This window comes from Arvicanthis niloticus, chromosome 24 (assembly GCF_011762505.2).
Source record: "Arvicanthis niloticus isolate mArvNil1 chromosome 24, mArvNil1.pat.X, whole genome shotgun sequence".
Lineage (NCBI taxonomy): Eukaryota > Metazoa > Chordata > Mammalia > Rodentia > Muridae > Arvicanthis > Arvicanthis niloticus.
The window spans coordinates 18,097,310-18,241,488 of NC_133432.1; the positions used below are offsets into that span (position 1 = coordinate 18,097,310).

The following is a 144,179-nucleotide window of genomic DNA, read 5'->3' on the forward strand; positions in this document are numbered from 1 at the left end:
AACACCAGCCTCAAGTCCTGACCAATGCTTCAGCATAATCCAAGCACTCAGAATCTCTGCTGAAGCAAAGAATGCCTGCCGGCTACAGACCATAAACTAAACCAAACCACATGGCAGCATTGTCTGCACAGTAGCTTCTTCCTCTTTCAGCTATTTTTAATTTTGTTTTTAGTGCTTCTCAGTTTAGGGTCTCAAGTAACCCAGGCTGGGCTCCAACTTCCTATGTAGCTGAGGCTGGCTTCAAACTCTGGATTCCCCCTGCCCCTGCCTTCCAAGTACTGGAATACAGACAAGCACCTAGCACTCAGCTTACCTTTTTGAATAATCACCAATCAAGAATGACAATGACCTTTGGCAATTTGTAAGCACTGTGAAAAGTGAAAGGAGGATGAATTCTGCCTTAAAACAAAGCCCCTTTGAGAGTGACTTTACAGCTTCTACACTCACTGTGAACTGACCTGGTATTCCTGCTCACAGCCACAGTGAGGCCCACCTCCCACATAAGAAAGCCACTCTGGAGCTAAATCCGGCGACAAGAGGCAGCACCGCCAGAAAAGCAGAAGCCTTAAAGACAGCAGCACACTGCTCCTACAGGGAAAGGCCAGCAAGAACTGACCCTATGCAGAAAACATAAGCATAGCCCCTTCCAGCCGGCTTCTCCTGCAAAGCAGCAGACAAAGGAGGCCTTGAAATCTCCCTCAAGGAGCAGTCTTGAGGCAGCAGAGAGCAAGTGTCTCTATAAGGATCCCAGGTACTTACTAAAGGTATCATCATTTACATACCACAAACTGAAGTGAAGTATGGCCAACCATATTTTGTATATTCAGACTTGTAAAGCCACCACTGCCCTGTCAATCTTGTGTCAGCTCACTGGATGTGTGAGCATTCTTCACATCCTGTGGTGCTCTGAGCACCCACGGGAACCTAACTTCATGCTGTGGGTAAATAGCATTTTTAGAGATGAATGAACAGACTGCACTTAAGGTCACCATTCATCACTTGAGGGACCGTACCCTACTTTTATTTAAATATTTCAAAGTTACAGAAAAGTTGAAAAAAAATAGCTTTTTCTTCCTATTAAAAATTTAACATACCAGGCCAACATAAGACGCCTCACCAGGTAAAGGCATTCTCAACAAGCTCGAAAACCCACTCCATCCCCAGAATCTGAATGATAGGAGAGAACTCACTCTTGGAGGGTGCTCTAACCTCAACATGCACCCCATAGCCCTGAACAGACACACACACAAAATGCATAAAAGAGGCAGGGGCAGGTAAATCTCTGTGAGTTCCAGGCCAAACTGATCTGAGTTCCAGGCCAGTCAGGGCTACATAGACCTTGTCTCAAAAACAAAACAAACAAATATTTAAATGAGAGAGTTTACACACACACACACACACACACACACACACACACACACACTTTGAATGACAATCTCCTAAAAATACCACCACTTTTCTTTGAAGTCCCAAAGGTACTACCACACCTAAGAACATCACCCCCACATCTGATGTGCAGGCCATAGTACAAATATCCCAAGCAACCAAAACAAGGACTTTAAAAGAGACAAAAGATTTCTCAAAGCAGCAGTCAAGAGTTATTACAGGTTGGAAGAAGCATGTGGGCTACTTAGTGAGTTTGAAGACAGCATGGACTACACAGAAAAACCCTCAGTCAAAATAAATAAATAAATGAATGAATGAATGAATGAATAAATGAATAAAATGGCCAAGGATAGTGAGGGAGAAGGACAGGACTTGGGCAGAGGCAGGAGTATCAGGAGTTCAAAGTCATCTTCAACTAGTGAATTGAACTAGTGAATTCAACTAGTGACTGGCCTGAGCTACACTGAGACCCTGACTCAAAAATATAACAAAAACCCATAAACAGAAAGCAAAACCACTACAGAGCCAGTCACTGACCACACCCAAAGTGGCTGTCAAGTTTCTCTAGGGTCCTGGCATCCAGAAGGCCCCTTCCCAGGATTATAAATGTGCAGATACTGGACACAATAGCACTTACAATGGGCAAGAGCACCTACTCTTACGTACAGTGAAGTGTGCACCCTGCACCCACTCAGTGACCCTCACGGGAGCCATCCAGTGGTCTGTTAGAAGTGTGAATCCTTGATGGAGCATCTATTGGAGAGCACTGCATTCTATCTGTTCCCTTAGCACCTGCTGAGCAGCTGGGCTGTGACAGTCACCCCATACACACTACAATCAAAGCTTCTCCAACTGTATGTGTGTAAAACTTGGTGACAGTGACAGGCTTCTGAGTGCACAAGAACCAAAACTTAATTCAGAATCAAATGTGCAATGAATGGACCCAAGATGTTCCTGGCAGTCCTGACTCTGTACAAGTACCACCTGCACTTGACACTTCACACACTGACATGCTTCATGATGCCAACAAATGCTGCCTGGCACACCCTGGCTTCATTTGAGGCCCACATGCAATGAGCTGTACTGTTTCCACTGCACAGAGAATGTTTTCTGTTCTTACAGAGTATAATGGCTTAATTTCAGAGAGCCAAGACTTAGGATATTTCCCTACCAGCCATCACACTTCAGTCTTCAAAGATGTAGTTACTATGTCTTTGGATTGTTACCAAGTTATATAAACATGCATCTCATTACTACACAAATTGGATTTCATCTTTAATAAACAGTAAAAGAACTGTTTTAAAATAAATTGATATGGTTGAGATCAGTTAATATTTATTTGGATATCTACTTTATATCTCGGAGTCAAATAAATTCTCAGATGACATGGGGCTGTGAGTGGAAAGCATAAGTGTACATCATGAACCTCAAGCCACCCAAGGTGGGGATGCACAGTCACAGGTATACCTTATGTACTATGGCCCAGTGTGTCACTTACTTTTCTGTTGCTGTGAGAGACACTATGACTAAGACAACTTAAAGAAGGGTGAGGTTATTTTGGGCTCATACTTCAAGTCCATTACTGCAGGGCAGACTACTGACTAGAGCAGCAACTCCTATCTCAAATAAAATGCCCACCCCATCCTTCCTCCAGTCACCACCTTGGGACCACGTATCCAAATATATGATGCTTATGAGGGCAATTTCCTGCAAACCACAACACCTAGGCTTAAACGACAGGGCCTGTGTCTTCATAATGGCACTAGTGGAACACAGGCCAAGGCCAGGAGTCTGGGCTTAGAAGTGTGAGGAACACCTTTCAAAACTCCAGAACTCTCAAGGAGCAACTACTTCTTTTGTTTACATTTTACCTGTATGACCCACAGCCTTGCTCTGTAGCCTGTATGTGATGTGGCAACCCTCCTGCCTCTCAATCTCTGAAACACTGAGATCACTACTACTGAGACAGTTGAGATGGGTCGTCTCTGAAATGGCCAGCCTTACAGACACCATATAAACACTGCCCAGTCCTACATTCAGGGTGCTACTCTGAGCACATGACTTCACTCTGCTGACTTCAAGTTCACCTCTCAAGGATCAGTTTTGTACTAAGACCCAGGGCTCACCTTCCCTACTGCTCACAAACAACCTGCTAGCACTCCCTAGAGCCTCCCTCCCACTAAGTGCAACCTCCAGTCCAGGCCACAGCCTGCACTCAGGCCACACCTCTCTCCTCAGAGCAGCTGCAGGCTAGTGGGCTGTGCTCTTGCTCTCCTGCAGCACAGTGCACTCTATGACAGCTATTTGCAATCTTTCTGAAACAGGACAACATATGTTAGGTTTTAGGAGTTATCCGGCCTCTGCTTTACTCAGTTTCACAGCTCTATGGGAAGCAGGGGCCGGGGGGGGGGGGGGGGGGGGGTGAGTAAGCAGGAAATAGCGAGACCTTTATCCAGAGAGCCTGACACTCAAACCCTACATAATTTCCACTGCTTACAAAATCCTCTATTTGCATTTGACCACGAGAACCATTCTTAGCCTGGGAGTCCCCTAAAAAAAGGAAGCAGAGCAGATGTGGTACCCAGGCACTTGCAGATCACTTCTGCTCTCCAAAGCTCTGGCTCCCTCCCCATCTCTAGTTCTTGGAGGTCAGAGCAGCAGCATGATGCTGGTCTTTCCCTTGCACCCCAGCCCACCACTTACTTAAAGCAATGAAGATGGAAACTTAAGGGCTTGCCTGTAACTCTGTGAAAGGGAAGCTGGGGCAGTGGCAAAGCCTTTTTGTATGTGTCTATCCTCCAAATCACAACTTCAACCTTTGCTCTTTCAGATCTCAACTCAAATGACTCCACCAACACAAAGTCCCTTTCTCCTTAAAACCACAAAGGCCATTACATCATGAATCAATCCCACCTCAATAAAGACACAGCTCTTCCTTGCCACCCAGATCACATCTGCTGGTATAGCTTTCTCAGGTCTGTTTGAGGACTTACACACATACACACACAAGCTCCCCAAGAGCAGAGGGTGAGTGTGGTTCTCCCCCTTTACCCCCAACCGTACAGTCCCCTACCAGATGCAAGAACGTGGGCAGCGATGCGCTTGCGGGGGGGGGGGGGCATTCCCTCAATACTCAGTCATGAACTTAGTGCCAGGTGTGGAATGGGTTCTACTCATGGGCGTCCTCCTCACATGGATTAGAGGAAGCCTTGCTCTTCATCCTACCCACTCGGGTGCTGGGGCAGATGGGTTTCCTCCCCACTCCTTGAGGAAGTCAATGCAGAGCAGGTCTCCTTCCTCGCCTCCACTAACGTGGGATCAGAGGCAAGTGGCCTTCTCTGCACTACACGGGCGCTTCCCTGGGCTGGGAAGTTCCTCTCCTTCGCCTTAACCTTTCTCTAGATGTGAGGCGGATGTGAGATGCAGGTCTCCGGACTGGAGAGCTTGGTGGTCAGCTCTCCGCTTTCCAATCGGTCGCGCACAGGTGTAGTCAAGTGGGGATGGAGGTTTAGGTGTTTGGGGTGGCTCCTTTTTTTCCACCAGTGGAGGACCCTGGGGACAGGTGCAGGTATGCAGGGCACCGAGACAGTCCCCCCCCATGTCCCCAGCGTCGCGGACACGTTGCGGAGTCAAAGCTTAGGTTCAGGTAGGCTTGGTGCGCAGGAGGTGCAGACAGACACACACACACAGACAGACAGACAGACAGACAGACAGACAGACACACACAACTGGAGGACCTGGTCGGGTCCAGCTCACCTGATCGGCGCCGAAGGGCGTGATGTTGGCCTTGACCGTGGCCACACCCAGTCCCACCAGCACTAGACCCGCGAAGGTGGCGGGAGCGCAGCGGCGCGCGGCGGCCTCGGGACACACCGCCGTCCCGTTAGGGAAGGGAGCCGAGCAGTTGCGCACCAGCTCCGGGCGCGGATCCCCGCAGAGAAAGGAGCGCGAGCGGGGCGCGGCCAGCAGCGGGAAGGCCAGCATGCCCAGCAGGTAGAGCGCCAGGCTGAGCAGGATGGCGCGGGCCCGGCCGAGCCGCGCGTCGGCGAGCCAGCCCCCGAACGGGGAGCCCAGGTAGGTGAGGCCCATGAAGAGCAGCAGCGCCTGGCTGGCCTGCGCGCCCTCCCAGTTGAACGGCGCGCCATTCAAGAACAACACCAGGTTGGCCGTGACGCCGTAGAAGGCAGCACGCTCCAGCAGCTCCGCCAACAGCACCGCCCCGCAGGCCGCGCGACGCCCCGCAAACACTCCGGCCGCCGCCGCGGCCGCGGCCGCTCGCCTCGAACCTAACAGCGGTACCCGCTCGCCCTCCATGGCCGGTTCCCTGAGGCCCGGGATAGACCCGACTCTCGCGAGACTGCGATTCCCCGCCGCCTTTCTATTGGGCAAGCTGAGGGCTTCCGGATCCGCCCCGGAAATCCGGCGAAGCGGGCCTGTCACTTGACAGCGGGTTGTTGTTGAGATGCTTGGAGGTAGTGTGGTTCCGATTGCTGGAGGAGTTCCACGGGGAAACTCGAGCCCTAGGCGCCAAGGTTCCGGCTCCAAACTGGTGTCCTAATCCAGGTCACCCGGGTCTAACTCTCACCTCCTGTCACCTCAGGACCCGAGTCAAGTGTAACTAAGCCTTATTCCTCTGACAGTCTCCATATCCTCTTTCTCTATCTCTCACTTTTCTGTCTCTTCTTAAACAAAAATTAGTAAAATTTATTTTTTTTTTTATTTTAAAGACTGGAGAGATAACTCCACAGTTAAGAGCACTGGCTGCTCGTCATAGGTTCTGGGTTCGATTCCCAGCAATCACTTGGTGTCTCCCAACAATCAGTAACTCCAGTTCCTTGGGGATCCGACACATTCTCCTGGCCTCCGTGGGTACTGCACACACATGGTGCACAGACCTACATGAAAGCAAACCATCCATACACATAAAACTAAACACATCTTTAGTGTGGCGCGTGCCACTAATCCCAGCTCTTGGGAGGCAGAGGCAGACAAATCTCTGAGTTCGAAGCCAATCTAGTCGACACAGTGAGTTCCACCAGGGCTACATAGTGAGACCCTGTCTCAAAAAAAAAAAAAAAAAAAAAAGAATCTAAAAAGAAAACCTTTATTTAAAGCCTATAACTGAGTCTTAGTCTTGCTGGTAAGTGAAACTGAGTCTTGAGGCGTTTGTTAAAAGACTGCTAAACCTGGGCCAGTAAGATGGCTTACCAAGTAAAGGTACTTGCTACCCAGACTGGTGATAGACTGAGTTCTATGGGGGGGTGGGGGAGAGGGAGCCCCACATAATGGATAGAGAGTAGGCTCTGCATGTTTGTCCACACATACACACACAAGCAATTAAAAAGAAAAGAAAGGACTGCTAGGCTAAGCATGACATACTTGAGCAAAGTCTGTAGTGGGTTGATAAGGATAAATAAAACCATTTGGACTGACTGAGCTGGTGACTCACTGTGCAGTGCAGATGTTTGGCTTGAATAGTACTAAACTAATCCAATGGGACAGTCTCTTCAGGGAAACACAAAACTACAGGGTTAGAGGGGCCTTAGAGTTAAGTGTGTGTGTGTGTATGTGTGTGTGTGTGTGTAGGAATTTTAGGCAGTGTGCTGAGGGCCCTGAATTTGATACTTTGAGGATGGAGACAAACCCAATATGCAGAATATTCTAGTGTGGTCACAGTGTTGGAGGTGGTGGTAGGGAGTGACCCAATGGCATAGTTAGCTTCCATTGTCAATTTCACACAAACAGGATTACAACCTGAAAGAAGCCCTTTCCTCCCCCCAAGTTGTTCTTGGGCAGTCACAACACCAGAAATCAAACTAGCAACAAATCATAAGATCCCGCCTCTTTTATAAATATGTGGTTATCTTTTCAATTATTTGTGTGTGTGCATGCACGTGCATGCGAGCATTCATGCAGAGCCCTCAGAGGCAAGAAGAGAACATCAGAGCCCTTGAAGCCGGAGTTGCATGTGGTTGTGAGCCATTGATGCGAGTCCTGAGAACGGAAGTTAGGTTCTCTGGAAGGGAAATGATCTTAGCAGCTGAACCACCTTATAGCCCTCAGCAGAATCCTATTTTCTTTGAAATACCTGAAATAGGCAAATGTCAGTGCATGTTAGGCAAAGATTCCCAGTCAAGGCCCGGCGTTGTACAACCAGAGAATGACTGCCAGAATACAAGGTTTGGGGGCAAAAGCATGTCTTAAAATTAGCTGTATGGCATGGTGGTTTGAATAGGTTTGCCCCCCCCCCGCCCCCATATACTCATGGGTTTGGACGCTCGGGCCATGAGGAATGGCACTATTAAAAGGTGTGGCCTTGTTGGAGGAGGTGTGACACTGTGGGGGTGAGCTTTGAGGTCTCTTATGTTTAAATTCCCTTAGGATCAAGATGTAGAACTCTCAGCTCCTTCTCCAGTACCACATCTGCCTGCACACTGCCATGCTTCCCACCATGATGATAACGTTCTAAAACTCTGAAACTGTAAGCCAACCCCAATGAACTATTTTCTTTTCTAAGAGTCGCCTTGGCCATGGTGTCTCTTCACAGCAATGAAACCCTAACTAAGACTTTAGGATCTATGAGTAAAATAAAACAGACTCTTTATTCACTTGAAGTAAGTAAATTGTATGATCTGTTGGCCATGTCTTAGTAGAGCTGTTGCCAGCTGGAAGTGAGCCAGTGACTCAAAACAAAGAGGCTGACGTTGCAGAGACGGTTCAGCAGTTAAGCATACATGCTGATCTCACACGGGAGAGGAATTAGGTCCCCAGCACCCATGTAGGGTGGCTCACAAACCCAAACTCCAGTTCCAGGACATCTGATGTCCTGTTCTGGCTTTTGAAGACACTGCACACAGGTACACAACCCCACACTCAAACATAGACACACAATTAAAAACAAGTTTTAAAGTGGGAGAGGTTTCACACGCAAACCTGGATGTCTTGCTACACAAAGGTGAGTGAACCAGAAACTCAGGCAATCCTTCCTCCCACTCAATCTCCTGACTGAGTCAGGGCAAGTCAGCCTGGGTAGTAGTTTTCCCAGATGCCATTGCCGCAGGGCTGGGCCCGAAATGCATTTTGACTAACAATCTAACAAGAGTCTTGGGCCCCATCCAAAACTAAGACTTTAGAGGTTCAGTGAGCTGAGCCTCCACTTCACATGCTTCAGGTCCCTGAGCTGCCATGCTACAAAGGTAAGCCTGCTGACACACACAGCACACGTGACTTAAAATGTTTTTTTTTTTTTTTTTAAATAACTTCAACAGTAAACGTACAACAAAGAGGCTATGAATTTGAAAGAGCAATGTTGGAGGAGTGACTAGAGGAGGGGTTGGCTGTTGGCATCCCACACAGTAGGAGTGGGTGGGAAGAGTCATGGAGCCCTCCCTGGAGACTCCATCCACTCCCCTCTGCACCTCTTAGGTAGCGGTGTGCATTTCCTGCTCAGCTGTGTGAGGTTGTGTGGTCTCAGGGGCCGCTAGAGTGTACAAACTCTAGAACACCCCCATCTACACTATGGGAAGTTGGCGTCCACGCTGGGGTAAGACCTTCTCATATGGCCGCTTTGGGTCAACCACACTGCTGTCAATTACTCCTCATGCATGTTCTGTAAGCAAGCCCACAATCTCATTGGTTCCCCAAGTTGGACTTTGATGGACTCGTTCTTTGGTTTGTCATTGCTGCCCTGTACAAGGACGGGGTTGGGTATTTAAGTCCCTCCAGGTAGAGAGTCCCAGAAATAGCTTGTCTCAGCTGCTCAGCCTGGGCAATCAAGCCACTTCTGCTTTTCTAGACTTGTCTACTTCCCCAGGGAGTGACCCTGGCAGGGCCTCTGCTCATCCCCTACGCCCGACCACATTGTGGTCATAGGCTGTGCTTTCTGTCCTCTGACTCCACTTAGGTGTGTACAGCTGTCATGAATTCTGTTTATTCCAGAGTAGAAGTAGCAACTACGATTTGGGAAAACTTGAACAAAAGGATAAGGCTTACATTAAAAAAAAAAATTCAAACCAGAAACCACCAGCTCTCGGGGTGACTCTGGGTGTCTTTTAATAGAGGGTGTGAGACTGTCTGCTTAGAGAAATGAGTCTTTTCGAGCTCCCATTTTATTTGACTCTGGGGAAAAATCAGTGCTCCTTTGGCACTTTTCCTTCTGCACAAGATGTCTGCAAGCATCAATCATTCCTCGTTAGAAAGGAGAAGGGCAGGAAAGTCGGAGCGGCAAAAGCAAGGAAACTTCCATTTTTGTGCATCGCAAGATGTTTAAGATGCCAACAGGTGTTCAGTCATGCCTATCTGCCCTCTGCTAATCATTTCTTATCACCAGGTAGGTGAGGCTGGCATCAAAGTCACAGAGATCCATCTGCCTCTGCCTCCCAGTACCTAAATCAAAAGGGCTCTTTAATCCTACCACATCCAGCCACACTGTGTGTGTGTGTGTGTGTGTGTGTGTGTGTGTGTGTGTGTGTGTGTGTGTGTAGGTGCCCTGGGAGGCCAGAAGAGGTTGTTGCCTCTTCTAGAGTTGGAGTCACAGACAGCCATGGGTACCGGGATTCAAACTCGGGTCTTCTGGAATGGTAGGAAGTGACCTCATTGCTGAGTCATCTCTCCAGCCCCCTAATTACCTAGCACTAGGAGGGGGGAGGCAGAAAAATCAAGGTGATTCTCAGTTCAAGAGAGGGTTGGAGGCCATGCCAGGCCACATGAGAGGTGGTCTCAAAATTTTTTGTTTACCTTATTTCTGTATTAGCATAAAGGTGATGTAATTTGCAGCTAAAATATATGTGTGTTTTGGGTTAGACTATTAGAAACGGTTAATAGGGACAAGGACAATGAGTAAGACTTGAAGCACAGCTGTAACAATAAGTAAGCTCAAGGCTGACAAGATGACTCAGTGGGTAAAAGCCCGTGCCACCAAGCCTGACCACCTGAGTTGGACCCTGGGACCCATGTGGTGGAAGGAGAGGGCTGACTTCCACAAGTTGTCCTCTGATCAGCACACATGTGCTGTGGCATGTGCATGCCAACACACACACACACACACACACACACACACACACACACACACACACACAGAATATCTAAAAGGTTTAAAAGTGAAAGAAAAAATAAGCCCACAATACTGAAGAGATTTGTAACCGAGGGGGAAATTGGATAATTGCTAAATTCTGCTAAGAAAATCTACTGGACATGGGGAAAGCAACTTCACATTTTGTACCGCTAAATTCTCAGTAGAAGAAATAGAAAAATGAGGGGGTCAAAATATTTTTTAAAATGAAAAGAAGCTGATGATTCTACTGCCTGATGCCAGTAGAAGTCATTTTACGAAACTTCTGAGGAGACAATAAACAGGCATCTATTCATTCCAGATTTTTTATATATATATATATATATATATTCTGGTGGTGGTGCATACCTTTATACCTTTAATCCCAACACTTAAGAGACAGAAGCAAGTGGATCTTTTTGAGTTCGAGGCCAGCCTGGTGTACATAGGGAAACCCTATCTCAAGAAAACTAATAAAAGCAAACCTTCTAATGATACAAGTAATGCACCACAGCATACACAGAGGGAAAAAAAAGAAAACACAGGAGCCTTTCATGAAAAGTTAAGTCAAATGCAACCGTAAATTTACAATTCAAAGGGAAGGCACTTTTTGTATTCACCTGGAAAGTGCCTTGAGGATGGATGCCCTGCTGGGGAGAATTTGAGATCAGCCCCTCTCTGCCCAATTACAGGTTGCAAGCTCAACTGCAGACCTGGATCAAAGACTTGGCTCTAAACTGTTTCTTCACAGTGTTGCTAAAAGCAGCCCCATTGCTTGGAAAGAGCAATGGGTACAGCTTCGCACTGATACAATGAATTCTAGCACTGTGGTTGCTGGGATGCTCTCTAGTCAAATAACCTTGTAGAGCTGAGCTTGGGAGGTGGAAGAACTGGCTAGACATGCTTTTACGTTTGTATCACTATGTAACAAGTTGAGGAACTCATCACTATGTAACAAGTTCAGGAACACCCAGCTGCTGATAAACAACAATGGGATGTATCAACACCCAGCTCTGGCGGTCAGAAGTCTGGGCATCATCATGATAGGAACAGGATTTAAACTTACAGTTTCAGTTCACCTTGTCTATTTTCTATTATGACTTTACAGATTTCTTTTTATGTTTAATTATGTTTATATGTCTTTGTGGGGTTCTGTGCTCATGAACGTAGTCGCCTGTGGAGGAGACCATAGACATTGGCTCTCTTGGGGTTGGAGTTGGCAGTGGTTGTGAGCCACAAACATGGGTGCCGAGAAGAGAACACAGATCTGTAAATATAATAAGGGCTCTTCGCACTGAGCTATCTCTCTAACCCTTTATTATAACTTTTATACTAATTCTGATCTGATAAATACCCCCTCTCCAACACACACACACACACACACCAGTAGTTTAGGGCTTTTTCCACCAGGGAATTGTCTCTCTATTTTAAGGTGAAGAAAGTGTTAGTATTCTGTCTAAACTCCACCTCCACAGTTACCTGGCAACAGCCAGGTAGGCCTGGTCCACTATAAAAGGGGCTGCTTGCCCCCTCCTCTCTGTCTCTCTCTTTCTCTCTTACTCTCTTACCTTCTTGCCTCTAGCTTCTCTGTCCCCTCGCCCCTCCCCCTTCCCTTTCTTCCCCCTCTCTCCACGTGGTCATGACCTGCCTTTACTTCTCTACTCCTCTGTCTCTCTGTCTCTGTCTCTGTCTCTCTCTGTCTCTCTCTCTCTCTTTCCCTCTCTCTCTCTCTCTGCCTCTACTACCCTCCTGGCTCCCCGCCCCATGCCCTCAATAAACTCTATTCTATACTATACCGGTGTGACTGGTCCCTCACAGGAAGAGATGCCTCTACATGGGCCCGCTGAGACATCCCCTTCCCCATACCTCTCCACACACCCACAGAACATACTCTCTTTATCTCTTTATCATTTTATAAACACTTCAGAAAGTACATAGCTACACTTTCTGTCCTTGGGAATTTGTGTAGTAGATCTTGCCTGAGCCACCAGGAGAAGGCATGTCCCTATTTGGACCTGCTGTATAATTTTGCCTGCCAAAATTAAACATTTTTAATTTTATTTTTATTGGTGTGTGTGTGTGTGTGTGTAAGCTTGTACACATAAGTAAACAGGTGCCTGCAGAGCCAGAGGTGTCAATTCCTTTGCAGCTGGAGTTAAATGCAGTTGTGAGCCACATGACATGGGTGTTGGGAATTGAACTCAGGTCCTCTGGAAGAGCAGTGCATACTCCTAACTACTGAGCCAGCTCCCCAGACCTCAAAAAAAAAAAAAAAAAAAATTACATTGTGTGAGTTCTGGGAACTAAACTTGGGTCCTCTGCAGGAGCAGGAAGCACTCTTAACCACTGAGCCTTCTCTCCAGCCCCTGTTTAAAATTTTAAAATTACATTTATTTAGTAATTTAGTTATTTTAGGGTGCATAGGGAGGCATTACACGTACCAGGACATACATGAGGAGGTCAGAGGACAACTCATAGGAGTCAGTCTTCTCTGGCATGTTGTGTCCTGGGGATTGGATTCAGGTCATCAGGCTTGGAGGCAGGTGCTTTTATACACTGAGCCACATCCCAATCAGCCCAGCTCCCATGGTTACTCAATACAAACAGAACATATTAGACACAAAACCATCTCTGCTTCCTCCTCCTTTTGCAGCAAGGACAAATGCCAACCAAAGCAGAGCAGCCATCATCAACAAAGCTGCTCTATCCTTGGGGCTTGGGGTGTTGCTCAGGGAGTAGTACACTTGCCTGCAATGCTCAAAGTCATGGGTTGCAACCACAGCACCACAGGAAATCATGCATGAGGATACATACCCGATATCCCAGTGCTTTGAAGGTATAAGCAGGAGAATCACGAGTTCCAGGCCATCCTTGGATGCATAGTAAAGTGTCCTGATTTGCTGTACTGGCTAGTTTTATGTCAACTTGACACAGCTAAAATCACTAGAGAGGAGGAAGCCTCCATTGAGAAACTGCCTCCATACGATCAGGCTGTGGGGCAGGCCTGAAGGGACTCTGGTCCCTTCAGCTGGAATATGGCTCTGGCAGGCCTTGCCCTTCTTCCCCATCCTCAGTCCCTCTGCCTTGCTAAAAAGCTATTAGGTTACATTCCTAAAGGCAGCCATCAAGGTCGATTCCCTTATTTGGCCACTTCCTCCTCCTGAGGCTGACTACCAAGGTCCAGCTATCAAAGTATTAAAAGTCCAGCAATCAAAAGTTCCCTTTGCCTCACCTAATTAACACACCCACTTAAAACTAAACACCCTTATCCTAATGTGGGGGTTTCCCCTTTACCTTTATAAACCAACATCAGCCTATGGGCCACTTCTGTCTCCTCTCCATCCCTTGTCCCTCGGGAACAAATATCCCTTCCCCTTCTGTCTTGTTCCTCTCCCTTCTCTCTCATCCTCTATCTCCTGTCTTTGTCTCTTATTCCCTGCCTTCTGTCCCTCTGGGACAAATACATCTCTAACTTGGTCTTGGGGGTCCTGAGCCAATACTTTTCCTTTCAAAGCCTGTGGAACATTTTTTTTTTTTTTTTTTTTAAGTGATTGATGTGGGAGGGCCCAGCCTACTGTGGGTGGTGCCACCCCTGGGCAGGTGGACCTAGGTTTAATAAGCAGGCTGAGCAAACCTTGAGGAGCAAGCCAGTAAGTAGCACCCCTCCATGGCTTCTTCATCAGCTCCTGCCTCCAAGTTCCTGTCCTGTTTGAGTTTCTATTCTGGCTTCTTTCCATGATGGGCTACAATGTAGAAGCGTAAGCCAAATAAACACTTTCCTCCCCAACTTGCTTTTGGTGTCTAATCACAACAACAGAAACTAAGACATTTGCTTTCTAGTGCTGTTTGAAAACACTGACAAAGGTCAGGTGGTGGGCCGATCTCTGTTATAGCAGTTTGAGGTCAGCCTGGTCTACAGAGTTCCAGATAGCGCAGCTTACACAGAGACAGAGACCCTGTCTTGAAAATCCAAAAGTGATGATGATGAGGATGATGAGGACAACAATGAGGAAGATGAGATGACTGGAGAGGAAAGAATGTATTTCATTTACACCTCCATGTCACAGTCTATCCTGCAGGGAACTAAGGGCAGGAAATCAAGGCAGGATCCCGGAGGCAGAAACTGAAGCAGAAGCCATGGAGGAACGTGGCTTGCTCCTCATGGCTCAGCCTGCTTTCTCATATAACCCAGGGTCACCTGCACAGGGGTAACACCACCCACAGTGGGCTGGACCCTCCCACATCAATCAAGAAAGCGCCCTACACACTTGCCCACTGGCGAATCTGATGGAAGCATTCTCTCAGGTGAGGTTCCTCTTCTTAGATGACCCTAGCTTCTGTCAAGTTGGCAAAAACCACCTAACCAGTGCACTGAGCTTGAAGCCAGCCTGGATTCTATGAATCCCTGTCTACAAAATAAATACACAAATGCATGGTTTTATAGAGAAGCCAAGGAAGCAGGTATATAAGATGACCGGATGTGTAAGCGGGAGGCTTCAGGGCTTCCTGATTCTTAGATCCCAGTGTAGAGGACACACGGAGTACAGCCTGCAGCTGAAGGCTCTGGGGGGAATGGGACTGAGCATAGTTCAGAGCCTGAAACAAGGTCCACACAGTTATCACCCTGCGAACAGGAGGATCGCTGAGAATATGTTCTAAGAGCTGGAAAGTTCAAAATCATGAAGGAGGAACCCATCATGACCAGGAAGGTGCTGCATGGCAGGGGAGGACAGATGGTGGTGGGAGCCTGCTGATCCCTGGGCAGTCTGTCAGGAAGCACAGACGGACAGGAAATAAGATCAGGTTATAAAACTCATGGCCTACCAAACCCTACTCCTCCCCCAGACCCCCAGCAGACCACTTCCTCCATGGAGGCTCCACTTCCTAAATATTCCTCAATCTTTCAAAACAGCAACAGTGCCACCAGCTGAGGATCAAGCGTTCTAGAACACCAGGCCATGCAGGACCCTTCCCATCTGAAACAGGACAGTTGTTTTCTCAGGGCAAAGGGATTATATGTGATTTTTTTTTACTCGAGCAAGAAGAGTGTGAATATGTTCAGAAATATCCATCACAGGGCTAGAGAGATGGCTCAGAGGTTAAGAGCAGTGACTGCTCTTCCAGAGGTCCTGAGTTCAATTCCCAGCAACCACATGGTGGCTCACAACCATCTGTAGTGGGATCCGATGCCCTCTTCTGGTGTGTCTGAAAAGAGCGACAGTGCACTCACATACATAAAATTAAAAAAAAAAAAAAGGAAAAAAAAAAAGAGAAATATCCATCTCCCTCCACTCTTTTGCCTCTTCTCCTCCCTTGTCCTTTCTCTGTCTGTCTCTCTCTCCTCAGTTACATACTACTGTACACTCATGAATACATGCACACAGCAACCCACAGCCTGCAGCATCCCGGGGAGGAACAGTGACTTTAAAGGCTCAAAATTCGATATCAACAGACACTCGGCTGCCTGGCCCATAACGAGCACGAAAGAAAAATAAAAATCAAGTGTTGATTTTTGACAACAGAGCGATGTCTGAAGGCAGCAGACACTCAGAGCTCTCCTCCAACCACCTATCATCTTTTCAGTGTTGATGAGAAAACTTTTTGTTCTCCCCAGTGCTAGGAACTAGGAAACGATCTGAACAAACATTATGATCAAAGAGAAGACATATTTTCCCCTTTGTGTACATTTGAAGAGCCTTATGTTAGAAGCAGCTGGAGTAGTATCAGCAGCCTCCCCTCCCCCACAATAATTTCTATATTTCCTAGCATAACATATTTGCCCCTGGGCCCTTCTATATTACCTACTTGAGACGATCATATGAGACCCCGTGAAAAATAACTTTGTTAGTCACGATACTATTTATGGCTTTCTTCGCTTTACATCTGAGTTAATTGAAGCTGTGGGCCTGTCCAAGTTGTGGGCCCCAAAAGATACGTCAGCCTCTCCTACCTGATGGGACACCTATATTCCAAGAACATCCAATGTGAGCTTGAGCCTAGCTCTTGTAGTACCACTGCCTCCTATCAGAAATCAGAACACACGGAGGCTGGACAGATGGCTCAACGATTAAAAGCACCAGCTGCTCTAGCAGTGGACCCGAGTTTGATTCCCGGCAACCGACATCAACATCTGTAACTCCAGCTCCAGATCAGACATCTTCTTCTAGCCTCCACGGACACTGCGTGCACACACTGAACAGCTGTACATGCAAGCAAAAACAATCATACCCAGAAATTAAGGGTATACAAAACCTTAAAAGAAATAATCAGAACAAAGCAGCATGCATTGAATGCTTCATCAGAATTAAGCGAATGTTTACGGAATGCCCAGGATGTCCATGCTGCTGCCCCAGCACGTGGGGATGCTGAGGATAGTGCCAGCCTCTCACTCTTGATGCATTTGAGATGAGGACTGTCCCATGTTCCAGTTAGAAGGTAGAATAGGACCAGGTGTGGGGGTGGGGGTGAGGTGTAGGAAGGGGTGGGTGGACCAAACACTCAAGAGTGGGAAAGATGGGGAAATAGTTTATATGCATCATGAATCAAGTGGGGTCTTGAACATGGTCATCCCTGAAATGGGGGAATTGTCAAGTTTGTGTAGCACTGAGGTTTGAATGAGAATGTCTCCCATAGGCTCAAGAATTTGAACATTTGGTCCCTTAAGACTTTCTCTTTCCAACCAGTGCAGAGCCTCTGGCCCAAAGAGTCCATTGTATTCTCTTGTCTCACCATAGATGTCCCAGGGGACACAAATATTCAGATCACCACAGTGCTGTTATCTGGAAAGGAGCTTTTGGCTCTAGTAAAGACAAAGCGTCTTCTTGACAAGTGCATCTCCCCATTATGAGACACCTCTGGAGAGAGACCAAGGGACAGCCAGCAGGGATGGGGGCCATGCACCAGGTGGTGAAGCCTGGGGAGGTGTAGCCACCGTAAGAAGAAGAATGTTGACAGTTACCACCAGCAAGGAGCCAACAGGTGCTCTCAGAGCAGGGGTTCTTAACCTGTGGGTCAAGTTTCCCCATAGGGGGTCACATAACAGATAGCCTGCATATAAGATATGTACATTATGAATCACGACTAGCAAAATTACAGTTATGAAGTAGCAATGAAAATAATTTTACCATTGGGGAGTTACCAGAACACAAACTGTATTAAAGTGTCAGAGCATTAGGAGGGTTGAGAACCACTCACTGTTCTAGAGTGTCCAGAGGGGGTGCCCACATGATACTCTGACTCTTAAGCTTTATTCTCTAGAACCCCAAAGAATGCCTCCCCCCTCCCCCCAGCCGCAGGGGTAGAAAAACACTTAGGTTTTTGGTTTGTGTGTTTTAGTTTGATTTCTGAGACAGAGTCTTTCTTACTATGTATTCCTAATTGTCCCAGAACTCACTTTGTAGACTAGACTGGTCTTACACTCATAGAGATCTGCCTATCTCTGATTCCAAAATGCCAGGATTAAAGGCATGTGCCATTATACCAGGTTTAACCCTACTTTTAAAAACATACCTTTGATCGGGGTGGGGTGGTGCCATTGAATACCTTTAATTCCAATACTCAAGAGGCAGAGGTAGGTGCTTCTCTGAGTCTGGTCTACAGAGTTGAGTTCCAGGATGGCCAAAACCTTGTTCCAAAATCAAACCAACCAAAACAAACAAACAAAAAATGAAATGAAACAAAAACCCATGCCTTTAATCCCAGCACTGGGGATGCAGAGGCAGCCAGATCTCTGGGTTTGAGGCCAGCCTGGTGGTCTATAGAGTGAGTTCCATGACAGAAGTCCTACAGAGTGATACCCTATTTCAAGTAAACCAAACCAAGCTCAAAAATGACAAGAGTCTCAGGAAGTTACCTAAACTGGCATTGAACTTTCTCCCCTCCTGCTTTTGTGCTTTGACCATCAGATGGGGTTATAAGTGTGTGTCACCACACGTACCTTACACCAACTGTGCTCTTTATATATTGTCTTCTCTATAGACTTAGAAGATGACGATCATTGCAGAGGTGACCTCAGGCCTCCCCTCCCATTTTCTTCTGATAAACAAGCTTTGCTGAGGGCGACAGTGTGTACCACACAGGCAGCAGTTGCCAGCTTCCTTGAAACCTCAAAGCACCCACGTAGTCATTAAGAAAATACCATCAAGGGTCCTGGGAATTTCCAGGAATATGCCTGAAAAAATGAGATGTGCTATTCTGAGGGTATCATTTTTCCTCCTTCCTTCCTTTTTGTCCTTCCTTCCTTCCTTCCTTTCTTCCTTCCTTCCTTCCTTCCTCCCTTTCTTCCTTCCTTCCTTTTCTCCTTCCTTCCGAGGAATGTGAATGTGATGAGTTGAGCTACAGCAGTCAAAAGACTCCTCGAGGAGCTCTCCAGATTCAAAGATAAATTCTGGGAGGCTGGAGCAGAAAGAAGCTGCTCCTGCTGAGGTTGTGTGAATCCCAGAACCCACAACAGACAGCTCACAGCCACTTGTAACTCCAGCTCTATGGGATCCAATACCCTCTTCTGGCCTCCACGGGCACACACACACACACACACACACACACACACACACACACACACAAAAACTTAAAAAAAAAAAAAAAAGAAACAAAAGAAAAAGCAAGTCCTATTAGTCTTCACTGTGGAGAGAGGGAAGAATCAGGTAAATCTTTTTTTTTTTTTTTTTTGACAGGGTCTTTCTGTATATCCTTGGCTGTCTTGGAAATCATTAAGTAGACAAGGTTGGCCTTGAACTCTCAGAGGTTGAAATTCCCCGCCTTTTATTCCTGGGCACTGTGATTAAAGGCATGTGCCACCCTACCCAGCAGAATCAGGTAATTCTATGATAAATAATTTAAAAAACCCATCCTTTGCTTTCTCCCTGTGAATAGGTGGGACAGTTGGTCCAGTGTCCCTCTGCAGAGTAGGCTTCATCTATGGACAATCAGAGGCCAGCATGTTGCGGAGCTGGACCGGAAGAAGGCTACTCAAGGGACCCAGACATCTACTTTTTCCTCTTTGAAGCTGTTAGGGAGTGTTTAGGGATGGGAAGAAATTAATTTCAGGGGCTATGCTTAGAATATTGGTTCTATAATATTGATGGGTTCTAAACGCTGCACGTCTTTGTAAAACACCGTGAATTCTCCCAAATGTCATGTTGTCACAAGACTCTGTCTCTTCCCCACCCTTCCTGCTCAGGTGCATGTAGTGCAAGAGGTTCTGAGCCCTTGGGCTCCCCAAAAAACCTGGCTTCCTAGCCTTACACCATAGTCCTCTAAAACTGCCTGGAGCTTCGGATATGGCTCAGCGTCTGGAATGAGAAACTAGAAAGCAAGCAAGAAATCCTGGACTGCTGGGTGCCTCCCTTTCCCTCCCTTCCTCAGAATCTTGTGGCTGATCTTCAACTTACAGCAATCCTCCTGCCTCTCAGTCTCTGTGTTGCCGGAATTGCAAACTCACACCCCTGAACCGGGCCCCATAACAGCCCTCTCTGTTATGGTTCTCCATTCTCTTTCTCTGGAAAGTTCACGGATCTTAGTTCAGGGATACCAGGTTCTGAAAAGAATGGCGGACTGCCAGCCCTATGCCCTAAGGCTTCAGTGTCGGGGCATTCTAAACTCCAGGTTTCTCTCAAAAATAAGGTCGTGCAGAGTGAAGCTCAAATCACCTCTCCATATGTTGTCTTGTACCCATACCTCACCTGGTTCTGGTCTCTGGGGGAGCCGTCTCAATATCAACCACTATGTTGCATGTAGGAGCCCAACTCATGATCATAATGAGGGAGACATAGGGCAACCTATGTTCTTGGTCTCTGAACAGTGGACACCCTTCACCCCCACCCCCCATCTTTCTGAGCTCGTGGCTGCCAGACACCTGGTCTCGTGACCCCCTCCCCACCCGATAGTCTCCTCAGGTCCCCTCGGCCCCCAGCTCTCCCTTCTCCCTCCCCTCCCCTCCCTGCCTTCCCCTTCCTTCCCTCTCCCCCCCCCCCTTCCCCTCCCTACTCCAGAACCTGCAGGCTCCGCCTAGGAGCAGCAGACGGGACCGAATCCACCCCTACCCAGCTGCCCGCCCAGGGCCTGGTGGCCCAGTCCTAGGAGGTAGCGACATGCGGGTCCTGTTCTTGGCGGTGCTGCGGCCTCACACTGGCAACGCGGTTACGGCTGGGCGCCTGCGGTATGTTGCGGGGACCTGAGCATCCCTCGCCTGGGGATGCCGGGCTGGGCCGAGCGCCGGAGCCGCGCGTGCACAAACGGCCGGGTCGTGGGCGCAGGTGCGGGCGCGAGGGGTTGCAGCTCTGATCCCAGCTGCCTGTTGCCCTGTCTGGCTATTGTGAGTGCCCTGGGATGTCGCAAAGAGGCCGCCTGGGTCAGCGCTGGGACGCGGGGTGGTGGTGGTGAAACCAGAAGCTCAGCAAAGGCCTGGTTGCAGACTTAGGCTTTGGGCAGACTGGCCTGGGATGCGGAGCGGGGACCCACATGGCTGGAAAGAGGCAGAGAGTGCATCTGATGGTCCAGCACGTGCGGTGATCCAGGGTCCGAGTTCTGTGGCTGCTGTACCCCCCCCCCCCCCCCCCGCGCGCCCGCACCTCCTACCTGGTTCTCTTCTGAACGTTCAGCTTGTTTTATTTAATTAGGCCTCTTTTGCTTTGTATATTTACCTGGGACTGAAGCCTGGAACCAGGACAAGGCAGGGAAGGCGGGTCCATTTACCTCTGGCCATCTGGCTGCCTGGATCAAGGAGGGCTGGTCTGAATCATTGGGAAGCAGATGCTTCTGTGCCCCGTACTCCCTTACACGCTTCCCACCCCTTCTCCGCTTTCTCTCCCTCCCCCTCTACTTGCTGCAAGAAATTTCCCAATGGCTTCCCCCCTCGGTGGGTCTATTTCCTCATCATGGAAAAGAGCCGTTGAGGCTTCAAGTTAGAAAATGTCACAGTTCCTCTCAAGACCACAGTGGAGGGGAGATACCAAAGGAGGGGAGATACCTTCCTGAAGTTTCCTGGAAAAGTGATGGTTTTGTGATTGTGTGAGTTTCCCCTCCCTCTAATTCAGTCTCTCACTGGGCTCTCTGTGGGCTGAGCTCTTTGCAGTAGAAAAGTGCAAGTCATTTACAAGGCGTGTAAATACAGGGGTAAATCATCCCGGAGTGATTGGTACTATGGAACAATTAAAACTTTGCTAGGGGTGTGGCCAATTTGATAAGAGTGTTTGCCAAGCAAGCATAGGAGAATCCCCGGGTTCCGTCCGTTCCCAGCAGTGCATAAACCCAGGTGTGCTCGCACACACCACCGATAACCCCAGTATTTGGGTGCTGAAGGCAGGACTATAAGAAGTTCAAGGTCATTCTCTGCTACTGTCAAGTTCCAGCTACTTGAGATCCTATCTCAAAAGCAAACCAAAACCAAAACAGTTTATTATGCAGGGCTGTGGCGGCAGCGCACGCCTTTAATCCCAGCACTTGGGAGGCAGAGGCAGGCGGATTTCTGAGTTCTGAGTTCGAGGCCAGCCAACTACAGAGTGAGTTCCAGGACAGCCAGGGCTACACAGAGAAACCCTGTCTCGAAAAACGAAAACAAGAACAACAACAATAACAAAAAAAACCCGAAAACAATATAACCTTGGCGTAGGAGGAGCTCCTTCAAGTGATAAGGTCCTGGCAGTGCTCTCGGCAGAAGTAGCATGTAAGCTAAGACCAGAGGAGAAGCACCCACTCAGGTCTGGGAGCCAGGTCTGGAAGGGCTAGCAATAGCACAGGTCCTGAGGCCAGTGTAAATTAGAGATACAGAAGGTTGGCGAGACTAGTGATCCAGCTGTCTTGGGCACAGGGCAAGAAGAAGAGACGGTATTTAAGGTTACCATTTAAACATTAAGCACCTTTAGCTAACATTTGACTGTGTGGGTGGGAAAGGTCCAAGATTCTCTGGAATGTCCTAATCACGGATGAATGGAATAGTAGAAAACGTCCCCAAATGTGTTATGTGCAAGGAGACCGTCACAAAGTAGAATCGATCGCTAACCCAGAAGTTTGTATGATGGGGGGGTGGGGGGGAGGGCTCCGAGGATGCGTGCCATTCCTAGGGGGCTAGTATGTGGTTAGGGAAGGCGTTGGTGGGCTTAGTGAGAAGCTCACATTGCCTTGGAATGAAGTTGTAGACTCACAGAATGGGGATTGGCTGTAAATGATCCCTACAGAATATTTATTGAGATCTGTCCATCCCTCATAATGTTATGGGCTCAGAAACCTGATGCTCCCATCTGAGGACTCTGAAGCTGACCTATGTTCCCACCTCCTGTTCCCTTCCCTTTCTAAATAGCTTATATATATTTTTTGATGCGCATTGGTGTTTTGTCTGCATGCACGTCTGTGTGAGAGTGTCTGATCTTGGAGTCACAGACAGTTGTGAGCTGCCATGTGGGTGCTGGGAATCGAACCTGGGTCCTCTGGAGGAGCAATCAGTGCTCTTACCCTCTGAGTCATCTCTCCAAACTTTTCTTACACGGGGCAAGCAAAGGACAACAACAAAATACTGAGAGAATTTCTCTTCCCCAAAGTAGTCCTAGAAATCTGAGCCCTCTTTACCAGAAAAACAGCCATAACACCTGAAAATTCTAGCCCCAGTCTTTTGGAACTGGCCATAAAGAAACTCTCTGCATGCAGCGTTTGAACTGAAAATCCTAGACAAATGTCACATCTCAGGGCCTGGGAAGACAGTTCAGTGGATAAGAGTGCTTGCTGCAAAAGCATGTGGATCTGAGTTCAAATCCCTACCATCTATGTTTAAAAAATGGGTTCAGGTGTAGAGAAAAAAAAAAAAAAATAGCTCAGAGGTTAAAAGCACACAGTTTTTGCAGCAGCTATGTCTAAAGGCTCACAGCCACCTGTAAACCAGATCTCGGGGTCCCAGTGCTCCCTTCTGGCCTCTTTGGAAATCTGTGCTCACATGTATCCCCACACAGACACATATAAGCACACATAATTTAAAATATTAATATATATATATATATATATATATATTTTTTTGCCAGGCACAGTAGCATATACCTTTAATCACAGCATTTGGGAGAAAGAGGCAGGTGGTTCTCTTGAGTTCGTTGCCAGCCTGGAATACAGAATGAGTTCCAGGACAGCCAGGGCTATACAGAGGAACCCTGTCTTAAAAAAACAAGTAAAACACTTATGTTAAAGTTTCTCTGAGGCTGAGTGATTAGAACTTAGTGATTCGGATTCCTTTAGTTGGCTTGTTGAGGACTGGTGGTCATTCATCAGGGCACCACAGTGGGAGCCAAGGCAGCTAACCTGTTGGAGTCAGGGTTGGGCATGACTGGAAATAGGAGCAAGAGTCTGTCACAAAAGGCCAAGAGTTTTGTCACAAAAGGCCATAAAATGAAGGCAGTGTGAGCTGGAGAATGGCAGGTAAAAGGGACTGGATCTGTGTCTCATGCGTTTAAGAAGCAATGGGGGCTGTTGGTAGAGTGCTTATGGCTCAGAGTGCTTGTGGCTTAGTTGGTAGAGTGCTTGTGGCTCAGAGTACTTGTGGCTTAGTTGGTAGAGTGCTTATGGCTCAGAGTGCTTGTGGCTTAGTTGGTAGAGTGCTTGTGGCTCAGAGTACTTGTGGCTTAGTTGGTAGAATGCTTGTGGCTCAGTTGGTAGAGTGTTTGTGGCTCAGTTGGTAAAGCGCTTATGGCTCAGAGTGCTTGTGGCTTAGTTGGTAGAGTGCTTGTGGCTTAGTTGGTAGAGTGTTTGTGGCTCAGTTGGTAAAGCGCTTATGGCTCAGAGTACTTGTGGCTTAGTTGGTAGAATGCTTGTGGCTCAGGGTGCTTGTGGCTCAGTTGGTAGAGTGTTTGTGGCTCAGTTGGTAAAGCGCTTATGGCTCAGAGTGCTTGTGGCTTAGTTGGTAGAGTGCTTGTGGCTCAGTTGGTAGAGTGCTTGCTTAGCAGACATTAGGCCTTGGGGTCTATCCCCCGCATTGTGCATAATGGGTATGGTGGTCCACATCTGTGATCTCAGCACTTTGACTGTGGAAGCCTAGGGATCAGAAGCTTATGGTAATTCTCTACTAAGAGTTCACGTGAGACCCTGCCTATAAAGAAACAAACAAATGAAAGCAAGTAAATAGGCGAGCAAGCAAACTGAGTGTGGAAGAAGGAGCTCTCTGTGAGCTCAAGACCAGATTAGTTTACTTAAGTGAGTTTCAGGCCAGCCAGGAGCTACTTAATGAGAGTCTGGAAAGAAAGAAAGAAAGAAAGAAAGAAAGAAAGAAAGAAAGAAAGAAAGAAAGAAAGAAAGAGGAGAGAGAGAGAGAGAGAGGATGGAGAGATGGTGCAGCAATTGATAGTACTTGCTCCTCTTTTCAGAGGGCTGAAGTCTAGTCCCCATGGCAGCAGGCGGACCACAGTCAGCTGTAACTCCAGCTCCAGAAGATCTGACATGGCTTTTAGTCTCCTCGGGCACCCACCCACTCATGTACATACATGCACAAAGATGTACACATAAAAAAATTAATAGAACCACAACTTTCTGTTTGTTTGGTTTTTGAGACATGGTCTCTCTATATAGCCTTGGCTATCCTGGAACTTGCTCTGTAGACCAGGCTGGCCTCTGCCTCCCGACTGCTGGCATTAAAGGAACACACCATCACTGCCTGGCATGGCTAAAATACAACTTTAAAAGAAAAATGTAATCAGAAGCCTAGAACACAGGCAGGTGTGGTGGCGCATGCCTCTGATCCCTGCATTTGGAAGACAGGAGAAGCAGGAGGATTTCAGTGAGTTCAAGGTCAGATGGGTTACATGGACCTGTTTCAAAATAAATGTAACTTTCGTCTTGGTGGAGAAAAAAGGACACCGGAAGTAGATGTGGGCAGTAACCTCAGTAGCTCTCTTTAGCTAGTACTGGGCCCAGGGATTCAGAGAGTTCTTCCTCTCATGGAAAGGAAACAGAACCTCAAAAACCTTTCAATAATTCAAGTTAATCTTAAAACAGCTTCCTTGGTCAATCCCTGCTTTTGTGGGTAGCTGGCTTCTCTGGCTCCTTCTTCACTGCCCCACCCCACTTCTCTGACAATCCTGGGGGACAGGGGACGCAGGGTCTCATGCATGCCTCGTAGTCACTTATCACTGGGCTAAATCCCTCCAGCTAACCCCTGCTTTTATAATGAAACCCCAAAGCGTCTTCCACTGTCCAGGAGTGGCTTCCTCTCGACAGTGGTTGATGGGTTGTTGAGACATAGACCATTCTCCAGAAACCCAAAGACATCTTGCTTTCCTCTCTTGAACTGGCTTTTCTAGTATTTTAAAAATGTGTTGCTACTTTTAATTTTTATCTTTTGCATATGGGTGGTTTTGTTTTGTTTTGTTTTTTTGCCAGAACTTGTCTACACGCATGTATGTCTGTGCACTACATCTGTGTCTGCTGTTCGTGGAAGCTGGAAGAAGGACAGCAGATTTCCCTGGAGCTGGAGTTAACAGGTGTTTGTGAGTCACTATGTGGGTGCTGAGAACTGAGTGTGTCCCAGAAAAGCTCCTAACCACTAAGCCATTTCTCCAGCAGCCGTCACCACCACCATCAGTTAGTGAAACAGTTGGCCATAGCTGGGGATGCCCGTAGAGACTCCACCACTACCCCATAATAGGAATAGGTCTGGCCCTCGCTAGAGAAGACCTTGAACTTCTAATCCTCCCCGCTGCCTCCTGACCACTTGGATTGTAGGCGTGTGCCACCACGCCCCTCCATAAAGCTTCCTTAACCTCTGTTTCAAATCCTACCTGTTCGTTACTACTTCCTGCAGCTGAGTCCCCCAGGGAACACAGCGTCTGTGGCACTTCCGAGGGTGACCCGGAAAATGCTGCCAAGTGCTATGTAACCCTCGGCTCTCAGGAGAACACACACTGTCAGGGTCAAGTTGGTTTAGGGCAGAGAGTGTTGAGCCAGAATTGTCACAGGAGAACTGGACTTTGGGCAGTGGGTGGCAGCTGTTCTTACTTCATCCAGAGAGGGCAAGTGAACAAACATGTTTATGGCTGAACCTTGAGAGATGGTACCTCAGGGAAAGGGAGCAATCTGAAACCTCCCCAGGGGAGAATGTCCTTTGCAGTTGGAATCACTTTCTCCTCTCCTTCCCATCACCCCTCTCCGCCCCTTCCCTCCTGAGTTCTGCTGCAATTGAAGGGCTTTAGGTGTAGGTGGGAAAGCTTTTCTGAGAATGAATAAGGGGAGAATTTCAAGTTTTCTGGGTTTGGCTGTAGAACAGTGGGGTCTCAACCTCCTAATGCTGTGACCCTGGGGTACAGTTCCAAATGTTGTGATGATCCCCAGCCATAAAAATGGTTTTGTTGCTACTTTGTAACTGTAATTTTGCTACTGTTTTAGTGGTAATAGGTATTTCTGTGTTTTCCAATGGTCTTAGGCCACTCCTGTGAAAGGGTTGTTCAACTCCCAAAGGGGTTGTGACCCATAGGATCAGAACTGATATCTTATAGGAACCAACTACTCGACTAACCAATTAGGCAACTGTGACAAGTCCAGTAATGGTGGTGCAAATCTTTAATCCCAGCACTCCGGAGGTAGCGGCAGGTGGATCTCCGTGAGTTCGAGGTTAGCCTGGTCTACAGAGTTAGTTCCAAGACAGCCAAGGGTAAACACACACACACACACACTGCCCCCCCAAACCAAACCAAACCAAACCAAACCAAACCAAACCAAACCAAACTAAATTTGATGTCACAAAATACCTGAGAGAGATCAGAGATGGAAAGCAGAATTTTGTATGAAGGTTTCAGATTTCTGTTTGTTTGTTTGTTTGTTTGTTTGTTTTTCAAGACAGGGTTTCTCTGTGTAGCCTTGGCTGTCCTGGAACTCACTCTGTAGACCAGGCTGGCCTCGAACTCAGAAATCCGCCTGCCTCTGCCTCCCAAGTGCTGGGATTAAAGGCCTGCGCCACCACCGCCCGGCTAGGTTTCAGATTTCTGAGTGGTGAGGGCTTAGCCCTTCTCCAAACCCATTCAGTTAGGAATTGATCCATTCATTGATCCATCAGTATCATGGAGGCTTTCAGGAGTCAAGTCTTCACCCAAAGGCTACACAACACTACAACACACACACATAAAACCTCAACACGTAAACTTCTTAGGGGGATATCTCACACCCAGACCATAGCAAGGACATCATGGTGGCTAGGAAGTGCAGGGAGACAGACTGTTTTTCTTTCTGCATACAATGAACAGAAATAGAAAAAGGAAAAGGGAAAGTCATGAGTGCTCCTAGGTACAATGAAGGGGATGGTTTTTGTTTTTGTTTTGTTTTGTTTTTTTTTATAGATATGTGGGAGAGCATGACCAGAGGCAGAGACATCTGGGATTGTCCAGAGTGGACATAACCAGACTGAGCTGGGCCATGTGGGGAGTGAGGGGAGGAGAAGGAGAGGGGGGACCCAGGTGCAGTAGCCAAGAGGCTAAAGGAACAAAGCAGGTGACCAAAATATCTGTATTATAGAGGGAAGAGCCTCTGGGGGGAGGACAGCCCAGCGGGGCTGCATAGTGGGGGTGGGGTATGCCAGCCATAGGGACTGAGGAATGCTGGGAGAACATGGCAGCCAGATCAGCTTTGATATGCTAAATAGGCATGTGAGGCCAGTGGATAGTGCCACCAGACAGAACTGTTAAGGTTGAGCCAGCCTAAACCCCCCAGAAATCTCAGAATTGAGAATGGTAGGTACGAGGTCAGCTTCCTGCCAAATTACCTGCTAGGGAACAAGTAACCATGACACCCCACTGAGAGGGCCATGACAGTTGATCACGTAGCATAAAAACCTGGAGTTCTCCATGTTAATGAGGTATCTAGATAGGACTGGAGCATTTAGCCAAGGAGCGTCCCTTCCCGGCCATTCCTTCCTGCAAAAAGTATTTAATCCCTGGTTCATTGAGTAAGATGAATGCATGCACATCCACAATCAAATAAAACAGTTTGGACAAGCAAGGACCATCTCCTTTATCAAGGATGGCTTTGGGCAGAGATCTTCATTGTAAAGAGATGCACCTAAATCTCCCGGAGAAGGCCTTTTATCTTTCGGCCCTCCATACTCACTCGGAACCAAATGGGATTCCCACCCCCTCACCCCCACCTATCCCAGGCTCAGCCATCCCCTTCCTGCCTGGGGTGTAGGGAAAGTGGAGTCTGGGTACACAGGAGGCTGGGAAACACAGCATCCATCCCAGACCCCACTGTTTCTCACTGGGAAAACATTTGCTGGGACCCCCTATTATGGATTTCTTCTGCCTCCACTGAGTGGCCTGCAGGCGGCACTCTGGAATCCCAGCAGTAAGGCAGACACACAGCCTGACAAGACACCTCAACCATTTGTCTGGGTTTTTAAATTTAACATAAGCAGCAGGTGTTGGAGGGCAGTTAACATTTAGACACTTGGCAAATGAATATTAAAGGTTAGGTGGGTCTTCACCCAGCACAGCACCCCCAGCAACCCCGTCGCTATACCTAAAGCCAGTAGCCAGGCAACCAGAACTGTGCGTGTATGTTAGAGCCAAGCATGACCATTTGGAAGACGGTTCTGGCATGTAAATGCACAAAGCATTACCCAGTTATAGTGTGAAAATCCTCTGACAGAGAAGTGCGCCGAGACGACAGCCTGGGAAAGGGACTTGGCCTGCGTTACAGCATCTAAGAAGGCTTCTTGCAGAAATGCCTCTTCCTTTCCCATCTGAGCCACACTCAACTTTGAAAATGTATGACTCCTTTGAAAGTATATGACTCATGGCACTGGAGAGGTGGTTCAGAGGCCAAGAGCACTTGTTGCTCTTGCCGAGAACCCAGGTTCAGTTCCCAGCACCCACATGCTGGCTCACAACTGCCTGTCACTATGGTTCCAGTGAGTCTGATGCCCTCTTCTGGCTTTCCTGGGTACTGCATGCACATGGTGCACATTCAAGCATATAGGCATACTTAAAAAACAATAAAAATATATCTGAATCTTAAAGAACAGGGTTGTTGCTGGATGGAGATGAGTGAAGTGATTTCTAATTTTAAGTCATGAATACGCAAATTGGTCCCCTTTTCCTGGAAATGATGAGAGCCAATTATTAAAGTCTCTCGCTCTCCCTCCCTATTCCCCCTCCCTGCACCCCCCCCCCCCGTGTGTGTGTGTGTGTTGTGCTCATCTGAAGGTCTCTGGTAGACACCTGAGGCTTACTCACTCTCTCTCTCTCTCTCTCTCTCTCTCTCTCTCTCTCTCTCTCTCTGTGTGTGTGTGTGTGTGTGTGTGTGTGTGTGTGTGTGTGTGTGTGCTTATTATCAGCTCTTTTGTTTTTTTTTAAGCAGGGTTTTAGAGCATTGGCTGTCCTGGACTTGCTTTGTAGACCAGGCTGGTCTCAAACTCACAAAGATTCACCATTCACCTACCTCTACCCTTTGAGCAGATATGGGCCACCATGCCCAGCTCAGCTCCTTTTAAAAAAAAAATCTGTTGCTATGAAAGAAAATTAAAAAAAAAAAAAAAAAAAACAACTTCCTTGGGCATAATAGATACTTTGTGGATTTGTTATTGAATTGAGTTATCCTGTGAGAGAGGAAAGGGGACAAAGTAATTGGAAAGTGTTATAAGTCAGCCAGGCATCGGAGTAAGATTCCAGTCCACCGAGTGTTAAGATTAAAGTTATTTTTTATTTAGAATGTTTATAAGACCATGCAATGAGTGTCACAGTGCTGTTTAAAGGGCGTTTAGTAGGCGAAGAACAACTTGTAATCGTGACACTCCTCATTCACGGCAGTGGCCCTCTTTCCCTTCTGCATGAATTCAGCAGAGGTCATGGATCTCTTGGGCATTCATTCTGGAGTAGAATTCAGAGTTGCTGCCATCTGCCAACAGCTTCTCATTTCCTAGAGCTTTCCAGAGATGGAATAGCAGTTACTCACGTCTGCTCAGAACACATAGAATTCTGACTCTTGAATGATGTGAGTTTCAGGCTGAGGGAAGCAATAGCTGCAGGGTTGACAGGCTCCCTTGTGGGTGCTTCCCAGGTGCCACCAGTGTTGAGAGAGAGAAAGAGAGGAATGTTGAATGTGGGGAGGGCAGTGCTATTGGCCTCTGATGACTGGTCACAGTTAACAATGAGAATGGTACAGCCAAGTTATGTATAGTGGCACAGGCTTGGTGTCCCAGTCACTTGGTAGGCTGGGACAGGAGGATTGCAGGTTCAAGGTCTGCCTGTCCTACAGAGTGAGTTCAAGGCCAGCGCGCGCGCGCACACACACACACACACACACACACACAGAGAGAGAGAGAGAGAGAGAGAGAGAGAGAGAGAGAGAGAGAAAGAGAGAGAGTGACTTTAATAATTGGATCTTATCTCCAGGAAAGGGGACCAATTTGCATATTCATGACTGAAGATTAAAAATTACTTCACCCATCTCCATCCAGCAACAACCCTGTTCTTTAAAATTCATTTTTATTGTTTTTTAATTATGCCCATATGCTTGCATGTGCACCATCTGCGTGCTGTACCCAGAGTGGCCAGAAGAGGGAATCAGACTCAGTGGACTGGTAGTGACAGGCCACCATGTGGGTGCTGGGAACTGAACCTGGGTTCTCAGCAATTAATTCAGTGATAAACTCTTGCTTAGCTTGTGTCAAGCCCTATACGCAACAATAAGTAAAATAAGTAAAAACTTAAGTCAAAAAAAGTATAAAAATAAAAACATACTTCAGTGGTGTAAGCCATTTAAGTCCTCAGACCCAAGTTTTGCTTTTATTGATTTATTTTAAAAGCACTCTTTTTAAATTAAAAGTTTTGCCAGGCGGTGGTGGCGCACGCCTTTAATCCCAGCACTTGGGAGGCAGAGGCAGGGGGATTTCTGAGTTCGAGGCCAGCCTGGTCTACAGAGTGAGTTCCAGGACAGCCAGGGCTACACAGTGAGACCCTATCTTGAAAACAAAACAAACAAACAAACAAACAAAAGTTTTACACACACACACACACACACACACACACACACACACACACACACACACACTGTTCGAAGTTCTCACATTGGCCAGAAGAGGGTGACATAATCCTCTGGAACTGGAGTTACATATAGTTGTAAGTCATAGATAGGTGCTGGGAATTGAACCCTAGATCCTCTGTAAGAGCAGCTAGTGTTCGATTCTAACCTCTGAGCTATTTCTCCAGCTGAGCTATTTCTCCAGCTCTAGTTTTTGCTTAATTTGCACAGTGCCATTAGCATGTTATGTAATATATGTCTTTACCTTATACAAAGATGTTAGCATTCACATGGCAGTGTGGGGACGGGTCTCACCCTATGTCCCAGAGTGAACATGGCACCGAGTACTCACTCAGCCTGTCACCTCTCCCTAAGGCCTTTTTGTTTCCACAGCACATTGGATACCAAATGACCCATGCTAGTCCAGTCTTGCTTACAGTAACAAAATAACCTGAGGCTGGGTAACATCATAAAGAAACTGAGATTTATTGAGTGCCTACTTCTGGAGATTCAAGATGGGGGCACATACTGGCGGACAGTCTTTAAAATTTTAAGATTACATTTATTAATTTACCATGGAGCAGGAAGCATGGGGCTGGGAGATTACCTCACATGCTGTATGCTATGGCATACATGTGGAAGTAAGAGGACAACTTGGGACAGCTGGTTCTCTCCTTCCATTGTGTGGATCCCAATAGGATTAGATTCAGATGGATAGAATCAAGTTGAGCTTAACATCAAGTGCCTTTAGACCATGAAGCCATCATGCCTACCCTTTGAAATCATTAAAGAAACGAGTGACAGGGGCCAGAGAGATGGCTTTGTGGGTAAGAGCACTGGAAGTTGTTACAGAGGACATGGGTTTGGTCCCTAATATCCACATGGCATCTCACCATCATCTAGAACTGCAGTATTGGTGGCTCTGACACCTTTTGACTTCTGTAGGTACCAGCATTATATGTGGTACACAGACACATGCAGACAAAACATTCATAAGCATAAAATAATATAAACCTAAAAGAAATGTAAAAAAAAAAAAAAAAAAAGAATGACAGCTACCATAAGATGCACATTGGTTGCTATCTAAAGCGAAAGGACAGTGGACAAAGGCAAGAGTGGACTCAGAGTGGTGCATACGGAGTCCTGAGGTAGACCAATGTGTGGATGAATGTGGTGAGAAGCTTTTGTGTCTCAAAGCTGGGATTGCACTGACCTTGATCCCAGCCATAGTCCTGGGTCCTGCAGGCTGGAGAATGGATGACTAATGTCATCTTCAGGCTTCTGTCTGTGTTTCAGTACAGACTGCCTCCAAAAAGGCAGCTCAGAAAATAAGTGTTACTAGTGGAACTTACTCAAAGCCTTGCCTCAGCTAGGGTTTTACTGCTGTGAACAGACACCATGACCAAAGCAACTCTTATAAAGACAACATTTAATTGGGGCTGGCTTACAGATTCAGAGGTTCAGTCCATTATCATCCAGGCATGGCAGCAGGTAGACAGGGGACAGGAGAAACTGAGAGTTCTACATCTTCATCTGTAGGCTGCTAGAAGAAGACTGGCTCTTAAGTGGTTAGGAGGAGGGTCTTATTGCCCACTCCCATAGTGACACACTTCCTCCAACAAGGCCACACCTCCTAATTGTGCTACTCCCTGGGCCAAGAGTATTCAAATCACCACACACCTTAACCAAGGTGGCAACTCCAACCAACTTCTCTCTCTCTCTCTCTCTCTCTCTCTCTCTCTCTCTCTCTCTCTTTCTCGCTCTCAAAACAAAGGGACCACCTAGAAGCTGCAGGCCACATGTGCGTTCTGAGAGATGCCTTTGACTTTGAAAGCCCATCTGAAATTGCCAACCTGATCGTGGACCAGAATCTGGAAGCAGCGATAGCTCTTCACCTCTACCGTGGAGGCAGACTTCTGCAAGGTACCCCTCTCACACTTCCAAAGTCACATGGGGATGAGAGAGTGCTGAAAAATGACAGATGCCAAGAACAGTGCCCTGTTACCCAAAGACCAACTGAAGGATTATACAAGGTCTCTGTCTTTTTATATTAAATGATTATCTAAATTTGGCAACCTTGCCAGTTCAGAACAGATAGATATTGATGATGTCTGTACTGTGTAAATATTTAAGTGTCGTTCTGAGGCCAGGCCTGGTATGGTACATACCTGTATTCACAGCACAGGGTCTCATAAAGCTGTGGGAGCCCCGGGAAGCATTTGTCTCTCTCCAGTGGTCCACTTACTCCTACTAGGGTTTCAGTTTAGTTTTCTGTTGCTGCTATGAAATGCTCTGACAAATGCAATCTTCAGAGATAAAAGGTTGGTTTACAGTTCCAGGGTAGAGTCTATTCTTGAGGGGAACTTGAAGAAGCCAGTCACATGACATCTGACCTCAAGAGAAATGAGTGCACACATGGTGCATTTCCTACAAATGGCCCTTTCTACATTTACACAGTTCAGGACTCCCTGCGTAGGGAATGGTAACACCTACAGTGGGCTAGGTCTTCCCACATCAATTAAACTAAGACAGTCTCCACACAGACATGCCCACAGGTCACCCTGACCTAGACAAACTCACTGAGACTCTCTTTTCAAGGTAATTCTAGGCTGTGTCAAATTGATCATGAAAATGAAGTCATAGTAGCTGTAGACACAGTGGTCAGAGTCTCTTATAAAGAACATTCCAGAGTCACCACATGAATCCTGAACTAACTGAAGGGGATTGTTCTTCCCTCCTGGGGATGTATGTAAGATATTTTCCCCCATGTGTACATCAGTGAATTTTTCAAGTGTCTAATGACAGAACATTATAGTTGTCCATCCTAAGATGGAATATAGCCAGGGTACTGCACAAGGTGCATTCTCTCATACGCTTTGACTATAAAACAACTTGGGAGTTAATTTCGTGCAGGCTACAGTGCTTTAATGAAGTTAAAGAATATGCCTTAGGCTGGTGCCCAGTCAGGAAGCAGATGGGATCATGTGGCTAAGAACATTAACCAGTCTGTGAGGATATCCCGTGACTGGGTAGGGATCTAATTCAAATGCCCCACCCCATATACTTGTTCTGTAGTTTGTGGGCTTTTAAAATTCAGATCATGTGCGACTTATAGTTTGGTAGTCTTTAATTTTTAAATTAAATTGATCTATTCAGAAGGGTGTGCAAGTTACAGCATGCATGCATGCATGTGGGGATCAGAGGACAACTTTATAGTGTCTTCTCCTTCTACCACGTTAGTCCCAAGAATCGAACTCAGGTCATCAGGCTTGGTGGCAAGCACCTTTACCCAGTGAGTCCTCTCATATAACTGGCCCAGTTATATGGAATTTTTGTTGTGTGTTTTGTTTTTTTTTTTGTTTTGGCTTTAATTTTTTGAGACAGGGTTTCTTTGTTAACCCCAGATGTCCTGGAACTCCCTCTGTAGACCAGGCTGGCCTCAAACTCAGAGATCTACCCACCTCTGCCTCCGAAATACTAGAATTAAAGGTGTGTACCACCTCTGCCAGGCTTGGTTTGAGTTTTTGAGACAGGGTCTCATGTAGCCTAGGCTGGCCTTGAACTCCGGATGTAGATAAGGTTGACCTTGACCTCCTGCTCCTCTTCTCAAATGCTGGGCTTACTGGAAGCACCACCACACTCAGACTTTTGAGGCAGGGTCTACCATTTTACTGTACAGGCTGGCCTTGGGCTCCTGACAATCCTTCTGTCTTGGCTCTCCAAGTGTGAGCCAGCCCACCCAGCTTCAGCTATATTACCTGAAATAAAGCAAAAACACCCTCTATCTTTGCCAGGTCTCCCCCAGCAATCAGGTAGGAGTGGTGTCATTTTTTTTTAAATGAACAATTTCACCCGTAAGGATATTTTGCCTGCATGCACACACAGACGTTTACCACATGTGTTCCAGGTGCCCACAGAATCTATAAGAAAGTATTAGATATCCTGGGAATGGAGTTTCATACAGCTGTGAGCTGTCATGTGGGTGGCTGGGAATTGAACCTAGGTCCTGTGCAAGAGCAGCCAGTGCTGTTTATAGCTGAGCCATGTCCAGCCCTATTATTATTATTTTTTATGTGTGAGTGTCATGCCTGTAGTTGCCAGAAGAGGGCACCGGAGAGCCTGGAACTGGAGCTACAGACAGTTGAGTCCGTATAGGTGCCAGGAATGCTGGGTCCTCTAGAGAATGACTGATGCTTTGAACAACTGAACCATCTCCCCAGCCCTGGATGATGGCATCTTATTTCCGCATTTTTTCTCAGATATGGCGTGTGATAAACCATTTTTGTTTTTGAGACGGGTACTCGCCACAGAGCCAGGCTAATCAAGATCTCATTTGCTATGTAGACCAGGCTGGCCTGGGACACATAGAGAATGCTGGGATTAAAGACTTACGCGCCACCACACCCCGCGTGTTGGGAACTGAATTCAAAGATACTTTAAGGCGGAACACGATGGGGCAGTCTGGAGGCAGAGGCGGTGGATTTCTGAGTTTGAGGCCAGCCTGGTCTACAGAATAAGACTGGCTTTAGAAGCTGGTGATCATGAGGGAGAGGCCATGCCTGGTGACCTCCAGGTGCAGATGTATAACAGCCTGCACTACATAGTGCTGCCCCCTGCAGGTTAGAGAGTGATAAACAGGACCCTCTCCTTCAAATGGCCTTGGCTTCAGACTATCACGGGCAGAACTTGACATGATTAATCTTAGTGTGGGTTTTTCTTTGTACATATATTTATTTGTGTGTGGAGTGGTGGTGGTTATGATGATGGTGGTGGTGGTGGTGATGATGCTGGGGAGAGACCTTTGTGGAAGTCAGAAGACAACGCGCAAGGAAATGATTCTCTCCTTCCACTCTGTGAGTCCCAGAGATGGGACTTAGATCATCAGGCTTGGTGGCATTTTCCTTTATTTGCTAAGCCACCTCAATGGCTCTCCCATTACAGGTTTTTAATAGTGATACCTGCCCTTCCCCAGAATGAAACTGATACAAAATACATCACACCTAGGGCCTGAAGCCAAGCCTTGCCTTCAATTTCCAGAGAGATATAAACTGGGTGTGGCAGTACTTGGGGGGAAAATCTCAGCCCCCTGGCCTAGCCTACAGGGAAGCCTGAGAATGAAGAGTTCAAGGTCACCCTCTGGGTAATACCAAGCTCAAGGCCACCCTGCCTCCAGAACAAGGTTGGGCCAATGAAATGACCCACTGGGTGAAGGCAATTTCTAATTTCTCTACAAGCCTGGCCACTCAAATTCCCTGAACACACAAAGATGGAAAGAGAGACCATACTCCACAAGTTGTCCTATGACCTCCGCACCAGCCTTCCTCCCTTTCATCTCATCTCATCACACACACACACACACACACACACACACACACACACACACCCTCTCTCTCACAAACACACACAGACACATTCACACTCACATGCACAAGCATAAACACACACGTGTCTTTCTCTCACATATACATATATTTATCACACACACACACACTTCTCTTCCTCCCTTCCTCTCTGTCTCTCTGCCTCTCCTTACCCCCACCTCACACACACAAACACACACACAAATACGCACACACCACATCTAGGAGTGGTGGTGCACACCTGTAATTGCAGCCCCAAGAATGCTGAGGCAGGAGAATTGAGAGTCCAGGGACAGCCTGGGCTACAGAACTCTCTCAAAACAGACAAGCCCCTGCAACCCTGTGTTATATAAGAACTTGTGCTTTTGCTTCATGGCTGAGGGCCAGTTATTAGGGGACGCCTCCTGGTGCTCAGTCTGCTCACTTGTCATTTTGTAGGTCATGGCATTCCTTTCGGGGTCATCTTTGGTGGAACTGATTTAAATGAAGATGCCAATCACAAAGAAAAAAAGGAAGTCATGGGGAGAGTCCTGGAGGAAGCCAGGTAAGGCCCAGTGAGAAGGCTTTCGTCTTACCAGAGAAGCCAGTTCACACCATCAATAATAAGGCCCTTGCCAGGTGCATGCCTTTAAGTTTCCAAAACTCAGAGACAGATATCTGAGACTTAATGCCAGCCTGATCTACATACCGAGTTCCTGGATAACCAGGGCTACATAGAGAGACCCTGTCTCAAAACAACAACAGCAATAACAACAGTAACAACAACAAGCCCACAAAACAAAACTGGCCCTCGGTATAGTTTTGTTTTGCTACAAATTCTCATTGTAACCAAACAGGGTTACAATGCACTTGGCCTACTGTTATCACAGGAGTATTCTGGATGGCCCTGTGTGGAAGAGAGCAAGCACTAGCATGTGCTTTTGGTGTGTGTGTATGTGTGTGTGTGTGTGTGTGTGTGTGTGTGTGTGTGTGTGTGTTTGCTGAAATAGGATCTTTTGTAGCCTAGGTTAGCCTTGACTTCTGTGGATAGCCTAGGATGACCCTGAACTCTGCTGCTGCCTCCACCTTCTGAGCACAGGAACTGTAGAAATAGACCACAGTACAGGGCTGAGTAGATAATTTAAGAGCAATGCAGCCGGGCAGTGGTGGCACACACCTTTAATCCCAGCACTTGGGAGGCAGAGGTAGGCGGATTTCTGAGTTCAAGGCCAGCCTGGTCTACAGAGTGAGTTCCAGGACAGCCAGGGCTACACAGAGAAACCCTGTCTCAGAAAAACAAAAATAAACAAAACAAAAAACCCCCCAAACAAAACAAACAAACAAACAAAAAAGGAGCAATGCAGGCCTAAGTTAGGTTTCCCAGCCCAAAGGCCATCCTTGTAACTATTCTGTATGGCTATTCACTATTCAGGATGGTTCCTGTCTGTGTTCCTTTGTGAGTTCCCTCAACCATTTGAGAGACAGTCACCAGTGAGGATTCTGTACCCTGGCTTAGTCCTCTGTTTATACATTACTCCCAGCCCTCCAGGACCAGAGAGCCTCCAAGACTCTCTTGGTTACAGTTGGTGCTTCTCTATGATGAGACATCATAGGATAGTGAGGATAGTGTGGGAACCCCTGTTCCAGACACTAGCTGTGGCTAGCCCCTTATGAGCTGCATGGGCACTTTGTGAGCGTGGTACACACACACACACACACACACACACACACACACACACACACAGGAAAAACACTCATACAAGAAAATCAAAATGAATAAATCTTTAAAAGACAAAAACAAATACAATAACAGCAGAAAGATCGCTTACTGCTTTTGCAGAGGACCAGAGTTTCCTTCCCTGAATCCACATCAAAGTGGCTCTTGTTACAACTGAAGAACGACTCCAGCGCTAGAGGAAGAGCGCCCTCTTCTGGCCTCCATAGGCACTGCACTGGCATGTTGCAAACACATGCATACACACACACACACACACACACACACACACACACACACAAATCATTTTTTAAAAAGGTGGCCTATTAGTATATATTCCTTACTACTGTTTGCACATCCTAAAGACATATTGCCTTCCCATGTACATGGACCATGCTACACTGTCCTATGGAAGAAAAGTAATTCCGTTTACTGAAAACATTATTGGACAAATCCATCTTTCAGTATTATCATTAGGGTTGTTTATTGCATTGTTATTAAAGCAAATATTGATTTTTTTTATTTGGGGGTGTATTGATTGAGGCCAGCAGGCAAGAGAGACACATGAATCATGAGTTTCTTGCCTGACACCATACGGCTTATGTTTCTATAAATGAGATTACTGAGCTTGTCTGGCTTTATAATGTGCATTTCATTTTTAATCAAACACTTTTAAATTGGTGTATTTTTTTTTCCTACTGGGGGCTGTGTGAATTTTTTTTTCAGGATTTTAAGCTTTTATTCTGTTCAGTATAGTATTAAATCTTAATTTTGGATTAGACTTTCAGCTTCTAAGAATTATGACATAACAAGTGGTTAGTAATTTTATAAGTACCAAAATTAAATAAAGTGTATCTGAAAATTGGGATCATTTTGTTTCCAGGTACATTCAAAAAAAATAATATCACTTGTCATTATTTATTTAAAAAACCACTTCCTCTTCATTTTTATCGTGTGCACGGGTGTCCTCCTGCATGTGTGTCTGTGTACCATGCATGGGTCATGTTCTTGTAGGCAAGAAGGGGGCATCATATCAAACAGAGCTGGAGTTACTGGTGGTTTGGAGCTATCATGTGGGTGCTGGGAATTGAACCCAGGTCCTCTGGAAGAGTAGCCAGTGCTCTGAACCGCTGAGCCATCTCTCCAGCTGAGCCACTGTCTTTGTCTTGGAGGATGCAGCCCTTTCCCGTGTATTTAACCCCTCTGCTGACTTTGTGCTGTGTTAAGTGCTTGGGTATATTGAGTCTGATCCCCGTCTCCCCTTCACTTTTGCTTTCTCAGTCTTTTCCTCTTGTCCAATACAGTCTTAATCTTTGCACTTCGGAGAGGTGTCCGTGTGTATTCCAAGTGTCAGCTCTGCATTCTCTACCTTGAATGGTTGTTACTCTGTTGCCATGCGTATTTGATTTGTTTTAGTGAAGATTCTTATTGCTGTAATGAAACACCATGACCAAAAGCAAGTCAGGGAAGAAAGGGTTTATTTCGCTTATGCTTCCACATCACAGTTCATCATCAACAGAAGTCAGATAGGAACTCACACAGGGTAGAAACTTTGAGGTAGGAGCTGATACAGAGGCCATGGAGGGATGCTGCTGCCTGGCTTGCTCCCCATGGCCTGCTCAGCCTGTTTTCTTACAGAACCACCAGCCCAGGGATAGCACCACCCACAGTGAGCTAGACCTTCCCCTATCAGTCACTAATTAGGAAAATGCCCTACAGGCCTGTCTACAACTGGATCTCATGGAAGCATTTTCTCAACTGAGACTCCTTCCTCTACGATGGCTCTAGCTTGTGTCAAGTTGACATAAAATGAGCCTGGGAAGTATCTGTCAGTCACTGTTCTCACTGCCATGACAAAATACTTGACAAAAGCGATTTAAGGAAGGAAGGACCCAGGTGTGGTGGTGCATAGCTTCCAACCCAGCACCCTACAGGCATCTCTTAAATTCAAGGCCAGCCTGGTCTACGCAGTGAGTTTCAGGCCAGCCAGCGCTACACAGAGAAACCCAGTCTTAAAACAACAGCCACAGCAACAATAACAAAAACAGCAGACTCTATTGTGGTTTGAAATTTGAGGGTACAGTCCATCACAGTCCACCATGGTGAGGCAGCTGGTGATGGAGCATCCCCAAGTCAGGGAGCAGAGAGACGGATGCTGAGGCGCAGCTCACTTCCCTGTTACCCAGCCCACAGTTTCAGTCCTTAGCATGGTACCACTCACAGTGTGGGCTTTCCCAACTCCGTTCTTCTAATCGAGAAACTTCCTTCTAGATATGTCGTAGAGATGTCCAGAGATTTGTCTTAGATGATTCTGGTTCCTGTCAAGATGGTGACTGAAATCAACCATGACATTTACAGAGATCGGAAACGGAGATCCAATTCTGTCATTGTCACAGAATTACATGTGTGTGATTGTATGTATGTATGTATGTATGTATATATGGCGAATCCAGAAAGCCACTGTGAAGTGCCATGATCATTGAATTGTGGGTCTTCCTTATACCATTTCTCAGCTGGTTTGATTGGAAAAAAAGGAACATCGCTATACAATCCCTGTGCAAAATGTTGTATCCCATTCCCTTAAAATGTACCTGTTATGCTCTTTTGGTGGCAAAGGCACTCTTTTTAAAATACCTTTATTAACTCAGCAGGCATGTGTGAGCACGCTACAGCTCTCGTGTGGAGGTCAGGGAACAACTTGAGGGAGCTGGTTCTGTCCTTCCACCATGTGAATTCCAGGAGATCAAACTTGGGTGGTGGTCCTTGGCAGAAAGTCTCTTCCTGCTGGGCCATCTTTGTTGGACCGACAAACACGATCTTAAATAGGGGCCCGCCATTTTCTTTGCACCGGAGCCCCTTAGGACTTGCTGACTCTTCTATTTTTCTTTTAATTTATGTCACATATGAGCCTGAGTGTATGTATGTGCACCACATGCTTTTAACATGTCAGTATTTTCATTATCATGCTGGCACCCAGGGCAGATATGGGTGCTGTAAGCACACACAGATTCTCTCGTAAAGCTCCTGTATCATGTATCTCTTGCCCTGGAGTGCGCATTGCAGTAGGGATTAACTATGTCACCTACTGAATTTTGCTTTCTGGCTTCTTATTTCCTAAAAAATGTAAATGCAGCTGGGTGGTTGCAGTGCATGCCTTCACCCCCGGCACTTGGAGGCAGAAGAGGCAGGTGGCTCTCAAGGCCAGCCTGGTGTACAGAGTGAGTTCCAGGACAGCCAGGGCTTCATAGAGAAACCCTGTCTCAACAAACGAAAACCAAACAAATAAACAAATCCCCCAAAGAACAAACAAACAAAACAGCAAATGTATGTTAGTGTGCATGCCACATGCATACAAGGGTCAAAGAAGGTATCAGATCCCCCAGAGTTAGAGTTACAGGTATTTGTGAACTGCCTCACGTGGGTGCTGGGAACTGAATCCCAGTCAGTAAATGTTCTCGAACTACTGAACCATCTCCCCAGACTGGCCTTTGAATTTTTATCTCTACTTCCCCTGCATGATTCGAAAGGAACAAGATAAATGAAGAGGGTTTGAGCACCGTTGAGTTTATTCCCTAGGTACAACCTTTTCTGGTGTGGGTGAAGATGGGGTCTAATGGGTAGTGGCTGGGAGTCACGACAATGGATGGAATTTAGAACTGTGCCCTCTCCACCTCTCAATGGCTGTTGGGAAGAGCTGTGTCTCAGCTGTGTTAACTGACTAAATCCAGCCTAATTAATTGACCCGTATGTCTATCCATTGACCAGGTTTGCCGTGGCTTTCACCGAGGCGATGAAGGACACAGCACAGGTGCAGTGGGTATGTATTCCTCCGTGGTTCTTCCAGTGCAGCTTGGGGACAGGAAAGAAGTCAGTTAGACTGTGGTGCTGTGGCACAGGTGTGTACTGCATTTCTCCAGCATGGGTACCTGAAAAAGCTCAGTGCAAAACAAGCCTTTTTTTTTTTTTTTTTTTTTTTTTTTTTAATAAATTTTTTTTTTTTTTTTTTTTTTTTTTTTTTTTTTTTTTTTTTAAAACTTGTGGGTGAAGTCAAGCCCCTCTTTTTGTCAAGACAGGTTTCTCTGTGCAGTTCTGGCTGCCCTGGAGCTTGAACACAGAGATCCACTTGCCTCTGCCTCCCAAATGTTGGGATTAAATGCTTATGTTACCAAAACCTGGCTGCCCCTCCCTTTTAACACCACTACCACCACTATCATCATCATCATCATCATCAACATCATCATCATCATCATTGGTGGAAAGTGGCAGACATGTTGCCTGTTCAGCTATTTATCAGGCTTTTACTGAACCCTAGTGGAGGCTGATAAGATGCATCCCTCAGTGGGTTATTGATGCCTCTCTCTGAGCTTGATGACCTGAGTTGGGTCCCTGGATCCCACATAGGGCAAGGAGAGAACTGACTACCTCCAGTTGTCTTCCACCTCTACACGTAGCTCGCAGCTTGTGCACACACACCCCAAACAAAGAAATACACATGGCCCGCAGTATGTGCACAAACAAGTAAATACATCTGATAAAAAACCAAAACCAATGCATAGTGCTTCAAACAACGTATTGACTATCAGTAACGGAATCCAGTTCTGAAGCAAAAAGCTTCAGTGGCAGAAGGCAAGAGAGTGAGGTAGGCAGGGCCAGCTCAGGTTCTCACACTACCCTGGGTCAGCCAGAGCTGCGCTCAGACAGCCCTCTTCCAGGGATAGTCACCAGGCATTTGAAACCAACAGCCAGGGGCTGGTGAGATGGCTCAGCGGTTAAGAGTACTGACTGCCCTTCTGGAGGTCCTGAGTTCAAATCCCAGCCATCACATGGTGGCTCACAACCATCCGTAATGAGATCTGATGCCTTCTTATGGGGTGTCTCAAGACAGCTACAATGTACCTACATTTAATAATAAATAAATAAACCTTTGGGCCAGTGTGAGTGGGGCTGGAGTGAGAGGGAGAAGGGAAGGGGAAGGGGGAGGGGGAAAACAAACAAACATTGACGGACTGGAGAGACAGCTCATCCGTAAAAGCACTGACTCCACTTCCAGAAAACCCAGCTTTAGTTCCCAGCACCCACGCGGCAGCTCACAAACCATCTTTATCTCCAGTTTCAGGGGATTTAATGCCCTCTTATGACATCTGCAGGCTGCAAGTGTACATGTGGTATACATACGTACAGGCAAAATATAAACACACACAAAACAAATAAATCTAAAACAACTGGGTTTTTTTTTTTGTTTGTTTGTTTGTTTGTTTTTAATTAAAAAAATGAGGCCTGCAAAGATGGCTTGGCAATTAAAAGCAGATACTTCTCTCATAGAGGACTGGAGTTCAGGTCCCAGCACTGGCATCAAGTAGCTCACAACTGCCTGTAAGGCCAGATATAGGACATATGACGCCCTCTTCTGGCCTCCATGGGTCACTTCACTCATGTGCACTTACACTGCCACCCACACATGTACATATAATTAAAAAATATTTAATTTTTAACATAGTAAACATTAAGGAAGAAAAACACAACCTGTGAAGTAGCTAAGATGGCTTGGTCCCTCCCGGATGCGGATACAGGAGATACTGACATAAACCTAATAAAAGATGAGATTAACTTGTTTTCATAGTTTAAAGGCTGGGGGATAGTTATTACATTTGAAAGTGAAGCTGTTTTTAATATACATTTTTGTACAGGGTTGTGGGTGGATTTTCCAATGACGTTCAGCCCAATGCTTTTATTTGATTCCATCTCTTTTCAAATACAAATATGTATAAATAATATAAAGGTGTCTTATTCAGCTGTGTTTATGGAATTCTTTTAGGTAGTTTTTTTTTTTTTTTTTTTTTTTTTTTTTTTTTTTTTTTGAGGAGAGACTTTGATTCATGTACTGTGAACGGCAGATGATGCGTTTTGAGCAATGCAGTCTTAATCTTGCTGGAGGAATAAGCCAGCTTTGCTTGATGTGCTCTGTTTTGGAAGCAGGCTTGACTCAGGCTGGAGTTTGGTTAATCTTACCTAATTATTCCCAAGTGTGACCAGATATCCTGGTTTAGAAAGATAAGATTACAGGTGCTTCTACTTCTCTTGGGCTTTCTTTCCTCCTCTCCCTTTTCTTTCTTTCTTTCTTTCTCTCTGTCTTTCTTTCTTTCCTTTTTTTCTTCTCTCTCTCTCTCTCTCTCTCTCTCTCTCTCTTTTTTTTTTTTGGCAGGGTCTCGCTATGTAGCCCTGGCTGGCCTGGAACTCACTATGTACACCACCAGACTGACCTTGAACTCAAAGAGGTGGGCCTGCCTCTGCCTCCTGAGTGCTGGGATTAAAAGTTTTGAAGCCACCACCATGCCTGTCACTTTGTGACTTCAAAAGAGAGACTAGGGAGGCTGCAGAGATGGCTCAATGGTTAAGTGCACTAGCTGTTCTTGCAGCTAGCTCAATTCCCATTATCCATATGGCAGTTTATAATCATCTACACTTTCAGTCCCAGGAGATCCTATGCCCTCTACTGGCCTCTGTGGGTACTGCATGCACATTCTCTCTCCCTCCCTCCTTTTCTCCTCCCCCCAACCAGACATTTTTAAAAAGGAGAGAATATGTACATATATAGATAGCATGTATGGCAATGTGCTTTTAAGCAAAGAATCCAGCTCAAAACTTAAAACTGCAATTTTCCCCCTCCACCTCCATTTAGAAAGATAATTAAGTTGGGTGTGGCAGCATGCTGTGGTGCCAAAGCAGCCTTGCTACTATTCTCAGTAGAAATATACTTTTCTAATACAAGTAGAGAAAGTCAAGATGTCCCTTTCAGTTCCCTTTTCTACGCAAAATTAATTAAGCTGGTAACTGAACTCTGTCACGGGAAGAAATAGCCGGACCTGGCGACTTGTGAATTTCTCTATTCATTCATCTCTCGCGGCTGTTTCTCTGGGATCTAATGAAAAACCTAAAAGGCTGAGAACTGAAGCTGAACCTGCTTTTTTTGTGAGTGTGACATTTTAAGAGGAAGGGGGAGAGTATTAAGACTCCATTTTAAGGCTCGTGAGAACTTATCACTTAATTTGACTAATTAATTAACGGGAAAAGCCGGCATCCTGTAAGGTACATTGCTCTAAAATAAGCATGTCTCTGTAAGAGACCCATTTTCATAGAATAATACTAAAAACGGGGTGGGAGGGGACACGGCAAGGTCCGGTATGAGCTCTGCTGTAGAGCACCTGCCTAGAATCAACCAGGGAGGGGCTAGGGCTTAGCTTGGAGGCTTTGGAGGTGGTGCATCCCCTGGATGAAGGGTGGGAGCATGGATCAATAGTATAGCAGTTGTCTCTGACCCGGGAGCACCACAAAACAAGGGCAAAGACAAAGGAAAAAAAAAAAGATCAGACCACAGTTACAAAAAGACCTCTCACTCTCAGGTTAATATAAAAGGCTAATCTTCTGCTATTAAACTTTCTGCAAGCAGAAACTACATTAAGAGTTCTTGTAATAGATGCAGAATCTAAGGCTCCACGCGGGCAGCAAAAAAAAAAAAAAATAATGACTTTGATTTGAAATTACAAAAAAAAAGACTTCCCATTGTAGCTTTCTTAAAAGAACTTATATAATGGTTACAAATTGCTTAGAGGAAATCACCACCCCTACACACGAGGCTCACACAATGTATCAATGCAGATTACATACACAATGTATCAATGCAGATTACACACAGATCGGCCGCTTCTAAAGGAAGTCCTTTACCCTCCTGCTCTTTTTCATTTAAATCTCTTAGCAAGCAAGGAGAAAAAAATAACAGGGTAAAACAAGGTGGGGCTTCACTGTGTAAACATACATGGATGCAAATGGAAGGCGTTTATAACCGGGCTGGGTGGGGTGTAGTTCAGTAGATCACGAGCCCCTTAGCAGGTAGGAAACCTCCAGTTCCATCCTCCAGCCCCTCAAAACCTTGATGCTGTGCCTCTGTAATGCAAGTACTCAGAAGTGGAGAATCCAGTACTCATCCTCAGCTACCTACCTAGCTTGTTTGAGGCCAGCCCCAGCTACTGGAAGCCCCTCGCCCCCCCAAACAAACAGAAAGCTTGAGATGGGGATATGGTCCTGAGTATGGAATCCAACATGGGGGGGGGGGGACTCGAACTTGATGATGAGAGGTCTGGAATCCTGGCAAAAGCTGGACTCAGGAGGTCTATGGAGACATGTCTGTCCAGGTACAGGGGGTGTGGACTGGAAGGTCCTGAGAAAGTTCTTGCTCTGAAGCACTGAGTCCCTGAAGACCACAGCTCATGCTGAAAGCTCACCTAGCCTGCCTTTTGAACTTGTTCTTTATTCTCTCATTTATGTGCTGGTGAGGTCTAGATGCCACGGGATAACTTGGCCACTTGTGCTCTTTGGGTCTTCCCCAACCTCCTCCTTTTTCTCCACCCCTCTCCCCCTTTTCTTCCCTCTCTCCATCCTCTCTTTGTCCTCTCTTCTTTCCTTCCTCCTTTATTCTGAGGGATGAGGAATACCCTTTTCCACTTGGGGACAAAGTACCCTCGAATGGCACTTGTCTACCCACCTCTGCTTCAGCGACAGGTACATTCCTGGGCTTTCAGGGACTCTGAATAGCCCTTGCATTAAGCCCGACTTCTTTTCTTTTCTTTTCTTTTCTTTTCTTTTCTTTTCTTTTCTTTTCTTTTCTTTTCTTTCTTTTCTTTCTTTCTTTCTTTCTTTCTTTCTTTCTTTCTTTCTTTCTTTCTTTCTGTTTTTTTTTTTTTTGTTTTTTTTTTTTTCCCAGACAGGGTTTCTCTGTGTAAGCCTGGCTGTCCTGGAACTCACTCTGTAGACCAGGCTGGCCTCGAACTTAGAAATCCGCCTGCCTCTGCCTCCCAAGTGCTGGGATTAAAGGTATGTACCACGGGTTGGGGATTTAGCTCAGTGGTAGAGCGCTTGCCTAGCAAACACAAGGCCCTGGGTTCGATCCTCAGGTCTGGAAAAAAAAAAAGGTGTGTGCCACCATTGCCCAGCCTGACTTTTTTTCTTTGTTCTTAGAGACTCTCTGTTATTAATGGCAAAACCCTTTAGCAATGGAAATAACACTGTGCTCCTAACAAGCTGTTTGTGCGTGACTTAGAGATATTTCCAAAAGGGTAATTTAATTATATTGGTCTCTGAAAGTATAGAATACTTGGACCATCAAATTAACTTCTTCCCTTTCTCTTCCCCTTTCAAAAGCCACATGCAACTGGGAAGATCTTTGTCCAGAGTCAAGGTAAGAACTTTTAAATATATATAATATGTACATAATATATTTTAATATATAGTATATATAATTAAAATATAATACCTATACAATTTATTGCATTTGCTTTACTCATTTGTGTTTATGTACACACCATTGGACACACATGAAAGTTAGAGGACAACTTTCAGGACTTGGTTCTCTCCTGGAACTCACTCTATAGACCAGGCTGGCCTTGAACTCAGAGATCTGCCTGCCTCCGTCCTGAGGGCTAGGATTAAAGCTGTCAAACCTTTACCCAGAGCGGTAGGGTTCAAGTACCAATGTTTGAGAAGACTTCATGAGTCTCTTTAAATCGCTCGAGGTCTGGACCACCCAAAGTTGGATGGTGGTTGATTGGGATGCCACATTCCCTGAAATCCACAGGTGCATTCAACCTCTGAGCCCAGGAGCTCAGGAAACTCCACTGTAGTGCCTAAGAAGTTGAATGGATTTGTAAGAGTCAAAACTTCCTTTTTTTTCTTTCCCACTCTGTCCACCAGGAATTGCAACAATACCAAATGCCACCTTTAATTGGAACACCTTCCTCCAGCAATCAGGTAAGGCATGACTCCCTTCCAGGGCCTTTGCGGGAATGTCCCTTACCATCTGCTGCCAGATGTTTCAAAGCATCTTGCTGGATCCTGCTTTTCCCTTTCTACAATGTTTCAAAATGCCATAACCAAGTAGTGTGGCCTCTACTCTTCATGCGTTTACCTAGATGTTTTTTTTTTAGGAGGCATTCCTAAACGGTGGGTTTGTGTGAGACTGTACACTTAATCTGAGCTCCATGCATCTTGCAAGGCTGTCACCTGGCAAGGTGGCATAGGGACACAGCCCCTAGGTGGTGCGGGGGAGGGGCTGCTTCCCGTCTGTGGTGGAATTCAGAGAAACGTAACCACTTTGGGCAAAAGTTTATCGTGAAAAAGTTTTTAAATATAAACTGTCCATAAACAAGGCCTACAGTATATGGTTTTTGGTTTTTTGGATCAAAACTCCCAATGAGATTACCACCCCAGTCATTCTTGGCCATAAAAGTTAGAACCGGCAAAGCTGCCTACTGTCACGAGATCTGAAGACAAGGATTCCTCCATTTTAATCTAACATGTTTTCCCAGAGGAGACAGTGCTCTTTAGGGCTGTTTGCCTTTGGGTTCATTCGGGGGTGTGCACATGGGTGTGTCTGGAGGTCAAAAGGCAACAACCCCAAGTGTCACACTTAGGAGCTGTCCACCTTGTTGATTAAGACACTGTCTCTTACTGGCCTGGAGCTCACCAAGTAGTCCAGGATAGCCCGCTAGTGAGCCCTTAGGAATCCTCTTGTCTCTACCTCCCTAGCACTGGAATTAAAAGTACATACTCCTATGCCTGGCGTTTTTTAATATGTGGGTTCTGGGGACAGAGCTCAGACCCCTCGTATTTGCAAGTCAATTCTTTACTGACTGAGTAACCTCCCCAGGCCTGCATTTAGCATTTACAGGGTCCAAATTGTGGAGTCCTTCAACAGCCCAAAGCTATAGACTTCTTAGACTCAAAATCTGAAACCAGCTCCCCATCCATAGCTGATGTGAGGGCACCCCCAAATCCGTTTCCGTTCTAAAAGCCTGACCAAAAAAAAAAAAAAAAAAAAATCTCCACTGCACACTGCCTGTCAGCCTTAGTTTCAATTGAAAAGAAAAATCCCAAGCATTTTCTTAGGAAAAAAAAAAAAAATTGAGTAGCTCATTCATCAATCCCCAACGACAGCAGCGTGGCTACTCTCAGCATTACAAATGAACCCCCGAGACCCCGTTGCTTCTTCATGTCAGCGTGTGGGTACAATTCTTCAGGATGGTGGGGGGAGGTGGCGGCTTTAAATTGCCTGCCTTAAGGTTATTTTAGTTTCAATATATTACAGGACGTGATGGAGGCGTGACTGAGACCCATAATTCCTGAAAGCTGAACGGCTTTTCATCACACCCTTTAGTCTCAGGACTGATGTTTGGGTTTGTAGTCGAATGAATAACAGGACAGCCAAGAGAGTGAAAATATTCCACTGAAGGCATTTTCCCCCCATGGGGCTGACTTGGCTACTGTTCCATATCACTGCGAACAGTTAGAAATTCTGTCTGTTCGGAAGCCATGGGTGCAGGGAGACGCTGGCTGCGGCTGGAGTAGCTGATTACAGGAGGAAGACAGTAAAGCAAGTGGAGTCACTAGAATTTTTCTGAGAGTTTAACAATCATGTGTGGCTTCCCAGTTGTACGGTTGATCATCCCTATTGGGTTCAGGTCTTGGGGGATGACGTATCACCCCTTCTCGCTCACCTGGGCTTCAGGAGTTTTTGTGATCTGAGATTGTAACCTGATACTTCCTTGAGCCCCAGACATACAGAACAGTGGTTCTCAGTTTTCCAAATGACCCTTAATACAATTCCTCATGCTGTGGTGACCCTCAACTATCAAATTATTTCATTGACACTTCATAATTGTAATTTTGCTACTGTTATGAATCATAATGTAAATATCTGATATGCAGGGTATCTGCGACCCCCAAGGGGGTCTTTACGCACAGATTGAGAACCACCGATTAGGGTTTGATTCAGGCTCTTAGTGAACAAATGTCCTCTTATAGTCTTATAGTCCCTTGAGACTGGAGGGCAAGTAGGTAGAACAGGACATCATGTGAACATCTATACTGGTGAGTCACGGTGGGTCTGCTTTCTCTATGGGGTCGTTGGCCACCCACTCATGAGGGAGAAGGAGAGAGCAGGGTTCAGTTGGCTGTGAGTATGACAGAAGGATTTCTGGAGAAAGCTTCAGTGAGACCATTCATTCTATTTTACTGTTCAAGGGTTAGGGTGTATAAGGGCTCTTAGGGGTACAGGTGGAAAGGGTTATGTGATGCTCGGCCCAGGGAGTGGCACTATTAGAATATGTGGCCCTGTTGGAGTAGGTGTGGCCTTGTTGGAGTAGGTGTGTCACTGTGAAGGTGGGGTTTAAGACCCTCCTCCTAGCTCCCTGGAAGTCAGTATTCTGCTAGCAGCCTTCAGATGAAAATGTAGAACTCTCAACTCCTCCTGCACCATGCCTGCCTAGATGCTGCCATGTTCCCACCTTGATGATAATGGACTGAACCTCTGAACCCTGTAAGCCAGCCCCAATTAAATGTTGTCCTTATGAGAGTTGCCTTGGTCATGGTGTCTGTTGACAGCAGTAAAACCCTAACTGGTTTACAGGTTGATTGGTCATAACACAGTACCTAATTATCTTATGGGCAGGAAACTAGAGCAGGATGTGTGTGCTGAGTTATGCACACACATAACTCATTCTTCAGATAAAATCAGGCGTCCATGCTCAGAGACATTCTCCAAATAAGGTTAGGAAGAGAAAGAGAAGTTCTGCCGAGAAAGAAAGTCCTCCATTTTGCTCCCAGTTTGGAGAGGTGGACCATGACCTTAATAACAGGGTTCTCCAACAAGCTACCTTAAATACTTGATGTTATATATATATATATATAATTTATTTTTTTTTTTAAGATTTACTTAATGTACATGAGTACACTGTCACTCTTCGAACACACCAGAAGAAGGCATCGGATCCTATTACAGATGGTTGTGAGCCACCTTGTGGTTGCTGGGAATTGAACTCAGGACCTCTGGAAGAACAGTCAGTGCTCTTAACCACTGAGCCATCTCTCCAGTCCCCTACCTGATGCTATTTTTAAAGAATATTTATTTTTATTTTATGTATATGAACGTTTCACCTGTGTACATGTCTGGGAACCTTATGCATACAGACCACATAGAAGTCAGGGAAGAGGTCATCAGATCTCCTGGAACTGGAGTTACAGATGTTTTTGAGCCACCATGTGGGTGCTGGGAATTAAAGCTGGGTCTTCTGGAAGAACATCCATGTTCCTAACCATTGGGCCACCTCTCCATCCCTGATACTATTTTTACAGTGCCCTCCCTCACCCAGGATGTTGCGGGGTTTCTGATGCGGCTCAGTCATCTATCTCCCAGCCCTGGCTTACAAATCAATGTCGCATCATTTTGAAACAGCAAGCCAGCTCTGTGTCATCAAGATTCCCTATTCTAACAGATCAACTAGGCACCAATGGTCACATAGATTAACAGCCAACTATAATGACTTTCCTTGTGCTCTTCATGCTCGTTCTTCTGATGACGATATGAGTGTCTATACTAAGCTCCTCACATGGTCAGTGAGGTTCCTAGTCTCTTCCAGGGACATGTCCAGTGTTGTTACGACAGTGTGCTGAGATTTTTGCATACAGTTTTCTACAACCCACATATCTATAGCAAAGAAACTCATGAGTCATCAAACCCAGAAAGAGGAAGGCTTAGATCCATGAGGCTTACCCTCTCCACTTTCCTGTTTTCCACTCTTCATTTCCTGTTGCTGTGATAAAACACCCTGAACAAAAAATAGCTCAGGAGACAAAGGACTTATTTCAGCTCACAGTTCCAGGTTACACCTGTCATTGAGACGGGGCATCATGGCAAGAACTTGAAGCAGCTGGTCACACCACATTCACCATCAAGAGTAGAGTGAAGGCTGCATGTATGCTTACATTCAGTTTAGTTTATCCTCTTCACACAGTCTAGAACCCCAGCGTGGGGAATGGTGCTGCCTATAGTGGGCTGGGTCTTCCCATGTCAGTTAACATCATCAATACAGTTCCCCACAGATATTCCTACAGGCTGGCCTTTACAATCCTTTGCTGAGACTCTTCCCAAGATACACTACAATGTGCCAAATTGACAATTAAACTAACCAGTTTTACTTTATATTGCTTATTTATCTTTTTCTCTCTCTTTTCTTCTCTCTCTCTCTCTCTCTCATGCATGTATGTGCGCACACTTTTCATGTATACCACTACACTTGTCTCTGCTTATGTTCCTCCTCTCCCTTCTTTCCCTCCCCATTCCTCTTCCTCTAAACAAGGTCATGGGTAGCCTAGTTTGTCCTTTAACTTGCTATGCAGTGGAGGTTGGTCCTTCCCAAGTGCTGGGATTACAGGTGTGTACCACCATGCTTCTCTCTCCTCCCATCTTCCCCCAACTCACCCACTCCCATTTGTTTTTCTATGTGGTGGAAACTCTAACATCCAACCTCCTCCCCTTCTTTGTCTATTTTTTAAAAAGATTTATTTATTTATTTTATGTATATGACAAGTACACTGTATCTGTCTTCAGACACACCAGAAGAGGGCATCAGATCCCATTACAGGTGTTTGAGAGCCACCATGTGGTTACTGGGAATTGAACTCAGGACCTTTGGAAGAACACTCAGCGCTCTTAACTGCTGAGCCATCTCTCCAGCCCCTTCTTTGTCTGCTCTTAAGAAAACTTACTTGGTTTTCCTATGGGTTTTCTTTGTGTAGCCCTGGCTGTCCTAGAACTTACCATGTAGATGAGGCTGGCCTCAAACTCACTCATAGAGATGTACCTGCCTCTGCCTCCTGAGTGCCGGGATTAAAAGCACTCACCACCACTGTCCAGCTGGCTCTCCATTTTTAAACTTCCACAAGTCAGATACTTTGTCTAAACTCTAGGCACCAGTCAGCATAACACCCTCTGCTAAAGTTTTTCAAACCTCTTCTTTTCATATAGTTGAGGGATAGGAGAGGTGCCAGGGCAGGGCAGGGCAGGGCAGGGCAGGGCAGGGCAGGGCAGGGCAGGGCAGGGCAGGGCAGGGCAGGGCAGGGCAGGGCATAATGGCTATGATCTCAGCACTCAGAAGCAAGGGGAAAAAGGTTATCAAAATTTCAAGTCTAACCTGGGCCCTACACCTAATACGGGGAAGCTAGGGTTATGTCAAATGATGGTACTGAGTACAGGGAAGGACACCACAGCAACTGGCAGGGGGCAATCCCCACTTGTCCTCCCGTGTGATCAGACAGCCCCCTATTTAGTCTGTTGGTGGCTGTGAATGCCAAGCGCACCCCCCCCACACACACACAATTACAAATACACTGATCTATGTTAAATACATGCATACCTATGTTGAGCTTTTATCTTTTACTGTGTATTGTAATACTAAGTGCGGACCCCAAGACCTGGAGTCTGCATGTAAACCAGTGACCCTGCCCCTGAGTCATTTCTGACGGGTAAATAACAGCTAATAGCTGGCTAAAAGAGACATTAAGTGAGGCTTAGGTTTCCCAGGTTTGGGGTCAGAGAGGGAGGACAAGAAGAAGAAGGCAGAAGGAGAAAGGAGAAGCCGCCATGGGTTGGGAGTCAAGAAAACGTGGCCCCGAGGGCTGGCCAACTGGAGTTAAGAGCAGTCCAGATGAAGCATAGTAAGTAATAACTTGGGGGTTATCAACAGGAAAGCAGATTCTAACAACGTAAGAGCGTAGGTATCTGCCCAGCTCTTGTGCTAATTAGAACTTATTATAAATATAAAGGCTATGTATGTCTTTCATCCGGGAACTAAATGATATAAAAGCGGGGTAGAAACCCCAGGTCAGATTTAAATAATTTCTATAACACACCTGCACTTAGCCTAACCTGGTTCGTGAGGGCACGGGCAGGCTGTAGGCACAAGTTTTAACTTAAACAGTGAGAAACAGTCACTCAAGATTTAGGTAGCAGCTACTTTACCCAAGCCATGACAGGCCCCCTTTTTAAGAACAAAGAACAAACACAACACCTTCCCATAAGCCTCCAAGGACAGGAGGGTGCTGGACAGGTCATGGTGGGTCTCAATCTTCTCAATTCTGAAACTAATACAGAAAAGACCTCATGCTGTGGTCAAGACCTCATGGTGTGGTCTTTTTTGCCAACTATAAAATTATTTTTGTTGTTACTTCATAGCTAATGTTTTTATTGTTATGAATCATTGTAAATATGTTTGGAGCACAAGGGTTGGCAAAGGGGTCGCGACCCACAGATTGAGAACCTCTGTGCGAGACAGTGTCCAAGTCCTAGTATGCTGAACTGTAGCCCTTGGCTCTCAGGTTGGCTTTTCTGAACGTTCATCTGTCTGAAAATAAGCCTTCTACGAGCAGGACGCGCCAGGCTCTTCTGAATCTTCTTTCTTTCTTTTCTAGAAGACGAGGAGGTGTGGGATGCTCCTGTCTGTCATTTCTCTAATTTAGTTTCCTGAATTCTCATTACATTTAATCTCCAGCCCAGCAAGAAAGATTTGAACGGCACAACAGATATAGGATTAACTCCGTCTCTCCCTCCAGGGTCTTCTGGGTCAGGCGGCTCAAAATCAATTTAGAGAGCTGGGGTTGTGCGAGCACTTTAAAAAGTTGAATAGGAAATATCAGGGCACCTTGCATGTCGTCAGTTTGAAGAACGCATTTTTATTTTATAGATTTTCATTTAAATAACTTATTTTTGAGAGAGGGTCTCATGTAGCCCAGGATAGCCCTGCACTTGTTGAGTAGCTGAGGATGACCTTGAACTTCTAATCCCCCTGCCTCTACCCTGAGTTGCTAGCATTGTGGGCATGCATCATCATCCCTGGTTTATGCCCTGCTGGCGAGTGAATCTAGGGCTTCCTCTAAGCTAGAAAAAACCCTCTATGAATTGTTCACTAGTCCCATTTCGTAGATTTCTGAGGCAGCTTCAAGAGACAGGAGACAGGAGACAGGATTCTAACCTTCCAATAGATGTGACTGTGTTTACTGGTGCACACAGTGAAGGGGCAGACTCCCTCAGGGGAAAAAGGGCAGAAATAATTGCAATGCATAGGTCAGATTTTCTTTCTGTAGCCCCTGCCTTACAGAGTTACCTGCTCAAAGTGAGACAGGCTCTCCCACCATGACCATGGAGCAAGGTTGGGCAAGATTATCTGTAACCAGTAGAAATCCTGTTTCAAGGGTGAAGTAGTCTATCACCAGCCATCTGAAATTTAGAGGGGGGGGAAGAGAGAGAGAGAGAGAGAGAGAGAGAGAGAGAGAGAGAGAGAGAGAGAGAGAGAACTTTTAAGCTATTCATTTATTCACTTTTTATTTATTTATTTATTATTTATGAGTGTATGGTTTTTGTGTGTGTGTGTGTGTATGGTAACATACCTATGCCTGGTACCCACAGAGGCCAGAAGAAGATATCAGATCCCCAGAACTGGGAGTTTCAGGTGGTTGTATGCCGCTGCATGGGTGGTGGAAACTGATTCCCCGTCCTCTGCAGAAGTAGCCCTTAACCATTGGAGCCTCTCCAGCTCCAATGGAGTATGGTTTTCATTGTGTGTAACCACAGCGTGTGTGATGCTCAGATGCTCAGCCATTGTAGCTGCAATAAGGTGTGCATATCTCCCCGAGAGTTATAGGCAGCGTCCTGCAGAAATCAGAGCTGAGGTCTACGGACCAGTCTCTTCCCAGGGCTGTCTCTCTAAACCATCTGGGTCCAAGGAGGCACAAGGCTAGGTTTCCCTAGGACCTCCCAACTGGCAACAGGTGCAGCACCCCCTAACTGGGCCAAACAGATGTTCAAGCAGTTGTTTAAGGCAGGTGACCCAGATAAGCAGGAAGGAATGTGTCCTCAGCACCACGTCACACAGGAGCACAGAACAGTCGTTTTACCAGGTTCCAGGTCTCCCCAAGCAATCCTGTGAGTTTCTAGAATGTCATTTTGGTGTAGCAATTGGATTACATACTTATATATTTTTCCCTATTCAATGAGTCCAATTTCCCATCTTGAGGGTAGGGGTTTATTCATGGCTCTCCCCCGTTTCCTCTTCTTCCTCTCATGGATTTAATAATGCATCTCCCTATATCGAGGGTGTGAGTAGATTGGAATTTTGCTCTGGACCTGGTTGGATTGTCCGGTTGCTGGTGGTAATTTTTGAGTACACAGACTTCTGTACATGCTATATATGTATCTATGTGGCAGTGTGGGGTGTGTGTGGGTGGCGTATGGGTCGTACATGTGAATACACAGGTCCTGTGTGTGGGGCTGTGGCCTCCTGTTTCAGCTAAGGTGCCTTCTCCCTGTTTTTCCTCGTGTACAGAATTATATTTCCTTTGAATAATTTTGATGTCTGTCCCCAGCAGACGTACAGTCTAAGGATCAGATAAACATTAGCCTCTCTTCTCTGGGAACGAAGGCTTCGGCTGCCTTCTCATTTTGACCCTTCATCCCCTTAGATTTTTATTAAGAAGAGCTTATCATTTATTAAAGACACTCACTTGACTCCTGACCTTGGATTCCGGTGCCTGAATTCCAATTCTCCGACCTTGAGACCACATTCTATCTGTAGCTTCTGGCTGAGGCTGAGACTTTAGTCAAATATGCACTCACTAAGGTTTGTCTGCTGAGGTTAGTTCACGAGATTCAAAATACTGAGGCGGGCCTATGAAACCCTCAACGCGGCTTAGTGATATTGTCAGAAGTTAATTCAGAGACTGTGGTAACTTTATACTTATATTCATTATGCATAAAATGTATAGACAACATTACACATTATAACATTTTCACACATGTATGTAATGTTTTATTTCTAAAGTTTTATTTCTAATTATGTATGTGTATCTATGTGTGGATAGAAGCACTTGGGTGCAGTACTCAAAGAGGGCAGCAGGGGGTGTCGGGTCCTCTGGAGCTGGAGTTGCGGACCCTAGAGGGCTGCCACCTGGGTACCTGTAACTAAATTTAGGTCCTGTGCAAAGGCAATAAGCACTCTTAACCATTATGACTGCTCTCCTGCCCCAACATATAAGTATCTTGATCATATTCACCCAGAATTTTCTTTTCTTCCTTTTCTTTTTCCCTTCTCCCTTTCCCCTACCCTTCCCTCCTTTTCTCCCTCCCTTCTTCCCTCCTTTTCTCCTTCCCTTCCTTCCTTCCTTCCTTTTGAGACAGGCTTTTGTTGTATAGTTCATCCTGGTCTTGAACTCACTGTGTAGCCTAGCTGGCCCCAACCTTGATGCTATCCTGTTGTGGTAAATCTCCGACCCAAACAAGTCCGGTCAAGGAAAACACAACTCAATATTTATGATTATAAACTGCAAGCCTAGATTGGACAGATTTACCATTGCACTACTCTATTCCCCAGCTATGAGATCCCTTAAAACCTGTGGTTTTCTAAGCCATGTTCTTCTCTTCCTTCTTGTCCTTCTACCAATGGCTCCAATGGCTCCAATGGCTCCTCCGGCTCCCCTCCCCCCCCCTCCGTCGCCTACCTAGCCTTTCTCCCAGCAACTTCCTCTTCTGACTCCTCCTCTTCTGATTCCTCCCCTAAGCCTTTTTCTCCACCTCCCCTTCTACTGCCGAATCACTGGCTCCAGCCTTTATTTTACAAATTCAATTGGACAGAAGGTTCACAAGATTCACTCCTCCTCTGTGGCCCCTCCCAGGAGTGGAAATACCATGAAAACAAAAGGCCGGGGCTATCCACAACACTATCCTTCTGACATAGCCTTCTAATTACCAAGATTGAAACTATATGCCTTCACACCTGGCTTAGAACTCTGTGTGTGTATGTGTGTGTGCTTGCATGCACACATGTGTGAGTTGAGTGTGTGGGTTGTGCTGGGGATCAAACCAAAATGTTCAGGCATGCAAGGCAAGCACATCACCACTGAGATACCCCCCCCCCATGGTTGTGCTCTCCTAGGACAAGGCTGTCACTCTTCACTGTCAGTGTGATTCTGTCCAGAGTCACTCTCGTTATTCTATTATCTGTGCTGACCATGTCTGTCTTCGTTAGGGTTTTACTGCTGTACACAGACGCCATGACCAAGGCAACTCTTATAAGGATAATTAATTGGGGCTGGCTTACAAGTTCAGAGGTTCAGCCCATTGTCATCAAAGCGGAAACATGGCAGCGTCCAGGCAGGCACGGTGCAGGAGGAGCTGAGAGTTCTACGTCTCTGTCTGTAGGCAGACAGGAGAAGACTGGACTCTAAGTAGCTAGGATGAGAGTCTAGCCCACATCCACAGTGGCACACCTACTCAAACAGGGCCACACCTTCCAATAGTGCCACTCCCTGGGCTGGGCCTATAGAAACCTTCACAATGTCCCTCATGCACATGTATGACACATGCCATATGTCACTTTCATTCTCAAGACTTAGGTAAGCTCAGAAAAAAAAAATATTTATATATATATGGACAAGTGCCCATCCTGGAAAAGACATCCTTGCATGTGCTTGGTTTTATGGCCAATTACACAGGCTGTAAATGCTGATATTTTAGGCCAGCTTTTGTGCTGAGTCTATTAACAATTGCTATTAAACCAATTATCTACCAGTTGCCATAAAACACCGCAAGACTTCCTGGCCTCAGACAACTGTGGCTGTTTCTCATGATTTCTGTGGGCGTGAGCTGTTGTGGTTTGGTGGCTCAGCTGGGCACCTGCCTGTTCTAGGTCTGTCAATGCTGTTCCTGAAATGCTCAGATGTGCTGGAGGCCCAGCCTCGCCTCAGGGCTGGGACCTCACTCTGCCAGGATGAGTCTCTTTATCAAGACTTTTGTTCCGAGAAGGTTGTGTGGCCAGATGACCAAAGAGTAACAAGGCCTTTCACAACCAAGACTTAAAGGTCATATATAGCCACTTTCCCTGCTTTTTGTTGGCCAGGAAAACTCCCACTCTCTCTAGAGACCAGGGTTATTTAAAAAAAAACAAAAAAACAAAAAAACAAAACAAAACAAAACAAAAAAAAACAGCTTTACTTGTTATAAGAGTCACCAAGACTGGTGCCCACTTCTGTCCTGCTTCATAGATATGGGACTCCTAAGCCTTCTCCAAGCCTTCTCTGTATTATTATTATTATTATTACTATTATTATTAGTTTGGTTTTTTCAAGACAAAGTTTCTTTTTTTTTTTAAAGATTTATCTATTTTATTTTATGCATATGAGTACACTGTCACTGTCTTCAGACACACCAGAAGAGGGCATCAGATCCCATTACAGATTGGTTGCGAGCCACCATGTGGCTGCTGGGAACTGAACTCAGGACCTTTGGAAGAGTAGTCAGTGCTCTTAACCGAGGATCCATCTCTCCAGCCCACAAAGTTTCTTTGTATATCCCTGGCTGCCCTGAGACTTGCTTTGTAGACCAGACTGGCCTCAGACTCAAGAGATTTGCCCACCTCTGCCTCCTGAGTGCCAGGATTAAAGGTATACACCACCATGCAAAGCTTGTATTTTTATTGTTGTTGTTGTTATTGTTATTATTATTAATGTGTATGAGTGTTTAGTCTGTATGTATCCACAGAGGCCTGAAGAGGGCATCACATCCCTGAAACTGGAGTTACAGGTAGTTGAGAGCTACTATGTGGGTGCTGGGTATTGAACCTGGGTCCTCTGCCAGGACAGCCAGTGCTCTTAACCGCTGAGCCATGTCCCCAGCTATTTTCCCTCTCTGTGTTTTTAAAATCTATACGGATAGCTCAGTTGGTAGGATGCTTCTTTAGCAGGCAGGGAACCCTGGATTCGATCCCAGCCCTGCGTGAATTGGGCATGGTGCTATCTGCCTGTAGTCCTAGATTTGGGAGGTGGAGTCAGGAGAATCAGAAATTCAAGGTCCTCCTCAGCTACACAGCAAGTTTGAGGCCAGTTTGGACTATTATAGCAGACACTATCTCGTGTACTACCCACAAGAAACAAAACATAAACAAACAAGAGGGGGAAAAAAAACCACTCGATAAACATACATGTCTACTTTTAGAACTGTTACAGTTTTCTGAGGTAAAGTTGACAAATCCAACTGGCAAATGCAGAAAAAACAACAGGACGGAGAGACGTATGTGTGCGTTTCCTATTCCCAGGGACATATGCTCATACCTACCACGCATCTGTGAATTCCCGAGTCACCCATAAGCCTCTTTTCTAGCTGCATCAACTGAAACTGCCCAAGTTCTTCCTGGGCCTGCTGATTCCTATCAGTAGTGGCTGGGTCATCCTCCACCCCCAAACCCCTATCCTTCTCCCTCTATGGCAGAGACCTTGCATTTCATAGCTAGAGGAAAGCTCAGGCTTACCCAAGGCTTGGAGAAGCTAATGCATGTGGCAAGGCATTTAGAACACTAGGGGCAGGAAAGCCAGTGTGAGCTGCTGACCTCTGGTCTGCTTGCCACAGTGTCATCACTGTTGCTGGGTAACTTAGCCGTATCCTCCATGCCCATGGAAGTGTCCCACGCTCGTATGTTGCAGAGATCGACCAAAGTGCTGACAACCTGTACATATTCCTTATAATATGTGGACTCAGACCCGTGAAGGATCCTCTGTACCTGGTGGATGCATTCTCAGGTATGTGTTATGCCCTCCTTGGTGTGGGGATTTGCAAGTAGAGATGTGCCTTGGCTTTCTGTTCTTACTGGGAGCTCCCAGCTGGCCTCCAACGCTCAATCCTCCTGCTTCAGCACCCCAAGAGCAGGAGTTACAGTGTGAGCCATCTTGCCCAGGGGGACCTCCTCCCCTGCCCCCTTTGTTCATTTGCATATGAGTAGACTGTTCCAAGATGATCACTTTGGAAACAGCCAGTAACTGGTAACTTTCAGGATTAATATCTCTGTGTAAACTTGCAGCTTCAGGTGGGAAGGATGTCAGACAAATTGGAAACAGTTATATGTCTAAATTAATTTTTAAAAAGTCTTACCACTTTTTATAAAGATCCCTTTATTGTTATTTTATGTGTTTGTCTGCCAGTGTTATATATGTATGATGCATCTGCAGTACCTGTGGATACCAGAAGAGGGCATCAGTTTTCCCCAGACTTAGAGTTACAGGCAATTGTGAGCTGCCATGTGGCTGCTGGGAACTAAATTCTGATCCTCTGCAAGAGCAGCAAGTGTTTTTAATCACTGAGCCATTGCTACAGTCCAAAAAGAAACAATTCTTTAAGTAAAAGCGTATAATGACATATATAGGCATTCTAAGTAAATGAAATTGATCCTGGCTAGCATGAATGAATGATTGATAAGCTAAGAGAACAAAACTTAACTATGGAGTAATTTGTAGTTAAGCTGAATTGTTTTCCCAGCTGTGACTTGAAGCCATGCTAGCTCCATTCTAAGTCTTGTTTCTTCTTTTCTTTTCTTTCCCAAGAATGGCATCAAGAAACACCCAATGTTTACATGGTGATTGTTGGTCCTGAGGTGAGTTCATAGGCTGTGAATGCCTATCTGATGGCTGTTTTTTTCTCTTGACTTTGTTTTCTTAATTGTGTGTGTGTGTGTGTGTGTGTGTGTGTGTGTGTGTGTGCAGTTCCTACTGGGGCCAGCAGAGGGCAATGATATCTACTCCTGCATGTCTGCAGTTCCTACTGGGGCCAGCAGAGGGCACTGATATTCTAGACCTGGATTCACAAGTGGTTTTTCAGGTGCCCAATGTGCGTGTTCAGAATGGAACTCTGATTCTTTGCAAGAGTAATATATACTGTAACTGCAGAGGCATCTCTCCAGCATCTCTTCTGTATACATATTCTATATATCATTTTCTATAACTGGTTTACATTCCTCTTCTACATGTCTAGGGTTTTTTTTTTTTTTTCTTTAAGAAACTAAAGTTTAAGCCGGGCGGTGGTGGCACATGACTTTAATCCCAGCACTTGGGAGGCAGAGGCAGGCGGATTTCTGAGTTCAAGGCCAGCCTGGTCTACAGAGTGAGTTCCAGGACAGCCAAAGCTACACAGAGAAACCCTGTCTAAAAAAAAAAAAAAAGAAAGAAAAAAGAAAAAGGGAACTAAAGTTTTTTTTTTTAAATTAAATTTTATTATTTATTTGTGCTATGTGTGGAGCTGTTCATGTATCATACCACACACACAGAGGTCAGAGAACAACCTTCAAGAGTCTGTCTCCTGTGTGGGTTCCAGGGATTGAACTTGGGTGTCAGGCATGGCGCTAAGCACCTCTATTGATAAGCTATCTTCTTTGGCTAATAATTTGCCTTTTTTTAAAAGATGAAAAGTATGAAAAAAATAAAAAATCAGAAAAGTATGGGGCTGGAGAGATGGCTCAGCTTTTAAAAACCCCTAGCTACTATTCCAGAGGACCTGAGTTTACTTCCCTGCACCCAAATGGCAGCTCACAGCCATTTGTAACTCCAGTTCCAAGGAGTTCAATGCCCTCATCTGTCTCTTCAGGCAATGCGTACATGTGGTGCACATGCTTACATGCATGCAAAACATGTTTACATGTAAAATATGTTTAAAAAATGAACACTTACCAAACTTGTATGTGCAAGGACTTAAATTCAGTTCCCAAAACACCATGTGGGACACACACACACACACACACACAGAGAGAGAGAGAGAGAGAGAGAGAGAGAGAGAGAGAGAGAGTTAGTTCAGGCCAACGTTAAAGATTATATCTTCTGGTCTCTTTTTATGGCTGATTTACTGTAACGATTACAATCAATTCAAACTAATTTACTACTGCAAAGGATAATTAGATAATTCTTATGGGAAAGCCAGTGGGTCATATGAAGAGGAACTTATTTTAAAACATAAAAGACAAAAGTTAGTATCTAAGTCACTGCATAAGCCAAACTCTATGAAGGGTCCAAAACATTTCAAACTGTGGATGTAGAATCCTGAACCCAGGGTCAGATCATGCTGCTGGCCACTGTTTAAGGACCTTGCTGTTGGAAACAAGACACCCCACACCCCCCCCCCCCCCCAAGTTTGACATGTGGTAGCTCTGGCCAGGAAACTGCCCCTCTCTGCCCCGCGTTGACTCTTGCAAGACGCATGAGGAACAGACCTCGGTATCTCCTAGTCCCTCCTCAGTGCTGAGGTCACACCTCATGAATGTGGCCTTTTGTTTGTTTGCCCCAAGCAGTTTGGAAAACAAAGTGTACTCTGTGCTTCTGGCCACATGGCCATTACCACTCTCCATGTGGCTTCCGTTCCAGGCTTTCCACTGTGTGTCTGTTCCCTCTAAACACCTCTGTTGAAATCCTTTTCTTGCAATGTAATGGGCTGAGGCCTCTGAGAGGTGCCTGGATCCAGGGGATGGAAGGAGCCCTCATCAATGTGATCAGGGCCCAATATAAAAGGAGCCCCAGGAAGCTGCCTTGCCTTTTTCATTGTGTGTGGACACAGCAAGAGGTCACCACCTATGAACTAGGAAGTACACCTCAGGGGACACCCAGCCTGCTAATGCCCTGATCCTGGCCTCTAACCTCTGTGACTCCCTGCTAAGTTGGTAGGTCACCCATGTGACAATACATCGAAGCAGGACCCAGGTGAGCTGAGACAGATACATCATCCGCGATGTCTAGTGGAATTCTTACCTGTGCAATATGGGCCACCCCTCCCATTGACCGCTTTGTTTGGTTTGGCCAGATGGTAATAGACAAGATGGGAGTGTTTGCTAACGGACACCCTGACAGAGACCAAGGAAACTAGTATATACAAGTCCGTCTTGGTGACCCTATGAGATTACTGGTGACAGGAGAATGAAGGACTCAAAGGCAGCTAGATACAGCATTAATCCTTCCACCCCCCAGCCTGGGTGATGATACATCCTTAGGGCTTCCTGCCCAACTTGTAGGCAGCTCTCCTGAAGAGTCCCCTCTTCCCCAGCAACTGCTTCCCTGCTTTTGTGACCTCAGGAGGCCCAGTGAGTCTAGTGGCTTTCTGTGTCTCCCCTAAGCCTTAACCAGAGGGAAACAGATTCTTTATCACGTCATTCATCGAGCGGCTAGTCTCAAGTTCACTCGCTCCTTCAGATACTCATCCTCAGAGTCTAGTGACTGCTTTATATCATTTCTCAGAGTCTCGTCTACTTGTCTAATTTTAAGGTCCCTGTGGACCTTCCCAGCATGCACAGCTGTTCTCTGCATTCTCCCAGACCTTGGAAATAATCATGTTTACCTCTTAGAATGAGGCAAGAAGGTGCTAATACAGACCACCAAGATGGGGGGTGGGGGGCTGGTAATACGGCTCAGTGGGTAAAGGTGCTGGCTGTTAAGCCTGATGGCCCAAGTTCAATCCCAGGGGTCCACATCATGGAAGGAGAGAACCAATTCCCAAATGTTGTCCCACGATACATGTAGCCAGACATGTAAAAAGGATTTAAAATATACCTTATACACACATATACAGAAACCATGCAGCCATGTCAGAGGCCACAGCGACACGAGATCTCGTGTTAATCTCATGATATAATGCACAATATAACAGACACTAGAAGATCTACAGTCTTAAAAAAAAATTCCAACACTTTAAAAGTTCCAAGTCTCTTTGAAATATCTAACCCTCTTAGCTGTGGCTTCCTACCAAATTCCAAATAAGTTACACACTTGTCATTTTAGGCGGGAGGACCCAGGGCACAGTTAGCATCAGGGCAGAGCAAAAATTCCCACACTGTAAACAGTTCATTGTCCATCATCTGGGACCCTCGTGAAGCAGGCTTTAAGTGGCTTAGGCAGTCCTAGCTCTAGGTTCTTTCACTGCAGCTAGATGGCCTGTCCTGCATACTCGAGTGAGCTCCACCCCACACCTGCCACTGTCCCTCAGTGTCCCTGAGTGACTCCATTGTCTGGCATCTTCAATATTCTGGAGTCTCTCCTGCATCTAAGGCTTCACCCTTACTGGTGGTCTCTCTCATTGTCTAGTCTCAGTCTGTCTGTCTCCCTCTCCTCCCTCTCCCTCTGAACCCCTCAGTCCTGAGGTCACCACAACAACTGAGGCTGTACCTTCACCAATCTTTTCTTTCTGGTGTCTGTTTAAGGGCTGTGACCCTTTAATACAGCTAGCTCCTCATCCTGTGGCGAGCCCCCTCCCCCCCCAGCCATAACATTATTTCCATCGCTACTTCATAACTGTAATTTTGCTGTTATGAACCATAATATAAATACCTGCACTTTCCAATGGTTATAAGGGACCTCTGTGAAAGAGTCATTTGACACCCCCACCCCCAAGTAGTCACAACCTACAGGTTGAGGAATGATGTTTTAGGGATTCTGACCCTGCCTTATGGCATCAAGCCTAAAGCCTCTGTTACAGCTGAGGCTATACTTCCACCAATGGCCTCCTGACTTCTCTGAAGGGACTCTAGCCCTGCCACTGGTTGTTCTCGTAAGTCCTCTACAGACTCAAACCAGGACCACGGGGGAGATCTCCACACCTTATTAAGTTTGACTGCCAGCTCGAGCCGCAGCTGTGGCCTCCAGAACCACAGCTTCTGAGTGCTGACCCCACCTTCTAGAAGGTGCAGGTATCGCAAGAATAAATCACGGCTGACTTCTCTGTCCCAGAGAACCAGGAACCAGAGACTTGCGATTTTAAAGCCTCAACAGGAAGGAATGGTCCCGCTAGAGTTTCTGAGAGACTCTCAGACTCTCCTCCGTTACCTGTAAGCCGGGTCTCCATCTTGTACGCTGTTCTCAGTATTATCCTCCAGTTGCCCACAAGAGCAGCCCAGCAAACCATCAGTACCCAATGGCTCCTTCAGCCCAAAGCACCCAAATCCTTTTACAATATGGTCAGCAAGATGCAGCTCTCCGACTCCATCCTTCATTTGTTTTCTGTTGCTGGAATGAGCACCATAACCAAAATCAACTTAGATGGGGAAAGGGTTCATTTGGCTTACAGTTCACACAGTCCATCGTGATGGGGAGCCGGGGCAGGAACTCTAACCTCTAATAGCGCAGACACTGAAGCAGGGGTCATGGAGGAACGCTGCTTGCTGCTTCCAGGCTTGCTCAGTTTTTCTTAACAACCCAGGACCACCCACCTAAGGGATGACACCGCCCACAGTGGGCTGGGCCCTCCCCGCATCAATCAACAATCAAGAAAATGCCCCACAGACTTGTCCACATGCTAGTCTGTTGGAGGCAGTTCAGTGGCTCTCTCTCTCTCTCTCTCTCTCTCTCTCTCTCTCTCTCTCTCTCTGTCTCTCTCTCTCTTTCTCCCCTGAGGCCTGTGAGGTTGGCTGCTGCTCTTCAGATGAGATTCTGTAATGATGATGTTGCTGGCTCAGGTCCGGGTTCTCAGATAGGCTTTTCTGACCTCTCAGTACAAACTCATTCTTTAATATTCCCAAACCTCAAACACATCTGTAATGCTCATACCCACGTGCTCAGTTTATCCTTGTTCTGAGCCTGGAACCAGGAGGAGACTTAAGCCACTTTGTACTTGACTTTTGAGTATTTGCTGCAGTATCAAGGACTCACGTGCTGATGAGGTGGGTCTGCCAAGTGTCCACGTGCCAGGACAACATTAAAATTCTGCTTTTAATGGCCCAAACATACAGTGCATTCATACCCACCCCCACCCTCCCAAATCTTCCTGTCTGGACCCCGATATGAGCGTACTTTCTTCTAGTCCATTTCTTGTTCTCTGTAGAGCTCGAGTCTCATAGCACTTAAGGTGTAAGTGAGATGCTCAGCAGGCTTACGTAGCTTTTCCAGGTCATGTCCTATGGCTTGTTGCAAAATTGTATTGACTTGGCTAGATCATGACCCGTGAAGCAGAGGCCGGCAGTTACCACGGAATCACTGTGGCGTACAGCAGTGACTACCTCTGTCTCCTTCCAGGAGTCCCATTTATGTGTTAGACTCTGGTGAAGACACTGTATAGGCTTCCTGACATACCTCAGCTGAGAGCATCAAAAAAAAAAAAAAAAAAAAAAAAAAAAAAAAAAAGTTCCCAGCCCAAAGCCTGCCAGAGGACATCTTAAGAGTTCAATGAAGAAATCACAGAGGACATGGAAATGCCTAGAAATGAGCATGAGATAGCTCACTGGGACAAGTGTCACTCAAGGCTGGGTGCCTGAGATTAAAAAAAAAAAAAAAAGGTCCCTCCCACTTTGCTTCTAAGACCTGCTGTTGCTCCAGGTTCAAGAAGAGGGTGTCAGGGTGTCCTTTAATAGGGAGAGGACCGTCCTGTGAGGCCACTCACCAGACCCTGTTTAGTAGGGAGAAGAGAGGTTGAGCCAGGAGCAGGTGGGTTGAAATGCAGGGCTGAACCGTAATAGCCACAACAAAAGCCCCAACTGGCTATGTGTGTATGCACACATTTAATTTTCAAGATTTATTTTATGTATCTGAGCGTTCGACCTGCATTATGGATATGCAGCACGTGGGTGCCTGCCGCCTGCTGAGGTTTCACTACCATTACCTGATAGCCTGTCAGTTAACTCTGCCCCCTCTCTGGGCCAGAAAAGCTGGATCATGTGGCTTATCTGAAGGGTAACATGTCCTTCATTGACTTTGGTGATAGTTAACTGACTGCTCTTGACTTAACTACGTGCCACAGTTTCCCCATCTGCAAAGTAGGAATGATGAAGACAGTTGTACCTGCTTCCTTGTTCACTATTAGTGAAAATGAGCACTTCCTGTCCTTGGGGGCGGGGCGGGGGGAGTGTCCTGGGAATACAGAAAGCAGAAGGGACAATTAAAGCCAATGTTCCCTTTCTGCTCTGACGCCGGGATCCTGTTCTAGTTGCAGGATGTTCTAGTCGAGTTCAGCTTGGGTTTCTATGAATGCTCCTTTGATCTTTCGGTTCCTCTGTTTGAGAAAAGCACATGTTCCCCCTCTCAGGGCGTCTTGTACGGTACCTTCTCCAGCTCTTTGATGAGGCGTGCTGGAGGCGGGGGAAACGTTTGCTTTGGGCTTGACAACCTAATGACTTCCCCCAGCAACTTCTTATAGCAAAGATTATTTCCCCTAAGCTCTAGAGTTGAAACAATATCTTTTGTTAGGAAATAAACAAGCTTGGAAGGAGGAAATGAGAATTTTTCTCTTGCCTCTTTCAAAGCTTTTTCTCCCCCCCCACCCCCCACCCCTTTAAAGATTTCATTAAATAAAAACATCCATGACTCCTTTCCTCTTTATCTTGTGTTTTGTTCCACTTGGCTTCACTAAGAGATTTGAAAGTGAACCGATGTGGAAAGTAAACCCAGAGAAAGCCGGCGTTGATTGTAGTTTCATCTTACGACTCACTCTTCACTCCTTAGCTACGTCCCAGCTTTGCATTCCAGCCGACTTGGAACGCAACTTGTATCCTTGACAAATTATCTTTCCCCAGACAGTTCATCTTGAGAGCCAGTGCATGCTAATAAAGACAAAAAGAGGATGGGCTGGCAGAAACAAAGCCATGTAGAACTTTAAGGTGCAAATTAACATGTAGAAGGAAAGGCATGTGTGCATCGCATGATGCATGTGTCTAGAGATCAAAGGACAACGTACAGGAATTGGTTCTTTCCTACCTAGTCCCAGGTTGGGGGATGGTATATCCCTGGGAACAAACTTAGGTCATTGTGCTTGGTGGCAAGCACATCTGCCCATTGAGACATCTTGCCAGTCCGGAAGGGAGCTTCCATTGGAGGGTTGACTTTTACTTTGTAATATGGTAGGGTTGTGCTGGCATCTGGTTGTTTAATAATTTGAGCGTGAGGTCCCAGGAGTGGGAATTAAAAAGGGAATTCTCATGCCCAGGACTGTTCTAGTCACTGCGTGGGAGCCAAGGAAGAAGACCAAGGTGCAGCAGAAAGAAAGGCAGAGAGCTATTAAAGATAGTGACCCTGGAGTTGGCAGGGAGCAGGCAGGATAGTCTGGTGTTGCTTCTGGCCAGAATTCTCAGGGAGAGTGAAAGCATCTCAGAGACAGGGCACCAGCTGCATCCTAAAGGATGATGACTCCTGGAGACTGGGAAGGTAGCAGGAACTCCATGGACTTTACAGCCTATGTGCCTGTGTCCGTGTGTGTCCGTGTGTGTCCATGTGTGTGCATGTGCTCACGTGCTCACTGCACATGGGTGCATTTTCCTGTGGAGGACCATCTACCTTTGTTGTTGTTGTTTTGAGACAGGGCCTGTCACTGTTCCAGGGCTCACAAATTTGGCTACTATGTTAACTCTCCAGAAAGGGTCAAGAGTCCTCCACTCCCTTCCCTCAAACTGGAAATATGAGCATGCTCTGTAATACCTTGTTTAAATTATTTATTTTGTATGTATGTGTGTGTGCCTGATTGCGCATGCATATATATATTTCATATACCTATACAAAAAGAAAGAGGATGGGCTAGCAGAAACAAAGCCATGTAAAATTTTAAGGTGAAAATTAACATGTAAAAAAATGAACATGTAGAAATTTAAACACACACAAGCATGCATACAAGTGCGAGCGGGTGCACTTGCACGCACTTGCGAGCACACACACACTCTACTTGAGTGTAGGGGCTCCTGGAGACCAGATGATGGTGTCAAATCCCATAGAACTGCAGTTACAGATGATAGTTTTGAGTTGCCCAGGGTGGATGTTGGGAACCTGGTCCTGTACAAGAGCAGCATGCTATTATTAACCACCAAGCCATCTCTCCATCCCTGACACTGAGATTTTTAAAATGTGGGTTCTGGGGATTGAACTCAGGTCTTTCTGCTTACAAGGCAAACACTTTACCAACTGGGCCATCTCTCCAGCCTCTGTCCCTTGAGCTTTCTAGGAGTTATCTGATGAAACTAAACACAACCAAGAGAAGCCTGGCTTCCAGTCTACCCAGACTAGAGCACTGACTCAATCGCTTTTCTGATCTGGGACTCTGGTGAAGTTACACAACCTCTTTGAGTCCTCCTGGATGGAAGCGTTCAGTAATGACATTGTTGCTAGAAGTAAGTTAATAGTTTTTAAAAAGGCTTGTTCTTCTGGCTTGGAAGGCTACTGAGTATTAATTATAAGCAGTTACAACAGTAGCAGTTTGTTGTTCATAGCTATAAGCTCCTCTCTGCACAGATCTTCCTAGGGATAACTGATAACTGCAAATTCTTACACCTTCATGTTTGATATAATATAGCCCCACACAGTTCCAGCCACGTGGTGGCCCCAGGGCTATCAGTAAACCTAAGACCATCAGTCCTTGAGCAGGCATCCTAGCAGTTGGAAGGATTCAAGGCCCACCGCACAGCACTTCCTGTCAGAAGAAAGTGGAACAGAGTTTCCAGACAAAGGCTTTATATCACCTGGCATTATAAAGCTAGCTGTTCCGACATTTGCTTTCAGCTAGCCAGCGTGCTTGTAATTCATGATGGCTATTGGCAACGTGTAAATGAGAACAGGAATTGAATCTACTTTCTTTGCAGCCTGGCTGGAGCCACAGTCATGAGGGGCTGCTAGCATCCTGAATTCCTGAGTTAGCTTCACACCCTTGCTGTGTCTTTGAAGTGAGGCCTAGGCTTTAAAAAAATTTTTTTTTAAATATGTATTTATATTTTTATTTGTGTGTGCATGCAGATGCTATTGAGCTGTCTCTCTATTCCTTCTAAAATATGTTTTCTTTCTTTTTCTTTTTTCTTGAATCACAATCTCATTGTGTACCTCTGGATGACTCAGTACTTAGACTAGGCTGGCCTCAATCTTATAAGAGATTGACCTGCCTATGCATCCCCTGTATTGAGATTAAAAGTGAATATCACCATTCCTGGCCCCTAATTTTTGTTGTTGTTGTTTTGTTTTCTTTTTCGAGACAGGGTTTCTCTGTATAGCCTTGGCTTTCCTGGAACTCACTCTGTAGACCAGGCTGTCCTTGAACTCAGAAATCCACCTGCCTCTGCCTCCCAAGTGCTGGGATTAAAGGCGTGCACCACCACTGCCCGGCCCTAATTTTTTTAAATTACATTTATTTACTTATTTATTTCGGAGGAGGCAAGTGTGCTATGGTGCATGCAAGTCCTGGATTTTCGAATCAGGTCAGGCTTGATGGCTTGATCTTTACCCACTGAGCCATCTTTATCTTGCTGACTCTAGAGTTTTGTGTTGAAGAAAGCTTTTTCAACGGTTTGAAAATCATATTCACGGCTGATAATAGTAGTCACGGGGGAGACACTGAGGGACCAATCTGACGGGTGTTAGTCATTCAGATGTAGCTGTCAGGATGTCTTAGGGAAGGAAGAGTTTGTGATGAGTTGAAAGGAGATTGATGAGAGACTCTTGTGCCTCGGGAAAGGGAACTGACCTTGAACTCTGTATATAGCCAAGTATGACCTTGAACTTCCGATCCTCTTGCCTCCACCCCCAGTACTGTATCACAGGTGTACACCCCCAAGCCTAGCCTAGTTACTACATAATGCAGTCCTTTCTTTTTCTGTCTGAATAATACTCACATGAATAAACAGATTTTGTTATTCATCAGCCTAGGGGCACGACCTTGGTTTTAAAACTATGCTTCTGAGAAGGCTCCTAAAAACAAACTTCAATTCCAGGGCTGCTTTGACAAAGGCTTCCCACTCATCCCCTTGATTGCTTTTTATGATAAATTCCATCTGCATCTTTTTAAAAAAGCAAGCCTTTCCCTGAAGGACTGGACAGTCTTGTCTGTAGGCACTCTCCCGCTATCCTTTGAAGCCTTTGGGTTTCTTTGGGCTCAATGCTTACAGAGGGTGGTGCCCATAGACCCCCACTCCCTTCTCTTTTCTATTCTTATCTTCTTTGTATAACCTCTGGACTTGGGCTGTTCTTCTGTTTCTCCTGTATTCTTCCTTTTGGAACTACTGGGTGGGCTTTGATCCTGTTAGGATTCATGTGCTGAGGACTTAGATTTAGGTCAAGCTTACCCCAGCCCCCAGACAAAGCCTTTCAACTATCGCAGGCTGGCTTGGAGTTTGCCATGCAGCAGAAGATGGCCTTGAACTCACGATCCTTTTGGCTCCTTCCAAGTGTTGAGGTCACAGGCTTTCCATATCACACCTGGTTTGTGCAGTGTTGGGGACTGAACCTAGGCCTTTGTGCACAATAGTTGCACTACCATGCTGTCTCACCTGCAGAGTCGGATTTTTTTTTTAAATGTGTGTGCATGTGAGTGAGTGAGTGTACATGCGTGTGTGTGCATGTATGTGTGTGTATACATGCCATGGTGCATATGTATGCAAAGCAGAGGACAATGCATTTGGGACTCAGTTATCACCTTCAACCATGTGAGTTTCTGGGATCAAGTCTAGGACCTCAGGCTTTTGTAGCACGGGCCTGTCTACCTGCTGAGCTATGTGCCAGCCAGAGGGTCAGATTTTTTAAAGTGTTTCTTGTCCCTCTTTTTCTAGGTAGATCCAGTATTTACAAAGGAAGTGAAAGACCGGGTGAGGAGGTAAGAGTGACGGGCAGGTGACATCTTCAGGCAGGTGGCATCATGCACACTAGGAATCCTGCGTGGCAAAGCGAGTGGTTCAGGAGTCCCAGCTTACCCATCTCAGACTCTGCTCTAAGCAGGTTGCAAGTGTAGCCTCCTATAATGTCCCCTGTGATCTCTCATGGGCTCCTGGGTAGAGGCCAATAAATGGACTCGGTCAAAGTGCAAGACACTCTATCTCCCTAGACATCTAGGGGAAAGGCCAGAGCAAAGCACTTTGTTTTTGCCTAAGGGTCTTGCCGCACATCCCAGGCTGGACTGGAATCAGAAGCCCCTTATGTCACGGGCCCTGGGTGCATGCCTCCATACTTGACTTAGTGAAGACCACTTGAAGATGATATCTATTTTGTTTTACTACTGATGACACTGGGGAAAAAAAGCAATTATTTAAAATAACAAACATGTGGGGACTGGAGATGGCTCAGTTAGTTAAGGGCATTGACTGTTCTTGCGGAGGACCTAGGTTCAATTCCCAGCATCCACATGATGGCTCACTATCACCTGTAATTCCAGTTCTAGGGGATCTGGATGCCCTCTTCTGGCCTCCGTGTGTAATGCAGTCACCTGGTACACATACACGCATTCAAATACTGATACACATAAATAAATCGTAACAAAGATTTGGAAGAATGAAGGATCTTACTTGTGTTTGGCTGATGAAGGTGCAGACTGCTATAGCCTCTTTGGAGATAACGGATCAGTGTATCTGTCTAAATTGCATTTTTTTTTTTCCTGGCAGGAACAAGGGACCCAGCTTCACTCGATGTACAAGTTGGGTCTTAATTGTTCATATAAAATTGAGTGGGACTAAGAGGAGGGCTGGAATAGCCATGTTACCTCTCCTCTGTCCTTTTCAGGGCTGCAGGGGTGCGGCTGATCCGAGAGATGTGCCAGGAAGATCTGCATGCCGTGGTGAAGAGCTGTTTTGCGCTAGTCAACAGCTCAGTCTCCGAGGGCATGTCGGCCGCCATCTTGGAGGTAACTGCAGCTCAGGATGTGGTACCAGTTTGTTCTTGCTCTTCTCCATGATTTTTTTTTTAAAAAGATTCATTTAAAAATTTTAAGTTACACGTATGTACCCATGTCTGTGTGGGTGTACATACAAGTGAGTGCAGTTGCCAATGGATACCAGAAGAGCGTGTCTAGATACCCTGGAGCAAATGTGAATTTGCATCAATTGCTCTGAAAGTGCATGACATGGCCTTGTGTCATTTTTGTGTCCAGCTCTACCTGTGCTCTGTGATAACTATCAGCCTTGGTTGGGTGCTTAGACCCAGTCACTGGGGCAGTTTGTCACCCCCAGCAACTAACTTTCAAACTAATGTAGAGAAGGTGTCCAATTGTTCTTCTATATGTAAATACACATTCCCCTCCACACATTCAGGTCAAGGGTCTGAAGTCTGCTGAGTGGTTTTACGAGCAGCACGCCCAGCTTTCTCTGTGGAGTAACTGCTGTGGCACTCAACTTGCCTCATAAGAAAGGCAGCTGTTAGCAATTCTGATGTTCTTGAAGTGTCGATGTGGCCTTCCTTGGAGAAGGCAAAATAACCTTTGGGAGATGGGTTCTGAATGAAGTTGATTTTAGGGGGAGTGGTAAGCGTGCCTCTTCAGAATCCCTTTCAGATGGCCAGTGTGTTAATCACAGAACACACGCCCATCACTGGTCCAGGAAGTAAACTTTTAACCTTTCTGAATCTGCTGTCTTGAGCAGGCAAGTACAAATGCCCATTGGCTAAAATATCCCCTTCTCGCTGAAAACGTGTCAAGGGCAAATGCCAGCTGGATGCACAGCAACTGGGTGATTGGTGCTAAAAGCCCGCCAGGCCTTTCCCATTCAAGCCTACTGTGGATTTAAAATACCCCACCCTCACTCCCACCCAATAGAATTACCTTAAAGGAGGGAGATGCAGAGATGGCTCAGTCAGTTCAGTGCTTGCTGTGCTGAGTCCAACGCTCAGGACCCACAGGAAAAGCCAGGCATGGTTGCTTTGTGAGTGTAATCCCAGGGTTGGAGAAGGCTTAGAAGGGGGACAGGCAGACCCCTGGGGCTTGCTAGACATTCAGCCTAATAGAGTCTATGGACCCCAGGCCAGTGAGAGACCCTATCTCAAAAAACGAGGCGGACAGTTTCTGAGGATGGCCACTCCAAGTTTTCCTCTGTCTTCTACACATCTACACACAAAGGATATAAAGGGTTGCCTTCATAGCCCAGTTTCCCTATTCAGAACACCAATGTAGATGGAGTCAACATGTAGATAAAACCTCTGGGTTAGGTTCTGGGACCTCTGTGGGAGAAGGGTGGGAAATCTAAAGCTAAGAGCAAGAAGGAGCCCGCTTGACCATAGCCAGTCTCTCTAGCTCTAGTGGTCAGAGAACCTTGAAGGACCCTGTAAGAGAATTTTAAAACATTTGCGCCATTTTGGGGCCAAAGTGTGTATATGTTGGGGGGGGGGTGAGATAGAGAGAGATTGATTTTATGTGGGGGCCTGGGGCAGGACCATTCCTTATTCTTTTAAAAAGCCGAAGCTATTTTTCAAGTGTCAGAACTAGAAAGCCTTGCTAAGGGCATTTATTTGGGATGTGGAAACTGCCGGAGGTGAGGAATTTTGTAAAAGGCTGGGTGGTCTTTGCGTAGAAGAAATGTACTGCCCGGCCACTGGCTGACCTCACCCAAACCACTATCCAGCTCAGGTCTTTGAGTCTGCATGAACACCTTCAGATCGAGTCATTCTCTCAAACTAGCAGTGAGCACTCAGAACAGTCACCCATGTCACAAAGTCAAAGCAAATTCTTCTTCGAGAGAATAGAGATAGGGCAGTCTGACCCAGGACCGCCTGGCTGCAAGCTTCACAAGCCACGCCTGCAGGTGAGCTGTGCCTCCCTCAAGTCCGGCGGCTGTTTTTTTTTTTTTTTTTTTTTTTTTAATGGGGTGCAGGTTCCAGCAGCTGTGTTGCTTGTGCAATGAAAAATAAAGACTGTTTCAGGCAGGTATGGCACACACCTTTAATCCCAGCACCCGTGGAGGCAGAGGCAGGTGAATCTCTGAGTTTGAGGCCACCCTGGTCTACAGAGTGAGTTCCAGGACAGCTAAAGCACAGAGAAACTTTGTTTCATCGCCCCACTCCAGACTTTCTATAAACCCCAGGCAGCTCTAATAAGGGGCGGCGGGGCTGGCCACAGGGATATTAGAGAGCATGAAAGAGAGGTTCTGTCCACCCCATAAGAGGAGGTTGATCTAGTCTAGGGAGGTCAGGTGAGTCTGTTTTGGTAAAGGGAAGCATTTCGTGTGTCTGTCCCCCGGCGCTGGGCTAGGCCCCTCCTCTGTCTTTCTGGGCTTGCTCTGTGAATTTGCTCTGAACGCAGGCAGGCCTATTTCCAAACACTGTCTAGCGCGGGGCTTTGCCAGCTACAGTGCTGTCGGGACAAACTTTTCAATGTGTTCACATATTCTCGGAAGCTTGTCTGTGCTCAGAATTTGCCATTTTTTTTTTTAAAGATTTATTTTTATTTTAAATTATGTATGCTGGTGCATGTCTAGGTGGGCGAATGTTCACATATGTGGGAGTATGTGCACATGTGTGGGGGAGTGTCCATGGTGGCCTGGAGAAGGCGCTGGAGCCCCTGGATCTAGAGTCATGGGTGATTGTGAACTGTCATTCAGCTTGGATGCTGGGGACCAAACTACAATCTTCTGCAAGAACAGCAAGCACACTTAACCCCTGGGCCATCTCTTCAGCCCCATCCACCTTAGCTTTTGAGACAGGGTCTTTCACAACCCAGAGCCTGACAAGTAGGCTAGACTGGCTGACTAGTAAGTCCCAGGGATCCCCCTGACTTGGTCCCTGCCACCGCATCCCCAGTATTGAGATGACAGGTATGTACCACCATGCCTGGTTATGTTTTTGTTTTTAACAGGAGTCCCAAGGAGATTGGACTCAGATCCTGATGCTTGCAGAGCAAGCACTTTACCACCTAAGCCATCTTCTGGCCCCCTTGTCTGGTTCTTAGATGCTACCCTCATCCTCGCTCCTCCCGTCTTCACAGGCAATGGATTTGGAAGTTCCCGTGCTAGCCAGGAACATCCCTGGGAACTCGGCTGTGGTAGAACACGGAGTTACGGGACTGCTGTTTTCAAACCCTCAGGTAAAGAGAGACCTTTCCCCGTGTTTGCCTCATTGGCATGAATTCTGTGTGTGGGAAGAACATCCGTGAATTTGGGGTTCTTGTAAGCCTCCCAGCTCCTGGCAGAGGGAGAGCTGTCCAGCATGCTCTGTGGCCTCTGTTCTCACCCTGGAGGGACACATAGCACCCTGCCTCTCTCATGTTCAGGTCCTCTCAGGTGAGTCCCAGCCCCCCGAGTCCCAGAGATAGCTCCAACACCCCACTCCCATCACTACAGAACTTAGAACTTATTCAGAAATGTGTTTGGACCCACCGCTTTCACGTTGGCTTAACCAAAGGATGTTTAGAACAACAGCCCTTCCTGGTTCTGTGCGGGAAGAGTTGCGATTCTTCACACTCCGAAACAGTGCGCGAGACACGGATGTGGCACACACGCAGTGTATGCTGGGATACGTTGCTCTAAAAACAAATAGCGCAAGCTTTAAGGAACTCCGGGCTGGCATTGCTTTAATCAACCACGGAACTTAGACTTGGGAGGCAGGGAAAGCATGAACAATTTCAAATATGCATTCAAATATGTATGAGAACCAGCACTTCATTTATTAAGAAGAACTGTCCTGTCAGACCACCGGCTTTGGGAGCTAAAATATGTATATGCAATGCATAGCACATAAATAATGGGTAAGCATAAACGCTCTTTGAAGTCAGGCTAAATATAGTTACCCATTCTGCATTAGCTGCTATCCCTTAATTGAGAACATAAAGAAACCTGGTTTTTCCCATGTAGGGCTGGAGATAAAAGACTGAAGTGTTCAGAGGGGGCGGGGTGGGGGAGGGTAAGACCTGTGCAAGGAGGTGGAGTGCACAGCCAGGAATGGTGGGCAGAGTCTGGGAGCTCAGTGGACAGTCAGCAAAGAAAGGGGGGGTCTTGGTTTGCGGACTATAAAAACTAAATTCATCCAGGCAGCACATAAGGGAGGAGGAGGAGAAGGGGGGGGGGGAAAGAAACCTGTAGATCATGCAGCATGCCTGGATGTGGAGACTGAAGAATGTGGCTGGATTGGCCACTAGAAAGAGGACCATTTTAGATGCTGGGATAAGGCTCACTTGGTAGAGGGCCAGCCTAGCATACATGAAGCTCTGGGTTCAGGCACCAGCACTGCCTGAAACTAGACATGGCAGTATGTAACTATAAATCTAGCTCTTGGGAGGACAAGACGTTCAAGTTCATCCTTGGTGACAGCTGTGAGGTACAGGGTGTGTTCAGTCTTTATTTGTTGCATTTTTCTGTCTCTAACCCCTCCCCCCCTTTCCCTTTGGAGGGCTTAACCCTTCAAAGTCTGCTACTGAGAGATGGAGATTTGGTACCCGCCCACTTTCACCTGCCCCTAAGCCTTTGTTCTTGGACGCTGAATGATAAAAGCCAGAACCTGTACACTCATCCCCACCCCCACCCCCATGATGAGAGCATAGAAAAGAATCTGAAAGGAAAGGGTTGTATTAGTTTTCTATTGCTGTGGGAAATGCCATGACCAAAAGCAACTTGGGGAGGGAAAGGGTTTATGTGGCTTACACATCCCGGTCACAGTCCATCATTGAGGGAATTCAGGGTGATAACTCCAGCAGAAGCAGGAGCACTGCTTGCTGGTTTGCTCAGCCTGCTTTCTTATACAACTCAGGACTGCCTTGCCTAGGAGTGGCACCGCCCATAGTGGGCTACGCTCCCCTACATCAATCAATAACCAAGAAAATTCTTCACAGGGATACCCACAGGACAATCAGATAGAGAAAGTTCATTTATTGAGGTTTCCTCTACCCAGGTGACAAAAACTAAGTAGCATGGGGGCATTTGTTTGGGGGGGTCTTATAAGTAGAGGCAACTGAATCATTTACATTTACAGCTGCCTCTACATCTCTCTCCACATCTGTATCTATATGCATATCTCTATTTATCTATCTCTATGTCTGTCTATATGTAATCTCTCTATATCTAATGTAGACGCATATCTATACATATATCTATATAATATATCTCTATATTTATATCCTATACCTATGTCTATTTTTTTTTTTTATCTAAAAAGTTGATGACTAAACACATCTCACTATAGGGACAGAATAATCTCTGGGTTTGTACACTTTACCTCTGGAAAATTTCAATTGAAACGAAGCTTCCCGGACCCGCTCAGCATTGATTTTTCATTACCACAACAATCTGGTTATTTCTCCATTTAAGAAGAAGGAAGGAGTCCAGTGACTTTCCTAGGTGTTTTTATAGCTTAGTTTTATAGCTTCAAAATTAAGATCTAGATGACATTTAATAGACTCTGTGAATTCATATTCTGTCAGGGTTGGGTTCTTCAAGGGCGGCTCGAGTTGATCTTCTAGAAGGTTTTCTTTTGACTCTTTAAACAGCTGTAGAGAAATAAATTGGGGGACACTAATGGTGGCAGTGGCTAATGTTTATAAATGATGTGCTGTATTCGAGCTTCTGTCTGTCTGTCTGTCTGTCTGTCTCTCTCTCTCTTTCTCTCTTTCTGAGATAGGTTTTCCACGTGTAGCCGTAGCTGTCTTGGAACTCACTTTGTAGAGTTCCAAGTTTGAGGCTGGCCTCAAACTCAGAGATTCTCCTGCCTCTGTCCCCCAAGTGCTGAGATTAAAGGTGTGAGCTATCTCTGTACAGCCAGCTTATGCTTTTTAAAAGAAATATATATATATATGTGTGTGTGTGTGTATGTATATATGTATGTATATATGTGTGTATGTATGTATGTATGTATGTATATACAATGTCTATGTAGCCCAGGCTGTCTTCAAACTCACTATATAGCAAAGCATGACCTTGAATGCCTAATCCTCCAGCCCACCCCACCCCATCTCCCCAGTGCAGAGATTGTAGGTGGCCACTGACACACTGAATGTACTGAGCATCAGACTTAGGGCAACCAGGCAATCTATCTACTGAGCTGCATCCTCTTCTCAAGGCTTACATCTTTCTTAAAGACATCTTTTTCTTTAAGCATGGATGGCTTTGATTGTGTTTTGGGAAAAGCAAGGTACTCTGGGAAATGCTATTCTCAAACTCATGTCCCACCTGGAAGGTGGCGGTGCTCAGGGGTCTTGTTCCCCTCTGAAATCCACAGTGGCTCGTGGGTACTCTCTGTTGTCTGCTACTCCTTCATCCAGAATATGGAGGTGAGACGCCTCTGCTTGGAAGTAGCAAATGCTGTGCCAATTGCTTTGAAGAAGATTTTGAATCATCAAATCTAGAGAGAGTTCACATTTAAATTTAGAGCCAGACTTTACCATTGAGCACTTAGCACTGACCCTAAAGATTTGAGTATTATCCCTGGGGCCTAAATGGTGGGAAGAGAGAACCGACTTCTACAAGTTATTCTCTGACTTCTATACGTTTTTTTTTTTTTAAAGGGCACCTCCCCCCCCCCCAAAAAAAAAGTTAAATAGTCACTAAGCATCCAGTTCCCCATCCCTGTATGTTTGGATGCTCAGAGGCCCCAGCAGAGTAGGCTAGGACTGACTGCAGTGTTGGACAGAGGGGCCCTGGGCCTTGGCTGGGTTTCTCGGAAGAGTCCATCCCAGCCTGTCTATGTGTGTGTACAGGGACCATACAGAGTTAGCTCTGTGAGTCCTGGCTGTCGCATTACCATGAGAGGGTTGAGAGAGTGGGTCTGTGCTCCTTGGTCTGAGGTCCTGCAAGGTCCAGCCCAGGTGAGAGATGCAGAAATGGTTATACATGCACATGTAGGCATACACGCACACATATATACATGCACACAAGCTAGCACACATGCAGGTATACACTTATGCAAATATGTCCCACCCCCACACACAGTTGCTCTCACCTCCTTCATTGTGACTCTCCCCCTTCCCTTTTTTCTTCCATCCCTTCATTGTTTTTTCCCTCCCTCCCTCCTCTCTCCTTCTCTCCCTCTCTCCTTCCTTTCCTCCCTCCCTACTGTTCTCCTTTCAGGAGGATTTCTGGTACTTTCTCATCCCACCCCCAGGTGGATTCTCTCAGCCTTTATTCATCCTGGTTTATCAGTCAAAGGGACCTTTCCTGTCTGGGGCCTACAACCACCCTATGCTGGAGACAGATGGCACAGTCTAGCAGAGGCAAAGTCCCTAGTGACCCATGGAACCTGGGCTTGATGATTGTGGCTGGATAGAAAGGGCCACCAGATGGGGCTCACGCCTCAGGAAATGTGGAAGCTGCACCTGGGGTGAGCGCCAGCCTGAACCTCAGCATCTGGACTTGATGTAGGCCTGAGTACCAAGGCATCGAGGGTGATGTCAGGAGAATTCTGCTTGTCAAAAATTTCCCCAAAACATGAGGGGAGAAGGTACATGGTTTCTTTAGTGACCTCTGTGGTGTCCCTGCCATCTTCCACACAGACACCTGTTGACTCACAAACCTGCTTCTTTATTGTTGAAGAAACAGAGATTAGTTAGGGATGGGCCTGCAACCCAGGGAAGGGGACAGTTGTGACCCAGAGGGACAGAAAGGGAAGGGTTTTCTTTCCTTCCTTTCCTTATTCTTTCAGTACCCTGTATGTACATCTACCTGTACCCAATGAGGGCTCAACCAATCCCACTGCAGGATCCTTCTCCAAGCATAGAGGTGTGTGGACAGTTTTGGTACCCAGGTGTAGGGCAGATCTAATGGCATCTCCGCCCCTGGGATGAATCAGAGCAGAAGAGTGTTGCTTCATGAGAGTTCACTGTAAAGAAGGTGCTCACTGTTCAGCACCCTAGAAGTCATCAGGTGCCTCAGGTGTCCCTTAGAGGACACCCTTGGGCTGTCACTGGAAGGGTAATCCTGGAGGAGAAGGTGGGGACTGCAAGAAGGCCCAGTCACCTGCCTGGTGCTCTGTATTTCTGGCTGTCTCCACTTACTGTGGGTTCTGTCTCCATGACAGAGCTGAACCCAGTATCTACTGTGCCCCATCTGTGCCAGGCAGCACCTGGTCCTAATAGAGCTATTTATCTCAGCAGCCACTTCCATTGCAGAGACTTTCTTGGCCCCCGAGCAAAGGAACCCATTTGAAATAATGAAGACTATTCACCTGTCAGAACCCTCTGTGCTTCCTGTCGCATATAGGGAATGATATGCGTGCTAGGCTATGCTGGGGCTCCTGCATAGAACCCACTACGCCCTCCTCTGCCCAAACCCACTAGTTGTGACCCACAGGGGCTGCTCTGAGCAGAATGCTATTCCCACGCTAGCTCCTCTGTTGGAGAGCTCGCCTTGGCCCAGGGAACAGCTGGATTCCCACCATAGCACTGGATCTGCAGTTTTCATTTCTTCTTTTAATCATCTGTGAATAAGCCAGCTATTTCCTCATCAGTCCCAAGCTCCTGGAGGATGGGGCTGGAAGATGAGGAGGAGAGCTGTGGAATGCTGTCTGCTGGGCAGGATGTGGTCCTTGTACCCACGAACTCACAACAGATATGTGCTTTAGTTACATTCCTGTTGCTGTGATAAAACACCAGGGCCGAGACAACTTACAGAAGAAAGTGGTTTATTGTTTATGTGTTTATGTGTAGATAGCATCGCATACAAGGGCAGAAGCAGGAAGCTGAGAGCTCATATCCCTCGCTGCAGTCACAAAGCAGAGGGCTAATTAAAAGTGGCTGTAGAGTCCCTTTTCATCTCAAAGACCACCCCCCAAGTAGTCTCCTTTCTCCCACCTAAACCTCCCCCAAACGGCGCCACCAACTGGGGACCAAGTGTTCAAACACCTAAGACAATGCTGGGGACATTTCTCATTCAAGCCGCCATACTGGGTTACCTGCAAAAGACCCACACAAGATCAAGCCACACAAAACTCTAGCACAGAGGGGAGGGGCTTCAAGGGCTGAAGCCCTGGCTGAGGATCTATTGGCAGTTGATGGCTGTGGGACGGGGGAGAGTAATGCATTCTTAGGAGTATGTGGCTATTGGTAGGATGCTCACAACCCAGTGGATGATCCTCGATGATGTGCTACTAATCTTAGTGAGGGTTTCTTTTTTTCTTTTTGTTTTTAAAGAGGAGATGAAGATGTGTTGAGGGCTATAGGAGAGAGAGTATATATAGGATTGAGATACTTTGTATACATATAGAAGATTTTCAAAGAATACGTATTATTTTAAATGTTACTTTTTTTGTTTTTTTTAAAGGAAGGAAGGAAGGAAGGAAGGAAGGAAGGAAGGAAAGAAAGAAAGAAAGAAAGAAAAGATATAGTCTCCACCAAAATAGAGGATGACAGGGAAAGAGAGTAAACTTTGGGAACAGTTCTTGTTTGAAGAGAAACCATGGTTGTTTATATCACTTAAAAAACAACAACAACAACTTTTTGCAGGTGTCTGACTGAGCAAGGTCCTGCACACCTCTAACCCTGGAGGTAGCTCTGGTTTGCACCTTCATTTTCTTTAGTTGCCCTGTCCTTTGTGTTTCTGAGTGACTTAATGAGTGTGTCTCCCCACCCCCAACTGGCTACTCACTGGGGGATGGGAGGCACATGGTTTTCCTGAGGCTGATTTATAGGCATCAGTACTCATTTGATTCTGAGCTCTCTGAAGACCGGTGTTTCTGCGCACAGTTTTCATTCTCATTGTCTTAGTGTGCTCATCTTCCCTGCCTTTTTGGCTTGCAAGGGGGCCTCACTGGTCCTAAAGAAAGCCCCTCCCTCAAGGCCACTTGACTTGCTTAAGTCAGCACTCTGGCATGCTCTGGGGTGACAACTCTGTAGAACCTGTGATTGTTCCAGGCTTGCTTACTCTACCCCCATTTAGTGTGTGTACTCCACAGACATTTCCCTGAAACTTTTACTCTGTAGTTCTTTGGTCTGTCTGGTGTGGTGGCCCTAGGTAGGTTACAGATACTGAAGAATGAAAAATTATAAAAATCATTTTTATAGAATATATACATATATAGATGCTTTTTAAGTTCTTTTAAGGACATGGAAACTTTTCTCTGAAACAAGCCAGGCCAGTTTCAGGAACTGGCTGTAAAGAATGAAAGTCATTCGGGTGGTAAAAACACAGTGACAGGGCTGTGGCTCTACGGGTGGAGCTAGTGAGAAATAGTTAATAGTTGACAGGGTAGGGCAGTGATATGGTAAAACCACATTTTTGAGAAGAATGAGTGTGCAGAGTGATTTTCACATGACTCTAGATCATTTGGGCTAGATTCCTCTGAAATGTTCCACTGTTCTTGGTTACCCCTCCCTCCCTTGGTCTTCCCAGTGCTATGTTCAAAATTTGTAAAACAACCAATCATGTATGTGTAACCGCATGAAAATGCCTTCCTTTCCCCACCCCATGCTATAAAAGACCCCTTAGCCCCGCCACTCGAGGCCAAACCTTGCTCTTCAGAGAGAGAGCTTGTGGTTTGACCGCCGGCCAATTTCCCTAATAAAGCCTCTGCTGATTGCATCCAGGTATGGTTTCTTGTGATCTTTGGGTGGTCGTGATTTCCTGAGACTTGAGGAAGGGTCTCCCGAGTATGGGGGTCTTCATTACGCAGACTGATGTTACCCTGGACTCATGCAAGGCCATGGAGCATGGACCAGTCACAGACATCATAGCTCCTGACCCTTGCCATAACCCCTCATCTTTGTCCTAGCTCCTGACCTCTGCCAGCTTCTGTGGTTTGGGAGCAAGTCTCAGGTTTTCTCTGTTCTTGAGTCAAGGGAATGAGCTGGGCTCACCCCACAGCACCACAGTCAGTATGGACAAATAGGGTCATCCATGGGAGTCTTTTCCTCAGACCACATTACATTAAAAGCTGGTTCTTTCATCTGAGAGGAAGGAAAAGGTAAGTTTGGGGCTGCAGTCCTGGGTATTCATGGCTGAGTTCCATGTGGGCACCTCTGCTGGTCCAGCTGGGGCAAGCCACTCACTCAGTGGTTGTGCTATAGCTAAGCTGGGGTTAGGTGGTCCTGGAGCTGCAAAGCAAAGACCCTTGTATAAGGGGATGCGGGATCTGTGGCAGTTGACTTTACAGACAGTCCTTGACCAGGAACAAATGGGTGGCAAGTGGCTTAGCCACTCTTGGGGACAGTATCCAGTCTCCGTAGATAGTCACTGTAGTACCAGGGAATCTAATCTTTTCTTTTCTTTCTTTCTTTCTTTCTTTCTTTCTTTCTTTCTTTCTTTCTTTCTTTCTTTCTTTCTTTCTTTTTCTTCCTTCCTTCCTCCCTCCCTCCCTCCCTTCCTTCCTTCCCTCCCTCCTTTTGTGTGTGTGTGTGTGTGTGGGGTCTGGCTATTTCTCTGTTTTCCTTGCCCCTCTTTCCCAGTGCCCATTTGTTAAGCCAGCCATAAGGTACATCTGATATATCTAGCTTCTACCTTTCTTGCTTCAAACCCTCTCTTCCAAGACTTCACTAAGAAAATAAATAAATAAATAAATAAATAAATAAATGAATAAATAAATAAATTGGGTGCTTTATCAGAACCTATCCACCATCACTTAGGATTTTGTTCTAAAATTACCCCGAGTCCTGCGGAGATAGTAAGCAAGGGCCCTGGCTTCAGCCCACTCCTCCACATCAGATAAATCACTGATACAGCCAGCATCGTAAAGTAATATTCCCAAGTGCTAAGCCCATCGAATAATTTTAATATGAATGCTGTTCTGCCACATGTTGGGAATAAATACGTTATGTTTTTATGATGAAAAGAATACCAATTTACTAGAAATGTGTACATAATACATAAAAATAAAATCCCACCCACATAAATGTTGCTATTTATATTGCCAGCTATAAAAGGCATTCAACATTTAATTAACAATAATTTCGAGGATATGTGGCTTTTCCCTCTTGATGGGAAAGCACTGCGCGTTAATCTCAGACACTGTCTCCTGGCTGGCATTTACTAGACCTGATGGAGGAAGGTTACAATGGTAATTAAGTGTGTATGCGTTTCTGCACAAGAGTCTTAGAGTGTGTGTGTGTGTGTGTGCGCGCGCGCACGCTCACAAGTATGCATGCAGGTAGTGGGGTGCCTGTAGAGGCCAGAGGATAACATCAGCTGCTGTTCCCCTTGCTTGTTTGATTTGTTATGACAGGGTCTCTCATGGGCTTGGAATTCACAAGGAAGCTGAGCTGGCCTGTGAGTGAGCCCCAGGGATCCTCCCGTCTCTGCCTTCCTGGTGCTGAAAGACTATACATGTGTGTAGCCACTGTATAGTTCTTTCCAGTGGGTGCTGGGGATGGAACTCAAGCCCTCCTGTTTGCAAGGCAAGCACTTTCCTGACTGAGCCATTGCCCCAGCCCTGTCAGCATGAGATTTGGTAGCAACTGCCACCACTGCTCTGGCTGACAGTTGAGTCCTGTCTGCAAGCCTCTTTGTCTCCCTCAGGAAAGGGGAGTTTGTGAACTTAAACCCAGGCCTCCTAGCTCAGCATTCCTTGCAAGCAGAATAAATAATGGATGCTCCCTTTTCTCCCTAAACAAGCTTTGATATCAGAATACATCTTAATTTTTCTAATTATGAGAGGCTTTGAAATTAAGTACTGGTCAGCAGGAGGCCCCCGATGCATCAATTAATAACGCACACGTGGTCTGTGGTCTGTGGTCTGAAGGGAGAGCTACAGGAGCAGAGGCAAGAAAATAAAACCCGGACTTTCTCATGCTCGGTGTGCATGAGGCCTGAGGGGCCTGAGGGGACAGTGGCCTTTGCTCATTCACAGTGAGAAGGCGAGGCTGACTCCATGACAGGCTTCAAATTGGCAGTTAAGGAGACTAGACCTAAATCTCTGTTTCCAAGAACTGGGCAATTCCAGGCCCAGTCCAGGCCTCAGAAGCTGCCCTGCCACCTGGCCTGAAGCAAGGACAATGGGTCAGCAGCAGTTTCCAGACCTCTTCAGCTATTTCTCCAGCCACAGTTCCCCACCCTAGCCCCCCAAACCCTTCCCTCCATCCAGCCTAATGGTTCTGGAATGCTTAGAGATACAGTAAGATAAAGCTCACCTACCCCGGGATTCCTCAGCAAGTTTCCAGGCCCCACATCCTGGTAATGGCTCTGGACCCCAGAAATCCCCTAATGTGCTTTAAATCAGGCCTGCAAGCTCACTTGGTTGTCTTTCTATCTTGGTAATCAGAGAACCCAGCACGCTGGATTTCTGCAGAATAAAACACTCCTTGTGTTTACATACTATTTGGGTCTGGGGGTATCATTCTTCAGTGACTCATGGACCCTTACCACAGGTGGTCAGTGTGAGCTCAGCGGTGGGAACTAGCATGTCGGAAATCACACAGCAGAGAGAAGTGGTGCAGAATTGGAACACAGATTTGGCCCTGAGTCCCAGAGCTTCCTTCTGCACCAGGCACTGTCCTTGGTGTGAAGAGCTTCTCTGACCCCAGTGTGTGAGCTGAGGCTCTCTAGTTGTGGCCATAAAAGAGGGAAGAAATCGTGACTCCTGGGTCACTGCAGAGAAAGTAATTATTGCTATTAAATATAATATTGATGTTATATTTATATATTATATAATATTAAGTATTGTATAATATTAGATAACATTGAATATAAGATTAATTAATATATTATTTATAATATTAATTATATATAATACTGTGTTTTATTATGACATTTTCATACCTATTTAATGTATTTGGACCATTCTTCCTGCTTACTGTCTCTTATCCCTCCTTCCTGCTCATTCTCCTCCCATTGAGTAACTTTTCTCTCTGTGTCTCTCTCTCTCTGTCTCTCTCTCTCCTCCCCCACCTGCCCCTCCTCCATCTGCTCCTCCTCCTTGTGACTTGGTTATTTTCATGAATATGGACTCTTTACTGGTAGCTATACTACTGAAGAAAATACCTTTCTTACACTTGAGATTTCATTGCTGTGATAAAAACATCATAATCAAAAACCTTTCTTCTTGGGGAAGAAAGGATTTATTTGGCTTCAAAATTTTTTTTTTTTTTTTTTTTTTTTTTTTTTCGAGACAGGGTTTCTCTGTATAGCCCTGGCTGTCCTGGAACCCACTCGGTAGACCAGGCTGGCCTCGAAATCTGCCTGCCTCTGCCTCCCAAGTGCTGGGATTAAAGGCGTGCGCCACCACCGCCTGGCTTGGCTTCAAAATCCTAATCCGAGTTGATAAGCTTTTCTCCCCTGAAGAAATAAGCCAATTCAGCCGAATTAAAAAAAAAAAAAAGGGGGGGGGGGAGGCTAGAGAGACGGTTCAGTGGTTAAGAGAAACAACTGCTCTTCCAGAAGTGCTGAGTTCAATTCCCAGCAACCACATGGTGGCTCACAACCATCTGTAATGGGGTCTTGGCATCCTCTTCTGGTGTGTCTGAAGAGAGCGATGGTGGTGTACTCATATACTTAAAATAAATTAAAAAAAAAAAAAAAAAAGCCAAAAAAGGGCAGGTTTATTTGGGAATGGGCTCCTGGGTAATGAGAGCAGAGGAGGGGGTGTTGGTGGGGTGAGGGTGAAGGGGTGTTACTGAGGGAAAATGATATGTCTGCCACATGCTGGGCTTGTGCCTGTTGGGGGGATGGGGAATGTCGCAGGCTGGTGACTTTATGTGAGGGGGTTGGGACAGCAGTCCAGAATGCAGGACTGGGCTTTTTTTCTCCTTTTCTGTTTCCAGGCTTTTCAAGTGGGCAGGGTTGGAGGGAGAGGGAGGAATGAAACTTGCAGACCCAAGTCGGGGAGCAGGACAAGCCAGGGACTCCTAACCGAACACAAGTCTTTCATCAGGGAAGCCAGGAACTCAAACAGGGCCGGAACCTGGGGTCGGAGAACTGAGGCAGAGACCACAGATAACAGCTGCCTACAGGTTTGCTCTCCGTGGCTTGCTCAGCCTGCTTTCTTATAATACCCAGGACCACTAGCCCAGGGGTGGCCCCACCCAACAGTGGTCTGGGCCGTCTCACATTAAGTATTAATATTATTATTATTATCATTATAAAATGCTTTATAAACTCGCTCCCAGGCCAATGAAGTTATTTTCTCAACTGAGGGTCACCCGAAAAGGCGTCAAATGGATACAGATCTAATCAGGACACTTTCTATCCCCTATCAACCATGAGCCAGTTACAGATTTGTCAGGAAGGGGTGTGCCGCTTCTCAATCCATGAAAGAATATCAGTGGGCCCAGTCTTATGCAGGTGAACCATAGCTGAAACTGAAGAGGTTAGCTCAGAGCCTTTGAAGGGTTCCAGCAGACCCCCTCTGGTAGGGAGAGTCTGAATTACATTCCTCAGGAAGACCACAGGGGGAACAGAGCCTGTGGACACATTCCTCAGGGCAGGCCAACCATTCCTGCTACCACTCTAAGGACCAATCAGTTTCAAAGTCACACTGTTCTGCCAACCACATTGGGCCTAATGGCTGTTGCTCTATTCTACCCTGAAAACTGCATAAAAACTGGCCGACCAGGCCGCCGAGGTTGTCACCTCTCCTTTTAGATTCAGGATGACCTTAACATGCTGGAAAAATAAACTTCTCTTGCTTTTGCGTGGTTCACTGGGGGCCGGGGGGGGGGGGATCCCCAGTAGCTAAGGCTCCTCAGAGTCTTATACAACATTCCACACCACTGTACCCCTTCCTCCAGCTCTTACCATCTTTAACACCCCACATGGTGTTCCGTGAGCCTGTAGGGCGTGGTGAACACCTCCCACTTAAGGCTGAGTCACTTATATCTTCACTCTGACCATGTGCGAGTCTCTGCAGAACCATCGCCGACTGCAGAAATAGGCCAAGAGATGATTCTTGTTGGACCAGGGAAGACTGGGGAGGAGCATGATTGACAGCTCCAGGGTTTCTCCCCCCCACCCCCCCCGACCTTCTCAGCAGGTGTTTGTGGGCACAGATCTGTGGGGTTGTGTGTGCTCGTGTTACTTGTAGGTACAGATCACTGCAAAGCTGCAACGAGAATAGTGTGAGTAGATGGTTGTGGATGTGGTGTGTCCTGGTGTGTGTGGATGTGTGTGTATGTGAACATGCCACACATGGAGGCCAAATGCCAACTTGTGGGACCCAGCTTTCCACCAGGTGAGTCCTGGGGATCGAACTCAGGTTGTTAAGCTCCGTGGCAAGTACCTTTACCCACTGCACCATCTTGCCACCGGACATATACAGTGTTTCTTAATCCCGAATGCTTGCATTACTCTGATTCCGGCCCCTACAAAAGGTGTTTCTCCAGGGTTCCCTCTTCCACCCATCACTCATGTGTGTTTCTCATCCATTTCCTGTCTTCCAGGAGTTCATTCAGTTGGCAAAGAGACTGGTTAGTGATCCTGCACTGGAGAAGGAAATCGTGACCAATGGAAGGGAATACGTGAGGACACATCATTCCTGGCAGGTGGAGAGAGACACCTACCAGCGCCTCATCAGGAAGCTGGAGATGAGCTTGGCGGATTAAATGATAGAAGTCTGTGCTCACCACACCTGTCCCAACAACTGCCAGGTGCCCAGGTAGACATCAAGAGATGGGACCCAGTCCTGGACCACTGGAATCTAAGAGTCCCCAGAAACACATCCACCCCCAAGTCTCCTCCTGTTTGGCTGACAGTTCTGCTGTGCTTAGAGCTCAGTTCTGGATGGACCTATAGCTCACTTCTGAAAGTGCTTGTGGTTCAGTCCCAGAGGTGCTTACAGGTCAGTCCTCAGTGGGCTGGTAGGCTCACTGCCGAAAGTGCTTATGGCTCAGTCACAGACGTTGTTTGTAGTTCAGTGCAGGAGATGGAGGTGCATCTCAGGGGCCTTTGGAGGAGCGTTCTAAGAACTGCTTTTACAACTTATGGAGGCTTATTTAGAAGCAACCACCGAGCAGACCCTTCCCCTGCCTTCACAAAGAAGAAACAAAAGGTTCAGGATTGTCAATGGAGTGGAGATGGCAGCGTTTTTGATATGATCTTGATCTGCAAGCCCTCACGGGGTCCTGATGGCCATGGGGGCGGTGGGGAGGAAGGCTGTGGCTGGCATGTTAATAAGCCCTGGAGAGTCTGTGAATGGGTTGTATCAGGTTGTGTCACTTCTCACTGTTGCCCCTGAGAGCCAAGCATACTTTCCAAAAGAGGCCCTGCCCATCTGTATGACATCACATGGAGCCTAGACAATGATTGGATGGCCCTCATGATGAAGGCTGGGTGGGCGTTCTTCTCTCCTGCTAGGGAATTGAGGATGAGTGTTGACTGAAGTCACAATACTCCACACAACAGTGGTACCCAAGACTGTGACAGGAGGTCACTGGAGCATGGGTGGTTAGCTGGGTGTGTGTGTGTGTGTGTGTGTGTGTGTGTGTGGTTATCTTTCCATGAGATCTCCCTACAATGGTGCTCCATACCTCCAGTGGCCCTTTTGTTAAATTTCAACAAGGTTGTGCTACTGTGAGCAGGATGTGGAATGGCTACCTGTGCTAAAGCAAGCAGCCTGGAGAAGGAGAGAAGACGAATGGAGCCAAGAGCCACTTGCGCATGGAAAGTATCAGGCTCTGAAGGAAACGGAGGAGGAATCAGAATCCATATCATATTTGCTCCAACTCAGAAGGCACATCTGGGCCTTTTTCTTTTCTTAGCAGCAGCAAGCATCTCCTTTTAAGAGAAGCAGGCTGGAAGGAAGCAAACTTTGTAAACCAGAACTTCAGGGATGAAATCAGAGCTTGATTCCATAGGATGTAATTCTCGGCTTTCTGTTCTGTACCTCAGATGCAGCACCGTCACTTTCATGAAGGCTCCAGCGGATGCAGCAGCAATCCCTCACCGCTTGGTCGTCAAGCATTTGGGGGCACACTGAGAAATGTGTCCATTTCCTTGGCCCTTGGCCTGAGCTAGGGTCTTACCTCTCTGGGCACAAGAAGGGGAGTGGGGGTGGGGGCAAGGGGCGCAAGTAACAAGGCCTGAATCTCCAGAGCAGCTCCTCTGAGCCCAGAGTTCAAACCCACTTCAGGAGAGGTATGTAGAGGTCCCATGTCAGAATTCAAAGGTCAGGTGTCACGGTTACTTACAAAAGCCGGATGCTATGGAATGCTTGCCTCTCCTTTGCCTGGGGATGACGTCACTGACCACTGTGCCAGCATCACTAAGCTACATCTGCAAATGCACTTTGGGGAAGGAAGGGTTCTTAACCAATAAAGCACGTTACCATCAGCCATATATATTTTTTAAAGCTACTGTTTATTTAACCCAGAAATACCTCTTGCAGGGAGCAGCCCCCCCCCCACATGCCAACAACATGGTCCCTAAGAAAACAAATACAGAGCCGGGCGGTGGTGGCGCACGCCTTTAATCCCAGCACTTGGGAGGCAGAGGCAGGCGGATTTCTGAGTTCGAGGCCAGCCTGGTCTACAGAGTGAGTTCCAGGACAGCCAGGGCTACACAGAGAAACCCTGTCTTGAAAAAAACCAAAAAAAAAAAAGAAAAAAGAAAACAAATACAGTACTTGAATGTTTGATCAGAGGGGTTCGACATGAACTTATGCTGAAGTGTGACATCTTTCCCTTTCTGTACCAGACACTTTAGGAACAGATAAAGACGAGCAGATTCTGCAGACTCAACAGTTTGGAGGTTCTAGTCCATACCTGGTTGGCTTTGTTTGGAATCCAACCCCAGGACAAGGGTCTGAGGTGCATAGTTTTACATATCAAAGCAGACCTGGCCTCCAGGTTCTCCCAGCATCCCTCAGTCCCTACCTGCCATACCCCACCCCCACCCCTGAACTTTCTAGCCCAGGGGCTGGGCTGCCCTCCCCCCACCCCCCAGAGTTTCCTCCCTATATAATGGAGACATTTTGATCTCTCTCCTCTCTTTGTCCATGCATGCAGTCCCTTTTCTCTTTCTTTCTCCTTCCCCTGCCTTCTCCCCTCCCTCCCTCCCCCAATCCTTTTCCCATTACAACTTCCCTGGCCTTGATCCTTGGGGCCAGAGAACTAGCCCATCAGAGAGCAGCTTCCCATAAACCTGCCTTTAATATAATCTAATCTGGCTTGAATTGGCTCATTTCACCCTCGGTGGAGAAATAACCTATCAAGCTCTGTGGCTCTGAGCCTGGGCAAAGACAGGACTGATTGGCAGAGTCAAACTGCTCCCTTCACCTCTGGGAAATGAAAGTGAAAGAGGAGGCAGTCATCCCGAGTGCAGATAATGACCTAAAGACCATACAGTAGGCCCTGTCTCCTCACAGGGGCACATTACAGCTGTCCTTTCAAGTGAGCCTATGAGGTAGACTGTTGCAGGCCTCTACGTGGGGGGACACCTTCCCCATGTGGGCCTGGGAGGGAGGTTCACAAATGTTCGAACACTGAAGTATCTTGCCTTTGACAGAAATGCTCCGGGTTGCTGGATGGCCTCCCTGGAAGGGCTCTTTGTGACTGAATCTGCCTCCCTTCTCATTTATCCACATGCCCCTATTAGCTGGGGGACATGTCTCTGCCTACTTTGTGCCACCATGGCCAAGCATGGCAGGCCAGTTAATGCACGAGGCACAGAAATGAACGGGCTTGTGGGTCAGACTCTGAGGCTCAGCAGTTACATCTGGCAGGAGCCTGAGCTCTCACTGTCCCATGACGGAAGAGCAGAGCTGAGCTGGAGTCACACAGAAAACAACGCATGAGGCGAGTTAAGCTAACGTTTTTGTAAGCAACCCACTCCGGAGAGGATCCCCTTTCCCCAGGAGTGGCATCATCAACCTCTTAAGGGGTGACTCAAGTGATTCTCCACCGGCCCCCACTTCCCACCACCACTGAGAACTGGGATTCCAACAACTGGCTGGGTGCAGTGGACCACAACTTAATTCCAGCATTTGGAAGAGGTGGGAGGGGAAGGTGAGATGGCGGCGTCAGGAGTTCAAGGTCAAATTTGGCTACATAGGAAGGTTGCATGCCAGCCTGGGATATATGAGTCTTTCTCAAAAAAGCACCCCCATCCCATTCTGCAAAATACTCAAACTGTGGGGGACATGTTTCCAGTGAACACCTTGGCAAGGCCTCCCTTCCTCCACTCTTCCACGCCATCTTTGTCACTAGTCCCATTCTTAAATCTCTGTGGAGCAGTGGTCCTCAACCTTCTTACTGCTGTGACCCTTTAATACAGTTCTTGTCCTGATGACCACCCCCCCGACCATAAAATTATTTTCATTGCTACTTCATACCTGTAATTTTGCTACTGTTATAAATCGTAATGTAGGGGCTGGAAAGATGGCTCAGTGGTAAAGAGCATTGACTGTTCTGTTGGTCCTGGGTTTTGTTCCCAGCACACACACAGGTACACATAACAGACACACACACACACACACACACCCCAGAAAATCTCAAAATGAATAGTGGTTTTAAACAACAGAGAAAATAATTCTTTCTATCTCAAATAACAAGACTCACTGGGTGGATTCACTCTTCCATGGGGTGGGCGACCCACACTTCTTCCATCTTGCTCTCCCTCCCCCTCATGAAGATGGCCATTCCTAGCTTGGGGTGTGAGGAGGGTGCCTAAGCTCTGCCATTATGGCTGAATTCCAAGTGAGAACAAAGACACCTATTCTCGTTTTTTCAAGAGCACTCTTACTTCCAGTTGTATCCCGTAGCCACATATAGCTGCAAGGGAAGCTGAGAAATACAAACTCCTGGGTTCAGCAGAAAGTTTGGAATCTGAAACTGGGGAAGAAAAGGGTGTCACATGCCTAAGGTGACCCTGCTGTGGTAACAGCCATTGAGATACACTGAGCTGAGATCCTGGTTGTGGCTACAGGCAGTCTGCTTTGTATAATCGCCTAATATCTTTTAATGTCAAGAATAGCATTTCTCTGGACTTTAATTTAGCCTTTAAGGTCACAACTCACCTTTTCTCCACCAGATGCTCATTTGTAGGTCAAGCTCTCCGCCAGTATGGCGTATTGATCAGCACTTCAAACTTTGCAGTTCCTAAATTAAGAACTCAGTGTAAGAAAGAATGTGACTTTTTGTGGCCTGAAATGTCCCCTGGCTTCAAGTGAAGCACATCCCTGGGTAACACTAAACTAAGATATATTGATTCTACATGGACACACACTCCCTCTGAATGTCCTTATGGCAAGTCTGGAGTAAGCCAGTATTTTGTTGTTTGTGTTGGAGGGTTCTGGGGCATAGAGATTTTTTTTTCCAAACAGATCTACCAACCTGTGTTCACTAAAGTTACTCTTATACATTAAAAAAAAAAAAAAAAAAAAAAAAAAAAAAAAAAAGAGAGAGATTCATGGGGGTTGGAAAGATAGTTCAGCCATTAAAATCACTGGCTGCTCTTGCAGATAACCAAGCTTTGATTCCCATCACCCAATGGGGGCGGGGAGGGGGGCTCACAGCTGTCTGTAGCTATAGTTCCAGGAGATCTGACATCTTTTGACCTCCTAGGGCACAGGCATACATGCAGGCAAAACACCCAGACACAGAAAATAAATCTAAACAAGTTGTTTAAATGAATGCATGGGGCTTGGGGCTGAGTTCAGTTCCCAACACCTACTTCTGACAGGGGATCTGATATCCTCTTCTGGCCTCTGGGGGACACACACACAGAAAGAGAGAGAGAGAGACAGAGAAGAGACAGAGAGAGACAAAGAGACAGAGAGATGTAAATTGCATGATATAAGGACCATAGCCTGTTGGCAATATCATGGCAGGATTCTTATCAATGAGTGTTAAAGACAAGACTAGAATTCCTCTCTGGACAGACCTCATAGGCTATTTTACCATGTTATCGTGTCCATATAAACATCTGGTTACATCTGGATGCAGCATACTACACCAACATTGACTTGGGTACTTTCTACCTATGTGTAAACCTTATACCTGTAGAAAATTGACACAAGTTTTCTGCAGTGGAGAGCTGAGACAGGCAGCACCCATTCTGATATCAGAGTCAATTTCTATCTTTTAAATGATTTTTATTTATGTGTATGTGTGTGGGTATGTGCATGTATATACATCGCTTGTTGGAACCAGAAGAAGGTGTCAGATTCCCTGGAGCTGGAGTTCCAGGTGCTTGTGTGTGTCCAGTGTGGGTGCTGGGAACTGAACCCACGTCTTTTGAGAAAGCAGCACACGTTCTTAATCACTGAGTGGAGCTGTCTTCTCCAGGCCCTAGAGTCAAGTTCCTGACTGGGGATTTCAGAAGCTTTTGAATGTCAGCAGAAAGTTGCTATTCTGAACACCAAAAGGTTTTGGCCTTCAATGCAAGGTCTGAATGTCTCAGAAACTGTCTGGAAGGCCTCAGGCATATCTGTGTTTTAATTGTCAGACTGGAGATAAGAGAAACTGTGCCGCGCGCGTGCGTGCGTGTGTGTGTGTGTGTGTGTGTGTGTGTGTGTGTGTGTGTGTGTGTGTGTGTTATAAGACAGAGGCTATTCTCTTACATGAAAAGGTGTCTGGAGAAGTTCACTCACACAGACTACATGCAAACTGACCTTGCTCAAGGTAATTTAAAAACAAACCTGACAATTTTGTAAGTGGAGAAAAAGAACTTTCTGGATTTTTCATTAGGGAAAAGTTCCTAGCCAAAGCAGGTTCTTGCCCCCACGTGCAGGTCAGAGCCAGGATTCCATGGTCCTGCCCTGCCTCTCTTCCTCACTGTGCACATGCAGGCTGTGCACGGTATGGTCTGTGGACCTGTTGGCTCACTGCCATGCTGGGTGATTTGTCCCACCCACTACGCCCCCATCCAAAGGGTGAATAATATGTCACACATAAACTTCCAAATTCTGGGGCTGGAGAGATGGCTCAGGGGCTAAGAGTGTGTACTGCTATTACAGAGTACCCCAGTTTGGTTCCCAGGATCCACAGGAGGTGGTTCACAGCCTTCCTTAACTCCAGCTCCAGAGTACCTGGCGCCCTCTGGTGGCCCCCAGAGGCATCTGTACTCATGTATACACAGACACATAAATAAAAAACAAATCTTTAAGCTTTCCAAGTGTTATCAACGTCATTATGTAAATGAAATCATTGGTGATTATACCTCACACATGAATGAGGGAGCCAGTGGCAAACGCAGCAAATTTAAATACAGGTTCAAGACACGAATGTCTGTGTTGTAGTTATTCTTCTATTGCCGTGGAGACACCAACTTACATAGAAAGAGGCCACTGGGGCTTATAGGTTGAATGGGTTAGAGTCCATGACCAGCATGGCAGCAACCAGACAGGCATGGTGCTGGAGCAGTAACTGAGAGCTCACAGGGCCAGGCATGGTGTGTGTGTGTGTGTGTGTGTGTGTGTGTGTGTGTGTGTGCAAACCTTTAATCCCAGGATTTAAAGGCAGAAACAGGATAGCTTTGTCTCTATGCAATGAGTTCTAGGACAGCTAGATCTACATAGTAAGCATACTGAGACCCTATCTCTAAACAAACAAACAAACAAACAAACAAAGGTTTTTCATTCTTAGATCTGGCAGTTCCTATAAGTCTCACATCTTGGTTCCACACAACACCACTATCTTTGTCTTTAGAATAATTTATCTTTGTTGTTTATACTAGTTTGGGCTGGGTTGTAGTGAGAGAGGCTAGCTAATGGGTATGCTCAACTTCTGGGCTGCACTGAGCCAAGGATAGATATCAGTGCAGTAGAACACAAAATCATAGTTACTTAAAATATTTTGAGATATTTTTCTCCTGTTGTGGGGCAGAGGACCGTGAAAGGATAGCATGGTTTCTGGTCAAGCACCAGCTAGAGATGGCTGGAGACCCAACAGGTATCCCTGCAAGGGACGGCATGCATTTGGCCATGCTCCCAGACTACAGGCTCCTGACACAAGGCCAAAGATCTCCATTGATCTGCACTTCTCAGCCCCTACCAGCCAGCCCCTCCACAGGTAGAGGGCATGATTGCAGGCTGCAGAGACTCAAGAGATCTCCATATTAATAAGATACCTAAAGGCCAGAGGGCATAGCCAATTAAGCATTCCTTCCCAGACCCTCCTCCTTACAAAAGATATTTAACCTCAGGCCCGCCCTGAGGACAGGGGGTACAGTTACATTCACTTTCCACCATGACAATAAAACTTTTAAAACCATGGACTCCCTCTTGTCTTTGGGATCTCCGTGGAGGGGGCCTTCAACTAATGAGCCACCACCTAATCTTCCATGGGACCTCTCTGTGTTCCAGCCACGGAGGCCACCAACTTAAGCAAGCTAGCCGAGCCAGCCGTGACCAAGCCAAGCAAGTTGCCGTGATCAAGGGTCTCACTACCCCATGGGCCACTGCTGGAGCTTCTCTCCCTCATCCCTTTCAGCTGTGGGCCAGTCCAGCCCATATGCCCCCTCTGTCTCAGTCCTTCTGCGGTCCCCAGTGGCGTCTGGGTGCCCAAGGGCTGAGACCACTGGTCTCCCACCAGTCACCTTGGCCCAGAGACCCCCCCCCCCCAGCCCAACAGGACCCATGCCACGTGCAAGTACATCCTGTGACTTGATTGTGAGGTTCTTGGGTATGATTTTTATAGATGACAGTGTTATGTGGAAGTGTCAAAGGCTGTACACACCTGGCGGTAACTCAGCTGGGACAAGCTAGACCATGCTAGTTATGAAGTGTGCTAGCATGACCCAGGCAGGTCACAGGTGACAGCTCTTCACTTGAGTTCCATCAAGCACGAAGCTTGGTGAACCACACAAGGTCCCTAGGCTCTGTGATGGCCAGCAACTTAGCCACCTCTTACAGTTTTCTCAGCCGTGGTTATGCTTTTGTGCCTGTGGCCACACATGGTCTGAGACATGTGACAATTGGTTACTGACACTTGTGACAGTGAGTTTTTGGTTACTGGCAAAGAGTGCTAATTGCACACGGATGTCAAATATCTATTCTCTGCTTCTTTTTTTTTCAACAGAGTGTGGCTTTGCTGCCTAAATAACAATGCAGTGTATCTCCAGTCTGAATCTGTGACCCATTCTGAATAGAATCATCTAGAATGACCCATTGAGAGATAGGAGCCATTCTGTCTTGTGCAGAATTCAGGTGTGATAGCTGGTAGTCCAGCAGCCATCTTGCAGACATTAGGGCAGAGAGAGGTGACAGCTTGGATGTTTTCACAGACGGGTGATTTAGCGATACATTTCCATGGCTGCTATAACCTTTCCGTTTCCAGGGAAGATAAATCTGTTCTCATTTTTTTTTTTTTTTGCACTTTGTCACAGAGAAATTTGAGCATGCCTAATAGCAAATGGAATAATATCACCCTGTGTCCATGTAACTGTCACTCATCATCTATAAATGCCTGTCAGTCAGAGCCCCACGAGAACAAGTGGCCCATCAACAGTGAGGAAGGTGTTCTGAAAGGATTTTGTATATAGATATGGCAGCAGATAGGAAAGAAGCAGCCAGTTGCCTGTGCCTGGGGGTGGTGTGTGTGGGGGAACATGTACCTTCCATAGACCTGACGATATGGAGGGGATATGGCTTACCCAAAGAGGAGCTATGCACAGGGGGCCCTTCATAGGAACTGCAGCCTTTTGGGGGGGGTGTGTGCATGCAGGTCTCTTGGTTCCATGGGTATGTAATATTATATTTCTAATAAATACATCCTGGGCACAGGGTTGCTTCCCACCTCAATGGTCTATGTTCCCAAATGAAAGAAACACACACAACCTCTATATCTAAACAAAGCCTCCCCCCCAAATATGTCCTAAGCAATACAATAGCTGGGCTGCTGCCGAACCTCCATGCTGTTAGAATCTACCTCCCTCCAATAATCCCAAGTTATCACTTACTAATTCTGTGTTCCATCTTGGCTGCTCTTGACTCAATGGAACAGCCCTCTGGGCCACATCCTCTTGACCCCCTTTCATGGCATCTCTGCTTCTCTCTCCTGCCTACACCTCAGGCATGGCATCTCTCCTCTCCTCCACACTCTCCTAAGGCATGGCAGATCTCCTCTGTCCTGTTTCCTCAGGGTTTCAAGCTTGGAACCCTAAACCTCACCTCTCCCTGCCCCTAGCTATTGGCTGCTGTCATTTTTATTTACCTATCAGGATTAACTGGGGACAGGTTCCCAGAAGCCAGGTACAGATCCTCTCCTGCAAACTGATTTGGGTGGCACAAATTAGCATTAGAATACAAGCAGCTACATGGGGAGACTTACCTCTCATTCCTCATCCTGTTCTTCTGCTGGACCATCAGTGGTAAGACCCACTCAGAAGGCACAGGGAAGCAATACAGGTCTATCTGTACCAGGAACCCCTACAGAGGATCATGGGGCAGAGAAGAGGGCAGTGTGAGTCCCCAGGCAGATGGAAGTCCTTCAGCTTAGTTCATCCCCAAGACTTCCATGTCTGGTGACTTCAAACAACAGATACTACCCACTCATATTCCTGGCAGCCAAGGCCTCAAATGAAGGTGTAGGTAGGATGGCGCTCCAGCCCAGCCTCTCGGGAAGGATATTCCCACCTCATCCAGGTCCTTGCAGTACCAGGTAATCCCTGGCTTCTGGCCTCAATCCTCTGATATCTATCCCTGGCATTTGCATTGTCTCTGTGTGTCCCTGATTTGTCCATTCTCTACGTGTGACAAGGACCCCTGTTGGGTCCAGCAGGATGCCACCTATATTGTGTTTGCTGAGATTCTTGGGACATGTATTTTTGGGGGCTGCAGTTTAATGCAGCTCGCCAACACACATAATTTCTCAGCTGAGTTAATATCGTCTTTTCATGTGTCAACCAGACCCTGGATGCTTACAGACCAGATGACCACAGAATTTTCTGCCATCTTGTGTACACGGAATACTGAATAAAAGTCCCAAGGTTCGTGGGGATGGAGACTTGAGGGAAATGTCATCCCTAATCCTGATTCAGCTTAAAACATTCACTTTTGGGCTGGTGAGATGGCTCAGCAGTTAAGAGCACCGAATGCTCTTCCGGAGGTCATGAGTTCAAATCCCAGCAACCACATGGTGGCTCACAACCATCCATAATGAGATCCAAATAAAAAACCTTTGGGCTGGAGAGAGCTGGACCAAAGTGAGGGCTGGAACAAGAGGGAAAAGGGAAGGGGGAAAAACACAAATAAAATATCTGGATATTTAAAAAAAAATTCACTTTCTGCCCTGTGGGACCAGAAGGGACATCAAAGATAAATTTGTCACCATGGATTCTATGATAAATGGCTAAAACTCTGGTGACTCAAAACAATAGTAAGGGTGCAAACATGCTAACATTACCAGCTCCCATGGCCTCATGGGATGTAACTTTCAATTTAGGATAAACCACAGTTCAGAGCACACGTCAGCATCTCTCTGTAGTAACACTGCACCATAGACAGGTTCCTGCTGCCAGAACTGTTACAGGAATACAATGTACATATAATGTATAGATAGAAGACAGACGAACATTTAAATACTTATCTAAGTGTATGTATAAAATGCACATTTAATGAGTATACCAGAACGTATAATGCAGAATTTATCACAGCACCCAAGTTCATATCTATTTAAATGATATTTATAAAGGTATAAATGATGGCTTTAAGTACACAGCATAAATAGCAAAATGAATACTGACGATAATAAGAACTTAATCGGAGAGGTGTACAACCCAATACACCCATCTTCAGTAACCTTAAAAATATGAATCGTACTCTGCCTAACTATTTTGCTTGTGGGGATTTACTCTAACAATGCAATTGGAGATGATTAAAAAGATCGATGTGGAAGATGGCACCATCAAGACATCAACTATGATGAAAGGAGATTTCAAGCAGTGCACATGGCCAGAAAGAACAGATTCCAAAACTAAGCAAGTGTATGGTTATAAATTTGGATTGGGTGCAGCCTTTTTACTGTATTATAAATGGCATTACCCAACAAAGAGAAACACCACAGTGTGTGTGTGTGTGTGTGTGTGTGTGTGTGTGGGCAAGTGTGTGTGGGTCTGAGTGTGTGTATGTGTGTATGTGTCTGTCTGTGTGGGTGGGAGGGCAGGTGGGTGCCGGTCTGTGTGTGTGTGTGTCTGTGTGTGTTTGTGTGTGTGGTGGGACCATCTTACTGTAAATGCTCACGAGTTGGAACTCAAAGGAGTGTCCTTGTATTTAGGTGACGAGGCTCAGGATGACATCTTAATGTTTTAAATTCAGGCTTTAGAAATGAGGGTTTGTCTAGACCAGCTCTGGGTTTAATTAGTAATTAGTATGCTTTGACTCAAAAAATAAGATAGAAGAGCCAAGAAGGAAGATCTCCGGCACCAACCTTAGGTGTCCAGAAGCACGCGCACATGCATTCCAACACACATACATAGGAACGAATATACACATTTCAACACACATATACATGGTGGGCAGAGATACCGCACACATATCCCCCCCCCCCCCAAACCAACTTCTATTAAAAATAAGGGAGGAGCGGAAGTGCTGGTACATGCCTGCTCTCCTAAAATGTGGGAAGGTAAAGCTGGAGGATTGTAGTTTCCTGAGGAACCTGAGCTAAGTAGCAACGGTCTGCCTCAGAAACAAGCAGCAGCTGGGAGTAGAGGCCCATGCCTTTAATTCCAGCTCTCCAGAGGCGGAGGCGGCGTCGGTGACACCGTCTCAAACAAAGAAAACAAACCCAAAAACCACAAACCCCCAAACAAGAACGACAAACAGATAATAAATAATAGAAGACAAAGCCACAAAAATAGACACTAACTACCCATTATTATTCCCTTGTTACTCAGTGACTTCGAGACCCATGAACGCATGCCGTTTAGGGAGTGAAGAAGCAGAATGGAATACGGACACGGGACACCTATTTCCTGTGCGTCTCACTGGAGATGATCTCTTCCGAGAGGCCTCGAGGTCTTCGTGAAAAGTTAGAATTGAGTTTCCTTTAAGAATTTCGTGGGTGGGGCTGGGATGTAGCTTAGTTATGGTTACTCGGTGCTGTAGGTTTGACCCAAGCTCAAGCTCAGGCCTTCACTTCAAAATAAGAGCACGGGAGACTCAGGGTCCTGAAACGGAGGCAGTTAATTTTCCATCCTTCCGAAGTCCGGTGGGAGCTCTGGGTAGATCGAGATGGACAACAGTCTTCATAGCCCCAGACAGGTTGCTTCCTCTCTTTCCTCATTAGCTGAATAACAAGCAGGGCACAGTTGACTGAGTCTTTTGTATATACACCCTTTTTTTCCCCTCCTTCAACAAAAGCCCTGGGGGAAGTCTCTTTACCTCTTTCTTACTTCCTGTTTCTTTTCAAACTTAACACTGCTGAGAGGGGGAAGTGGACACAAGTACCCACCTCTAACCAAGAAGCCATCTCCAACTGATAGCCACTTGCAAAGGAAAATTTAATTTCCTCCAGTAGAGTCTCACTAGGTCATATGAACCACACTTAAGGGTAGGCCTGGTGCCCAGCAGCAGATGGCGAACACATAGTTAACTCAATGGTATTTTTGTAGACTTTTTGTGCTTTGTTGAGTCCCCCCCCCTTTTTTTTTTTTTTTTTTTTTTTTTTTTGTTGTTGTTGTTCTTGTGGTCTTTTGCTTGTAGTTTGTGTGTGGGGTGGAGGGTGGTGGTGGTGGTGGTGGTGGTGGTGGTGGTGGTGGTGGTTAGACTAACAGGGGTTAGGTTGGGGTAGCTGGCTTCCCGGGGGTCCCAGTGTTTTCTGTTTATCAGTAGCTTGACTAAGATGATTCAGGAACATTTGTTTATTTTCATGGTTATCTTTCTGATTTTATTTATTTATTTATTTTTACTTATTCACTTTACATCCTGCTCACTGCCCCCCTCCTGGTCGCCCCTCCCACAGTCTTTCCCCCATCCTCCTCTCTCCCCTTCTCCTTTGAGTTGGTGCCTTCCCCGCCGCCGCCGCCCATCCTCCTGCCCTGGTACTTCCAAGTCTCTGCCAAGACTAGAGGCTTCCTTTCCCACTGAGGCCAGACAAGGCAGCACAGCTAGAAAAACATATTCTGTATACAGGTGATAACTTTTGGGATCGACCCTGCTCCAGCTGTTTGATACCTACGTGAAGACCAGGCTGCACATCTGCTACATATGTGCATTTATTTTTTTTTAAGACTTATTTATTTATTTTATGGATATGAGTACACTGTCGCTGTCTTCAGACCAGAAGAGGGTGTTGGATCCCATTACAGATGGTTGTGAGCCACCATGTAGTTGCCGGGAATTGAACTCAGGACCTCTGGAATTGCAGTTGGTGCTCTTAACTGTTGAGCCATCTTTTCCATTTGTATTTACTTTTTAACATGAACCTTTTGCTCTTATTTCTCACAGAACCCCAGCACTACATAAAACCAGGCATGGTGGCACATGCCTCTAATCCTAGCACTGCGGAGGTAGAGGCAGGAGGATCATGAGTTCATTATAAGTCTTGGCTCTATAGTTGGTTCCAGGGACATTTGAGACTCTGTGTCAAACACTAACAATAATGACAAGAATAGAAATACACTTCAAGGTGTTTCTGGCTAACGCCAGTCTTTGGTCTTCTAGGAAATACTTAATAAAATGGCAGCACCACAGGAGTTGAATCTAAAAGCTGGGCATACTTCAGAAACACTAGCCCGAGATTGTTGACCCACCCATTGCACCCCAGATGAGCACATGACTTTAACCTTCAGGGGTCTTAAGAGGGAAACATGGAGCGAATTCCCATTCAAACATGGCATGGACCAGTCTCAGCCTTAGTTGAAATCAGTGCTTCCCTGACCGATCAGCATGTAAAGTGTTGTGTGAAATCCTGACAGTTGGTAGCAAGCATGCTCAGTGGGTTAACTGCAGACACTGGAGGTGCAAGCTTCAAGCTGACATCATCCAGAGTGATCTAAAGTCTTGGTGGGCAGCCCAGGAGTTACTAGCCACGTGCAGATTGTTGGGGGTCAACTTTTAGCAGAAAGCAGCTATCAGCTTTGCAGCCATCTTGAGCCATATACCCTGACATGAGACTTGGATTACAATAGCCTACAACAGCTGAGCACACTCTGATAATCTTGGTTTAGATACCTTGGGTGTGTGAGATTAAAGGTGTGTAACTTAAGAGTGTGACTTAGAAGTGTAGAGATCAGATTTAGAGACAAGACCTAAGGGCATGATTAAAGGTGTGACCAAAAGGCATGGCTTAGAAGTGAGACATATAAAAGGCAGAGGCAGATGGATGAGAGAATCAGACACTTCAGAGAGTACAACTTGGAGTACAACTTGGAGTAGGAATTAGGCATTAGGTAGTAGGCACTTGGAAGAGAACTTGGAAGAAGTAACTTGGAACTTGGAGGCACTAGGGACTAGGAACTAGGGACTTGGGACTTGGAGAGAAGAAGAGAGACTGAAGAATAAACGGGATTGAATCACACTCTGTCTGGCTCCATTCTTCGAGTCCATCCTCACTCTCTCTCTTGCTGAACCCCGACACGTGGACCGGAGCGGCAGCTTGGGCCGGGAAACAGTGGCCGCCAAGAGTGGAGTGGAGAGGGCCTCAACATTTTTGGCGCCCGAACAGGGACTAGTGCAGTTCTCAATAGCAGATTATTTTCAAAGTTTATTTTATTTTATTTTTCCTTACCTTGCCATGTCAGCCATTGGGAGGTAAAAGCTCTCTAAGAGGAGGCTTCATCTCTCCTGCTGGAAAGTAATCATGGGGAACTCAACTGGAAAGAGAAAATAGCTCTTTCTGTATGAGTGGTTTATAGTCCAAGCTAACGCCAAGCTGTATAATTAATAGCTCATTATAATTGGAAGTGAGAGTGTAATCCATCTTGCACATTTTTGTCCTTCCGCCCATAGCTGCATCTCCACTGGTGAGTGGTGAAGCTGGAAGACAAGGCTGGATTTTGGAGAAAATCTCTTTGGCTAATTTTTGTCATTCTTCACATTGCCATGAAAGAGAGAGGGGTGCAGCAGGGATAGTTTATAATGGGTTTATCATAGCTGATGGGGGCTCCACGTGGAAATCAACTGTTTGACGTCTCAGCAGGAAATGAGAAGTTTTTATTAAGTTGTCTGGTACAGTTTCATCACTGTGGGAGAGCTCTCTTTTCTAGGTTCTTTTGGGTTGGACAGGAAGTCCCTAGAGAGTGGTCAGGGCAGGTGTCTTGGAAGATGCTCCCAAGATCCATTCCCTACAAATTTGCACCCAAGTAATTCCTGTGTTTGTCCTTTTCATGGTTTGCTCCTTCCCAGAGAATGGTTAACGGTATCTTACTTTTCTATTGCTGTGAAGAGACACCAAGGCAACTCTTATAAAGCATTTTGTTGGGGCTTGCTTATAGTTTCAGAGACTAGTCCTTATCATCGTGGAGGGGAAGGTGGCAGCGGCAGGCAGGCAGGCAGGCGGGTGGGCAGGCAGGCAGGCAGGCAGGCAGGCATAGCACTAGAGCCTGGCCTTTGCACATGATATGACTATGTGTGCTCATGAACTCCTAGCAACTGTGGTTACCTGCACAGAATCAAGCCAATCAAAACTCTGGGTGGCATAGATGGAGGTAGGGTGCAGGCGCTCTCCAAGGTAGAGACCCTTTACTGGGGACCCATTGGCAGTTGGTAGTTGTTAGGGTAGAATCACTATTAAGGATACAGCCAGGCGAGGGCACATACATGTGCATGTACTGGCAACTCTGTGGCTACTGGTAGGCTGGGGTGGATGTTTACAAACATGCACTTATGGACAATACTAATTGGATTTGGCACATTATCCAAAAAGTATATTTTAATTTGGGAAAGGGTGCTTGGAGGTGGGGGAGGGGGGAACATGGGGAGAGTAGTAGGGGATAAATTTAGGGGTGAATATTATCATCTTATGTTATATAGTAACAATTTTTGAATTTTGGTTTCTTTAAAATTGCAGAATTATTATGCTTTCATTTTAATTTCAAGTGTGGGATATGGGGCTGCTTTAGACCAGTCTGTAGCAGCTGACTCTGATTTGCCCCATGCTCTAGCAGAGGCACGGTTTTGCCCATGGCAGGTAGTTTGTGCAATTGTATGATGTTTGGAATTTTGGGAATTTTTTAGAGGTATGTAAATGCTAGGGCTCTGAGAAGCAGGGTTGGTTGTTGGTTGTTGTTGGTCATTGTCTGGTAAGTAGTCATGTGCAAAGAAGAAACAGCAAGAAGGGGAAGGGGAAGGGGAAGGGGAAGGGGAAGGGGAAGGGGAAGGGGAAGGGGAAGGGGAAGGGGAAGGGGAAGGGGAAGGGGAAGGGGAAGGGGAAGGGGAAGGGGAAGGGGAAGGGGATGGGGAAGGGGAAGGGGAAGGGGAAGGGGAAGGGGAAGGGGAAGGGGAAGGGGAAGGGGAAGGGGAAGGGGAAGGGGAAGGGGAAGGGGAAGAAGGGGACGGGGAAGGGGAAGTGGAAGGGGAAGGCGAAGGGGAAGGGGAAGCGGAAGGGGAAGGGGTAGGGGGAGGGCAAGTGGAAGGGGCAGGGGGAGGGGAAGGGGATGGGGAAGGGGAAGGGGAAGGGGAAGGGGAAGGGGAAGGGGAAGGGGAAGGGGAAGGGGAAGGGGAAGGGGAAGGGGAAGGGGAAGGGAAGGGGAAGGGGAAGGGGAAGGGGAAGGGGAAGGGGAAGGGGAAGGGGAAGGGGAAGGGGAAGGAAGGGGAAGGGGACGGGGAAGGGGCAGGGGAAGGGGAAGGGGAAGGGGAAGCGGCAGGGGAAGGGGACGCGGAAGGGGCAAGGGCAGGGGAAGGGGAAGGGGAAGGGGAAGGGGAAGGGGAAGGGGAAGGGGAAGGGGAAGGGGAAGGGGAAGGGGAAGGGGAAGGGGAAGGGGAAGGGGAAGGGGAAGGGGAAGGGGAAGGGGAAGGGGAAGGGGAAGGGGACGGGGAAGGGGAAGGAAGGGGAAGGGGAAGGGGAAGGGGAAGGGAAGGGAAGGGGAAGGGGAAGGGGAAGGGGAAGGGGAAGGGGAAGAAGGGGAAGGGGAAGGAAGAAGGGGAAGGGGAAGAAGGGGAAGGGGAAGAAGGGGAAGGGGAAGGGGAAGGGGAAGGGGAAGGGGAAGGGGAAGGAGAAGGGGAAGGGGAAGGAGAAGGGGAAGGGGAAGGGGAAGGGGAAGGGGAAGGGGAAGAAGGGGAAGGGGAAGGGGAAGAAGGGGAAGGGGAAGAAGGGGAAGGGGAAGGGGAAGAAGGGGAAGGGGAAGGGGAAGGGGAAGGGGAAGGGGAAGGGGAAGGGGAAGGGGAGGAAGGGGAAGGAAGGGGAAGGGGAAGGGGAAGGGGAAGGGGAAGGGGAAGGGGAAGGAAGGGGAAGGGGAAGGGGAAGGGGAAGAGGAGGAAGAGGAAAAGGAAAAGGAGGAGGAGGAAAAGGAGGAATAGGAGGAGGAGGAAGAGGAGGAGGAGGAAGAGGAGGAGGAGGAGGAAGAGGAGGAGGAAGAGGAGGAGGAAAAGGAGGAGGAAGAGGAGGAGGAAAAGGAGGAGGAGGAAGAGGAAAAGGAAGAGGAAGAGGAAAAGGAGGAGGAGGAAGAGGAAGAGGAAGAGGAGGAAGAGAAGGAAGAAGAACTAGAAATTAGATATCTTGACAGGAAAGATCAAACTTGCTCCAAGGAACTTGATGCTGATAATCAGCAGGAAGTGGTCTAATGATAATGTCACCCCCATTCCAACCCCTGACTTTATTCAGGGATCTTTTTCCTTCTTTCCCTATCCCCCTTTCTTTTCTATCTAGCGTTAAGAGGTTGAAAGGGTGGGAGAAAGGGGTGGAGAAGGGTGGAAGAAAGAAGAGCCCACAAAGCAGAAAAAGACCGGCTACAACATTGCATGTATATGTGTATATATTATAGATGGATGAAAGGCAAAAAGAAAACATTTCAAAATAGTTTCTTTTTTTTTTTTTAAAAAAGGAAGCAGCTGTCTTTGTTGGAGTGGGTTCTAGTGAGTAGGGTCACATTACACAGCAGCCTACAAGTACATCATGAAAAAGACCATTCCAATGGTGGCTTTAGTATGGTGGAGATGGTAGAACAGCTAAGGAGTACAAGGAGATGCAGGTGAAGACACATACTCAGATATGGGGTGATGGAAGCATCTGTGAAGAAGGACATCTTCACCAAGAAAGGACTCTCTAGAAGGACACAGTTCACAAATGTCAGGGGACTATGTTGCCCAAGTTGAGGAATAAGTGAGTGTAGAAGCCCTGTGGTGGGAAGGGCCCTGCGGGTGGGAGGAATGGAAGTCAACTTCCTCTGAGGTTCAGGGATGGGACATGAGCTCAGATATCACGAGGTCTCAGCTCAGGGGTACACTGAGCTCCGGTGTTCACTCCCAGTGTAAGGGAATGCTATTGGATCATATAAGCAAGAGAAAGGGAGAGTCATGTTCATCCACTATGAAGACAGAGGTGGGGCCAGGTTGGCATGGTGGTGGGTTGTGTAGAATTGTGGAGGGGACTTGGAAGACAGATAGACTCAGAATGCATTTGAAGGTAGAACATGCTAAGTTGAGTATGGAACATGATGCGGGGTATGGAAATGAGCCATGGAGTTTCATAAGATGAGAAACTGAACAGGTGTGAGGAAACACCATTGTCAAGGATTGGGATGTGATAAGCATGGCTGGTGTCTCTTCTTCTTCTTCTTCTTTTTTTTACTACCAGCCATAGAAAGTGTAAAAATAATTAATATTAATTGTCAGCCCAATAGGATCTAAAATCACTAAAGAGATGAAGCTCTGGGCGTGTCTATGAGGAAGTTTCTAGATTGGGGTGAGGAAGGAATACTCACCCTGAATGTGGGTAGCACCATCCCATCGGTTAGGGACCTGGACAGAATGAAAAGGAGAAAAGGAGCTGAGAACTAGCATCCATTGCTCTTCATTTCTGACTATAGATGTAACATAACCAGCTCTTGCTCCTGCTGCCATACCTTCCCAACATGATACACTGTAGCCCCTCAAACTGTTAGCTAAAATAAGCCCATTCCACTCCAAGTTGCTTGCTGTCAGGTGTTTTGTCATAGTACTGTGTAAAGTAACTAATACAGATGGCAACGGCTTGGGTCTGCTGTGCTGGCTTCCCTTGCAGCTAGGTGTGAATGGGTGATCGGGTTCTAGGTCTCTGTGGAGGAGCTTTCAGGAAGGTCTAACTCTGTTGAGAGGGGCTGAGTTCCTTTCTCTGCCTTGTTCTTGTTGCCCAGAATGACCATGTGATCATTGGTGCTTCAGAGGTCATCATGTGACCATGAGTGACAAGTGGCTTAGGTATCTGAAGGCTTTATTATTACTGTGAATACTATTACCACCACCACCAGTATAATAATAATTATTATTCTTGTTGTTGTGTTTTTGAAAGAGTATTTCTCCATGTAGCCCTGTCGGTCCTGGAACTTGCTCTGTAGACCAGTCTGTCTTTGAACTCACAGAGTTCCACCTGCCTCCTAAGTGCTGGGATTAAAAGCATGGGTCGCCACATTATTAAGTCATCATGTTAGAGCAGAGCTCATTTTGTTCACATGAACGTCATTTTGAGCTTTCTGTTCTACACCATTGACTTTGCTCTGCAGCTGAGAGACGATGGCAGAAAAGAGGACAAGCATCTACGTGCCTAAGGAAGACTCGGACAGCCTTCCCGATGTCACTGTAGCATTGTCAAATGGATCTCTCCACAGACATATAGAGCTCGTTAATGAATTATTAATCCCTGTGCTGGATATAAGAAATAAGTCTTTCCTATGCCCTGCAAGAAAATCAATTTTCTTATTAGCTTTCTGAAATTGGAGACTAGAAACTGGACACAAGGCTCTAAGCAAACATGTTTTACCATTCTGGCTGTTATAAATTAGCTCACTACTTCCTATGCATATGCACAGGGACTGGGCAAGCTCTTGTTCCTTCCAGGCAGTATTGGGTATAATGTAGGTCTAGGCACAAGAGCAAAGGACCCAGTGGAAAATAAGAAGACTCCTAGACAGCCTTTCTAGACTTCAAAAACCATTTGTACTTCTCTAGAGACACAGGTAGGCAACGGTAAAGTGTGGGGGTGTATTCACCTGTGTCTAGGCTTGCAGGGGCTTTAGGGAGAAGAAAAACAACACAGTATTCAGAATGTCACATGACAATCTTTTTCTTGTGAACATTTCTTCTCTAGATTAAAGGTCTTTGTGGCTCAAACTTCATCCATTCAAACCTTCGCAGACATTCAATGGGGTCTGAACCAGACACTCATACCATATACAGAGCAGTCTCTGCTGCTCCTGGAGTCTGGAGAAAATAGGATAAGATGTAATAACTAATCTAACAGGAGAGATCCACTGAAATGGGTGCACACAAGCTGGGCCATGCATGCACACAATCACTAGCATTTCTAAGGCTTATGCATAGAGACTGCATATAGACATATGCAAACTACTACTGTTTTCTTAAATTCACTTAACGGTGGGAATATGTAAGGTTAATACTTAGCTACTTCGACTCCTAAAAATAGTGGGAAGGACCTTGGAGGTTCAGGGTACATGTTTCCTATACAAATATTGCTTGGTTTTTGTGTAGTATGTGGATTCGAAAACACAGCTTCATGTATGAATTCACTTGATCCTTCTATGAGGCTTGAGCAATGAGCCCAATGTAGAGGCAGGGGTCACTGAGGTACGTGTTAAAAGGATGTCTTGTGTCTCCGGCTCCTTTCTGTTTCCTGGATGCCATGAATTGAGTTATCCGGATGACCATCTCCTTCATCATGTCCCAGAAACAACAGAGTCAATGATGCACACTGAAGTCAGTGAAACCATGGGTTATTCTCCCTTGGTTCCAGGCACTGGCTTCCAAACAGTAGCACAGTATGGTACCATGGATCCACACATTCCTGGAGGATGCAAGGAATGGAAGCCCTCACTGGAGGTCTATGATGGTCATGAAGGCTGACCGTTTTTCAAGGTCTTTTCTCTCCCTCCATCCCGTGTAGGGTATGCAGTCCACATAGTTAACTTTGTGGTAGTGTTGAAAGCGCAGCTTCCTTAAGTAACCAGGACACAGGCGAACATTGGCATTGGTGACTAAGTTCACTGGCTTGCTCTTTTGGAGAGCTCCCTTGTTCTCTTCTGTACTTGGGGTTTCAGGGTTGCAGTCAGCAAAGTCTGAAGCATGGCGCCCAGCTTGTATAGCTGCAGTGGCAAGCCACAGGAGCAGGTGCATGGCCTTTTACCCTCCTCAGCCTGGAAGTTGCGTTGGTACTTAGTCTGTCTGTCTAGAGTGAGAAAGGCTATATGGCCTCTAGACTTGCCTTGGAGGAAATGGGCTGTAGTAGGAAAAGCATCTTAGTTTCAGTATTAAAACACTTGGACCAAATGCAGCGTAGGGCAGGAAAGGGATTGTTTCAGCTTCTATGTAGTTAGGGCAGGAACTCAAGCCAGAACTAAAGCAAAAACCATAGAGGATGCTGCTTGCTGGCTCACTCACATGCTCATGCTTAGCTAGATTTCTTATACAGCCCAGGAATCTTTGCTAGGGAATGCTGCCACCCACAGTGGGCTGGGTCCTCCGACATCAGTTGGCAACCAAGACAACCCCTCAGAGACATGCCCACATGCCAATATGATCTGGGAATCCTTCAACTGAGAGTGACTCTTGGCTGTGTCATGTCATATCACATAGGTCAAATAAGACAAGCAGGATCTCCAAGCTTAAAATGTATCTATCCTTCCTTGTGGAGGAGCCCAGGATGGCTTGATGGAGGAGAACAATCCTTTGTGGGGACACAGACTCCTCCAGCTGAGGACAGCCTAGGCCAGGCAGCTGACAGATTTCAAGCAGGGCCAAGTACCATCAGTCAAGACTGGCTCAGACCACAGAACCACAAACTCACAATCATCATACGCTACTACAATAAACTATAATTAGCTAACTGTATTATATGATACAAATAGCTTATAGTAATAAACAGTAATTGTAAGTCTTTGCTACCTGTTGCTATGAGAAAATACTTGACAAAGGCCACTGAAGGAAGGAAGAGTGTGTTTTAACTCACAGTTTGAGGGTACAGTATGTCAGAGTGAGGCAGGTCACATGGCATCCACAGTCAGAAATCACAGTGAGACAAATACGCATGCTTAGCTCACTTTCTCTCCCTTTTATCAATCAGGGACCCCAACCCATGGGATATTGCTGTCCACATTCAGGGTGTGTCTTCCCTCCTGAGTTAAGTCTATTTGGGAATGTCCCTAAGGACACATCTCGTGTGTCTTCTAGAAGACAATTGTGATTAACTGTCAACACCAAATGAGGCAGTTCCGTCCAACTCTGTAGGATTTTGTGTTGTCGTAGTAACATGCAAGGGAAAGATGGTTTCTTCCTGCACTTCAAGCCAGATTCTGAAAAAAAAAAAATATAATCAGAGACACTGCTGCGCTGTGGACGTTTCCAAATGGAGTCGTCCTGTCGACTTGTAACGCAGCGGTTGAGCTTGGATCTGTGAGCTTATGAGAAGCAAGCTGAGTCGATATTTTTAAAGTTGTGACATTTCATAAGAAATCCCAGTTTCAACCTCTTTCAAGAAATGAAGGATCTGCCAATGTGTTCCCTGAGGGCAGTGGTGCGCAGAGCTGAGAGGTGACTGTTGAGTTTGCGCAGTGCCGCTTCCTGTTCTTGCCCGCGGGGCGAGGTGCAGGGCGCAGAGCTGAGAGGTGTCTGTTGAGTTTGCGCAGTGCCACTTCCCGTTCTTGCCCGTTGGGCGAGGTGCAGGGTTGCAGGTGGAGTTTACACTGATGGATTCTGAAGTCTCCCCTGAAACCAGACCTCTGCATGTGAGCCCAGGTCTGCGCTAGGATCATTTGAGACCAATGAACTGTGACACCGAGAGTCAGCTGGCCCATGCCTGACACTTGGAACCCTCTATGCTATTATTGCCATTGCTCCTGTCTTCTTTGGCGACTACTGGGCCCTGTAGGCATTCAGGATGTTCAGTCCTGTGCTGAGTCCTTCATTTTCCCATGCTGCTCCTCCCCTGTCCATATAACAGAGCACAGATGCTTTGAATCCAGACTGGAGAAGTCATGAAACTGGTATAGTCCTGTAATTCTAGCACTGAGGTGAGAGGATCAGAAGTTCAAGGTTATCCTTGGCTACAGAGCAAGTGTGAGGCCAGTGGGGACTATCGGAGACCCTGTTTAAAAAAAAATTATAGACAAATAAAACCGGGTGTGGTGGTTCATACCTATAACCCCAGCAGTTGTGGAGGGTCAATGCAAGAGGACTGTTTAGAATTTGAGGCCATCCTGTACTTATATAGTGAGTTCCAGATCTTGGATAAACTAGACAACAATGAGACTCTATCTCAATAAAACAACAGCTTAAGAAAGCATCGTGGCTGGATAGATGGCTCAGCAGTCAGGAGCTCTGGCTGTGAGGACCAAATTCAATTTCTAGTACCAGCATGGCAGCTCACAGGTGCCTGGAACTCCACGTCTGGTGATACAATGCCCTTTGGTCTCTGTGGGCACCTATCTACAATTGGTACACCTAAGTTCATGGGGCTGGAGGGATGGCTCTGCAGTCCTCTTCCAGAGGACCTGTGTTTAATTTCCAGCACCCATGTCTCGTGACTCACAATGCCTGTAACTCTAGCTCCAGGGAATCCAATACCCTTTTCTGTCCTCTTCGGGCATTGAACTCACATGTACTCCATCCACAGAACAATAATCAACAGTAAGATTCCCTTTCTCTACTTGTTCAGTTCTGGGGATGTACTGTGTGTATTCTAACTTGCATTGTGATCAGGATTCCAGAAATTTCCACATGCTATCCTTTGTCCTCATGCCCATCTTCCCTGATCCTTACCTCTGGCATTCCTCACCTTAGTTTAGATTGTAAGGGTTTCATTTTTAAGGACCACTACAGATGTGGAATCACGTGGTCTGCAAGCTTTGAGATTGGCTATGATTACTACGAATAGCACAAAAATTGGATCTAACTTAAAAGCACAGCAGTAGAAGAATTCTTAATAAATAGTTATCGGCATCCTGCGACCTGCCATGCAGAAGTTGAAATGCAACATATGCTTTAGCTGTCCATGCTGGCGAAGGCAGACGTCTAGATATAGAAAGATGCAGGCAGATATTCTGAGTCCACCATCGTTTATGTTCCGACTTCATCTATAGGTTCTCGGTAGGTATGAAGAGAGAGGAACGGAGGTTCACACATAAAACAGACGAAGATGGATACCTGGAGCTGCTTGTATTACAAATGCCAATTATGATCCCCCCCCAAACCTGTTTGCATGAGAGTGTGTGCCCATAACTTCTGGGAACCTGCCTCTAGTTGGTTCTGATTGGTAAATAAAGATGCCAGGAGCCAATAGCTGGGGAGGACAGACAGAGGTGGGATTTGGGGATTTCCCAGACTTGGGACTGGGAGGAGGAGGAAGAAGAGGAGAGAGACGGCATGCCTGAGAAGAGTGTAGGACAGAGAGGCAGAGTCTTCATGTAAAGGGGCTGGGAGAGCATAGCCTAAAAGGCTGTTCAATTGGGTCAGGAGCTGCCAAGATGGAACATATAAATTAGTAAGTAGGAACTCAGGATTATCGGTGGGAGGAAGATTCTAGAAACATGGAGGTTAGGCAGTCACTCAGCTATTGTGCTACATAGAGCATATTTAAAAAATATACCCTATAAAGGCATATATATATATAATATAAAGGGTGTGTGTGTGTGTGTGTGTCTTTCATTCAGGAACATAAACAAATGGGGCAGACAAAACCCCACCAACAGGATTAATAAATACTAATACAACAAAAATCTACCCACAAGGTTCAAGAGCAAATCTGTTTCATCCCCACTCTGTACCCATCACCTTTCCTCCCCATATTTATTTCACATTCAGGTTGAGGGTATACTGACCCTCCAGCCTATTCCAGATCTGTCTATGAAGTCTCCACAAAAAGGTACTTCATGCCCTCAGTGTCAGTATCAGCTGTGCCCTGATGTGTAGAATAGCCATGACTGTGTTACCAATGGGTAATCATTAAAAACAACAGTGTGAGATTCTCAAGTCCACACCAAGGGGGGGTCATTCATTCTGGGAGAAGCCACATGTCTTGGGAGGACCCCAGGCCACCTTGGGGATTGGTTCATTTCATGGTGGATGGAGGAAAAGCCTTTGCTTACAGTTTGGATGGATTAGAGACCTTCTAGCATCCTGAGTGCCTTCCAGCCCCCAGGCCATTGGTCAACTGTAGCCACACCTTGACTGAAACTTTATGAGAGGCAAAGCCAGTGTTGATTCCTGACCATGAGAACTATTTGTGATTTCAGGAGATGGAGCTTTGGGAAGTTAGTTGTACAGATACACAGGTATTTCTTGCTGTGTAACAAGTAATTGTTACTAGGGAGGCTGCCTAGACATTGTGGCACAGGGTCCCTTATGAGGTTGTCACCATGGTGTTGGTCCTACAGCCACTTTAAGGTTTTAGTAGAGATGGTGGCTTCCAGGGTCACACAGGTGGCTGGCTATCAACCTTGCTTTCTTGCTAGAGAGGCCCCCACAATGTTGCCTTGTGATATGGCTCCTGGTTCCCTCTAGGGCAGTGGTTCTCAACCTTCCTAATGCAGAGACCCTTTAATATAGTTCTATATGGTGTGGTGACCCCTCCCCCAACCATAAAATTATTTTTGTGGCTACTTTCATTGCAAAATTATAGCTTTAATTTTGCTACAGTTATGAGTTATAATGCAAATATCTGTGTTTTCTGATGCTCTGAGGCAACCCCCGTGAAGGGGCCCTTCAACCTCCCAAAAGGAGTCATGACCCACAGGTTGAGAAACACTGCTCCAGAACAAGTGTGAACTCTTATGTTCACACTTTCTTCACAACTTTCACGGATAAAGTAGCTCCGATAACACACTTCAAGAAGCTGGAAACCCAAGGTCAAGGACTCAGACTATGTCTGATGTGATGGTTCGTATATGCTTGGCCCAGGGAGTGGCACTGTTGGGAGGTGTGGCCTTGTTGGAGTAGGTGTGGCCTTGTAGGTGTGGGCTTTATTACGCTTGTCCTAGCTGCCTGGGAGTCAGTATTCTGCTAGCAGTCTTCAGATGAAGATGTAGAACTCTCAGCTCCTCTTGCACCATGCCTGCCTGGATGCGGCCATGTTCCCACCTTGATGATAATGGACTGAACCTCTTGAACCTGTAAGCCAGCCCAACTAAATGTTGTCTATAGATGAGTTGCCTTAGTCATGGTGTCTGTTCATAGCAGTAAAACCCTAACTAAGACATCTGATACAGGCTTTCTTACTAAAATTAGGATGGTTGCATCCTTGTCTCCTTACTTGGTATAGGGAGAGAGATAGGGGATGGGCAGAAACTGAGAGAAAGAGTCAAAAAAGAGGAGGAAAGGAAGGACAAAGAACATGGATGGGGGAGGAGACAGGAGCAAAGGAAGGGAAAGGAGAGAGACATACACAGAGGAGAGACACAGAGGGAGATGGGAAGAGAGAGGAGGAGGAAGGCAAAAAGGAAAAAGTGTTGAATCAAGGAAGAGAAAGAGAATGAAGCCTGGATGTCTTCAACTTTGTTTTTTAGATTTATTGTATACACATTAGTGTTTGCTTGCATGTGTGCATGTGCACCTTGTTTGTGTCTGGTGACCATGGAGGTCGGAATAGAGCATCAGATCCCCTGAAACTGGAGTTATGGGACAGTTTTGAGCCACCAAATGAGTTATGGTTTTCAAAACCGGATCCTCTAAAATTTGAGCAACAATTGCTCTTAACTGCTGAGTCACCTTTTCTGGTCACTCTTCTTCCATCCAGTAATGACAAACAACTTATAAGTTAGGGCTTCAGCTTGTGAATTGTGGAGAGTACCAAGTAGTAAACACAATGCTACCTGTTAGCTCACCCTTTTATACCCTAATATGGAAACAACATCACATCACCTATGCTGCCTTTAACTGCAGCTTCTATGACTCCCGGTGTAGACAGCAGGAGGCAGGGACCAGATAGGGCATCCTAGAGACTGACTCCACAGCAGGCCAAAACAGCCGAATGGCAACCCACTTCCTCAGAAGCAGCAGCACATCCCACCACCTCCAGACAAGCCATTCTTTAAATTAATCCCTTGATAGAGCAATATACTCACCTGCATATGGCCCACTCCCTTCCAATGTAAGCCAGGCATAGCTTTTGGCTCATTTCCTGCAAGTTGTAGGGTATCTTCATGGAAGCAGCAACAAATACAAGATATGTTCGTATGTCCTCGACTTTTATTTACACACAGTCGCCTGCTGTCTAAAGCGTATTGTAACCCACTTCCCACTCTGAATTGCTTCTCTTTCTCCATCAGTATGTGATGGTTTCATTCTTCTCCACCCCCCAAAGATATGCAGCATGCTATAACATATTCCAGTGAATGGTTCAATGCACTTTATCCAGACAGTCTCTTATGGATGAACATATGGTCTTTCTCCATCACTTGTTATTACAAGAAAACGAGGCAATTAAATATTCTTGTGCACGTGCGGCATATGTGCAAGGCTGCAGGTGAGGGAAGCTCGCAGGTGCCAGTGGAGGGTCAGAGGTACATACATCTGTAAGCTGATGGTTGTTGCCAAGTCCGTCCATATGGAGCTTGTATTGGTTTGTGTTTGTAGCGGCGATGTGTGAGGCCTGGCTTCCCACAGCTTCACCAACACAGCATGTTCCCATGCGTTGGGATGTGTGCCAATCTGCTGGGGTAAAAACACGCTACTGCTGCCTACTTTTAATTTACACTTGGGACGTTATGGAGTCTGCTTCTACCTCTTTTCATGTGTCTGGGAATTTTTTTTTTTATCCTTTCTTTCATCATACTGCCCTCGAGAAAATGACATTTCCAATTTTGTTTTTCCCATAGCAGGTGTTTCCTTAGAATGCCAGAGCCCTGATCTTACTCAGAATGCTTCGTTCTTATTTTACCCAGAATGTCCAGGAGTTCTCCTTACCCAGAATACCCTGGTCTTTATCTTACACTCAATATCCCGGTCCTCTCCTTACCCAGAATGCTTTAGTTCTCTCCTTACCCAGAATACCTTGGTCCTCGCCTTTAACCTCAATCACTTTTCCCCTCAAATCTACCCTGAGAAACAGTATACCACGAGGAAGACTCACAGAATCCAGCAAGCTTTTATGTTAGTGGTTGCAATTTACTACTGTAGGAGAGACAGATCAAAAGCAACGGACGGCGAGATGCTTTGACAGGTTCAAGAAAGTCAAGTTCCCCACACGAGTCCAGTGGCCAGTCACAGAGCCAGCACATGCAGACGGTTGCCGGCCCATGTGTCTTACTCCAAAAGTCCAAACAAATCTTAGAAAGCCCCAGATTTACTGTCTGGAGACTTCACTGGATACTAGTGCTTCAGGCATCCATGATCACACTGCCAGGGCCCAGGATCATCACTGACAGTGTTCCCAGTTGTCATTGTCCACCTTTGATCAAGCTCACGGCTGACTAACATCATGGCTGACCAACATCATGGCTGACCAACATCATGGCTGACCAACATCATGGCTGACCACGATGTTCACATCTGACTACTCACTATTGACCCCAAAGCTAATGCTCACGCCTAATTTCACTCACAGTTTAGCACAGACACAAGCAACCACATTTGCATTCAGCCCCATTCATGACTGACTGTATCCTCAGCCCCTCCTTAGGCTGAGCTGATAACTGTGCGCACGCTCTCTTCTCTACCATAAACCCCGCTAGCTTTCATAAATAAAGCCACCCGAGGTAGCAAAGCCATCCAAAAGGCTCAGATGGGACTCCTTTCCCAGGAGTCTGCTAAAAGCAATTATAACCAAGGCACAGTGGCTCATGTCTGTTACCCCTGCACTTAGGTGACCAGAGCAGGAAGAATGTAAATTCAGGTACAGCCTGGGCTAGGTGGGAAACTTATTCAGACTCTGTCCCAAAATGAACATGAGAAGCTGTAAGTATAGTTCTCTGGTAGAGTACTTCCTGGCACACACACACACACACACAGAGAGAGAGAGAGAGAGAGAGAGAGAGAGAGAGAGAGAGAGAATCACACAGTATACAAAAAGGTTATCCCAACAAGTTTCTAAGCTCTGATTGACAGGTACCCTTCCCTTTGGCTCCATCAGCTACCAGAGGACATTCATCACACAGGATGCTCCTTGTCCTCTTGCTGTCCTTTCTCCTCTGCTGGCCGAGCCATGCAAATGTTGGGGAAGATCTAGCATTTGAGGTACCCAGGCTGCCTCTTTTCTTTGCTCTCCTCTGCTTTGTCCTTTAGAAAGGTGTCCCCAGTATCCTCCCTTTATCCCTTAACTGTACCTCTCATTTGAAGCCACCCGTTGACCAGCAGAGATCTTGTCCAGGTTGTCAGTGATGTCCGTACAACTCTCTCTTGTAGTCTGCCTTTAACAAGCAGGGAAACAAACTGGTTATTTCTTCTTTCCCCCTATTTCTTTTGCATGTATGTGTGCGCACATGTGCTGTGTATGTGTGTGTGTGTCTCGGTGTGCATGCATATGAGAATATTGAGGGCAAAGGTTGATATCTGGGTACCTTCGATTGTTCTCCACATTATTATTACCATTATTGTTATTATTATTTTGAGACAGGGTTTCTTGCGGAACCCAAAACTCATGGATTTAGCTAGACTGGCTGCCCAATGAATGAACCATTGTGATTCTCCTGTCTCTGCCTCTTCAATGCTGGGATTAAAGTGAGTACCACTGACTAGTATAAAGCATGCTCAAGAGTGGACGGGCCTCACTCTCCTATAAGAGTAAATAAAGCGCAGGTGCATGGGGGACATGTCCCACATGGTGGCCTGAGGACCAGCTTGTCTCCATCTTTTACCTTTTCTCCCGCTGAACTTCCTCATTGAGCTGGTGCCAGCAGGAAGAGATTGTGGCCGGCAGGTTTCTTGTCACCTGTCACTTCTGCAGCCCAGTAGCCAGGTCTCTGCTTCCAGAACACTGGGAATTTGGGTTGAACTGTGTCATGGGTTTCAATGACCGCTCAGGTCCTCCTCAGCCAAGAAACACCAGTTTTGTTTCCTTGCCCATCTCTCCTATGGAGCAGCAGCAGGTCTATCCTAGTTGCTTCACCAGCTTACTTGTGAGATTCAGCAGCAGCTATGATGGATGAGGATGCATCGAAGAGGGTGGAGACCAGGCAGCCACGGGGGTTCGGACACACACTTGCAGCCGCCAGCTCCGGGAGCCTTTACTAGATTGCTCCTAAGCACCTCCCTTGCCTCAGACTGTTGCTCAGTATTTTTAGCAAGGCCGAAAGTTCCCTTAAGCATCGTAATTATCTCCACTGGAGCTGTCAGGAGCGTTTACAGTTAAAGAGGAAGGCGGCCTGCCGCTGTTGCGATAATAAGGCCCAGCTGCAGAGTGGCGCTTCAGAGACTGCTTTACATACGGACTGGGGCAGCTATTGTCCTTCGGGGAGCCAACCAGGCACGATTTTTCTTCAGTAGTATGGAGTAAGTTATTCTGACCCATACGGCTTGTACCTCGGGAGGGAAGAAAATAAATCCACTCAGTGGAGAGTCTTCCCTCGTTAGTGAGTCCTGATAAGACTTGGTGGTGATGGGGGTGTGTGTGTGTGCGGGGGCGGTGCAGCCACTCCGAAGATGGCAGTACTGGCCACGGCAGACATACACAAGCCCTGAAGTGTTGGAGTGCTTTCAGAACCTGGAGGCTGCGGGAAGGAAGGGAGCGATTCTCCTCCAGATGGAAGTCATCATCTTCAAAAGGGGGGGGGGGAGGCTATGAGGGAGGTGGGCTAATGTTATGGTCAAAACAGTGAGATCTTCCCAATTTGAGGTCAGATTCCTCTACACTCAGGTTTGCGACTCCTGGACAGGTTTCTGACTCTCTTTATGCTTTAGGGACCACCTCTTGAAATGCAATCAAGGATGCCTCAGCAGAGATCCTAGGAATGGGTTCTCTGTCCACTTAAGCTGCAGAAGCAAAGAGCACTGGTCTCAGTGGCTGACAATTTGGAGGTTTACCTCAGCTCATCAAGATGCCATGTCTCTCTATCCTCCGGAGATCCATGTGAACGGGCAGCTGTAGTCTGGAGGGTGCTGGTCTTGAGTTGTAGGAAAGGAACAACCAGTGTGGGCCATGTAATGGATTTTTTTTTTTTTTTTTTTTTCGAGACAGGGTTTCTCTGAGTAGCCCTGGCTGTCCTGGAATTCACTCTGTAGACCAGGTTGGCCTCGAACTCAGAAATCTGCCTGCCTCTGCCTCCCAAGTGCTGGGATTAAAGGTGTGCGCCACCACTGCCCAGCGTGATTTTTTTTTTTTAAAAAAAAGACTTACTCATTTTATTTTATGTGCCTGTATGTGTCTCTGAGTGCATGTACATGCACAGTGGGCATGCTGTTCCCACGGAAGCCAGGAAATGGCATTGGAACACCTGGAACTGGTGTCTGAGGAGGTGTGAGTTGTCTTGTGGGTTGTGGGACTCGAACCTAGGTCCTCTGCAAGAGCAACAAGTGTTCTGGATCACTGAGCCATCTCTTTAGCTCACGTGCTCCTTTGAGGAGCAGCAAACATCACCTCTGCTTCAGTTTTATCTCTGTTCACGGCGGCAGGAAGGAGGGGTTTCTCTCAGGGCTTGGTCTCCCGGGATAGAGCAGGTGGGGTGCTTTAACCAACTATGCAACCTAGCACAGGCCACTGGCTTTCATCGGCAAACCTTGATGTTCAATTGTACTTTAAGACTTAGAATATTTCAATGTCTTTGTGTATGCATATGTGTGTGTGCTTGCAGGTGTCTGTGCCTACATGCATATGCACGCACACGTGTGGTTGTGCACACACATGTGAGCACACAACTGTGGAAGATGAGTTCAATCTTAGGTTCTGAGGAATCCTGAGGAACTGTCCACTTGACTTTTGAGACAGGGCCTCATATTGGCCCAGAGCTCTCTAAGTATGCTAGGCAGGCTGGCTAGTAAACCCCAGGGATGGCCTATAACACACTGCCATGTCTTTTTTTTTTTTTTTTTTTCTTAGATTCTGGGGATTTGAACTCAGGTCCTCATACTTATATGGCAAGCAGTTTACCAACTGAGCCATCTTCCCATCTCAAAAATTTCAAGTCTCTCTCTCTCTCTCTCTCTCTCTCTCTCACACACACACACACACACAGAGAGAGACAGAGAGAAACTAAAATCACATCCATCTATTGTATAGCAGCCCACAAGGCCTATGTCTATCATCCTTGGTGGATGCTGGGTGCTATCAAACTTAGTACACACTCACTGATTTTCCTATACAGATATATTCGTGGTAAAATGTATAAACTACTCACAATAAGAGACTAATATTAAAGTACTTGCCACATAAGCCTACAACTTGATTTCAACCCCCCAAGAATGCTCGGTTTTGTTTTTGTTTCTTTCCAAAGCCAGGTGTCGAGGCTGGAGAGATGGCTCAGCAGTTAAGAGCACTGGCTGATCTTGCAGAGGACCTGGGTTCAATTCCAAGCACCCACATGGCCGCTCACAACCATGTGTAGAGCTAGTTCTAGAGGATCTGATGCCCTCTCTGGCTTTCATGGACACCAGATAAACATGTGTATACACTGATACACATGCAAGCAGCCATACACGTTAAAAAAAAATCTAAGAAAAGATTAAAAAAAAAAAACCAGGTCTCATGGCACATGTTTGGGACTCCAGTACTGGACAGACAGAGGCAGGCAGATCTCTTAGGCTTCCAATGAGACCAGGGCCAGTGAGAGACCCCATCTGGAGAACAAAGTCTACCCTGTGAGGTGTGTAGGGTTGAGAAGAGGTATATCCATCCTCTGCCCTCCAAAGTGAAGACATGAAGTCTGCTTTAAGACATGAAGACACAGGGAAACTGGTGCTGTGTTGAGGAGTGGAGTGACCCAGTACTCAGTATTTGGAGAAATGTATTTGGCCACAGATGCTTTTCATTCATGGCATTGACTATGTGTGTGTGTGTATGTGTGTGTGTGTATGTTAGGCCTGTGTATATATTTGTGTATGTGTGTATGTTTCTCCCAGTCATTCTCTCTGTGTGTTGTTAAAAATCCCTTTCCTTAGGGAAATTGAAGCAATACCTCCCTCATGTCTCCTGATCTTCCTAAGATCCCAATGACACACTGAGGTGTAATTCCACCAAAATTCACCCTGGGGAATGGATGGATTCATTAGGCTTCTTTTATAGAGCATGAAGTGTGGGGTTACTGGCTGTCTTATTCATTGGTGTTTTTTTTTTCTTTTTATGACTAGACACCATGACCTTGGCAACTCTTATAAAAAGTTACATTTAAGAAACTCTTATAAAAAGGAAAGCATTTATCCGGAGCTGGCTCACACTTCAGAGGTTTAGTCTATTATCATCACGCCAGGAAGCATGGTCGCATACAGGCAGACAGGCTGATGGAGGGAAGCTGTGAGTTCTTTATCTGTATCTTCAGATGGCAGGAAGTGAGTAACATTAGGCCTAGCTTGAGCCTTTGAGACCCCAACGCTCACCCTCAGTGACATACTTCCTCCAACAAGGCCACACCTCCTAATCTCTGACACGTAACGCCATTCCCTAATGACCAAACATTTAAACATTTGAGCCTATGGGGGCCATTCCTATTCAGACTATGACACTGGCAAACATGTGGGTGGCCTTAAAGCAGCCACACTGGAGGTGCTGCACCCAGCATACTAATGGCTCTCTCATGACTGCATTGACTAAGTCCTCTAGTCCTCTGTGTTCTCTAGCCCCTCCCTAAGGCCATGTACAATTAGGTAAGAATTACATACAACTGCTTAGGAGTGGTGACTGGAGAGTCAGGGGAGGGTTCCATAGCCTTTCTTACTCCCTCCTTCCAAGAGGGAAGATTAATGGTCAGTAGGCCCAGATGTGATGACCTCTGGTGAGTAGGTTCAGCTGGACGTCCAAATATGGTGGTAGTTCAGATCAGAGGCTAGTCCTGCACAATACTGTGTGTCTGTGCCCTCTTGTGTGTGTGTGTGTGTGTGTGTGTGTGTGTGTGTGCTGTTACTACCAGGTTGTAGAGGGGGCAGCATCATAAATGAAGCAAGGCACAGGGGTGTGGTGACTTTGAGGAGCCTTGTCTGTGTCTCATACTTTCTTCCTGTCCAGGTAGGAACCTAACACACACACACACACACACACACACACACACACACATGCACATGTCCACACATGCGCACATACACCCACACCCTTTCTGGCATCTCCAGAGGAAGCTCCCAGCCCTTAAGGCTTCTTCCCTGTGATGCAGCTACAGACTTCTGGTTGTTGCATGGTCCACTGTTGAGCCCTTCATAAACACCTGCTTGGAAGAAGGAACATATCCTGAGGGCTCTTTTTCCTGTCTACTTTCCACAAGGCAGGGAGAGATTCCCAGATTCAGGGACTCAGCAGAATTCCTGCAGGGACAGGGTGAGCTCTTCCTTGCACATGGGTTCCAAGGCAGCATCCCACAGCTGTACAGATTTGCCCAGCGCAGTAAGCCTCACAGCCTCAGCAGCCAGCCTTCTCATGCCAAAGGCTGCTGCTGCTCAGAAGCACCAATGAGAGGTTGTAAATTACAAATTGTGTGTGCAAAGAAACCCCCCCTCTCCAGCAATCAGAGGCTGGCTCCGCTCACTCGTGGTTGTCTAGAGCCACAGCGGGGGCTGGGCATTTCTTAGATGGGAGTTGTGATTTTCATTAATTAGTTTGATGGGTGACAGGTCCTGGCTGGCTGCAGATGCTGGACAGCCAGAGCTTCTAAGAGCTTCACAGAGGGCTCCCACCCAGCACCCACATAACCATGTATCTCCTCCCCCACTCTCATTGTGGGGCACCGGATAGTAGGCTTGGCTTACCAGTGAGATGTCCCTCTTGGTGTCTGTGAGATGGAAGGAGGCAGGGCTTTCCAGGAAGAGCAAGAGGCATCTGTATCATAGACTGGGCAGATGACTGGCCAGCTTGCTGGAGGGCAAGTGTCCTGCCAGTGTCACCACAAATGTGTTAGCCATTGCCCACTGGCCGTAGGTTGGCTTTAATCAAGGGGAAATCTATTAGGGTTCAAAGTCCTGTTCTAGTTGGAAAAACTAAGGGGAGGGGAGTTCAAGGCCATTATGTTTCTTTCCCACAGCGGCCTTAAGAAAGTCCTACTGCAATCACTCTATGCTTACTCACCTTGCAAACTCAAATGTTCACTGTGACTCTGGAATACAGTGCTTACCCAGGATGAATGAGGGAGGCCCTAAGTCCATCTCTGTCAGGTGGTACTAAATATCCAAGCGGGGTAGATATATGCATGCAAGCAAAACATTCACCCATGTAATAAAATCGAATAAACCTTAATGCAGAATAATAACCGTATTGGTGTGAAAAATGGTGGGGCCATGGCAAGCTGCAAACAGAGACCCAAACCTGCCAGGAGGAGGAGCCAGTTGCTGCCATGTGCAGATGGGTCCAGAGATGACAGATTTTTCTGACTTGAATATTGAAGAGGACACAGAATGTAGTCATTGACCCTAAAGTCATCACCTGCCCTCATCCAGGAAATCCCAGATCCTAGACATTAGAGTGGGACACGCCCCTATCCCCTGTTCTCATAGCATCTCTAAGTTCATCATTTACCTTGAGCCCGTACCTCCAGTCCCTCAATAGGGGATTCTAGGTCTATCCTGAGTCATACCCACAAACCTCCACTGAGGGCCTAGCAAGGAACACAGTCCTTCTAGGAGTCAGGGCAGGTATCCAAAGGACAGTGGAAGCTGATGGGGACAAAGGGGGTGGTGCAGGGAGATAAGGACCTTGGACAGATCACACAACCAGGGCCTTATAGCTATAGCAGGGGCTGGAATGTCATCGCAATGAAGCGATCAGCTCTGTGTTTGGCCAGGGTCTCATCTGTGGCCTTTACAGATGTCTGAGTGTCTTGTGGAGCAAGAACCACACAGGAGTGAGGGCAGAGAGTTCAGCTAGGAGGCAGGGGCTTCCTTCCCACAGTGACTGGAAGGTACTGGTGCCCCCAGAAGGAGACATGACAATAGAACATTCTGGTAGAAGACTAGCACTTGCCCATTCCATGAAACCACCTGATCCTGACCAAAGGGCCGACTCTCTGATACCTCTGGCCTGTGACCCCTTGGAGGTAGCCTAAAGCTGAGTATGCCAGGTGTCAAGCTCCACGTCACAGCGATCTGACGCCCAAGCAACAGTCACATGACTCCTGAACACCACAGACCTACTTGCATCGGTTCCTCATTAACTTATTAAAATAAAATTTAAAAAAAAAAACCCATCTTTCTTCTAAAACAAAAGTCATGTCTAAATAGATTTTTTTCTGGTTGTTCCCAGGACAGTGAGCTGTCAATAACCACTTTACTTTTCTGGATTCTAAAGACGAAGGACTAGCAGCCACTTACCAGAGCAAGGGGCAAAGAAGAGCCTTTGATTCAACCAATTTTTAAAAGTAACATGCTAAAAGTCTTAAAGGTAGTGATTTCTTACCCTGGCTGATGCCATCTGAGGGCATAGAGAATCGCTCCCGCCCTGGACAGCCCATTCTCCCCTGGTTGTATTTCCAGAAACATTTGGAGAAGCATTTCTGCACATGGCTGATCTCTTGTGTGGAGTGGCTTGATGCTAATCTCCTCGGTTGACATATCATTTCTCGGGGATTAGGGGTTCTCCTATTTTGAAGTTATCCAAAGTCCCTTGGTTGCCAGGGATTTTGACAAACCAAATGGAAATGGGTGTTATTAAGGGGCTGTTGGTTTTTTTTTTTTTTTTTTTTTTTTTAAATAAAATAGAAAAGTTAGCTGAAGACTTGGGATAAAAGTGGGCAGGAAAGATTATGGTCCCAGAGCAGGGGCAGAGGACAAAAACTGATGGTTGGGTCCCCAGGGCACTGATGTAGAAACCCAACCTCTCCCCTTAGCGTAACAACCCACTAGGCTGCATCCTGGGAATAGGATCCTCCTCCTTCCCCTGAGCCTATGTGAGATGTTGCTGTCAAGAAAAAGTGGAAGAATTACAGGTGGCAAACAGTTCACAGTGGCTGTGCCCTCTGACGGAACCTGTCTTGATTGACAGGGTTACACTCAAAGCACTTAAGTCAGATGAGTATCGAGCTCTAAGGCTGCGCATGTGAGGTAGAAGAGGGACACAGAAACGGATTGTTGAGGCAAGAAGTTTACTAGGAAGGTTATTAATGCAATGGACAAAGAGACAGATGACAACATGGTGGAGACTCTGAGGAGAGCTTAGCCCACAGTGTCACAGACAGCAGGGTGGGGATGGGGTGGGGTAGGGGACTGACGAGGAATCGGATCCCTGTGAGGGGAGAGCAAGTTCCTTCTAAAAGGTATCTGAAGAAGGAGGATGGCGTCCTGGCAGGAGCCAAGCCTAAGGCCAGGTCTTGTAGAGGAGAGGAGAGGGCACAGGGAGGGGGAGTCTGGGCTCCAATAGCCACTGGCTTTCCTATCTTTTTGTCAGAACCTCCAAACTCAATCTTCCAAGTGAGAAATCCAAGCACCCTGGAGTCTCCGGGCTAGAAATTCACAGACAACAGCACTCTCAAAGGGGGCCTGGCAGTCTCAGAGGGAAAGGGCTGCAAGAGGCGTGGCCTGAGCATCCCCCTCCCACTCATGCATATTCATCTCTGCCTTTTAGTATCCATGTGGATGTTGGGGAAAGAGACCAGACTAGGAACGCAGGGGCTATCATTTGTCCCAGTCTTCTCAGACGGATTCCTGTTGTGTTGGTGGTTGTATCTTGATTGGTTTTCTCATTGCCAACTTGGGGCTTTGAACTTCTGAACCCAACTGAAGTTGACAGATGGTGGTTGAGTTCTTACAATCCTTGCCACCTGGGTCTTTCAGCCATGAAACGAGTGATAAATTCATCAACTGCAAAATAAGGGCCCATCCGGGATTATGACTGCCATTCATTCTGTGGCTATTTCCCTTTGCGCTGGGGTAGGGTGGAATGTGTTCCTGCGTGTATGTGGGCATCACTCCTCAAGTACAAACTCATTGAGTAGGCTAGGCTAGCTGACCAGCAAGCCTTAGCCATCCCCGTCTCTACCTCTACCTTCCTAGTGCTGGGATTATAACTTGGCACTACCACTCCTGGCTTTTAAAAAAAAGGTGTTATTCTGGGGATTGAAGTCAGTCCCTGATGCATACAGGGGAAGCTACATAGTGAGCTATCTCCATAATATCTTGGGGTTTTATTGCTGTGAAGAGACACCATGACCATGACAACTTGGACAAAGGAAAACATTTTACTGGGGCTGGTTTACAGGGTGAGAGGTTTAGTTCATTATCATCGTGGCCCGAAGCATGGCAGCCTGCAGACACACATGGTGCTGAAGGAGAAGCCAAGAGTTCCACATCCATATCTGTAGGCAGCAGGGAGAGAGAGAGGGGGAGAGAGAGGGCGAAGGGGGGTGGAAGGGGAGGGGTGAGAGGGAGATACTGGCCTGGCTTGAGCATCTGAAACCTCAGAGTCCACCCCAGTGACACACTTCCTCCAATAAGGCCACACCTCCTAAAACTGCCACTCCCCGGTGCTCAAGCATTCAAATCTATGAGCTTGGTGGTGGGGAGGGAAGGATTCCTATTCAAACCACTACACCTACTTTCCGGATGTTTCCTAAAGCGGAGAAACTGAAACCCATGGAACTTGAAGACTTTATGTAAACATAGTCAAAAGCCCAGGTCACAGGCCCCGATTGAAAATAATTAGTGTTATTTTGCTCAATAGTCATGCTGTCAGCTGGCATTCTATTTACAGTTATCCTCATAGACTCTCAACCCTGGCCAGAGAAGCTCTCTGTACAATGGGCAGCGGTTAAAGCAAAGGCGCACCACTGGTCCAAGTGTGGAGAACGAGAGAATGAGAGAATGAGAGCTAAGCCCTAAATGGGGTACCTATATCAACACCCCTCCATCAAGGCTCAGGGACCATTGTGGAAAAGGAGGTGGGAAGAACGTAAGAGTCAGAGGGCAGGGAAGAGAGTTGTGACGCGCTTTTTCTGGACGCAGCATAGCCGTTGCGCTATTGAACTATGGCTACCTGCAGAGGACCTGCACTAGACCAAACTAGTCAAACATGCAACCTGGATCGGGGACGATCTCTCGAGGGCCCGCCCCTATCTGAGGAGCTATTAGCAGTTAATGGCTGGTAGGTGGCCCCCATACCCACGCACTTGTGGGCAGCACTAATTGAACACAGTGGGTTAGTTAACAAGATGTGAAGGTAGGAGGTGGTTGTGTTGTGGGGAATCCAAACGAAGTTGCTGGGAAATTGTGCATGTGTGTATGTGTGTATGCGTGTGTAATGCATATGGTTATATTTCATTGTCTACATGTAAGAATTTCCTATAGATTCAAATTTTAAAAAACCCTCAAAAACATCTCTCACACTGATAAGTATTAAAAGTTCATACGCCTGTGTGTGTCCGTGTTTAGTGTTTCTTCAGTGAGAGCTGACTGCTGATGGAGGAAACCCAGGCCTACTTAGCAAAGCTGAGCAGTGTTTTGTTTGGTTTGGTTTTTAATTCTTTGTTTTATATGTATGTGTGTTTTATCTGCATATTCTTCTGTGTACCACGTATGTGTGTGGTGCTTGGGAGGTCAGTTCCCCTGGAACTGGAATTACACATGAAATCAAACCCGGGTTCTCTGCATAAACAGTCAGTGTTCTTAACAGTATTTGTTTTGGTTTTCTTTTTTTTTTTTTTTTTTTTTTAAATTTTCAAGAATAGCTTAATGGCTGTAACCATTTAGCAATTTATGCATTGGAATGTCCACTAATGAAATGGAGAGAGAACACCCAATCTATAATCTATAAATCACACTAAATAATTTCTATTCCCTTGAACAAACAACCTTTTATTTATTTATTTTTTTTAAATGCTGTAGTATATTATCTGTGTGAAACAGATGCTGGCTGACTTAAAAAAAAAAAAGACAGGGCATTCTACACAAATTTAATGAAGCAGCTTCAACTCTTGTAGGTGAGGTAAATTCTGCAAGCAGCTCTCCTGCATCCGGTTACAACAACAGTTCATTGTCCTGTGGACAACAACAGTTCATTGTCTTGTTGTGACACACAGAGCAGACGTTCGTTCGTTCACACAATGGCCTGGCTTGAGGATGCTCCCGTTGTTCATTTGAGCCCAGGAAACAACGGGCAGCCGCCATGGCTGTTCAGTTTCTGTAATTCATCCAGTTTGTAAACTGGGAAGGAGTGGGCAAAGGGAGAAGAAGGAAAAGCCTGCGCCCTTTAGGCTTAAGGTTTGCTTAAAAGTCCACGACAGCAAAAGGCAAGGTCTAGGATTTCAACTCTCCCAGGTCAGGCCTGGTGGCTCTCCTGAAAGACAAATATCACTCTCTTCCTCTCCTTTGTGGATGTTGGCCTTGACTCTTCAGATGTGCGTGTTTCATTTAGAATGGCCACAGAGGTCCAAAAATTAGTAAGGAGCCTTGACGGATGGGTCTCAAGGGAGGTCAGACAACACAGAGCTATACAGGGTTAAAGGGGCATTGTGGAACAGGAAGGGTTCAATGGGAGCAGGGTTGGGGATGGAGGGAATGGGGTATAAGTGGGAATACAAGGAGGGGTAAATAACGCTAAAGCCCCTTTGAAACAGTCCCATGGGAAATGTCCATAGGAAGACACATTCTTGGGAAGACATGTCACTTTGTGATGGTCAAGGCCAGGGACCCTGTTGGGAAAGTCATCACAGTGTGCTGTTGTCTGCTGTGGAAGTTGAAGACTCGGGTGGGGGTTAACGGGTAGGGGTAGGGGAGCAGGGGTTTTTTCTCTGACATCTGGGTGCCAGTGCATACATAGCTTGGGCTTGTCCGGCTTGAGGTTTTCTCTGGGAATTCTGATTCTTGGATATGATGTGCAGGGAGCAGATGTAGAGATGGCCCAGCCAGCCAAGTCCTTGCCTTGCAAACACAAGAACCTGAATTTAATCCCCAGAACCTGCGTGAAAAAAAAATCTGGGTGTTGGCACACACACACAGGACATGTAGGAAGACAGGTGCGGGGTTATATCTGTGTGGAGGATAGAAATGGTTTCAGATGTGTCATCCAGGGTCTTGCTCTCTGTGGTCCTACTGGTTTCCATTCATTTCCTCTAGACTCAGCTCCAGTCATTTCCCAGGGACCCTGATTCCCTGATGAGGGAGAAAGCCCTATTGATTGTAGCCAGGAATACCAAAGGCCTCTGACAAGCTCTGCATCATCAAATGCTGTTTATTTTGTTTTAGCAAAAAGGAGGCAACATGTTTTGCAAATACTCAGGGTCTGAGGATAAGAAGGCACCACCGCTCAGCCTCTCCAAGCACTGAAGAGTGTCTAGCGTGTGAATTCTATCTTTGTTATTGTATTTTATTCCCAGATTAGAAAGCTAAAACAGAAGTTTGGCAAATAATTGCTTGCTGTGTAGACAACTAGAAAATGGGAGGACCTGGAATTGAACCCAGGGAGTTGGGTTGTAGCCTTTAACCCCTTAAGCCCTACATTCTATGTCTCGCCCAAAGCAAACCAGTTAAGGTTTGGTCTTGCTGTCTATTGTAAGGCTAAGTGCGGGCTTCCAAAACCTGGAGTCTGCATGTAGACCCAAGTGACCCTGCCCCTTTCTGATTGGTAAATAAAGACGCCAACAGCTGATAGCTAGGCAGAAGAGACATAGATGGGGGTTTAGGACTCTTGGGTTTTGGGTCAGAGGAGAACCACGAAGAGGAGGAAGTTGCCATGGGTTGAGTGAGTCATGAAAACATGGCCCTGAGCAGCCAGCCCAGATGAAACATTCTAAGTACTAACTCAGAGTTATCGATAGAAAAGCAGATTCTAATAGTGGGTAGATATCTGCCCAGCTCTTGTGCTGATTAAGGCTTATTGAAAATGTAAAGGTTGTGTGTGTCTTTTATCTGGGAACAAATTGGTTAAAGGCAGGGTAGAGACTGTGGTTTGGGATTAAAAATTAATATAACACAAACCAACGATGATACTTAAAATGACCACAACCCCCTTGCAGATGGGGCCATCACTTTCTGTGTAGCCACAGCATCCTGGATGGTTGGGACTGGGTGCCTTTTGTTGTTGCTGCTGGAGCTCCCGAGGCATCTCCTCTCACACTGAGTACTTGAGAACAATTCCATTTTTCTGTTGCCCACTGTGCCTACACCCCGAATTATCGTATTAATCAGACAGCAATGTGTAGGCGAGGCAGACTGTTTATCTGTGGCATAATGGACAAGGTGTTGCCTTGTTGACCCTACCTGCTTTCAAGTCTCAAGAAATTTTGATTCTTTTTGCTCAAAGATATCACTTACTGGCTGATGTGTAACTGTGTGCAGGCTTTGCTTTGTGATTTTTTTTCTTCTGTAATTTGTGGACCATGTGGGAAAAAGATGGGAGCGTCACTGAAGATGGGCGAGTTCTCTTCGTGCGTGAGAATTAGGAGCTGAGCTCACTAAAAGTTAACTGTCAGGGACCAGAGAGATGGCTCAGCGATTAAGAGTACTGGCTGACCTAGCTGAAGACACAAGAGTTTAGTTTCCTGAAATCCAAGTCAGGCAGCTCACAACAGCCTCTAAACTCCATATTTAGGGGATCCAACATCCTCTTCTGGCCTCTGTGGATATCTGCCTTTGAGTGCACATTTCTACATCCCATATATGTATCTATATCCATAGATACATGTTGTGGTGGTTTGATTAGGAATGGCTCCCAGGGGCTCTCATATTTAAATGTGTGGTCATTAGGGAGTGGCACTACTTGAGAGGGATTAGGAGGTGTGGCTTTGATAGAGTAGGCGTGGCCTTGTTGGAGGAGGTGTGTCACTGGGGGTGGGCTTTGGCCCAAGCCCCCAGCCCAAGCTAGGCTCAGTAACTCTGTCTTTCTGGTGTCTGTGGATCTAAATGTAGCTCTCTCAGTTACTACGTCTGCCTGAACACTTCCATGCTTCCCACCATGTGGATAATGGACTATGAAACTGTAAGCGAGCCCCATTTAAATGCTTTCATTTATAAGAGTTGTCTTGGTCATGGTGTCTCTTCACGGAGCTAGAACAGTGACTAAGATATATGTAGTTAAAAAAAAAAATAACATCTAAACAGTCATTATTGAAACCAGGAAAGGTGAATGTGATGATTATATTGATTGTCACCCTGATAGGAATTAAAATCACCTAGGAGACAAACCTCTGGGTATGTCTGTAAGGAAGCGTGAAAGACCCATAGTGCCTATAGGCAACACCATTCCATGAGGTAGGGTTTTGGATTCAATAAAAAGGAGAAAGTGGTTACGCACACCTTTAATCCCAGCACTTGGGAGGCAGAGGCAGGCAGATTTCTGAGTTCAAGGCCAGCCTGGTCTACAGAGTGAGTTCCAGGACAGCCAGGGCTACACAGAGAAACCCTGTCTCGAACCGCCCCCCACCCCCCCCAAAAAAGAGGAGAAAGTGAGCTGAGTACCAGGGTCCACTTTTCTTTGCTTTGACTGCAGATGTGGCCAGCTGCCTCATGCTCCTGCTGTGATGCCTTTCCTACTATGATGGAGCGTGCCTTTGAACTGTGAGCTGGAGTAAACCCTTGCTCTCTTCCACCGTTTCCACCAGGTATTGTGTTCCAGCAGCAGCAAGCAGCTAATACAGAGTTAGTTAAGGGGCAGAGACTTCGCCACTTGATTGCTACTTCAGAATGACATAGATAGGAGTGGATGTCCCATTTTTCTTTTTGTTGCTGCAAGAAATGCTATGACCCAAAGCAACTTGGGAGAGGAGAGGGTTTATTTTATCTTACAGGTCACAGTTCATTCCTGAAGGAAGTCAGGGCAGGAACTCAAGCAAGAATTTGCTGCAGAGGCCATAGAGGAACTCTGCTAGCTGCCTCACTCACAGGCTCATGTTCAGCTAGGTTCTGGTACAGCTCAGGACCACTTACTCAAGGATGGGAGCTTCCACACTGTTTTGAGTCTTCCCACATCATTTAGCACTTAAGAAAAGGCTGCCTACCCACATATCCCCATGGGCCAATCTGATGGAGACAACTCTTAGAGCTGAGGTTCCCTCTTCCCAAGAGTGTCAAGTTGACAACCAAACAAGACTACTCGGAAACACATCACTTTAAACACATTACGGTTTAATACCGTAACCTTACCCAAAGATATCGCCAGAAGAACCAGGTCATTAGTCATGGTCGCAGGTGCCTTTACTGCACTGAGCCACCTCAGTGGGGTTGCAACCAGAGTCCTGACCTTCATCATTACAGGATATTTCTGCCTGTTGTTAATCTTTATAAACCTAGCATTCTTTTTTGGGGTGCCCAACTTCTTCTATCTCCTCCTCCTTCTTTGTTTTAAACATTGTGCCCATCAATGCCCAATTAGTTTTTTTTTTAAGTTGTATTTTCATTGTATGTGTATGAGTGTTTGCCTGCATATGTGGCACACTCAGAGGCCCTTAAGAGGGTGCCAGGTCCCCTCGGGAACTAGATTTACGTATAGTTCTGTACCACCATGCGGAACCTGAGAAAGAGATCCAGGTTCTTTGTAAGAGTGCTCCTAACCACTGAGCCATCTTTCCAGCTCCCACCCTTTTACTCAGTTTCCTGCAATCTCAAACATTCTTTACCTGTGAACCTGAGACTAGGAACTGTGTATCTGGAGATGTCACATAAATCGTGAAATTTATCTTTCATCTTCATCAATTTTTTTTTGAAGAGTGCCCTCCCCTCTTTAAAAAAAAACAAAACCCTACCTCTCAGTTCCTACCCCTCCCTGCTGTCCTCCCAGCACCGAGTCTAGGGATCAGTGCTATACTATATCTGGAGGCGTGTACTCTCAAGTTGCTTACAGAAGAGTCTGAAGGAATCCAGTCAATTTTGTGTTTCAGGAGCCACGGAAGTGAGAGCAATTCTCTACAAGTAAGTAACCACCCCGAACATCTGTTTATTATGCAACTGAACTGAATCAATGCAGAAAGAGGGGCAGCCAGGCATGGTGGCTCACACATTTCATTCTGTGACTGTCTTACAAGCACTTGTGTTTCTACGCTATTGATGGTGCGGAGAGAGCAGAGCCAGCCAGGATACAGTCCTGACTGCCGTATACCACCACCCATGTAACCTAGATAGAGGGGCTTCCTTCATGAACTTTGAGAACCCCTGTGGAAAACATGAGGATACAGTTACTATACAACCTGTTTCGGGATGGAATCCATTGCGTATCACATTTAAACTCAATGCTGTCACCATGTGGCCGTGTAAGGGCACATGGCTGTTTGAAATGTGGGTCAATTGTGTATTGTGTTGTACAACATGGAGAGGTGAGTCCCCCATGGGCAAAATCATGACCCCCCAGCACACACATGAGACTCCATGTTGGTCAGGGACTTTGCCATTAACGTATGTTTTCTTCCAATGACCCATTCAGGTGATTACTACTATTTTCATGTTTTATATACGAAGAAACGACAGGCATGAGGAGGTTAGTGTTGTATCTAACCTGTTGAAGCAGTCAAGAATTCAAGCTGAGGTAGTTGGGCTCCATGGGAGTGCCTGCAACCACAATCCCATACCCTTCCCATTGTGTGCCAATCAACCACAAGCAAGGCACCTAGACACATCCAGGCCATTTAGACTCCACCTTTGGTCCTATTGTTATTTCCAGAGCATAATAATTATTGGTAGTGTGTTAGCCCAGCACGTAGATTTGGATTGGGAAGGCCTGATCTCATCTATGTACTTAGACTCATCTGTCAGAGAGAGAGAGAGAGAGAGTTTACTGCCATGTGATGGAGTGCCCAGTTCCTTTCTCTACACCCTCCCATCGGGTGGGGCTGCCCCTGGAGTGAGACATGGGGAGGGCACTTCTGCTAGAATGACGTCATGTCTACACATTTCTGTAAGAGGTGGGCAGCTCAGCCAAGACTCATATTGATTCCCTCCCTGCCCCCTAAAGCAAAGTGCAGTGTCAGATTCTAAATGGCTCTGGTGGGGTAGCTGGCTATGTCTTCTGTCCGGCACACAGCTGCAGTGCCGATGACCAAGCCTACGTCTGCTCCTTGAGTGTTTCTGGGGCTCCTTGACATTGATGACTTCATACATACCGAGAGGACATCAAGGACACCACAAAACCTGAAGAGCCTCTAGGAGCCTATGGGCAATGGTAGGAAGCCACATTGATTCAGAGATACAAGCCCCATGCATAATGGCCTTAACCTGGTATTTTAGCTAGTTGTTGCTGCAGAACACAAAAGCACAAACTCCAGTGGCTTATCTGACTAATGCTTATCTCTTGGACTTATGCCTTGGCTGAACTGGACTGGACTTTTCCAGTCTTGTCAGGGCTCACAGATATACCCATGATGAGTTGGTAGTGATGATCAAGGTCTTTTGGTTGACTCTGGCCAGACCTTTTTATGGGGTACCCTACAAAGGTACTTGTATGTGACTAACTTACCAGCAAGCTGGCCTGGGCTTAGAATTTGGAGTCAAGATGTAAGGATGAGCATGGCCATGAGAAAGTCCTTGGGTCTTGGAAATGTTACAGGTGACTTCCACCACCACGTTCTGAGGACCAGATCATGTGACAAAGCCATCGCAGAATCAAAGGCAGAGGGATACATTCCACTCCATGAGAGGAAGAATGCAACGTTACACATGGAACACACAGATCACCTCACCATATGAATATGAATCAATTCATCACACTCTCAGCCTTGCGTGTTGACAAGCTTTATTTCTCAATGAAATACTTTGAGCTAAACAAAGAAGAAAACAGCGCACATACAAGAAGGAGGAATTGAATAGCATTTCTGTGACTCGTCAGTCTTCCTCTGTGGGCTCGAGAGTCCACGCTGACCCAGACACTCCTGAACACCCAGAGCAGTGGGTCTTAGCCTTCCTAACGCTGAAATTCTTTAAGGGAGTTCTGGTGATCCCCCAATCATAAATTTATTTTTGTTGCTACTTCCTACCTGTCATTTTGCTACTGTTATGAATTGTAATGTATATAACATCCGATATACCAGGATATCTAATATGTGACCCCTGTGGGGGTCGTGTCCTGCAGGTTGAGAACCACTGACCTAGAAGGTCCATGAAGTGGCTTGCAAAGTCTGGCCAACCTTCAAGAACCTTGAATACCTGTGCCGAGAAACCAGAGCCTGACCTGGTTGTTTTCTGGTACCGAGAAATTCTAGTATTTCTAGAGATTTCTGGTATGGTATCACTGTGCCAACAGCCTTATGCTGCCATCTGTCTTTGCACAAATGTGTAGCTGCCCTAGTGCAGTAAACCACCTACTGTACTCTGGAGAAGAAATCCCTTTTGTTTCTCTGTGGGTTACTTAGCTCTGTACTTCAGCAGCTATCCAAAGTCTCTGAGAAGGAGCTGAGCTTTTCAAAGATTGCCCAGGAACAGTCACCAGCTGTGGTGGCAGTGTCCTGGCCATGGGTGTCCTCTGCCCCGGCGCCCTGGCCTCATTGTTCTTGTACGTACATCCATCTCTAGTCTTCCCCACAGCATTCCTGAGACTGGTTTCTATTTTATCCTTCTCACACAAAGTAAAGGATGGAGTAAACCAGATGTGGCTGTGTGGTCCAGGAATGCAGGACTGTACAGCTCAATGCTGTGAGAAGAACCTTGTCTACCCTTTATCCCGGGAGCCCACTCTGTACAGACACAGGAAAGACAAGAGTTAAGAGGAGAGCTCTGGATCGGAAGTACAAGGGGGGAAGGAAGGTCATCAGAGTGGTAAATGCCTATTAAAGTCTGGCAGGAGAGAGGGCTGAGGCTGGAATGGCTAACGGGAGGCAAAAGGACAGATTGAAATGGGAGGCCAACTGGAAAAAAAAGGGAATCAGAGTCTGGAGGCCACCGATCACTAGCTTACTCGGCTGCCCATCAGAACCAGCCAGGTAAAGCTTTGAAAATACAAATGTCTCTACTTGCCCTTTGTTGAATGTTTTTGGAGGTGAGCCTTTCTCCCTCTTCCCTTTCCTTTCCTTCCCTCCCCCTCTCGCTTCCTTTCCCTCACTTCCGTTCTACCTCCTTCTCTCCTACTTTACTTCCCCTGCTTTTTTGGGGGGCGGAGGTAGGGGGAGACAGGGTCTTGTTATGTAGCCCAGGCTATCCTTTGACTCAGTGAGATCCGCCTGCCTGTCTCTACTCTCAAGTGCTGAGTATCCATACCTGGATTGCTTTTTTTTTTTTTTTTTTTTTTAAAGGTATTATCTCAGTGTGTAACCCAGGCTGACCTTGACCTTTTCAGTAATCCTCCTGTCTCAGCCTCTTGGCCCCTTGACTTACAGGTGTGAGATTGCTGATTGTCTGTTTTTGCTTGTTTGTGTGTGTGTGTGTGTGTGTGTGTGTGTGTGTGTGTTTATTTTTGTGACTCTTGTTTGTTTGAGAGATGGACCCTTCACTCCAGACTTTGGGAATGTTCTCTGAGTGTACTTTGAGAGCTTTTGGTATCCAGAACATGCACATTTCCCACTATTCCCATTTCTAAACCCTGGGATGGGCGACTCCCCTAATCTTATTTTGCATATAAAGGAACTGAGAAGGGCTGAGTAAATCAGCAAAGCCAGGAGTTAGGAAGTGGCCAAGCATCTATTAAAACCATAGACTGGTCAGTCTCAACCACGTAATCCACGATGGTCTGGAACTCCTGATGCCCCAGCCTCAGTTTCCTGAGGGTTGACCTAACAGGCTTACATTGTCATGCTCACAAGCCTCTGTTTATTTTCAATTCTCAGTTATTTCTTTGGTATGATGGGTTCAAGAGTGGCAGCCAGCTTCCTTGTGACCCAGACCGGACGACAGCTCTGAAGAGCACCCTCTGCCACTAAACGTAGCACCCTTGGCTTTTTCTCCACTCTCTGTCTGCTCTAGTTGCTCATCTGAAGAACACAATACATTTTACACACACACACACACACACACACACACACACACACACACGGCCCTGTATCAGATGGCACACAGACTAAGCATCCAAGAAGGGAAAAAAATAGAAGTGTTTATTTCATTCTGAAGCAATAGTTCAGATGCCGATGGTCCAAGGTTGGTTGGTGACTCTATTTCTGGCTCCTGGGGAGGCTTCTTCAACTTCACTCTTCTTCTGGAGAGCTGTCCTCATTGGCAATCCTGCTCAATTTTGGCACTGCTACATGTATATGTATATGTAGAATATGTATAATGTATATGATGTATATGTATGTGATGTATATGTAGCGTATATATGTATATATAGCATATATATGTGTATATACATATCTCACAATAAAATATTTGTGTATGGATGCATACATATGCTGCATGTGTTATACATCATGTATATTGCATGTATACACACACAATTGTCACCACACATCCTACTTCAGTGACTTGAACCCACATCCTTTCTGTTCTGCTCTCCTCCTAGCAAACCCTCTGCACTGTTTTTTTTTTTTTCCTTGCACTATTGTTTAAGGATGGCTGCAGAGACCGCCCTGGCCATCATGATCTATTTTCCCCATGTCCTTTCACTAAAGGAACCTCTGAGCAATCAGCCCTGCACATAGACACTCAGGTGGAGACACGGGCCAGCCTTCCTGACAGCAGAGGGTAGATGGAGGTCAAGTCTGTGCTAATGGCTGTGAATGGAAGAAAGGCACTGAGCATCAGGGTCACACTCTTCTGACTGGAAACTCCTCAGGAAGCTTTTTCTCTTTTCCCTTTTGAACAGTGGGCTAGAATGAGGATTCCGTGCACCAGAGGGGATTTCTATAGTAGCTAGTGGACAGAGGTCTGAGACACTGCTATAAGCTATACTAGAAAAGGACTGCTCCTCCCAACAAAGTATTACCCAGCCCCAAAATGTTAGCAGTGCAAAAATTGAGCAGGATTGCCTTGAGGACAGCTCTCCAGAAGAAAAGTGAAGTCGAAGAAACCTCCCCATGAGCCAGAAATACAGTCACCAAAGCAACTTTGGACCATCAGCATCTGAACTATTGCTTCAAAATGAAATAAACATCTCTATTTTTTTCCCTCTTTGGATACTTAGGCTGTGTACCATCTGATACAGGACCATATCAGAACCACAGTTCAAGAGATCTCCAGCTTATCACAGACTATGACTGGAGAATAGAAATGCTATTTCATTATTGGGACGCATGCTCTAGAAGACCAGCTTAATCTTGATAAGGTGTCTTCTTGCAAGCATGAGATTGACTGCTACTCCGAGATATAATTTACTAGGAGGCCAATGGGAATTCGGAGATCAAGTGCCATGTTTGGAGATGGATAGGCTAGCTTTGGAGACTGGAGGGATGGTCCAAACAGAGCTTCTGAGTGATGGTACACCCATCTGCTTCTTTGACTCTGGGTCATGTACTTCATAGTTACTAACCTGGGCTGCAGTATCTATCTGGATATGGTCTTGGCTGTGTGCCCACCTGTTGGCTAGGCACCCAAGGAGTCTCTGGGTGCCACCTTCATTGACTTGTCCAGTTCCAGGACATACAATAGGATGAGGTAACTCTGAGGAACTCGGGTCTTACTTCAGGCTGGCTGCCATCGTGATTTTGGCCACTGTTCAAGGTTAAGACTCTGCTATTTGCTATGCATGTGACTCTGAGAAAAGTCCTTGGAACTTTGAACCAAGACTGGATAGGTGCACATCTGTGCATGCATTTATATGGAGGCCAGAGATCAGAGATTGGGTGTCTTCTTCAAATACTTTCTACCTTTTAATTTGTTTTTGTCGAGCCAGAATCTCATACAGAGCCTGGAGCTCACCAGTTCCACTAAACTGGCTAGTGAGCCCCAGGTATCTGTCCTTTGCCCCTCAGAAATCTAGACCTGGAATTAAAATTATGCACCATTGTGCCTGACTTTATAAAGTCAATGCCTGTGGTGGGGGAACACCTGTCCCCATGCTTGCCCACAAGCACTTTATTGCCTGAGCTATCTTATCAGCCCCCAAGCTATTCTAATGACCAGTCCCTTCTCATGGAAATTGAGTGTGATCCAGATCCACTCTAGCCAGTGTCTAATTTGATCAACATTGTCAGTAGCATTACCCATCTTTCGAGGTCTATATATTGACACATGGGTTTTTGTCTATCCAATTTCATGTCAATGAATGGGGGCTATTGATTGACTTTGATTTTGTCTCAGTCATCTGGGAGAAAAGTATTATTTGCAAACTTTTTGGTAGACTTTGAAATGTCTCAGAAGCCGGGAAGAGGTCCAGTGAGATGACTCAGCAGGTAGAGAGAGGCTCCTGCCACCATGCTTGATGATGTGAGTTCGATTCCCGGAACCCACATGGTAGGAGAGAGCTGACTCCCTTCTGATCTCCAATACTAATGTGTGGGACACAAATACACCTCCCTGATGGTCACATACAGATAGATAAATAAATGTAATTTAAAATGGTGGTGGTGGGGGGGTGAACAGACAGAACCTACTCTGTCATGATAGCCCATAGGGGAATCTCACAATATGGTCAAGTCACCCTGAATCTCCTGAATATTCACTGTGAAAAACAGCCCGTTGGTCACATACCTAGATAACAGTGCTTAGAGAGGGCACAGGCTCACTTACCTCAGCTCATCTCTAAATTCCCGGAAGGCCATCAGACAAACATTTTGAATGCAGGCTCTATTTCCTCAGCTGAGTTTTCCCTCTTCATGGAGAGACTCAGGCACCAAGGGAGTTATCAGAAACTGTGGCTGGTCCGATGATCTTTTCTGTTCCCCATTCCCCTTTTCTGTGGAAACAGGGAAGTCTAGACTCCTCATGGGGGAGGAGTACCTTCTTCTAACCTTGGGTGAGTGCTGGGGTAGTGGGCAGCAGAGCTTGGACTGAGAACACAGTCAGTGGAATCTGGTGTGTTCCTGACTCAATTTGGAACACCGGGATTCAGTTTCCCGATTTTTTAAAATTAGAAACACTTACAGAGGTATTGCTTCTTTAACAGTGTACTGAGCTTTTTGGTGTCGACCTATCATCTGAGGAAGATCACTTTGTGGCTACTCAGAGATTCGTGGTGTCCACTATAAGATTGGTTCCCATGATCCTCTTCTCATTTTCAGGGTCTTCTGTGGTTGCTCCCCAACAGTGATCAAGTGAAACTGATAGACTATAGTGGAATTTATAATGTGTGAGTTCTGGAGTTGGATCTCTAGAGCCATGGGGGCATGCTTCTTGTCCCTTCTTGGGTCACCCATTCTGAGAGAAGCTGACAACCATGTCAGGGGGGACACATCACTAGACCTTGCTTGAGATGCAGGGTGGCAAGGCTTCCTTTGAAAACCAAATTCCTACTTCTTTCCAGACTGGTCAGTGAGCTACCTCAGAGGCACATGTTTAAGTCTAATTAAATCCTCAGATGATCATAGCCCCAGCTGGAATCTATCAGACTACTTGCTGATGGGAGACCCTGAATAGAAACTGCCCAGCTGAGCCACTCCCACATCCTGATGTAAGGAAGCGTGGCTGGCAACACCTGCATCAATGGATAGCTAGCAAGCAGGTTTGCAGGGCTTGCCCTTACTGCAGAAGGTTACATGTGAATCATGTAAGCTTGAAACATTTACCTAAAAGTCAATCCAGTCATTAAATTCTCCTTGGAACAGCTCTGCCTTGCTGGGTCTCCATCTCTGCCTCTATAGAGAACAGAGGGGATGGGGGCGGGGGGAGAACCTTGCCTTTCAAAACTGAGTTAAGGCTCCACCTAGCAGCTGACTCAGACAAATACAGACGCCCACAGCCAAACAGTGGATAGGGCTCGGGGACCCTTATGGAAGAATAGGAGGAAGGATTCTGGGCCCCAAAGAGGATAGGAAGTCCACAGGAAGAGCAACAGAGTCAACTAACCTGGACACTTGAGGCTCTTAGAGTATGAACCACCAACCAAAGAACATACACAGGCTGGACCTAGGTTTCCCTGCACATATGTAGAAGATGTAGAGCTTGGTCTTCATACAGGTCCTGAGCTATTGGAATAGAAGCTATCCCAAAAGCTGTTGCCTGTATGTGGGATATGCTCTTCTTGCTGGGCTGCCTTTTCTGGCCTCAATGGGAGAGGAAGTGCCTAACCTTGCAGAGGCTTGATGTGCTAGGGTAAGGGGATACCTGGGGGAGAGGGGAAGGGGGAAGGATTGTAGGAGGGGGTGACTGGGAGGGGGCAGTGAGTGAGATGTAAGTTAAAGAAATAAAATGAAACTAAAAAAAATACTGAATTAAGATTTTATTTTGAGAAAAGCTTAACTTGGGAAGTTTCTCACTCATGGTTTGTATGAGCTGTGCCTTGGAGGCCCCTCCAGGTTCCATGACTGTCTTTCCTGTGGGAAATCAGGGGCGATGGTCTTGGCTAACAAAACCACCTTTGGAAACAGAGGGGATCAACCCCAGCAAAGAGCTGTTATTTTTGCCACTTGTAGAGTCTGAAGAGAGACTACTAGCGGGGTGTGTGGAAAAGGTGGGTGGAAGGCAGCCAGCCTGACACAAGGATCCC

General features: G+C 46.4%; 2 protein-coding genes and 1 long non-coding RNA gene across 9 annotated transcripts in view; 1 reads left to right on the forward strand and 2 right to left on the reverse strand.

The window, feature by feature from the left end:
- Positions 1-5,755, reverse strand: part of Slc15a4 (solute carrier family 15 member 4) — a 22,205-nt gene extending 16,450 nt beyond the window's left edge. The window contains exon 1 of the mRNA XM_076922972.1: positions 5,143-5,755. Coding sequence (XP_076779087.1) covers positions 5,143-5,700 — 558 coding nt within the window. The 5' untranslated portion in view covers positions 5,701-5,755. The remainder of the gene's footprint in view (positions 1-5,142) is intronic.
- Positions 5,756-20,434: 14,679 nt separating this feature from the next.
- Glt1d1 (glycosyltransferase 1 domain containing 1) lies at positions 20,435-91,959 on the forward strand. Of its 7 annotated transcripts, none has more exons than XM_076922974.1 (13): positions 20,451-20,591; positions 25,784-25,890; positions 33,183-33,331; positions 37,207-37,312; positions 42,227-42,278; positions 47,657-47,693; positions 48,206-48,262; positions 60,815-60,910; positions 61,709-61,758; positions 72,640-72,683; positions 73,583-73,703; positions 76,770-76,868; positions 90,066-91,959. In XM_076922974.1, exons 2-13 carry the CDS (start codon positions 25,799-25,801, stop codon positions 90,225-90,227), a joined length of 1,065 nt encoding a protein of 354 aa, XP_076779089.1. In that variant the 5' UTR covers positions 20,451-20,591; positions 25,784-25,798; the 3' UTR covers positions 90,228-91,959. The 7 variants fall into 7 exon arrangements, 6 of the variants coding, with proteins under 6 accessions (XP_076779091.1, XP_076779093.1, XP_076779089.1 ...); XM_076922975.1 differs by having other exon boundaries at positions 20,452-20,591; positions 25,784-25,884; XR_013107068.1 differs by lacking the exon at positions 25,784-25,890 and having other exon boundaries at positions 20,556-20,688; positions 90,066-90,280; positions 91,513-91,959.
- On the reverse strand, positions 20,755-26,245 carry LOC143437824 (uncharacterized). The gene is made up of 3 exons (XR_013107069.1): positions 26,182-26,245; positions 21,076-21,145; positions 20,755-20,897 (listed from the first exon to the last, which is right to left on the reverse strand). It is a non-coding gene; the product is annotated as an uncharacterized LOC143437824 (long non-coding RNA).
- Positions 91,960-144,179: the final 52,220 nt, after the last annotated feature.

Bases quoted from the DNA above. Each gene is read 5' to 3' on its own strand.
- Glt1d1 (XM_076922973.1), top strand. From the start codon at position 20,594: ATGTTGCGGGGACCTGAGCATCCCTCGCCTGGGGATGCCGGGCTGGGC. The intron at 33,332-37,206 runs GTACCCCTCTCA...GTCATTTTGTAG, and splicing joins TGGAGGCAGACTTCTGCAAG to GTCATGGCATTCCTTTCGGG. The intron at 76,869-90,065 runs GTAAAGAGAGAC...CCTGTCTTCCAG, and splicing joins TGCTGTTTTCAAACCCTCAG to GAGTTCATTCAGTTGGCAAA.